Source organism: Sus scrofa, chromosome 13 (genome assembly GCF_000003025.6).
Source record: "Sus scrofa isolate TJ Tabasco breed Duroc chromosome 13, Sscrofa11.1, whole genome shotgun sequence".
NCBI lineage: Eukaryota > Metazoa > Chordata > Mammalia > Artiodactyla > Suidae > Sus > Sus scrofa.
The window spans coordinates 51,629,975-51,765,592 of record NC_010455.5 but is presented as its reverse complement, the minus strand read 5'-3'; the positions used below and the strand labels follow the sequence as shown (position 1 = coordinate 51,765,592).

Sequence of the window (135,618 nt, the reverse complement as noted above, 5' to 3'; positions counted from 1 at the left end):
ATGATTATCATTGTTCACTATTTTTCATGCCTTACAGTGAGCCTGGCAAAGAGCTTGTGCCTTGAATGGCAGAAGGATGCTTGCATAATAATACTATCTTCTTATTTGGGTTTTTTGTTTGTATTAATTTTTTCTCTTTTTTCATCTTTTGCCTTTTTTACTTTTAACAGTACTATCTTCAAGTACTGTGGCTTAGAAATTTCTCAATGTCACTTTTTAAAGTTAGTTTAGAAAGAAACTGCAATATTCAACCTATAAATCCTCTTAACCAAATTAAGGAAAACTTCAATATCTCAAAATATTCAGAAAGCACCTGAACCAATGAGGGTGCCTTGCCTAGAGATGCCCAGTGCAGAATCCCACCTTGAGTGATAAGTGACCAGCAGATAAATGATCCAGTGAGAAAGCCATTGACAAGTGATAGGTAGAATATTAGTAAACCACGGATTCCTCTTTCGTACATAATTTCTAATAGTTTCCTCACATGCTCCCCTGGCTGATCCTGCCCACATCCCTTCACGTGGGGACCATTACCATGAAAACTCAAAATTGCCAAAGGCATTTAACAAGACGGAGATACAAGGGTTGAAGAGCACTATTTAGCAGCAGTGGGTGGGGTAGTTTGGAAGGAGGAGAGAAGAAACAAGCAGCCCCGTGAGAAGACCGATTTAGACTCCAGGCTCTAAATAAAAGTTTGACAAGGAAAATAAAAGCAAGATCCAAATGGCTTCCATCTATCCCCCCAGTCATCCTGTATAAAGGTGACTTTATTCTTGCACAGTATCAGGACAACTATGGCAGTGCTAGAAGGACCTGCAAAAGACAATGGAAGTTTCCCTTACAAGTCTTTTTTAAAATAGGTTACTGCTTATAAGACTTTTTTATATATATATTTTCATGATTCAGGTATTTTAAACTATTTTACTCATTTGTTTTTAATTATTCATTATTTTTAAATTTAATTTTTAAAGAGGAGAACACCTTTCCTAAAAATCTCCCTCACATTTCAAAGGCAGGACTAGGTCACAGGACAGGCCCTTGGGAATGTCACCACAGAGGTATTTCTTTTTACTATGATTCACATTATTGCACTCTACAAATATTGCCTTTTTATTTTTATTTTTTTAAATAGATTGAAGATGTGTGGCAACTCTGCATCAAGCAAATCTATGGAACCATTTTCCATAGCATTTGTTCACTTCCTGTCTCTGGGTCACATTTTGGTCATTCTTGCCCTATCTCACTTTTTCATTATTATTATATCTGCTAAGGCAACCTGTGATCAGTGAACTTTGATGTTACTATGATGACTTGTTAAAGGCTCAGATGAAGGGTAACTTTTTTATCATTTATATAAGTTTATTCTTTATTTTTTATTAAAATAAGTTGATTTACAATGTTGTGCCAATTTCTTCCATACAGCCAAGTAACCCAGGCATATATATACATACTTATGTGTGTATGTGTATATATATATATATATATATACACCTATACATATACATTCTTTTTCTCATATTATCTTCCATCATGTTCTATCCCAAGAGATTGGATATAGTTCCCTGTGCTATACATTAGGGTCTAGTTGGCTATGCATTATATATGTAATAGTTTACATCTGCTAACCCCAGACACCTGTTCCATCCCACTCCCTCCCCTGTCCCACTTGGCAACCACAAGTATGTTCTCTATAAGATATTTTTCAATTAAGGTATGCACATTTTTTAACATAACGGTATTGCACACTTAATAGGCTACAGCATACCATAAACATAACTTTCATATGCACTGGGCAACCAAAAAATTCATGTGACTTACTTTAGCATGATACATGCTTTACTGTGGTCTTCTGCAACCAAATCTCAAATATCTCCAAGGTATGCCTGGAGTCTCCAAAGTGGGAAAAGTCTGTCTATAGGGAAGGGGTAGAGACTGGCTCTTGGTGGGGCAGTATCTGAAGCACAGTGAGAAGAGAAAAGACATTCCCAAAAGAAAGAACTATAGAGCAATCTGTGACCAAGTAGAACATCTTAAGTAAGGATGGCATGGAAGGAAGGAAAATGACTCCTAGTTTTTGAGGCTGAGTGGTCAAGGAAAGATAATACCATGGATATGATAGAGAACACAGAAGGACCTACTACATCCAAGACTGTTACTGTTCATCATGGCATTAACTAGGAATTTGCAGTTCCAGGCACTGTGCTAAGACCCCCATGGCCTCATTTAATTATCACTCGAACACTTTGCAGGAAGTATTTTATATAACTTCTTCCCAGAGAAGATAGTGAGCTGAGTTTGGAGGATACTGTATCTGAGTAGTCCTGGACACCCAAAAGGAAAGTGAAGACAGCAACTGTGTGTTGCGTGTCACTAGGATGAAGACTGCAGGGCAGTACCTAGTAGTCATTCAGAAGGAGCTTCACTCAGGGAAGGCCTGCTAGCCTGGGGTGCCATGGAGGGAAATAGAGTCATTTCAAGAGCATCCGGAAATTCTTCCAGAACCAATTTATTCATCAAATACCACATGATATCATTTATATGTGGAACCTAAAGTATGGCACAGATAAGCCTATCTACAGAACACAGACTCACAGTCATGGAGAACAGACTTGTGGTCGCCAAGGGAGGGGAGGGGAGGAGTGGGATGGACTGCGAGTTTGGGGTTGGTAGATGCAAACTATTACAGTTAGAATAGATAAAAAATGAGGTCCTGCTATATAACACAGGTCCTGCTACATAGCATAGCAGAAATTGACAGAACATTGTAAATCAACTATACTAAAAAAATTTTTTTTTAAAAAAAAGCATTAGTCTCTTCATGGGAGAGTTTTAGTGAAGAGAAAAACAAATCACCAATCTGAAATGAGCTTCTGGTCATAGCACCTGCAGTCCCAAACATCTCTTTTTTCTTTTGCACACTGCATACCTTTTTTCTTTTTCAACTTAAAAGCCATCTTCAAATGTCTGCTTAACTGACTGACATCACTGTGTCCTTCACTTTGAGTATTTATACAGTGAAAGACAAAGCAACTCTCTGGAAAAAAAAAATTTACATTTACCTAAACAATGGGGCTTTTCATTTCCAGATCATTCATAAGATCTATCAATACTGAATTCACAAATGCCACACTTCCCTTTGTCTGTACAGGCAGTAGTGAAATAGTAATTTAATTGTGAAGTTACCATGCCAAGTCTCATGAGATTTTTGCCCAAATCTCCCACAGCACCATTTTGTTCCATCAACTTTTATAATCTCCTGGCACTTGATAAATTCTGAATTGTACCACTCTCTGAATATGACAGTTTTCTGTGAATAGAAACCAATAGAACTTGATTCCACTAATACACTTCAACAATAGCCAAGATGAAAGGCAAGGATGCAAATGATATAATAATTTTTTAGAAAGAAAAGCAAGTGTGTGTGATTCTCAAGCTGCTGAGAAAAGTTGAAGTGAATTCTATATTTTAAAATAGTTAAATGCACTTCTCTGGCAAGATCTGTGTGGGCAGACTTTGTTGTTTTATTTTCATCAACAGTGCCTTGAATTTTCTACCTTATCTATCATAAAGTACAGTGAGGTGTCAAGGGCTATGTGGAATGCTTATGACTAAAATAGATTGAATAAATTGGATTTGTGGGGGAGGTAAAATCTAGGTGCTGATTATCAGGTGGCCCCCAAGTCTTGTTCTGATAAGAAGGAAACAGAAAACACACATTTCTCCCCCTAGAGCCCCACAATGTGATAAGCTGCACTAAGCTCTAGCGTCCACAATATTAGATCATCCACCCACCAGGACCAAATACTTCACAGAATTCAGTTTTGATTGGGCCAAGTAGGAGGGTTCACGGTAGCAGAAAAATCATGCATGGGAGAGAAAAAAATAGAGAGGACGGGTGGAAATAAACATAATACTAAAAAAACTATTCCCAACACGTAATATAAGATTCCCTGGGCCCACTGAAACAATCTTCAGGGTTCATGCTTTGAAATATTTGCGTTTTTTTCTAAGAGGAGAAAAGTTTCAGCTTGAGAATTTTTTTTTAATAGCTTTATTTATTTATTTATTTATTTATTTATTTATTTATTTATTTATTTATTTCCTTTTCAGGGCTGCACCCACGGCATGTGGAAGTTCCCAGGCTAGGGTTTTAATTGGAGCTACAGCTGCCAGCATACACCACAGCCACAGTAACACCAGATCTTTATCCCATTGAGCCAGGCCAGGGATTGAACCACATCCTTGTCGATATTAGTCAGGTTCTTACCCCGCTGAGCCACAAGGGGAATTCCAGTTTGGGATATTAATTTTCCCAAGTTTCTTATCCCCATAGGATAGTTATGCATATTGTTATCAACAGAAATAAAACTCAATTAAGATATGTAAAATTTTACTCATCCTAATCTAAAAGGAATTATGTTTTCTCTGTACTTTTATGTGTATAAAATCATGCAGAATGAATGGCTTGTAATTCATTTTCTATCACTCCCATCATTCAGGTTCTATACAATAAATGTCTTTTCATAGAATGTTCTGTACAAATTTAAATGATTTTTATTGTATTTGGAATATTTTATTGAGATGTGAGCAAATTACAGTATTAAATTAACCACTCATATAATTTACTATTATTTTTATATTTAATAAAAAACCCAAAACATCATTCCCTTATGGCTGACCTAGTTTTAAACAAGCAGCATTGACTCAAATAGTGCAATATCAGAGTATATAATTATCGAGTACAACACATAAACAACTATTTATAAATGTATGACAACATTATAAATAATAGAATTATTGCATTACTATATAAGCAAATGCTATAATGCAGAAAAACAATGAATATTGTGTTTTTTCCCTCCTTTGATTATTTCCTGGCATTCTTCTTACCTATAAAAGACCTCAGAATGCCTCAATGGTATTATATAAAGGCAAATATAGATATACCACAAAGATAAAGATAGCTTGCCTGAATATGCTATTTAATGTTAATTGTTCATTTCACTTTTCATGTACATCAGCTTACTGATAAGTTCTCAAAGTTCTATAACTAATTATAGAAAAAGGTATGTGGGTTTTGAAAGATTCAGATCATTTCATCATTAAGATTTTAAAATGATTTGACTTCTTAAAAATGTAAAAACACATTTATACATATTAATATTATTAGTTATTCCTTGTGTCACTTTTGAAGTTTCTCTTAAAGCTTATATATTCTTTCCTGAATTAGGCTTATGATTAGTTATTATTAATTATGAAATTTATATAATTATTTACAGATTATTCATTCTCTTTTTTAGCAGAAACTTCATAGTGCTTTTTCACATTGGAATCAAGTATTGTAGCTGTATTATTATGTAAACTTAGATTATATTTTTTTACCTAATTTAAAAAATTTAAATATCTAGTAACTTTCTATTGCACATAAAATGATTTCAGTTTCCACCAATACTTCAAAGGTGTATGAAGAAGATCTGGGTGTTTTTTTGATAATTAATAAAATAAATGATAAAAATCTCTACTCGAAACATTACTCAAATACGCTTTTTACTTCAGGGAAGTTTTGAGAAACTCAAGTAAGTTAAGATCATTATGTTTCATGATTTATTGTTCCTTCACAATTTAAAATAAAGTAAAATCTTTACAATTCTTTTAATCATGTGATTTTCCTTTATCCCAGATCATACATCTGCAAATGAGTTTTATGAACCATGCTATAATTCATAGTAACATTTTTTCCCCTCATAGTCAATGTTTTCTAGTTTCTCCAGTATATCAGAATCACTTGAAATTTTTTCATTAAAACAGAAAATTTTCCCTGTGAAAGTTACATTTTCAATGATATAAGCCCATGCATTTTTTCTATGATATAATAGTTTAACAATAATTTTTCTTACTGAGATTCGGTATGTAAAAATCAAGTTACTGTTAACTGATTAATACCACCAGACATAAATTGAGTTAGAAATATATTTTACAGCACTGCCGAAGAAATGGTGTTTAGAAAAAAAATGAATGAAATAACAGCAAAACAATCTACTATTAACCTGCTCACAGACAGCATTTTTAGAATTTTTTAAAAGAAAAAAAATAAGGTTAAATGTTAACAGACCTTTAAAAATCTCAGAATTTTTCAAAGATGTAAGGTTAATCCTTCACTTTCAGAAAGTTTCTCTCAAAAACGTAGCAAGTTCTATGAGTCTTTTTCTTCTCTAATTCTAATTAGCTTAGAAAGTTTATTGCTATTATTATTTTAACAAGATGAATGACTATGATTGAATATATGCAATAATTGGTTGTCTAAAATTTTTAGATGTGTTGCCTAAAATTTGCCCTATATCATTACTGTCTAAACTATAACTGAAGAAGGTAATCTCTTTATATCATTCTTGTAACAAATGTCATTTGTAAGCAAGATCCCTCTTCAAAATGATAACATTAATAGCTTAATTGTCAAAAATATTGGTTGGACACTTAATGTCAATAGAGACAGCCCCACCCCCTGCCTCATGCCAAAGGACTTGGCTCCCTGGCTAAAAATTAGGTCTTACACTACTGAAACAAATATAAATACAGTAGACTTTTAAAAAAATTATGACAATTTTTTTAGAGCTCTTATAGGTTCACAGCTAAACTGGGTGGGAGGTAGAGATACTTCCTATATGTCTGCCTCCACACATGCATAGCCTCCCCCACTATCGACCTCCCCCACCAGAGTGGGGCATTTGTTACAACTGAACCTACAAGGACACATTACAATTACCTAAAATCCAGTAAAAGAAGGAGGAGAGAGAGAAAGAAAAATGAAAAAGAAGAAAGAGGGGAGGAGAGAGAGCACACCTTAGAAATGAGCTTAGAAATCACAGAATTCAGAAATGCTCTGCAATAGTACTGGTCCTGAAAATATCAGGGTTGGGCTGAAATAAAATCAATTTTGCTAGGATATGAAGACAGGAGCTAGGAAAGCAAGAGTGTAAAGGTAATATACCAAAAAAAGTTCTAACAGTCAATTGAATTGTACATTCGTGAGGGAAAACAACTCAAAAGAAGGAAAGATGTTTATATATGCATAGAAGAAGGGAAACCCAGGCAATTTATCCCATAGTTTAGGCCTATCCAGACTATGCCAGGGCAGCAATGGTAGCCTGGTCTTTTTGTGGAGATAGAAACTAAAAGCTAGCAGAGATGATTACATGCCCTTGGTGGACCTTCAGTGACTTTTGCTAAAGTTATATCCTCACCATTCATTTCTTCATTCACTCATCCACCCCCTCTTCTAGAAGTTGCTGCTGAAAGTATGGCCCCTGGAGCAACAGCAAGGCCATTATCTGGTGCATGTTAGAAACGCAGAATCACACGCCCTCTTCCAGACCTCCTGAATCACAAGTTGCATATCAATTTGAAGCCCTGGTGATTCTGTAGGCATAAGAAATGCGGGGCCCCAGGAGATTTCTCTGTCTACCCCTCTGTCCACCCCTGTTCACCCCCTTCACCACTGTATTCCTGGAGCCTAGTTCAAGTCTACACATAATACAAGCTCATTGCAAATTTTTTTTTAATGAATAAATTGTGGCTACCATTCCTAACACTGAAAACCATTCCTAAGTCTGAAAACCATGCCTGGCTTCTTCCTGGACTACATCTAGGTGAGATGAACGTGACTACCACATATGAAAACACACTTCCCTCAGCTCCTGGTGAGCTCTTCCCTGCTAAAATCTTACAGAGTTATTGAATGTGAAACTCAACTGGCACTAATTAACATTTGACCATGTTTTCTCAGCTGCTTTTCCATATGTATGTGCCATTGTACGTATGCCATCTCTCCAACTATAGTGAAACCTCCCTGATGGTAGGGATTATTTACACTTCCTTTAGAGTAGCCTGTGAAAAAGCTGGTCATATTCAAAGCTATCTAGAACATGCATACTCATACAGGACAGCCTATAAAGCAAACTAAGACCTCTATACTGCAGGGTATAGTAATAAAGTATGTATGAGCTTAGAAACTAAGCTGCCCTGGGGTCAATTCTGACTTTCACCATTTCTCAGCATTAAATGCATTAGATAGTTAAGCCTCTGAGCCTCAGGTTTTTTCTCTTTTCCTTTCTTTTTTTTCTCTTTTTTTTGGGGGGGGGGGATGGGGCTTTTTAGGGTGGCACCTGTGGCATATGGAAATTCCCAGGCTATAGGGGTCGAATCGGAGCTGTAGGTGCTGACCTACACCACAGCCACAGCCACAGCCACACCAGATCTGAGCTGTGTCTTCAAACTGCAGCGCAGCTCACAGCAATGCCGGATCCCCGACTCACTGAGGGAGACCAGAGATCAAACCTGCATCCTCAGTGATATTAGTTGGATTCGTTTCCACTGTGCCACAATGGGAACTCCAGGTTTTTATCTTAAGATGGAGATAATAGCAAGTTTCAGAGTGTAGGATTTCTATATATATCTATAGCCTCAGAGTGTACGGCTTCTACATATACATATAGCTAATGCTGTAATTCATCAGCCACTTCCCTTCTTTGACCATTGGAGTTCCTAGTTCGAGATAGTAGACAATACAGAAACGGACTACTATACCATTAACCAAGCGAGGACATGAAAGTTTTTTTGTTTTAGTCATATAGGCAAGAATGAAAAACAGGAAGCTGCCATTTTGTCTGATTACCTAATTTCCATAGAGAGTTTAAGAGTTCAGACAAGACTTCCTTTACTTGGACAGAGACTTGATTGACAATCTGAGGGACCTACTAGTTCTCTCCAAGTGTTGGCCTTTTGTTTTTATCAACAGAGGTTATTTTAAAAGGTTAAAGGCTGATGCTGTGCAGATGCAATATGAGCCACTCATATTTGATTTCCTGGAAAGTGCATTTTGTGAGTGGAGGGAGAAAGAGAAAAAAAAAAAAAGGCAAAATGTGCAAATGGCAAAGGGAGGAAGTGTCTCAAAATTCCATAAAAGAGGACTACATTAATATTCTAGTAAATTATTTTAATATATTTTCCCTCGCACAGCACCAATTAGTTAAAGACTCTTTGGAGTTGATTATTTCCTCTTTTGAAATGTAAATGAACGACTTGAAAGTTGAGCCTTATTCAGTCTTCCTGCAGTAACTTTTATCAGCTAATCATATCCACACCTAGTTGAGATACACACATAGTGAAATCACAGGATGAGGAAAGAGACAGACCCAGGTGAAGAACTTTCAGTGCATCTCAACAGAAAGGCAAGGCATTGTGAGTAAGTCATTTCTTTATCGTGCAGGATCCTGCTTGCATAACAGAATGTTCAGTATCCTAGGCTCCTGTCTTTAATATGCCAGTGATGTTTCCAGGTTTTTAGGGTCATCCAAAAGACTCCCTTAGAGAACCAATGCTTGCTTCACCAAGAGAAAACAAGTGCATCAAAAATTAACATTTGTGGGAGTTCCCGTCGTGGCGCAGTGGTTAACGAATCCGACTAGGAACCATGAGGTTGCGGGTTCGGTCCCTGCACTTGCTCGGTGAGCTGTGGTGTAGGTTGCATACGCGGCTCGGATCCTGTGTTTCTGTGGCTCTGGCGTAGGCTGGTGGCTACAGCTCCGATTCGACCCCTAGCCTGGGGACCTCCATATGCCGCGGGAGCGGCCCAAGAAATAGCAAAAAGACAAAAAAAAAAAAAAAAAAAAAAAATTAACCTTTGTGGGAGTTCCCTTTGTGGCTCAGTGGTTAATGAACCTGACTAGGATCTATGAGGATGCAGCTTCAATCCCTGGCCTTCCTCTGTGAGTTAAGGATCTCACGTTGCTGTGAGCTGTGGTGGAGGTCGCAGACATGGCTTGGATCCCGAGTTGCTGTGGCCATGGCATAGGCCGGCAGCTGCAGCTCCGATTTGACTGCTGGGAATTTGACTGGAAATTTCCATATGATACAGGTTCCCCCCCCCCAAAAAAAAATTAACTTCGTCTATTTTAAAATTTGTCGTGCTGGCCTTGCAGGAACTAGTATGCCATGGAAATGTCTCACCTACACATAAACAGCTGAGTTAAGATACAAATGAAGAGTGTGGTCTGCCCTGAGCCTGACTTTCCTCCAATTCACTCAAGGCTAATTTGGCTCCAGCTTTCAATATCTGATGCCATTTGCTCATTATCTCATTGCCTTTTTTGCCATTCACATATTCATCTCTGACTCATCACTAAAAGGGAAAAGGAATGAAGAGAGGAGAAAAAGCATTCCCTCTAGCACCTCTTTTCATTGTCACGGTGTAGTGTTGTGCCTTTTCTCTGCCAGTGGGCATTTTTTTTCACTAGCCTTTCCCTTGTGATTCAAGATCTGAAAAGGGCTGGAAGGAGTTACACAGCACATCAGCAAGCATTGTTCTTCACTGCTTTCTTATGATCACACCCCTTCAATGCATTTAATTTTAATGCCTAAACTGGACTTCAAGTTACATTAACTCTATACTTAGACAGCATTTAGAAATGATGAGTATCAAATGTTAAATGACTGAGCTTATCAGAATGCAATCCACTGTTTCTCAAAGTGTGTTTCATAACCACTGGTTCCAGGGCTATGTTAGCAGGTACTACTTAGTAAATGATTCCATGGTCAAATTAGTTTGGAGAAAGTTGGACTGAAGAAACTACTTCAGTGCATGGATTTACAGAGCCTTTACTATGTGTAGGTGGTAGGATCACAGCACTGCAGTGAGAAATAATTTCAGTGTTTTCCAAATGTATTGGGCTACAAAGTCAATTTTCCCACCTATTGCTGGAACAATAAACAAGTAACAAGTGATTCTTGTCTTCATGCCACTTAAGGTATGAGATCACAGACTTTCAGGGCTGCTAATTCGCCTCCAGGCAGTGCACTGCAGGACTATAGAAGGTGGTGCAATTTATATGATGCAATGTGAATAGCACATTTTATCAGTCAAGAGTTTAATCAGAGAAGCAGAACCACTAGGAGGTTTATATACTAAGGGTTCTCTTACAAGGATTTGACCTTATACAAGTTGAGAAGTTGATTAGTCTCTATAAAGCTGTCATTTTCATTTCTGATGCTAGAGTTTCAGGTTGGCAGAGCAAGGCATCAGGAAGACAAGAAGGCATGGAAAGTAGAGGATAGAAAGGGTAAACTGATAGCCATGTGCTTGAGCTGGAACTCATCACTTTGGATTGGAAACTGTGTTGGTTCTCACTACCTCCAGCCCTGATGAAATGGATATCCTATAGGAGAAGCTGGTGCCCTTCACCATGAAGTTCAGTACACAATCAATCCAGGAGATGCAGAAGCCGAAGGAGGATGCAGGGTAAGACGGAAAAGTTGCAGACTGACTGCTGCTCATACCAAGATGTGAGCCAGCAGATAAAGAACAATATGCAGAATTATAAAAGTGGCTACCCCAATCTTCCTAGCATAAAAAACAATATAGCTGCTGCTATACTTATGTCTTTTAAATCTCCTGCAAAAAAATATCTTTTGCAGCCCACCCTAGTTGGGAATATATGAGGAAAGGAATTCCAGGAAACAGTTCAGACTAGGTAAGTTGCCATATCATGGACCCTAAATTTGTGTAGTATATGACCTGGGCAACAAATATGCTAGTTTGAAGGCATAAACCAAGAAACCACAGTAACATTCCCTCTGTGACAAGGGCTGAAAAGAGGAAGTACCTGATTATGTAAGAGACTACTGTAGTGACAACATGCAGTCACATTAGAGCAAGTGACAATTGAAAGAAATGAATTGATAGTGTTGAAAAATGTCTCTTTCTATGGTGTTAAGACCAATGAAGCATTCTGGAAATGTCCATTCTGCCACTTATGAGTGTGAAATGAACACATTCATAATGACTTTGCTTCTTTCCACCTTTTCCAATAACAAAAAGATCTTGGGGGCAATCTTACTTTGTTCATAATTTCAAGATTTCTGAGAAAAAAGACAGCTTTTCTTTTTCTTGTATCATATGCATCTTGGAGGAGATTTACCATTCAAGAAAAAAGATCTACTTATTTATTAAAAGAAAAAAAAGAAAATGAGATTTTCAATCTAATGTGTTGAAGGAGAAGTTTCCTCTTTTATCATCTATGCCTTACCCCTTTCCCATATTCAACCTTTTTTTTTTTTTTCTTTTTTGGCCACCCTGTCAGGAATCAGATCTGAGCTGCAGTTGCAACCTACACTGCAGCTGTGGCAGTGATGGATACTTGAACCCACTGTGCTGGGCCAGGGATGAAACCTACATTTTGGTGCTACAGATGCCTCTGATCTCCTTGTGTCGGAGTGGGAACTGCTCAACTGCTTATATTTTTTAATCTCTATCCACTACAATTTTCTCATGTCTTCTCCAAGAAAACTCATTTTTTCTACTGAAATTTGTACAACATTAACAATTGTGTATTCTTAGATCACTGTGGCTTACCTATGTAGGTCCTGTGTGGTTTTAACTTTATTAAGTTCATAATTTAGGGATATACTGATATCCTTTTCCAATTAGTCTCTACAACTCTTCAAAGAATTGTTTTATCTCAATAACATCAAATAAAACAGCTTACAATTTTTTATTTGCTTTTTAGTCCTTTAAAGGATACAAAGACATCATTTGTGAATAGCTGATCAAATGTTAGAATTTCTCTTTGAATCCAAAAGTCCTGTTAAACTGAAATTGTATTTGAAGTTCAATTTATTTAAATGTCCTGCTTTAAGACTGACCCATGAGAGGTGGTCTGGAGAAAAGACTGATCAAGATAACATTTTCTCTTTCTCTGCAGGGTTAAAAAAAAAAAAAAAAAAGAAAAGAAAAAAGGTATATCTCACTGATGTAGGTAAAAAGCCAAGTACTCTGTGAAAGAAATTATGGTTGTCCATTCTACTTGGCAAAGGACATCTTGGAACTAAAAATGCTAAGACATATCCAAGATGACAAAAAAACTTGACCATGAGGAGGCTCAAGCAGAAGTAATATAACTATATGTAGTCAAGAAATGCCTCCCCCCACCAAGAATGAGACATCTCCAGGTGTTAACATTTTAGAGTAAATTTTAATGACATATTGTATTGATTAAAGAGAACTTTGTTTTAAGCATCATCATACTTTCATCACTAATATTTATGAGTTTACATAATTATTAAGGGTTTAGCAAAAGCTACTGCAATGTAAGAATCCAATAAATCAATTCCTTCTCATTAATAAATAATTTTAAAGTAATTTCAAATACAAACTCAGTAAGTAGCATTTTATACTGCTATAATCACTATCATTCAAATATTTCAAAATATCTAGGTTTTGAGTGAGAAAGCAAGGTTGATATTTCTACAATTTATTTTTAAAATAAATCGTACTAAGTATTTTAAATGTACTAATAGTTCAAATATCTTTAAAAAATAATAGTGCACATTTATAGGAAGACAGTATGCCTATTCATTTATTTCTTCAATACAATTTTGAGAGGGTAAGGGGCACTATCTAGTCTTATGGTCTTGAATTTTGTAAGCCATCTTTTTTTTCCTCATTAGAGGGTTTCCCAGCAGATATTCATTAAGCAAAGACCTCACAGTAGTCAAATATAAAACCAAGATAGTCGTAAACTCCCTTTGGGTGTCAACTAGTCTCTTAAAGGTAAAGTTATATATTCCAGGATAAAATTAATTTACAAGGGAATAAACACTATTTTTAAAAGTGTATTTTCTAATCATAGTTTTATTTTAGAGTTTTTCTCACCTTCCCCTCAAATTTTTTTTTTTTTTTTTGGCTTTTTAGGGCCACACTCACGGCATATGGAGATTCCTAGGCTAGTGATCAAATCACAGCTATAGCTACTGGCCTGCGCCACAGCCACAGCAACATCAGATCTGAGTCACATCTGCGAACTACAATGCAGCTCATGGCAAGGCTGGATCCTTAACCCATTGAGTGAAGCCAGGGATCAAACATGCAACCTCATGGCAATGTAATGGCAGCAGATTCATTTCTGCTGCACCATAATGGGAACTCCTCCCCTTAATTTTTTTTTTTTAATTTGATAAATACTAAACACAAACAAAAAGTAAAATCATAAGACTTGTACATAAGTCTTTACTTATATAATTGCTGTAACAGGAAATCACTCAAACATCCACCAGCAGGTGAATGGATAAATAAATTGTGGTATGCCCATATAGCAGTATACAATGAAAGTACACTACTGACAAAACAATATGGATGAATCTCAAGATATATATATATAATTTTTTGTTTAAAAATTTAGCAAAATATATAAATATATATACTTTATGATTCCATTGATATCTAATTCTTAAAAATGTAAACTAATCTATAGAGAATGATAAAAAGAGGATTAGTGTTTGTTTGTCTGAGAATGGGATTGGAGAGAAGTTGGGATTACCAAGGGATGAAGAAATTTTTGGAGTGATAGAGATGCTTATTATCTTGATTATAGTAATTATTTATTGGGTATATACATATGTCAAAGTGTATCAAATGGCATGCTTTAAATATGTGTCATTTTTTGTATTTCAATTATACCTCAATAAAGTTTAAAAAAATGAGTCACTCAAAATAAATAAAATTTCTAAGAGTTTTTACTGTAAGTTGCACTTCTTTTCCAAGCTCTTTACATTCATTAACATTTAAGCCCTCACACCCAACAACTCCAAAGTAGATTCCATAATTATTATCTCTACTTTAAAAGTGAAGAAGCTGGAACAAATAAGTTGCCGACTTTTTGCTCTCCCCCGATTGCTCAATTATTCTACTTTCTCACAACCCAAACAGGCCACCCTAGATGACTTATACAACCCTCGGCTGACTTAAGTTGCTAAACCCTAATGATTAGATCCCAATTTCACATTGAGTGAGAGAGGATATTGTATTGACCAGCTTGAATCACCTATTTCTGATGCCAACAGTGATGGCATAGGAACAAGGTGCTAGCCCTACCTTTGTGAGTAATGGTGGTCATTATCTAAGAAGAAAGCAACTCTACAGAGACCCCCCTAAATAGCACTTCTAAATGTTGACTATACTGGCAAACTCATTTTTAGAGAATTTAGGAGAGCAGAGGCAATAGAAGTATAGAGTAATGCTATGTGTTCAGATCAACAAAACATTAAGAGTATAGTTGATTTAGAGTGTTGTGTCAATGTTGTGCTGTACAGGATAGTTGTTTTTATTTCTCTATAACTGATATTAACTTAGCATTGGTGCTCACATTTCTGCTGGTAGTGGAAAACAAACTTACAAAGTCAAGTTAATTCAATCTCAGCTTCAAAGAGAGGTTTTCTGGCTATATACAATCCTCTCTTAAATTCCCCCAGGATAGCAAATCTAGTATAAACCTCTGTCATCGCTTATCTTCACTTAGAGCTTTTGGTATCATCTCTTTCCCCATTTTCTTCTTCCAAACGTGATAACTCCTCCATTGCCTCTATCTTGGATTGTTTACTAAGCAGCAACCACTAATAGCATCTCTCACTGAGGCCAAGAGCCTTGTTTCTGTTTACTGACCCTCACCACTTCTCTCAAACTTGCAGTAAGTTTGGAATTGTCCACAAGTGTTCTCAAAATACCCCTATTATGGAAATACTCAAATCTTCAACCAAGTCTTTCCATATGTTATTGATACATCATGATCGGTGCAGAGATTTTTCCCTAAGTCTTGAAACTTACTGAAGTATTTCTAGGAAACTGGGCAAAGACCTATTCTGCCTTAGCAATTCCCAGATTATCCAGGGATCCTATTGTCCCAATCTTTTAAGAATTATCTAAAACAATAATGCATCAAGTTCCTACTTAATGAACATTCAGCATCTAAACGATAGTCACACATCCCCTTCAAATTCCCTTCCTACTCACTTGTCAAATTTTAATTTGGTGGGGTGATTAGCTCAAACACTACTTTTAAGCAATTTTGCAGTCTTACCTAACATATGATTTATGGTTTAAATGTTACCTCAGTTCTTTGATACTTATCATAAAAAAGGACTTGCTTTCAAAATGACTGATTCTTCTATGAACTTTTAAAAAGTGAAATTCGAATTTCAAGAATGAGCCACCCTTTGTTCTAGGCTCATCTCTCTGCACCAGGGGATGGTGAAAACTTTCTCTGATGTTTGACTGATTGGAAGGGTAAGGGTAAAGGAATTGTTAAATATTTCTTTTGCTTTTGGTCTCTATGGAATAAATGACACTGGACTTTAATGTCTTCGTAGATAGTTATAAAACCAGACAAAGTAAGTGAGGAAGCTGTTTTTAAGTATTTGACGATAGGCAGAATGGTCCTATGATTCTTAAGAGTAGAGAAACATTAAAGATGAGCTACATATTTTCTCCAGCTCTTGACGCGGCAGTCCTTTCCCTACCACAGGACAAATTAGGTGGAGCCCAAATAAAGTAGCAGATTTGCGGAGCTAAAGAGGCAAAAACTGGGAGTTCCCATCATGGCTCAGTGGTTAACAAATCCGACTAGGAACCATGAGGTTGCGGGTTCCATCCCTGGCCTTGCTCAGTGGGTTAAGGATCCGGTGTTGCCATGAGCTGTGTTGTAGGTTGCAGACGCGGCTCGGATCCCGCATTGGTGTGGTTCTGGCATAGACTGGTGGCTATAGTTCCGATTAGACCCCTAGCCTGGGAACCTCCATATGCCATGGAGCAGCCCTAGCAAAGGCAAAAAGACAAAAAAAAAAAAAAAAAAAAAAGAGAGAGAGAGAGACAAAAACTGGGGTTTGGGATATGGAAGTGGCCAGAATGTCCAGCATAGGAGTCTGGAGAAAAGGGAGCTGTACAAAGTAGGTAAGGGGAAAAGTTTACCCTAGCAGTCTTGGTCAGAGATTGAGTTATGCATGCATAGGCTGAGATTTGAAATAGCTTGCAAAATGTAGCTTCTGTAGAACTAAGCACTGAATGTGTGTACCAGGGTTAATACAGTGCTAGAACACACAATGGTTACTCTGATCCAATTAGACAGGAGGAATCTCAATGAGCACTTTGGGCATTCAGTTGAGATTTCACAAAGGACATGCCTTGGCCATAATCACCAGATCTTTTAGCACAAGCAACTTTGAAAGACTAAGAAAAAAACTGAAATTGACTCAACCCTAAGAAGAAAAAACCAAGCCCAAAAGGATCCAAAGGATACATCAGCAATTGACCTGTTTGCTAGAAGAACAAAATTCAATACTTTTTTAAAGACTGCAGCATTGTTCAGACACTCCATAATGTATTATCCAAAATATACACTATAAATAAAAAATTATTAGACATTTGAATAACCAAAAAAGCAAACAGTCAATAGAAGATCCAGATGTTGGAATTACCAGAAAATGACTTTAACCTAGATATAATAAATATAATCAAGAAATTAAAGGAAAGAAATGGTGATAATAAATGAAAGTTGAGGAGTTCCCATTGTGGCTCAGTGGTTAACGAATCAGATTAGGAACCATGAGGTTGTGGGTTAGATCCCTGGCCTTGCTCAGTGAGTTAAGGATCTGGCGTTGCCGTGAGCTGTGGTGTAGGTTGCAGATGTGGCTCGGATCCCGCATTGCTGTGTCTCTGGTGTAGGCCGGTGGCTACAGCTCCGATTAGACCCCTAGCCTGGGAACCTCCATATGCTGTGGGAGCAGCCCTAGAAAAGGCAAAAAGACAAAAAAAAAAAAAAAAAAAGTTGAGCATTATCAGCAAAGAAATAGGGACCACTAGAAAGAACCAAATATAATGTAAATTTTAGAACTGAAAGTATATCTAAAATGAAAAATATATAATATTATCTTAGTAGTTAATTGAGGACTGTAGAAGAAAGGTCTAGTGACATGAAAAATAAATCTACAAAGATTATTCAATCTTAAGAATAGAAATAAGAGGATGGGAAAAAATGAGCTGAGCCTCTGTGACCTTGGTGAAAATATTAAGTGGTCTAACATGTAATTAGAATGTTAGAGGAAGAGAAGAGAGAGAAGGGGACAGAAAAAATATTTGAAGAAAAAAATGACCCCAAATGTCCTGAGCTTGATGAAAAACATCAACTTTCAGAATCTAAAATCTCAATAAAATCTGAGGAAATATTTATTTATTTATTTATTTATTTATTTAGTTATTTATTTATTTATTTTTAGGGCTACACCCATGTCATAATGGAAGTTCCCAGGCTAGGGGTCGAATCAGAGCTGCAGCTGCCAGCCTACACAACAGCCACAGCAGTACCAGATTTGAGCCATGTCAGTGATTTACACCGCAGCTCATGGCAACACCAGATCCTTAACCCAGTGAGTGAGGTCAGGGACTGAATCCGCATTCTAATGGATACTAGTCAGGTTCTTAACTCCCTGAACCACAACAAGAATTCCAAAAAAATAAAATAAAATAACTATACTTAACACATTATGGACAAGCTGCTGAAAATCAAATATTTTAAAAAATTAAAATGACCACAGAGGGGGAAATGCATGTTTGATATAGCAGGACAATGATAGGAATGATGTTAAAATTAAAAGGAAGGAAGGATGGGGGGGCGCAGGGAACTGGCAAACAAGAAATCTATATCCAGAGTCAATATTTTCATAAATGAGATTGAACTCAACACATTTTTAGATAAACAAAAACTGAAAGAGTTTGGCACCAGCAGACCTGAACTTTAAGAAATGACAAAGTTCTTTATGCTGAAGAAGAAAGAAATGAATTAAAATTTAGGTCTATTAGAAAGAATTGAAGAGAACCAGAAATGGCAACTATGTAGGCAACCATCTAATTTTTTTCTTTTTTTCCTTCTCCTAATTTTTTTAAAAGACAATTCACTGTGAAAATACTCACACGCACACACACTGAACAGTGCCTATCAGATTATAACATTTGTAGATGTACAGTAGACAAAAATAATAGTACAAAGTAGAGAGTTTGTAAATGGAATTATATAGGTATATTACTTTATATTACATAAATAAATATAGAAATATATTACTTTATATTACTATAAAGTTAAACTACAATTAACACGAAATGGAACAATATTTATACCTAGTGGGCTTATTAAGTTAAAGGATATATATTGCAATCCTGAGGAAACAAAAATCTTCATAACACACTAGCAAGTGTCATTCACATATTTATTCTTATATCTTTTCTCAATCCCAACAAGGTCTCTGTCAGTAAAAGAAGCTCTGTGAGATGTAAAAATAATTTGGTCAAGATAGATAGCTTTTTTTGATGGTTGGGCATGAAACAAGGATAAAACAATGTATTTTATATCCCTGAGTGTTATTTCTTAAACCTAAACTTTTGGTGACATCTAACATTTAATAAATCCTTGAATTAGGATGCCTTGTGATGCTAGCTTTCCTCTGAGAAAGCCGTGTTACAAACAAGGAATTTTCTTCTTGTTTTATTTACCTTTGCCTTTCATACTGCTTTATACCAATGTGTATTTACCCCATGAGTGTTTTTGTATCAAGGCCATACAATCTCAAAGAGAATTTTAAAATGTAAAATTTCTTAAAAAAATCTTTTTGTAATGGTCATTAGAATAGCTACTGCAAACATTTTAATGAACTCTCCTAAATCATAAATAATTAGATAAATAATATAGAGATTCCATTCTGTAACAGAAAACATACTTTCAAAGGAGAAGTACATGCCTTATACCATTTCCATTTGGATCCAATCCACTATTCCTTCAGAAAGATCTACTCTGCAATAGTCCTCAAATCCTATAAGCTAAGTTGGTAACTGCTCTACACGCTGATTGATACCATATTGTGCTTTACACATATAATTTCACCGTTATACAAACAATGGCAAGGGACAACGTAATGATTTTAGAGACAGTCACAAAAGAGTAATATGATAGCACATAATGTTTGTTAAAAAGGGCTCTAGCTTCACACATTCAATTTTATTTTAACAAAAACAAGAACATTAATATACGATGATCTTGCAGGGGGGTTGGAGGATTTATTTATTTATTTATTTTTAGCAAAGATTGTCTTATCCTGGGTAGTTTGTCCCCAAATATTCTATCTCTGGATAAGATTTTGATTGGAAACTAGAATATTGCTGCACAAGTCAAAATGAAAGAATGCAACTATACAATAAGAGTACATTCCAACTATCTCCTTTTAGAAGAGAAAACTAAAACAGAATTTAACAAGAAACTCTAAGCGTTGAAACCATATTCCTGGGTCTGAATTCTTTAGCTCGTTATTTAAAATGAGCACAACAAACATCATTTGGAAAGGGGATTCTTTTTAAAATGTATTCATTCTCCTTGGAGCTTAGTCAGAACAGTCTGACTTCTGAGGTGGCTAGTTTCTTCTGAGCTTCATTTTAGATCATCTATTTTCATGTCTGCTCTGCCTGGGATCCACCAGACTTAATATCTCTTTATTTTCTATCATCAACTGTGGTTTATTTCATTCATCCAAACAAGAGACTAGACTCCAACCCAAACCAGATTTCATCGCCATCACTCAAATGGAGAATTTTGTGGTACATCTCTAGGTGAGTGAATGAATAATTTAAAGGTTGGCTTAGCACTGAATACCCTTAACTTAATGTCCAACCCACATGGATATTAGTGATATATAGCTGATTCAAGGTAAAGTACTTGGTGCTTATTGTTATCATCTTCACTGGTGAAATAGATGAAAAAAATCAAATATGATGCTTATTAATATCTATCATTCTCATTTAAAAGATTGCTAATTCAAAGATAGGATAAAAATTTAAAATGAGTTCTCTAGCTTTGAAAAATGGTGCTCTTTAAAATGAAAAAAATTTTCCATATAGAAAATTCAAATAATGTCACACACTCTTCAAGACAAAAGCCAATTCAAAGGGCAAGAGTGAAATCAAAGGGCAGTGAAACTCTAAGTAGAGACAACTGATAAAATAAATCAAGAGAACAATTTTAACTGTGAGGATATGTGTAACACATATCAGCCAAAGTTGGAAAATACTTCCAAATTAGAAATGAATTTTATCTTCATAAATTTCCCTCCTCAGAACTATGCTCCCCAAGGATTTTAAAGTGTGCAATTTACTTAACAATGGGCCTCACATAACTCTATCACGGTAATTGCAAAAGTAAAACAAGCAGAAACTATATATAAATCAAAAATAATCAAAGAATAAACCACAATCAGAATAATCCATAATCTCCAAAGTAAAAAATGTTGAGTTATAAGTCGCTCTTGGCACAGATAATTAGAAACTGGTTAGTGGAACATAAATAAAATATGTGAAAACAAGCACAGAATATAAGAAAAGGCTTCATCACCACACGCTCCAAGTAAGAATGGGGTCTTCTGTCTTAGAAACTGCATGGATGAGAGGTTATATGATTTGTAAACTTATAGAGATCTAAAACGATTTGAATCTTTTTAAAAAATGGTTTCTGTTGAGGAAAAATGTTAATTATCATGTGGTCTAAAATTAAAATACAACTGAAAACAAAGCAGGAAGAATAATATGTTCAGCCATGTTTGTGGCTCACTCATTCACTCCAAAACACCTGACCATTTCTTCTCATCTAGACAATATTTGCACCATCAATTTCCTTTAGGTCCAATGATGTCACCACTCATTGTTTTAAGATCACTGTGATTGTTAGGTACCAAAACATATTTCCAGCCCCACTAACACATAAAATTTAGATAATTTGCTTTTCCAAAAGGCAATGCCCAAACTATTAAGGGAATTAGAGTAGGTCTTAAAATTTATGATGAAGGGATATAAAATGCTATATGTAACTACAGAAAAGAAAAAAACCTAAAGAACTTCGTAATCAGGTGTATCCTAGACTTTGGACAAAAGGAAAAAACCTTATCGGGTTTTCTATAGCGCGTGTTGTTTATCCAACTATTGTTAATCTATAGGTGGTCATGTCATACACTGAGCAAGAAGCATCAAATGCAGAGAGAGGTTGAGACCTAGGGGTGGAGGCTTGTCAGAAATACAGGTAATCTCATCAGAAAGATAAGACAGGTTACACAAGGCCACAATGGAGATGATTATGTCAGAAGTCCCAAATGGGATCAGAGAAAGGGAGTGATCATTTCTAGATGAGCAGGTCGAGAAGGCTTTAAGGTGGGAGGGAGCTGAGATTTTGAGGAAACTTTCTGAAATGTTAATGACAGAAGGAGGTAAATTCAAGAAACAGCAGCATTACGATTAGGTAGAGGAAAAGGTTAGGCACCTTGGAGAAATCTTAAAACTCTAAGCCACAGTTTGAAAATTATGTTATAGAATCTGACCCATCAAGGTCTTCCTTGGCTGTTTAAGGAATCTGGAATTTATCTTTCGCTCCCAGTTTCATTGTTTTTAAAAGCACTTGGAGCTCCTGTTGCAGCACAGCGGAAGTGAATTGGATGAGTATCCATGAGGACACGGGTTTGATCCCTCACCTTGATCAGTGGGTTAAGGATCCAGCATTGCCATGAACTGTGGGGTGGGTCACAGATGCGACAGATCCCAAATTGCTGTGGCTGCGGTGTAGGCCGGCGGCTGCAGCTCTGAATCAACCCCTAGCCTGGCAACTTCCATATGCTGTGGGTGCGGCCCTCAAAAAGGAAAAAATACAGTACTTTGATCAGCCAATTTGGGTATGAAACTAGGAGCAAAGTACAACAAGAAATGAAGCTGGGAAAAGAGGTGAAATGGATACAAGGCAGTAAGATAGCAGACAGTTGTCCAGGTAAAGACACTAGAAGAGGTAAACTATTTTGTGCCAAAAAATAAGGATTATTTTTTATGATGAAAAAACCCCAACATTTAGGGATGTTGGGCCATTTATTATTATGCATACCTAAGGTTATGTTTTTGTTGTTAATCTTCTATTGAAAACAGTGTTATTATCTCTGCCTAAGAATCTAGTGACAAATCCTCTTTGGAATGTTATTTCAAATTCTTTTTGGAATATCTGCAGACTCTCAAAAGAACTCGAAATGTTTTCTTGTTGCCTATAAAACGTTAGAAAAACGTGCTTTTCAAAACAGCAGCTGCAGGGTGAAGTTCTGAAAAATAAACCCTTTGAGGTTTCCCTTCCTTTTCTTTGAACCCAAATAGCCTCCATATATTTTTCAATCTATGTTTTCTCCATCCTTAAATATTAGTCGTAAGTGACGAATAGCAGGAAGGGGACTGGAGAAACTCCGTCAATTTGAAAAGAGTTCATTTATTTGACTCTGTTTTGCAGAATGTCATTTTAAATAAGCGCTAGCCTGGAAAAGGTTTTTATTGTTTTGAACCACAGGCTTTATATTACCTTTAGAAAAAAAAAAAAAAAAAAAAAAAACTCTCAGCCGCAAGTTGGATGCTTCTGGCAGCAAGACAAATCTAGCACCACCCAGGGAGGGAGTGTATTTGCTTCTTCGCTCACTTCTGGCAGGGCAGAGGAATGCTGGACATCGAGAGACAACAAGGGAGGCTGCCCAGAGCATCACCACCCTGCTCCTTCATCCCCTGCCTTAGGCCTCCTCCCTTGGGAACACACAGGTAAGTACCTCGAGGTGGTGAGGCCAGTGGAGCATCCTAGCTCCCTGCGACCGACCAAGTCCCAGAAGTTAAGAACAATGCACTGAGAATGCAAAAATAGATCTCAACACCTTCAGGAAGCTCATCGTGGCCTGGCTGAGGTCATGAGGTTTTCATTCTACCCAGCACATTGCTGGAAAGGTCCTTTTGGCTTTATTAGTATTTCTATCTTTGTACACCACTCTGCAGCAGGTTTTCCTATAGAATATTAAGAAAAACATGAAAACAGCCATTGAATTTTTTTTTAACTCAGTGGCTAATTGTTCATTGGTTATTATTTCATATTCAGAAATAAGAGTTTACAGCAATCTTGACTGCTGAAAGTGAAATATCTAGTTTCCTTTTCAATGCTAATGTTTTAAAAATACTACAAATCGTATTACATTTTAAAATGTAAGACTTAACATTAGACAGGGAGCTGAAAAACTACAGAGATAAAACGTTCCTATAATATGGCAGTCGTCTCTAAATATAAGGCTCAATGTTATAAATTTGGGTTCTTAATGAATTTTTTATATCACCAATTCTGTTTCCACTTAGATGTCAGAAACTGAGCTGGAAAAGATAAAAGTCAGAACAGCTGAGCATTTTGAAAATGATAAAAATAACATTTCTTGGTTGAAGGAAGGTAAGTCCTCTTGCTGTTGATTTTCTATAAATGTTCGAAAATATGCTTTTGTTTATAAGCAGAAAAATAGGGTGACAGAAAGAGAGAAAATGCCCAGGCAGTTCAAATGATATTAGTACTTGTGATTTTCTTTTTCCTTTTCTTCCTCTTTTTTTTGGCCTAAGTGGTAGTTTGAGGGTATTTAGTATTAAAATGCTTTCTGTACTCTTTAGCTTGCAGGGCACAAGGATGGTTTTATTGGTAAGAGAATATACATATTCAACTTAGATACACATTGCCTGTGAGTTTCTTGTGTTGGAGAATTTTCTCCTTTGTAGCCAGGAAGACAAAATAATTTGAGGACAAGTGTTTTTCAAATAATAATCACAGAAAGGAATGCATGCTGTAGGAAGTCATGTCTACAAATAGAATTGCCATTCACTGCAATTACAAGAGGCCACCTTCCCAGGGGAGAACGCTGTCAGCCACAAGCACGGCAGGCGTAAGATGGTTGCTTGAAATACACACACAAATCAATACGTCCTCTTCAGGAGGAGTATAAATTCATGCACTTTCAAAAATATGTATAAACTCATGATCTTTTACTAGAAGGTTGGGTTTCATAATCTTTTCTTTTATGAATATCTTTAATGTCTCTTAAAGGAAACTGATTTATTACCTAAATAGCTAAGTTGTGTCTTTTATGCCGTTGCATGAATTTATATCATCATAATGGCATCTTAAGCAGTTGCCATGCCTCAAAATTGTTTTCTAAAGTCACGGGAGACTTGAATATATACGTCCAGTAAGTTCTTCAATACCCAAATCACAATTACCATGATCTCTAACACAAAGACAGTGTGCACTGGTGATTATGCTGAATCATCCTAACAACCCTATGAAGCATTAATGATTCCACATTTTCAGGTGAGAAAATAGAGTCTCAAAGACTTTAAGTAAATTGCTTACAATTACAAAATTAAGAAGTGATAGAGCTGGGATTTGATCCCAGGCATTGTGACTCCACAGCACATAGATTTAACTACCACCTTAACACTGTGTTGCAGAGGAAAGATGCTGAAGTTACTTGTCAGGACACAATCTGTGCTCCAAAAGTTTTCCTAAAGTGTTTAAATCAACGCCTCCCCCTTCACATATACCCTACCATCCACTCTTTTCCTGTTCTACCCCCACGGTCATTTTAAGATGTTCACTTTTTTAAACAAAATCATTTCTTCTACCCTGCAGCCCTGCAATAAAATTTAATTGCTGGAGCTCATCTTTACCAAAGACTTTATTTCAGGATAAAAGTTGCTACAGACATGAAGCAGTCTCAGAATCTTTTCCTTCAAAATTCCACTGAGCTAACATATTCTCTAATTTCTTTTTCTTAATCTTTTAAGTAGAATCTTAAAAAAAAAAAAAAAAGAATACAATGTAGAAATAAAAACACTGAACTTGGGCCAAAGATCCCCCTGTGCTTTCTCTGTGAAAACTGAATTCATCAAAATAGAGGTGTTCTTCACTGTTATTTATAGTTAAGTTTATCTTATTTCTTTGAGCTTTATAGCTGTCTCATAGAGAAATAATGATGAAATTGATAGACCTGAAGAATTGTTTCCTGAAGAATTTCCTTTTTAAAAAAGTATCTTCATTAACTACAATTTACGATTAAATTCTTGTAATCTACAAAATCTAATTTCCCAGGTGACCTGTTTTATCCTACTTGGACACTTCATTTAAGCCACACTCGAATTATGTTTATCGTATTTCATAAAAGGCCAGATGCTAGATGACAACATCTTAATTGAGAATTATCAGGATGAGTTAGTTTTTGAACATAAATGTCTTTTTTAATGTTAAGAAAAAGCATATGTGTTGGCTATTAAAAAAAAAAAGGCAAGCTGGTGTGATAGAGAGAACAGAGGATTTGAAGACAGGCAAGTTAAATTTTAAAATTTCAGCTCACCTACTTACTAGCTGTGTGACTGGGCCTTGTTACTTTGCCTCTCTCATCTTCAGATTCCCTAGTCAGGGACTGTAACACCTGCCTTGGGAAACCATGGGGACCATATTTCATTATTTTGTGTCTTTTTCCCTCTCTAATACAATGTTTTTTGAGATCCTCATTCACACTTTGAATGTGTGTGAATTTGCACGGGTACCAGCACTGTATATTTTTACAGCATTGTTTTACAGAGGTGAAAAGGCAGTTTATTTGGGATCTTGCAATTTGGGAAATCTCAGATTCCGGAGGAACCCAGAAGAGTGCCTTATCAGAGGAAAATGGGAAGAAGGAGGAAGTTCACGCAGGCTTAGACCAGTAGTTTACCAAAGATCTGCATTGAAAGGTAAATTTGTTCCATATATACAATTGGGTTATCAAGCACATCTTATCCCTTACAGAGAAAAGTAGGATTTCCTCAATCCAGAAAAAAATCCACTTCTCAGCATTATCCATTCCTTTTGACAACTTAGCAAATATTCAGCAATTTTATCCTTGAGTGTTCAGCCAAAGTTTCAGCAAACATGTAGTCCTTTCTGCGCTCCCAGTTATTCCCGCCATTGTCTCTTTCTTTGGTCCCTACAGCCATTTGCTGTGCAATAGTATTGTCCATTTTACAGATTAAAGGACTTAGGTTCAGAGAGATAGGATTTTGCACAAACCCTTCAGCTGTTAAATGGCAAATTGAATCCCGAATCTAAGTCTTCCAGTTCCAAATTGTGTTCTTTGCCTTAAACATTATGTCACGGTGCCTTCTTCAATAGTTATCAATCAGTCTTCAAAATTTATTAAACCCTCTCCTCCTTAAAGAAGAAAAAGAAATAGAGTCATCCCTTGGTATCTGCAGGGAAATTTGTTCTAGGATGCACTATGGATACCAGAATCCAGGATGCTCAAGTCACTTATATAAAGTGGCATGGGGCAGTCAGCCCTCTGTATCCACAGAGGCAGAACTCATGGATAAGGAGGGCCAACCATAGAGATTTGAATGTTGTTTAAAAGGTTTTTTTGGGTTTGGGGGGTTTTTTAAATGAATGACAAAAGAAATTCCTTCTCACATCACAGTGTTTCTTACCTCCCTCTGCAACTCTGGCTGACTACTGCCCACTGTTAAAATGTAGGGAATCACAGCAATGGCTGAATAGGTTGGAGCAAGTATACACTGTGATAATCTACATAAACCACTAATCACAGTGCCTGATCTCAGAGACAGCATGGACAAATAAGAGCACCGTCACTGTTAACCTGAGTACTGATGTCCTTTCTAAAGTTGCATCTTCAAATATTCAATCAACTTGTCCAATTCGATTTAACATTTATTAATAGTTGTGTGACTGGAGACAAGGCATGAACATGACAGAGAACAACTGTTAAAAAAAAAAAAAGGAAAGAACGAAAAAGAAAAGAAAGAAAGAAACACAGTCCTGAAATCAAGAATTTTATCTCATTGTCCTGCTTTTGCCTGAAAGAGGTTCTTATATATCTTCTGCTTTCTCTCCTCCAGACCAGGGCATGATGGCTTCAACAATGATGTCAAAGAACAGATTAGGGCAACATCCAGAGCTTTTGTTAACAATTAGAGTAAATAATGTTTAAGAATCACCCTCAATAAACCCGAAAATGCACTCAGTAAAATTAACTGAATCCTATTTTACCTTATATCAAACTACCAAGCAATCTTGTACCACCATTAGTCAGTGTGCCTTTGAATTCTTGACCTCTCAAATTTTTGACTGATCACTTTCCTGGGTCTCAACTTAAGAAATTCAGGATGATGTAGATGGAGCCCAGAAATAAATGCTTAAGACCATGTAATATGAAGGAGCATTTTCAGGGTCTATACTTAGAGACAATTAGTGAAACAAAGTATGATTTTGAAATATACGCCAGGCAAGATAAGCTGTATCATGTATCTGTGGACCAAGGTGGTTTGGAAAGACAAATCTTGGAATGATCTATTTTTGCAGGTGGAGAAGGGGAGTTAAGGCTGGAAGCAAAAGCATCAGAGGCTGCATGATGCCCACTTTGGGGCTGGGAAATGGGCATTTGGGCTATGGATTAACACAAAATGTGGGGGAGGAGGGACCAATTAACTGAGTGCCAACTATAGGTTAAATAGTTGGACAAGAGTTCTAAGCTGTCACTGAAGGTCTGAGGTCAGGGACTAATATATAGAAGCACGGTTTGGGCATATAAATCTATTACTGGAGTGCAAACTGGTGGGACAGAGAGAGGAAATTTAAGGCAAAGAGGGACAGCGATGGCTGAGATGGCAATGCCTTCAGTAGCTCTGAAATGAGGACAACACGACCCATGTAAAAGTCATAACAAGGAGAAGAAGAAAATAGGCCCAAATGTGAACAACTTTATGAAGGAAAAATTGATATAACATAGAAATTGGGGGGAAAATTACAGGTGGAATAAGATGGCATGTAATACCCCATTAAGCCAGGGAGCATTCTGGGTAAGCATTTCAGTGCTTACACCTTACACCATTTGATACGGAAGAGAAACATCAAAATGAAGGCATGGAAGCCTTTAAATTGTTGCCATTTGCAGTTTAAAATCACAGCATCACCAGTGTTTGAACTGTACAAGATTTCTTAGAGTGTCTCCTAATTTTTCAGAAGTTATATTTCTGTGTGAAACCTCCAGATTTTTAAAGGTTAAGTAATAACAATAACAATAATAACAATATGAAAACACCATGCAGGACAAGTGAACCCAGGTTCTGTGAGTCTATTACAGCCCAGAGGCTACCAGTTTATAATTTCTATTATAAGAGCTTGTATTTCTTAACAAAAAATCTATTGCTATTTCCTGAAAACTGATTTTCCATAAATACTGCTGCCTATATATATATATATATATATATATATATATGATATATATATATGTTTGTATAATATAAAATATATAAACATATAAATATGATATATATTATATATTTCCTATATATACTATCTGTGCAAAATCAAAACAATTGTTTGACCTTAAAAATGTAAAATTAAGAACATTAAAATATAACAGTTTATCATTCAAAAGACTAGCTATCTTTAATTGTTTTAGAGAAGCAATCTCTTTATGAGTATAATAAATAGAAGGAAGAATAAAATTATCCATAGTTACAAGTGTGCCTTTAGTAAAGCATAAAGCATAGTTTTATAATCTTCTAACCTGGTGGTGACTGTCACATAACAGCTATACTGGGGGGGTCCAACAGGAAAAATTCATATTATGGAAAAGATTTGATTTTTTTTTTAATGGGGGGAAGGAAGGCAATGAATAAACTTTTCTCTCACAGTCCAAAACCGCCAAGAAGAAAAAAGGGTGGGAGATGAGAATTCTGTAGTTATTCTGAGTTAACTATCCCTCCTTTCTTTAAGCTGTTAAACGGTGACTACAGTTTTTGGTGATTTCAAAATTACTATTAGATTCATTTTAAAGGGAACTCCCTAAGCTTATTTAGTGTTGATGTGGAGGAGTCAGGTTACTGACTGAGTTGGCATTTTATATACATTGGTTATCACTGAATCAGAATTTGTTAATACTAGAGACGAATAATTCAAGATACGGAAAAATATCCTTGAGGTTGAAAAAGCCATTTTCCACAAATTCCCTTCTCAAAGTAAGGCAAAATCTCAACTCCGTAATACAAGAATCCCATCTCACTCTTGATAAAGGTTTGTTCGCAAATGAGATAACAGCATAAATTTTCCCTTTATTCAGTCATGAATTCATTGATTTTTCCCTTAATTCTAAGAGAAGACAATTTACTTCATTTGCTCGAAAAATAATTTCAGATTATGGGTATTAAAACAATTCCAGGAGTTCCTGCTGTGGTGCAGCAGTTTAAGGATTTGGCTTGCCACAGTCCTGGTATAGGCTGCAGCTATAGCTTGGATTTGACTCCTGGCCCAGGAACTTCCATATGCCACATATGGAAAAAAATTTCGAAGTATGTATTTTATACAATTCAGCAAGCATGCAGTGAGGCTCCTCTTGAACTCACAGACAGAATATTACGCAAGGAAACAAAGATGTCAAAAAATGAAAATACCAAAGTTTTTGCCCTCGAGGAACTCATGTATTTAAGTGCTATATTATAATGCCTAAGTATTAATTAATGCTAATTCTTGTGTGTGTGTGTGTATGTGTGTGATTTTGTCTTTTTAGGGCCGCACCCTAGGCATATAGAGGTTCCCAGGCTAAGGGTCTAATCAGAGCTGTAGCTGCCGGATTAAGCCACAGCCACAGCAACACGGGATCCAGGCTGTGTCTGCGTCCTACACCACAGCTCAGGGCAACACCATATCCTTAACCCACTGAGCAAGGCCAGGGATCCAACTCACGACCTTATGGTTCCTAGTCGGATTCATTTCCGCTACGCCATGACGGGAACTTTGATTCATACAATTCTTTTACTCAAATAATTCTCTTGGAGTTCCTGTTGTGGCACAGCGGAAACAAATCCGACTAGGAACCATGAGGTTGCGGGTTCAATCCCTGGCCTCAATCAATGGGTTAAGGATCTGGCATTACCGTGAGCTGTGGTATAGGTCTCAGATACAGCTCAGATCCTAGGTTGCTGTGGCTGTGATGTAGGCCAGCAGCTGTAGCTCCACTTCGACTCCTAGCCTGGGAACTTCCATATACTGCAGGTGCAACCCAAAAAACAAACAAACAAAAAATAACTTTCTTTTTTAAAAGGGCTACGTTTTTTGAGTCTAGTCTAAAAATTAAGCCACATTAATGCCTACTTTAAACAGTTAATTTCCACAGTGTACCTTGATTTCCTTTCAGTATATATACATAGGAAACACAATCTTCAGCTCTTATTTCTGCAGTCCCCATGAACTTGTGAAAATGTGTTGCCTAATAACCAAAATACAGGTAAGAAGAAGGTAACTGTCAAGTAGAATGTCATTTTGTTTTTAATCAGAGCTGAAAAGAGAAAATTAGTTGTGAAAATATGCCCTTGTAAGTCATACAAAGAAGAAAAACAAGTACAAGATGATTTCACAGGGTAATTGTTTTGAAGCTTTAAAACAAGATGATTTGATAGAGATTGGCCTGGGGAACTACCCTTAGAATCAGTGGTCAAAGAAGTTCTGAGGGAGAGGTACATGAGTTGAGATTGAATGATGAGAAGGAGCCAGTTGTGCAAAAATCTGCACAGAGCATTCCAGCGTGAGAAAGAACCTGTGTCAAGATAGGATTGTTCAGAATGGCTGGATGGGAAGGAAGGAAGGGGAAGACAGGGAAGGGGAAAAAAGGTTAATGAGGGAGGGAAGGAAGGAAAAAAGGTGCTGACGTTGCCAATAATGTAGGACCTGGCTGGCTGCAGTCAGGAATTTGGATGATTTTCCCCTAATTTCAAGTAGAAGCCACTGGAGAGTCTAAGCAGGGGAATAAAAGCAATCATTTATACTGGATATGATCAAGAGCATATGCAGAAATAAAATAGAAGGCATTGCAGGTGGCTGAGCAAAAGATGGCAAGTGGGCCAGGATAAAATTGGGAAGGTAAAAGAGGCAGAACACAATTCAGGACCTATTTTGGAGGTAGAGCCAAGTGAAGTGGCTAGTGTGCTACTGTGGGCAATAGAAAAAAAGGGGGCAAGGCTGACTTCTGGCCTGAGATGCTGCATAATGGTAAGGCTGCATGAACAATGAAAGAAAAACTGGCTGGAGATGGGAGAATCAGGAGATCTGGGTAGATCAGATTAAGCGTGAAATGCCTACATCCTCTTGAAGATTAAGAATTGGGTGATAGGATACACGAGTTCAGGTGCACGTTAAGTAACATTGACAGGGCAAGTTGGCTAGACATCTTGCTTTAGACCTGAGAAACTTAACAGGCATCTACTGGCAGAAGGGTATAGGAAATGAAACAAAATGTCAAGTGGAAGGGGTAGGGCAACAAAGAACCTGTCATGTTACAAGAAGTGAAATGAAAACAAGAGTGGCTGGAGCATTTTCTGACCCAGGGATTGTTGGCATTTAATGAGCATGGGGAGCTTGGCCAGGAACAGAGCCTTGAACCTTTCAGAGATGGTCAGCATCTTGGATTCCAATAAATTCTCTGCCCTGGAAAGCCTACTGGAGATATATTTTATATTGTAGTAAAATGCACCTCACTGCATTTATTCTCAACAGAAAGTTAGGTAAAGGACTACCAAAGGATAACACTCTACTTTCAAAATCTAAAAAACGTGATGCTTTAATGGGTTGTATTAGTGCAGTTATCCAGAGAATCAGAATCAATAGGATGGATGGATGGATAGATGGAGAGATAGAGAGATAGATATATGGATAGGTGGATGGATAGGGGATTTATTATGAGGAATTGGCTTACACAATTATGAAGGCTGAATACTCCCATGGTCTGTTGTCTAGAAGCTGGAGGCTCAGAAAAGCTAGTGGTAGAATTCTAGGCCAAGTCCCAAGTTCTGAGAGCCAGTGGTGTAAATCCTGGTCCAAGTAAGAAGTTCTGAGATCCAGGAGTGTGGATGTCCAAGGGCAGGAGATGGATGTCCTAGCTCAAGTGGAAACAGCAAAATTGCCCTTTCTCTTTCTTTTAGTTCTGTTTAGCCTTTAATTCACTCCAGTGAAAGAGATTTTCTTTCATCAGACTATCAATTCAAGGGTCATTCTAGTCCCTGAAAAAAACCTCATGGACACACCCAGAAATAATGTCTTAGCAGCTACCTGGGTGTCCCTTAGCCCAGGCAAGGTGACACATAAAGTTAATCATCATGTAGTTTTTGAGAGGAAAGTAGCAGATACTTACGTGTTCTAGCTAAGTTTATGAAAAGATGAAGGCTTGCAGTTGGCTCAAGTCTACAAGGAAAATTCAGGTCCAGGATGGACAGAAAGTACTCTAGCTCTTGTGATCCAGAGAGCAAGATTTAACAATCTACTCCAGTCACCACTCCAAGAACAAAGTAGTTCCGTATAATTTTTCCTATCATCCTATCCTTCAGACTCCAAATCTCAAGGAAGAAAGCTCAATTGATTTGGCCATGAGTCCCCACCCTGGCTGGGCAGGAAACCTTACAGACAGCACTACACGGCCACACATAAAGCAGGGTAGATGTTTCTTCAGAGGGAATTCAGTGTTCTAGCACCTGAGTGGAGGGAGAACAGATGCTATATGGCTTCCAAATCATGTGTACTCTTAAGAGTCAGTGCCCACGACCCAATTTCCAGTGCTTTTCTCCACGAGGGATAATATTTTCTTAGGAACCTGACACGTGCTGTTGATGGAACACTGAACATTTCAGGGAGGAGAGTACTTACTTTAAATGCATTGGTCTTCTACCAAAGTTCAAATGTCAGAATCATTTTGATTCTCTGATAACCTTATTTTATGTTGAGGAAGTTCAGTAAAAAGATGAGATCTTCTGTGTTCTCAGAGGTCAACAAATTAAATTCCAGTGGCACATCCTACAGCTGACGTTTGAAATTTCTTTCCCACTAAGTCTATAAAGTATTAAGTCCATTTCTTATAAAATGATGACGTTGATCCCAATGGAATGGAAGGCCTAGAAGATGCCATGTCAGCCTTGAGACTATGACCAGCTGAATTAATCAGTGCAAAGTCCCTATAAGTTGTTAAACAGCAGATTTAAAGACTCTCTTTCAATGATGATAGGGCAGTACATCAAATCCAGAATGATCTTAGCTCACCATTATTAATTGCAATTTTATGAACTTCGAGTGAAGCAATCTGTAGAGACCGGGAACCAATCTTTCCTGTCTCAACAGGAAGAAGAAAATTGTAGCTAACTAGAAACTTTAAGAGATTTACTCCTTTCAACTGAGATTTTCAGGAGACGCATTCATTTTCCTCTATGTCACAACAGCTGTTGATGTGATTCACTTAATCAACATTAATATAAAGAGCAATCTTAGAGTGAGAGAAAAAAATCCCTTATGCTCTATGCCTCAGGAATAAGGGCATTCCATTTCTTGTAAATTCTCCAAAGAGATACTTTATTTTTATATGATTATGGCCCATTTCTTTCAGCTTAGGAACAGCATTTAGAGGGAATATACTCTCTAATAAAACGCACCTACACTAGGTGTTCACCAGACCATTAGTAAAAAAAGGAATGCGCATAGAGCAAATGAAGACATCACTCTACAGGCATAAATCACTTCAACCATTTTAGCCATTATTTAAGCCTGTCGAAAAGTAAATGTGCAGCAAAGACAAAAAGCAAGGGCAATGACAGTAGTTTTGCCAGTGTGTAACTTCAAGAAAAAAATAGAGAGGACAACCCATAGAGGCATGGTATTAAATAAGACATCAGGCAATTCCTCCTCTCAGGCGGAATTTCCACACCAGTATGGATTTGAAAAGAAATAGCTACCTTGCAGAAGGCAAGGAAAGTGTTTCATGATGCCTAATCACAAACAGACACAGGAGAGGGAAATCTGCATTTCAAATCTTTCCTATGCCAATTTTATTTTCTCTATTGTATTTAGAATATTCAGCCTTATAGGTAGCAACCAAATTTCTTCTAGAGTTAATGAAAGATATATGCGAATACTAAAACATCCTGAATGTAAATTTCATAAAAGTATGTAATGTTTTAATAAACTCCTCTGAAGTATAAAAAATTAATCACGAATTATACTCTGTCCATATTCAATGAAAAAGAAAGATTCCACTCCATACAAACGTCTTAAAATGAATTTCTTAGACTGATATCTGAAACCTTAGATTGATAAGACAAACCATTCATATCATAAAAGAGTCATTTATTTTACAAAATAACATATAATTAGGTAAACCAAAGCAACAGACGTTTTGATTGTTTGCAAGGCATGGACTTACACAAATTATACACCATGACTCCCGTGCCCAAGGAACTTATTGTTCAGTTAGGGAAACAAAATACCAACAACACATCCTGTTTGCCATAGTATTCAGACAAGAGTAAGCTTTTCAGCTGTGCTTGAAATGTGGTACAATGTGCACAACCAATTTGGATGGAATTTTTCAGTATCAAATCTCTCACACACCAAACCAGACAAGTATGCCCAATTCCTTAGGTAGATATCGATGTCTCTTAAAATTAAAACAGAGCTTATTGGTTTGCTTGGTTTTTAATGGATTTAGCAGAATTGGGCTAAAACTTCACTAAAGATTCACTTGAAAACAGGATTCACTAAAAAATAGTAACTTAGATTTCTTACAGATGTCTCAAGAAAAGATCTTTTGTGTAAATATTCTTTAGTTTATTACCCGGTCTTTTTTTCTCAAAATAAAGTGTGTGTGGGGGGAACTAACATCATTTTTAAATGAGGCAAACTGTAATGTGAAGAGACAGAGATACTTACTAAATAGTAAGGGAGTTCACTTTTCCAAGGGAAATTCTTGTGAGTAATTTATTTAGTGAAGAGGGAAAAATGCACTAAGAATTTTTTTTTTTTAATTAACAACACAACTTGGAGGCATAGTATATTCAGAGAACATGAATACATTGGGTGCCCAATATTCTATTAAACCTCTAAAGTCTATAGGCAACAGGCACTCATTATACATATGCGTGACTGGGTCAATTTGCTGTACAGTAGAAACTGACCGAACACTGTAAACCAACTACAATGGAAAAATAAAAATCATTTAAAAAATAAAAAAAATTTAAAAAGGAAAATAATACATTCAAAAAAAAAATTAAAAAGTCACTCTCAGGACCCTGGATTCTAGGGCAAATTACTAAGTGTAAGTTCTGGACTCAGCTTGTCACTTGCTCTCTCACAGCAGAATGTACTCTTTGCTTGGGTCTTACTTCAAGAAACCAGTCTCACCTTGGACTCTCCTAGCAACCAAGAGAAATAACATGTTCTCATCATTTTATAAGTTAACATTGCTAATTAGAAATCAAATTTAATTTTTATAAACACTGAACAAGGAAAATTTACATGGTTAAAAACATAAATATAAAACTATACCATACATAGTTATGTATAATACATAAGTAAATAGAACAAAACATTTTATTCCATTCTTCTGTCTGGCCTTCCAACAATACATGACTATCTTCTATTTGTAAGACAACATAGCAGTTTCTATGAGAGAATCAGATATAAATAACACTCTAGATGCTTATAGTCAGTGTATACGTGATACTACAGGGGAAGGAGGTAGTTAAGGAGACTTCACCATAAGTCAACAGATTCAATAAAGGAGAAATGTTAAATATTAGATTGTTAATTGCTCAAGGGCAAGGGTGTATCTGGCTTATTTACTTCTATATCTGGGCCTCCAGATTGCTCCTGGAATATAGCAGATGCTAAAAAATGATAAGAATAAATGAATGAATAAATAAATTCCAAATGATATTTGGAAGAAAGAACACATCTAGAATTCAGAAAAAAATTGGAAATGTAGTTAGGCTGTAAATCATGAGTTGAGTGTTAACAGGCAGTAGCATTACAACTGATAGAATACTATGGTCTATAGTGGAGACAGGAAAGTCCGGGGTGATCAGAGAAGAGGAGTTATGTTTGGCTGGGTAAAGGGTATGTGGGAGACGGTAGAAAGTAAATGTTGGCTCTATTATAAAGGGCTTTTAAGCGCATAGGCTGAAGAGCATACACAATGTTCTAGAATAAAGAAAAGCTATCAAATATATCTGGGGTTGTGGTTGGCAAAGAGAACAGAAACTAAAGATGATGGAAAACTGTGCTTTAGACAACATTTGTGATTTGAGAATCTTTATATAGATGGATTGGAAGGGTAGGAATAGAGATGAAGAGTGGAAATAGGGCAACTAGTTAGAAACTTGTTGCATTTACAGATGAGAATGACTTCTGAATTGGGCTACTGGTTGCAAGGAAGGACAATGGGAACAAAGGGACTGGCACCCAAGAGAGTACTGGCCCCAAGGCCTTGGCCATGGGCTAGATGTTAGGGGGTAAGAGAGAAAAGAGTTGTCAGATTCTAGAAAATCTCAGGGTTGAAACTGGAAGTGTGTGTGTGTGTGTGTGTGTGTGTGTGTGTGTGTGTGTGTGTGTGTGTGTTTGCTGTATGTCCTCATGCAAGTAATCTCTTTGTTTTAAAAAATTTTAAAATGGCAAAAAATTACTCCAAATCTCAACACCCAGACATAGCCACTGTACGCCTTACATGTTTTATGTGTGTATGAATGTGTGCATACATACACTACTTAAAAATTTAATGAAATCTGATCATTACATGTGTTTTTCTTACTGCTAAGTGAATGTCAATACCTCTCCAGGTTAATAAGCACAGATCAACAGCATCACTGCAATGGCTATACAATAGAATTCCACTACTTAAGTAATAAAATGTATGTAAACAAATCCTTATTTTTGGATATTCGCATTGTTTCCTTTTTTTTTTTTTTTTTTTTTTTTTTTTTTTTTTTTTTTTACTTTTTGCTTTTTGCTTTTAAATCTCAAAAGAATATAATATCTACTGGGATTTCCTTTTCAATGGATTATCAGAAGTACCTTGTGGAGTACTCTTTCCTTACCTTTGGCTGTCAGGGGACAATATACAATGTTATACATCAGTGCTTCACTGCCATGTGCAAGAAGAAAATAAAGGTCAGAAAAGTCTAAATAATGTGATCCAAAGTCGCTTTGGCAACAGACCACAGCACCAGATCTCAAGCCAAGCATGCTGATCCCCAATCCAATACCTTTCTACCATAGGCTCTGCTTTGAAATATGCTTGAAGGTGGATAACCTATATATAAGCCCTCCCTGCACTCATTATGACATTAAAACGAAAAGAAATAGGAAAAGTTCAGAGAAGTCATGTGGATAATACATCTTTTGTTTGTTTGTCTTGTTTGTTTTTTTAAAGCCACACTCACGGCATATGGAAGTTTCCAGACTAGGGGTTGAATTGGAGCTACAGCCTCCGGCCTACACCACGCCAAAGCAATGCTGGATCTGAGCCACATCTGCAACCTACACCACAGCTCATGGCAATGCCAGATCCTTAACCGGCTGAACGAGGGCTAGGGATGGAACCTGAAACCTCATGGTTCTTAGTCAGATTTCTGCTGTACCATGACTGGAACTCCAGATAATATGTCTTTAAACCTCTTGTTCATTTAGCAGAATTCTCTAAACACCTGTCTTCAGCATAGACATGGTAACTTCACCAGGAAAGAGGGCTTAGTTATAACATTGGGTAAAGATTCAGAAGCCGGCTTATCTACAGATGGTAGTGATAAAATAGTTCAAAATGAATTACAACAGTGTCATATTACTGCATTCATATTTAAGAGATAAAAGTTGAAGTTCAGCTCCCATAATATCCAGTCATTTAAGACACAAGACTATTAATCATTTTAATATGTTCCCGTTGATGTTGGCCAACTAAACAAAAACATGGCTGATGGAGGAGGAAAGTGGAAATCTTATTTTGTTTGCTGACCTTTGTGAAACAAGCACTAGAAAATAAAACTTATCACATCAAAGTGTGGGGGAAAAAATAACTCCAGTGGCAGAATCAACTATGATCAGATTAAGAAACAACAATATATTTTTGCATGGCTAATAAACAGATCGAAAACCTGCAAACCTAAGGACATTTGGATGCCAAATCTAGCTTTAATTTTCAAATATCTCTATCTGGTCATACCATCTCTCCAGTAAGAAAATTATATTATACACAGCTCTGCTTTCTCATATTCAGCAAGTGACACCCCACGGTCAACCTCAGATGTGACCTTGATTTTCTTTGTTATATTTAGAATTTTAAAAAATTTGTTCCCTTAAATCTTTAAATAGTAGGATTTAGCAGAGAATAAAAGACACCATTTGTAAAAGCTTGCAATCAGAAATAAACACAACATAATTCGGATAGCCATTATGGATACTTCATCCATTGTATTTTTCAACCATAAATTAAATTCAATTATACTTTGGTGATCAGAAGCCTGCTGGTTTGCAATAATAATATTTTTTAGTTAAAAGCTATTTTTTAGGTAGTCAAATCACACTTGACAAATCACCTGATTTCCTAACATCTATCCCACAAAAGGAAAAGAACAACAAAATGCTTAAAGAAGGATTTTAATGTTTCGTTTCATGCAATGGAGGAAACTAAGTAAAATATTTTTTTACCTTCCAAGAAGTCTAATGCAACTCAAAGAATTCTGATTACACAAATACACCCACTGCAATACAAGGTACACAGACTAAGCAATGAAAAGTACTCTTTATTTCTGTCTAACCAATTGAAACTACAGTGATTAAATGAAATTGGCATTAGTAATAAGAGAACTTCAAGAATAACAGGGTTAACAAAAGCATAGTATAATTACAGCCCTCTAGTGGCTCAAATATCTAAACTGTTAATTTTCACTAAGACATCCAGTCTCTGTGGTCTGCAGCAATTTTCTTGAAACCTCTGTCTGAACTCCATGTAACATATTTAGGTAAACAGGTAGGCTCTTTGGTTCTTTTCCATTATTTGTGGAAGGACTCATTTTGCAATAACTAATTACCAGATCCAGACAAAATAATCTGTATAATTATTAAAATTGTTCAATATTAAATTCAATAAGGAGACATCGTACTTAAATATAAATGTAGTTTGTTCTCTTTTTTAAAGCAAGCAGAGATCAGAGAGAAATAAGTTTTCATCATCTCAGAAGAACATTTTGATAAGGAATAACATAGACCTGAATTAGTCAATCAACAAACATAGGGAAAACCATGATACACTGAGGAGCAGAGGTGTTGGCTCAAAGCCTGGCAATAGGCTAAACCAGAGAGGCAGATCACAGAGTAATTATTAGCTATGCAAAAATTACTCTAAGGCATTGGTAAAATATTAAATGACCCTTAACACAAAGATATCATTTTTATATTTCCCTTTTCAAAAGAACACTCTAGCAGCAGTGTGAACAGGAGAGGAGAAAAAGTGGATTGTTGGAAGGCAGGTAGGAGAGCATGCAGTAGGCAAAGTCAACATTTTTAGAATGACAATATGAAGGAGAAGAGAAATTTTGTGAATTTGTTGAAAATTAGAATTGTCAGGACCTTCTGGTAACTTGGTTCTGGGGATGAAGGAGTCAGATGTCAAGGCCAGTAACCCATTTGCTGGATAAACTACCAAGTTCTTTGTTCAGTTGGAAACACAAGAACTATAATATATTCTTCACTTGGTGTGAGTTACATAACTACATAGTTTCTTTTAAATTACTTTATTTGGAGAAGTATGTCAACCAATGTCAAGGTGTTCAAACGATTGTGTTCTAGAAATTCGAGTTGAGTATTTCTTGGACTTCAGTGAAAGTCCATCATATTTTTTTTTTTTTTTTGTCTTTTTGCTATTTCTTGGGCCGCTCCCGCGGCATATGGAGGTTCCCAGGCTAGGGGTCCAATCGGAGCTGTAGCCACCAGCCTATGCCAGAGCCACAGCAACGCAGGATCCGAGCCGCGTCTGCAACCTACACCACAGCTCACGGCAACGCCGGATCGTTAACCCACTGAGCAAGGGCAGGGATAGAACCCGCAACCTCATGGTTCCTAGTCGGATTCGTTAACCACTGCACCACGACGGGAACTCCAAAGTCCATCATATTTTCTTGTCAGCTCTGGGTGCGAAGCTAAGAGGGCAAAAGTAGCATGTTTAGAGTTCTTTCAGTCTCTTGGTCAAGGAGACAAGAGGCTGAAGATGTGGAAAGGGAGGAGCAGCATAGGGTTTGAATGAAGCTTCATGGACTCCTAGGTGTTAAGGGACAATTTGAGGGTTTATGGGAAAAGGAAAGCTAAAGTTAGTAATAGTTACGAACAACTCATTCTTTGTATCTTCACCTATTTCAAAGTGAAGAAAATGTCTTCATAAATGAGGCTTTCACCCTGTTCCCACAGGTAAAAATGCTGCTGCTTAGAATGAATATCTAAGATATAAAACAGGTCTAGAATTCTGTGGATGTCTCCAACAAGTTGATTCACATATTTGACACAACCTTAAATGGGGTACATAGATGCTATGAGGTTTGCAAATCCAGGCTGTTTCTACTTTCACACACAGGTTAGCTTTGTTGTTTCCGTGAAGATGAAAGAAGATACCAAGTAGATATGGGAAGCAAAGAAAATAAATAGGGGACATATACTTTTATCAAGCCATACTTAGTTTCATTAAGTAAGACCTTATATCTACAACAAAAATGCAGCATCTATGCCTCCGACATTCAATGTGAATCAAAAGGTAACGTGGAATAAAGATATAGCACTTTGAAACATTTCCATTGCAGTATTTACACCATTGGGAATGATGTCAAGAACCAATATTTGGAAGCTCACAGACCTGTATTTAAAATCTGGTTCTACTCTTTGTTAAAGCGTTGATCTTAGTCAAACCATTTAACATCACTGTTTCAGTTTCCAAAGGTATAAATCAACCATAATAAAGACGGTTGCAGCAGACACAGTGGATTTTCTACCCAACTTCCATTTTCCCCTTCTTAAGAAATCTCAATTTGTTTATATTTAACCTATTTCAGTGCAACCTTGCTTTTCCAGGGAGGCTGACTCTATCAGCTGTCCCAGGAGTGGGATGAGTTCTGATTGGTTTAACCCCAACATGGGGGTCCCATTGCCCTTGTCAGTGATCCTGATTGTTTTAGCCAACAGTTTGTAAAGTAATTCAGGACAATGAGATGTGAATCTGCTGGAGACTTCTGGTACAGCTTTTTGTTTTGTTTTATTCTGCTTGAAAGAAGTTTAGTTGGTTGCTCTTTTTGTTTATTCATTCATTCATTTATTTATTTAGGTTTTTGGATTTGGGGATCTAAGAAAAGTTTACAAGAAAAGTCCTTTCTACTTTTGAATATTGTCAAGTCTCTGTGTGGGATCTGAAAGTGAGAAATAACCTTATTATCATAAAGGGAATTTAGACTAATAATAAAGCCAGACATCTGATCTATATTAACTCAGGAAAAAAACGGAAACAAAAATCTGTGTTCTTATGACAGTTGTTGCCCCATTTATTTGATCAACACTGGAGCCACCCTACCTTTGAAATTGACATGTGAGAAATAAATGTACTTTTTTTTTAAAGCAAATTTGAGTTGGAATTTTCTGATATTTGCAGCTAGTATACTTTGCAAAAAATAATAATAAGTGAAAAGTACTGAGCACTCAATAATAACTACTGTTATTATTATTTTAACTTTTTTTCTCATCATCAATTTTAAGGTCTCTTTCTCCCTTTTCCTGCTCATTTTGAAACTATCAGGGAATGTGTGGTTTCTTATTCCTTTCTATCTTCCCCCATACACATGCTACAGTATTTGTCAACAGTAAATGGTTATAAATGTTGTCAACATGAAGTAGAATAGAATCTAAGCATTTTCACACATTGTACTGTAAGGTCTATTAATGAACTAGAATGGACAGATTACAATAGCAAAAGAGAAAATGTCTTATAAAGAACAGTATGAAAAAATCAATCTACTTTTTATTCTAAAGAATGACATATTTTTCATCCTAAAGAGAAATATAAATGTCCATGAAACAAATTTTAAATGCTAGAGAAATACTATTTTGAACAAGTGACATTTCTGAATTATTGAGAAAAAGAAACTCAAATGAGAAAACTTAAAACATGACAATGTCTTTGTAAAACCAAGCTGTATTCTTAATAAAAATTGATCAATATTAAAAATTCATTCAACTGTTGCCCAAAGTACCATCCTTGATCTTATATTCATATTCCTGAGTGATAGCTTGTACTTTTTATGTTTTCATGCTCCCTCTTGCATCAGATAACTCTACTCTTTTTTTTCCTGGCTCCAAGAGTCTTTTCAGGCCTCCATGTATAACACAAAAATAAATAAAGTGATAAAATAGAAAATGGCACAGTGAATTTTACCAGTTAGCAAATATAGAGCAGGCTCCTGATAAGTCCATTTTCCCCCCTCTCTTTTCAGTAAGATTCAAGTATTTATTCATTTTTTTTCTTCCTTAAGAGTGTCTGGATGAATGTTGATGTCATTAAAAAAACCCTGTTACTTCTAGTGAAGTTTAGTATTGTGCTAAAAAGAGAAAATGGGAAGGAAAGGATCTGACTGACCAAAAATATCTTATCTGGGGACAAATACCAAGCTACCACCATTATATATCACTGTAACTTGATCCAACTAAAGCTGAAGTGTTTTGCTTTCACTAACCTCTAACTGAACTTTAAAATTCCTTTTAGTCATAAAAAACATCAACATCACAATAATGATACTGGCACCAACTGTGATTTTGTGAACAACAGAAATTATGGATATTTTCATATTACATTATAATTGTTATGGACATCTCAAAAAGTTGCTTATTTTCACCCCATTATTAGTTATTCAATTTCTGGGTCATATTTAATTTATTTGATAAAGATGTATTATACTACTATATCAAAATTTTAAAAATATTTTGATAATCATATATAATTGGTTTCCTTATAATCCTAATGATTTATTTTATGCATTTAAAATATGATTCTGAAAACAGGATTTTTAGCCTTCACCAGGCTTCCGTGGCTCAAAAAAAAAAAAAAAATGTTAAGGACCCCTGAATTAAAGAAATGAAAATGAGCAGAACACTTCTGGAAATCTAAAAAGGAAAGGGAAACAGGGTTGCTTAAGATCCTGCACCTCCCATCATAAAATACGATACTTATTTCCACTCAAATGACAAAAATCAAAGTCAATTGCACTTCCAACAGCCTTTACTTCTTTCAAAAAGATAAATCCCTAAACTTTCAGAAATCAATTGTGCATATGTTTCTCCTGTTAGATAATTTTGAATCAAAAATACTCTCAGCTTATTTGGGGAAAGTTGATTTTATTGGATTTATATCCACCAGGGTAATTCTGCTTTCAAAAGAAAATTTTGAACAAAAACCTCTCTTTTTTTAATTATAATTGCAACATGTAACCATGAAAAGGAAATCAACTCTTTTTTTAATACAAAAATTATAGATAGCAAGATTATATCTTTATCTTAATATAGATGTAATATACACATCATCAAATATGTATTTTTAAACATGTGCACATCTTTAAAGAGAACATTTCATAGTCTATCATATTGGAAATGAATTTTGGGTTTTGCCAAATTTTTAGGTGGTTTAAAAGCACTACTGCTCTAAGAGAAGAAAATTCATCCCAATACAAGATATTCCCATATAAAACACATTAAGTTACATATTACAATGAAAGACTCTTATGTAAATAAGAAATCATGAGTTTATGGACATCGTTTTCTCAATGTCTCTCAAATTAAAGGAGCCAGACAAATACAGCTTGAATTCCAACTCTGCAAGAGCTTCCAGATTCACCTTTATTATTGCTAATAGTGATTAACACTGAAGTAAGAGTAATTGTATTTACCAGGTGTCAGGCATGCTGGCTGGTTGACGCTGTAACTAAAAAAGGAAACAAGGCAGGCATAGAAACTATACTCAGAAACTCTAGTCTAGTAAAGCAGATATTAATCTAAATAATCAGTTAAATACAACTGTAAATATTATGAAGGAAAATCACTGAGTGTATTACTTCACTTAATATTTACAACTTTAGAAGATAGGTATTATTATCTTCATTTCATGAAAAGAAGCTTAAATTCAGAGATGTGAAGTAACTTGTCCTAGGTGAAAAGGGGCCACAGAGATATTAGTATATCAGGAGAGGTTGAAATACACAAATTTAATTACAGAGTAATAGCTTTTATTACAGTAATGTTTAGCTTCTTGAGGGAAGAGACTGATTACTCAGCTTTGAAACTACTATGTCTTATAGATAGTAGGTAAAACTTAACAAATGACAATAAAAATAAAACACAGACAAAATTTATTAAGAGATGAATGATGAGAGAAAAGAAAGTATACACTCTTACATCCTGCCAGGAACCCAAAGATAAGATCTGTAGACTGTATATCCTAGGAGAAGGTTAGGTTCATCTTTGATTTAAAAAAAAAAAAAGTTCTATTCTGGTGAGTGATATTTGTGATGAAGGAAGCTATGTATGTATGGGACAGGGGGTATATGGGAAGTCTTGGCTCCTTCCTTTAAATTTTATTGCAAATTTGCAAATAAATTCTTCCATTCTGTAGGCTCTCTTTTTATTTTGTTTAGGGTTTCCTTCGTTGTGCCAAAACTTTTAAGTTTAATTAGGTCGCATTTTATTTTTGTTTTTATTGGCATTATTCTCGGAGAGGGATCTGAGAAGATATCTGCAGTTTCATGTCAGAAAGGGTTCAGCCTATGTGTTCCTCTAAGAATTTTATAGTATCCGGTTCTCCATTTTGAGTTTATAGTTGCGTATGGTGTTAGAGACTGTCTTTTCTCCATTGTATATTCTTGCCTCCTTTGTCACTGTACGTTCTTGGGTTTATTTCTGGGCTTTCTATGCTGTTTGAGTGGTTTATATTTCTGTTTTTGTGCCAGTTACATACTTTCTTTAAATTTTTATTGTTATTTCCCCAATACAATTTCTACTGTACAGCATGGTGACCCAGTTACACATATATGTATACATTCTTTTTTCTACCATTATTGTGCTCCATCAGAAGTGACTAGACATAGTTCCCAGTGCTACACAGCAGGATCTCATTGCTGATCCATCCCAAAGGCAATAGTTTGCATCTATTAACCCCAAGCTCCCATTCCATCCGACTCTCCCCCTCTCCCCCTTGGCAACCACAAGTCTATTCTCCAAGTCCATGATTTTCTTTAATGTGCAAAGGTTCATTTGTGCCATATATTATATTCCAGATATAAGTGACATCATATGGTATTTGTCTTTATCTTTCAGACTTACTTCACTCAGTATGAGAGTCTCTAGTTCAATCCATGTTGCTGCAATTGGTATTATTTTGTTCTTTTTTATGACTGAGTAGTATTCCACTGTCTATATATACACCCCATCTTCCTGATTCCAATCATCTGTCCATGGACATTTGGGTTGTTTCCATGTTTTGGCTATTGTGTACAGGACTGCAATGAACATGTGGGTGCATGTGTCTTTTTTAAGGAAAGTTTTGTCTAGATATATGCCCAAAAATGGGGTCGCTGAATGGGGTTCTATGTATAGTTTTCTAAGGTACCTCCATACTGTTCTCCATAGTGGCTGTACAAGCTTACATTCCCATCAACAGTGCAGGAGGGTTCCCTTTTCTCTACACCCCCTACAGCATTTGTTACTTGTGAACTGATTAATGATGGCCGTTCTGACTGGTGTAAGGTGGTATCTCATGATAGTTTTGATTTGCATTTTTCTAATAATCAGGGATATTGAGCATTTTTTCATATGCTTGTTGGCCATCTGTATATCTTCCTTGGAGAAATGTCTATTCAGGTCTTTTGCCCATTTCTCCATTGGGTTGTTGGCTTATTTGATGTTGAGTTGTATAAGTTGATTGTATATTTTAGAGATGAAGCCCTTATCATTTGCATCATTTGAAACTATTTTCTCCCATTCTGTAAGTTGTCTTTTTGGTTTCCTTTGCTGTGCAAAAGCTTGTCAGTTTGATTAGGTCCCATTGGTTTATTTTTGCTTTTATTTTTGTTGCTTTGGGACACTGACCTGAGAAAACATTGGTAAGGTTGATGTCAGAGAATGTTTTGCCTATGTTCTCTTCTAGGAGTTTGATGGTGTCTTGTCTATATTTAAATCTTTCAGCCATTTTGAGTTTATTTTTGTGCATGGTGTGAGGGTGTGTTCTAGTTTTATTGATTTGCATGCAGCTGTCCAGGTTTCCCAGCAATGCTTGCTGAAAAGACTGTCTTTTTCCCATTTTATGTTCTTGCCTCCTTTGCCAAAGATTAATTGACCATAGGTGTCTAGGTTTATTTCTGAGTTCTCTATTGGTCTGTCTGTTTTGGTACCAGTGCCACACTGTCTTGATGACTGTGGCTTTGTAATATTGCCTGAAGTCTGGGAGAGTGATGCCTCCTGCTTGGTTTTTGTTCTTCAGAATTGCTTTGGCAATTCTGGGTATTTTGTCGTTCCATATAAATTTTTGGATTGTTTGTTCTAGTTCTGTGAAAAATGTTGTGGGTAATTTGATAAGGATTGCATTGACTCTGTAGATTGCTTTGGGTAGTATAGCCATTTTTACAATACTATTTTTTCCAACCCAGGAGCATGGAATATCTTTCCATTTCTTTACATCTTCTTTAATTTCCTTGATTATTATTTTATAATTCTCAGCATATAAGACTTTTATCTCCTTGGTCAGGTGTATTGCCAGGTATTTGATTTTCTGGACTGCAATTTTAAAAGGTATTGTATTTTTATATTCCTTTTCTAATATTTCATTGTTAGTATACAGAAATGTGACTGATTTCTGAATGTTAATCTTATATCCTGCTACTTTGCTGAATTTATCGATCAGTCCAAGTAGTTTTTGGGTTGAGTCCTTAGAGTTTTCTATGTATGGTATCATGTCATCTGCATACAGTGACGGTTATACCTCTTCTCTTCCTATTTGGATGCCTTTTATTTCTTCTGATTCCTGTGGCTAGAACTTTCAGTGCTATGTTGAATAACAGAGTGGGCATTCTTGTCTTGTTCCAGATTTTAGTGGGAAGGCTTTCAGCTTTTCTCCATTGAGTATTATATCTGCTGTGTGTTTGTCATAAATGGCTTTGATTATGTTAAAGTATGTTCCCTCTATACCCATTGTGGTAAGTTTTGATCATGAATGGATGTTGGACTTTGTCAAATGCTTTCTCTGCATCTATTGAGATTATCATGTGGTTTTTGACTTTTCTTTTGTTAATGTGGTGTATGACTTTGATTGATTTGCGTATGTTGAACCATCCTTGTGAACTTGGGATGAATCTCACCTGGTCGTGGTGACCTTTTTGATACATTGTTGGATTCGGTGGGCTGAAATTTTGTTGAGAATTTTTGCGTCTATATTCATCAAAGATATTGGCCTATAGTTTTCTTTTTTGGTGGTATCTTTGTCTGGTTTTTGAATTAGGGTGATGGTAGCATCATAGAATATCTTTGGGAGTGTTCCTTCTTCTTCAACCTTTTGATAAAGTTTAAGGAGGATGATGATTGTAGCTTTGTAGTATAGTGTGAAGTCAGGGAGCCTGATTCCTCCAGCTCCATTTTTCTTTCTCAGGATTGCTTTTGCTATTCGGGGTCTTTTGTGTTTCCACACAAATTTAAAAAAATTTTTATCTAGTTTTGTGAATAATGCCATTGGTAATTTGATGGGGAATGCAACAAATCTGTAAACTGCCTTGGGTAATATAGTCATTTTCACAATACTGATTCTTCCAAGTTAAGAGCATGGTATATCTTTCCATCTGTTTGTATCATCTTTGATTTCTTTCATCAGAATCTTAAAGTTTTCAGAGTATAGGTCTTTTGTCTCTTTAGGTAGGTTTGTTCCTAAGTATTTTATTCCTTTTGATGCAGTGGTAAATGGGATTGTTTCCCTAATTTCTCTTTCTGATCTTTCATTGTTAGCATAGAGAAATGCCACTGCAAATCTAAAACTATTCTAAAAAGTGCCTTTAAAAGTTTTCAACAATGAAAAATGAATAAATGCATAGACAAGGGAAATAATATATATATTTAATATCTGATAAGCATCTACAATATGGCTAACAAAGACAATGACCTTGAACTCTTTGGTTCTAATCGGCTGCCAGTGACTCCTAGAATGGCTGTGCTAAAGAGGATTCTGAATGGGAAAAGGTAGCAGTGCTGCACTGAGTACCACAGGGAGAACCACAGGATCTTTGCCAAACATTTGCCATTCTTGGCTACTGATGTTCTGACACTATGCTAAGCACATTGTCCCTTATCGGGAGAATCTCAGAGTGTAATGGGAGTTAATATCAAAATAACAGGAAAAGGACATGATACTGTGATTAGTTCAAGAATAGAGCCATGCTCAAGATTCTGGTTCAGTCCAGAGAAGGGAGTTCTGCTTGGAGTAACTGGTCACTCGATTTTGTAGTTATAATAATAACAGTATACTATATTTCACACTTGCAAGCGTCCAGCACTGTACTAAGTACTTACCTGTTTAACTTGCTGAATGCTCTCAAAATTCATACAAGATGAGAAATGGTTGAGTTTCTCAACTGTAAAGACATTCTAAACACTGAACTCTAGAGAATGTAATTACCTTTCCCATGATCAATACATAGTAGGTGGGGAAGTGAAATACAAACCTGAGATGGTCCAGAGTCTAACATGTTATCCATTAAAATATGTGCAAAATACTTTTTTGCACAAAGTGTGTTTCCTCCAGAGATAAATGAAATTACATTAAGAATATTGTCTTCCTTAGTAAGGAACAAGTAATTTGGAACCAAGGTGATTTAAGTTCAACCCACATACCATCATTGACGATACTTCAAAAACATGGATCAGCTGTACCAATCCATTTACTCTTATGTTCGCTGTTCTTCACAGAATTCTTTTCTGTTGTTTATGTTTTTGCTTTTGATTTTGTATAGGTTAACAGAGTTTTGCAGGAAATATACAATGAGCGAAGTACAAATTTTGGTAATTTACCATTCAGAGTTGTATTAACTTCACTCTAAAATTGTAGGAGAGAGTTACATAAATAAGTCATAGGGATTAACAAGTACAAATATCTTGGCCTTGTCACTTTTCATGCTGGTTACCATTCATTAAGTCTGTCTAATGAGATAAAAATGATAAATGAAACACAACAAGACCCTTGCTTTCATGGAACTTTAGAACGAGGTAACAGTTTTCAGTCAAACTCAGGAAAACCAGTTTAATTGAGTTTTAAACCAAAGTTTTATTTAGAATTTTAAAAACCCATTAGTCAGCATCTTTGCCACCCAAAGACATATAAAGCCCTTTTGTATGAATGTGGGATGATGGGAAAATATTAGATCGGGGCCAGAAGTAGTGTTAGTAATCATGTAAGGTTATTAACAGCACCTACATTAACTACTTGATTTTTGACATTTTACACATTCTTTTAAAAATCTATTATTTACTCACCACCCAGACTGAACAGATGTTAACATTTGGCCATATTTGCCTCAGATTCTTTTCCATTTTTCTTTTAAGAAATAAGTACCACATACATGTTTTTTCTCTCTTAATGTCATACACCATTAGGATTCTCACTTGAATTCCCCTTGAGATTCAAACATCCAAACCCCTACTTTCATTGTGATCAGAGCTACAAAGAGTCAACCCAAATATCAATCCCTTTAATTTGTGCAAGTACCGTGGAGGTGGCCACAATCATGCCCACCATATAGACAAGGTAACCAGCACTAGGAGAGGCTGAGACTTGCTTGCAAATAAAGGACTCATGAGGGATTTGAATGGAACTCTGCTTGTTATCAAAGTCCCTGTTCTTTGCACATATCTACAGTCCCCAGAAATAATAATGATATCCATCAATCTGAACAGTAACTTCTAGTCCCAGCTTCTGCCAAATCCAGGCCTAGTTATTCTACAACTATTGAGCATTTACTATGCGCCAAGGACAGTGCATGGAAAATGCAGGCCAAGCAAAAAGCAATCAATCAGAGCATGGCTGATTTTACCAGGCTTCTGCAAATCTATTCCAAGGTCTTCCTTCTTAAGAAAGCTGGGATTCATGAGCATCTCCTGCCACAGGACCACTCATGTTTCCAACCAACTAGTGCCAAAATACCAACTTTGCCCAAGATAAATAGATTCAATTGCTTGATTATTAATTGCCCCAAAAGCCATTGGTGGAGAGAATTGTATTGAAGTTCACAAGCCACATGCCTCAAAAGTTTTGATGATCAAGATATATTCAACTGCTTCTTCCTTCTTTTGCTCCATTCTGTCTTATTATCAGAATGAGTTTTGGCAACAGGCCTGTCTTGAACACCCAACTGTTCTAAGATTCATCTTCCACTCCCCTCTTTCCCTATTTTGTATTGGTGAGAAAATGTTGGCAGATTCATTTATCCCAAGATAATTAGTGAACACCTCCATTTTGCAAATACTATTCTAGGCACTGTGGAAGGAAAAAATAAAACAGGCATGATGTTTGTATTTTGGTGAGAATGACAAGCAATAAGCAAACAAGTATACAATATGTCTGGTGATAAAACGGCTAAGGAATGGAAGGTTAAGGAAGGCCTCTCTGATAAGGTAACACCCCAGCAGGGTCCACAACGAAATGAGGGCAAGAGGCACATTTGTATCTGGAGAGAAAGAATTTCCATCATGGTTAAGAGCAAGTGCAAAGACTTGAGTCAAGAGAATTCTTGGCATGTTAAAGGCCAAAACAGCAGGATGAACCAGGCTGAGTGCTAAGAGCTAAGGCCAGAAGGGATCAGGGGTCAGATCAGAGAAGCCTTTAAATTTTAGTTCAAAAGGAATAAGTAATCATTAGCATCTGTAAGTAACATGCTCTTACAAAATTTCAGTTGTCAGGATAGGACATGTAGGCATTTTGGAGTTCAGTGGGAGAACACAAGAGATTCCACATATCTTCTTCAATGGTGTATCTATCCAAGAGGGCTTCCATCCCTAGCTGGGACCTGCCCAGTGTGGTACACAGGATATTAAAGTAGATCAAGTGTCCATACACAGTGAAATTTCCCAAAGTGCTTTTTAAAATTGAAGATTCCACAAGCCCAGCTCAGATATGATGAACCAGAATCCCTGCAGCCCAGGCTAAAGAATCTGCATTTCAAAAAAAGGTATCCTAGTGACTCCCATGCATAAGAATTTTGGAAATCTGCTAGAGTCAGGGAAAGCTTTGTAGAGAAGGTGATTTTTTTTTTTTTTGTATATACTACACTTTAATTTTTTTCCATTTTTTAAATAAATTTTATTGGAACATAGTTGACTTACAATGTTGTATCAGCTTTAGGTGTATAGCAAAGTGAACCGGTTATTCATATGAGAAGATGATCCTTGAACCGAGCTCCAAAATTAAGAGGAAGTTAACTTGTGGGGGAGGGTGAAGAGCAATGTTGGTGAAGATCCCTTAGGGAGAGGAGCCATTATGGATAAATACCTAAAGACATAAATTATTATTTGACATTTATATTACTGCATGCAGTTTGACATAACCAGAGCAACTTTTTAACTTTTACCCCATGCCAGGCATACATGTAATCTTATTTTATGACCCCTGGTTACCGTGAAGGAGACTTTAAGGAAAGTGAGAATCAGAGAAGCTAAGGGGCCTATTCAGCAATACTCAGCAAATGGTAAAGGCAGAATTACATCAAATGAAGTCTAACTGTGAAGCATGTGATCTTAGCTATTAGACTGGGGAGAATCAAAAAACAAAGTATGAGTGGTAGTAGAACAAATCAGGAGGTCTTTGAATGCCTTTATAAAAGTCAAATTGCTTGAAATGTTGACAAAAAATCCATGGAGGGTTGCCTTGAGGAAATTTATGCAAGGAGTTGTTGTGATTAGATGTGAGGTTTGGCATATGTCTTTTGGCAGAAAGAATATAGGCAAGAAGTAGTGATGGCTAGAGCCAAGTTAATGGCAAAGATAATGCCTTCATTCAGCTGCTCTAGAGAGCAGAGCTTGAGGCAAGGGTAAAGTGTTGATGGCTTATTTGACGGCTGCATACCTATGGTGGTGAAAGCCAAGAAATAAGGCTAGTGTAGTAGGCTGAAAAAGGACCACCCAAAGATATCAGATTCTAATCCTTAGAACCTGTAAAAGTTACCTTGTAAGGAAAAAAGATCAATGCATATGTGATTGCATTAAAGATATTGACCAGTGGAGATTACTGGATTACCTGAGTGGGCCCTAAACTCAACCATAATTGTCTTTATAAGATAGAGGCAGAGGGAGATGTGACACAGACATAAGGAGGTGATGCAACCAGAGACAGAGATGGGACTCAAGCAGTCACAAGGTAAGGATACAGTCAGCCACCAGAAGTTGAAAGAAGCAATAAATGAATGCTCACCAAGATCCCCCAGAGGGAGGAGAGCCCTGCTGACCTGACTTTGTTCCAGTCAAACTGGTTTTAGGAGTTCCCATTGTGTCTCAGTGGGTTAAGAACCCGATGTAGTCTCCATGACGATGTGGGTTCAATTTCTGGCCTCGCTCAGTGGAGTAAGGATCCAGTGTTGCTGCAAGCTGCATCATAGGTAGCAGATATGGCTCAGATCTGGCATTGCTGTGGCTGAGACATAGGTCTTAGTTACAGCTCCATTTCAACACTGGGCCCAGGAACTTCCATATGCCACAGGTACGGCTACAAAAAAGAAAACAACAACAACAAACCCCAACAAAGCAAAAAACAAAACTAGTTTCAGACTTCAAGCTTCAAGAACAGCTGTTGTTTTAAGCTGCCAAGGTTTTGATTTGTTATAGAAGCCCTAGGACATTAATCTAGTAAGCAAGGAAAGAAAGGGTGAAAAGCAAAGTGATGTATTGTGTTAAGATGCCTTACTATGTTGGTCACCACTTCACAAAGAACCACACCATGACAGAGCAGATGAGCTGGCATGCAGCCCAAGGGATTTTTGGAGACAGTATACAAAGGAAAAGCAATACTCCAGAGCAGCCCATGAAAGGACAAAGAGTGAGGAATTTGTCTGCCTGAGTGCATCATCCACCCCCTTGGAAACCTCATTCCACACCCATGGTGTGCATTTCACATAAAAGGAGAAGTAAAAGGACTGCTTAATGTAAATAGGACTCAGTATGTGGTGTAAGAGACCCATGCAAAACTGAGCCTTCAACTCTGATGCTGTCTGAACTGGGAGTTCACCAAGGGTCCCAGTGAAGCAGATGGTGGGGTGACCCATTTCAAGAAGAACACTGTCAAGGGAATCTGAGAAAGTGTACAAGATTTGTACACGATAAAGGGGATAAAGGAGTTCCCGTCGTGGATCAGTAGTTAATGAAACCAACTAGTATCCATGAGGATGCAGGTTCAATCCCTGGCCTCGCTCAGTGGGGTAAGGATCCAGCATTGCCATGAGCTGTGGTGTAGGTCACAGATGTGGCTTGGATCCTGTGTTGCTGCGCCTATGGCTTGGATCCTGTGTTGCTGCGCCTATGGCGTAGGCCAGCAGCTACAGCTCTGATTTGAACCCTAGCCTGGGAACCTCCATATGCCATGGGCGTGGCCCTAAAAAGATAGATAGATAGATAGATAGATAGATAGATAGATAGATAGATAGATAGATGATAGATAAGATGAAATGATATATTCAGGGATGTGTTGAAGATAAGGTCAAGAGGACTTTGTGACTAGTTTGCTGTATTGAGTTGTAGTTAATCAAATGAGCATCAGAGGCAAAGAGATCTGGTTTCTAATCTTAGTTCTACTACCTACTCTATGTGTGATTGAGGATAATTTTATCTCTCAAACTCCTGGTTTCTTCCCATTTGTAAAATGGAAAAAATAATATGCACTCTTCAAGGTTCCAGTGATGCAACATGTGTAAAGCATTTATCACAGTTTTTGGCACTGTGAATAAAAAATCAGAATGGCACTCATTGTCCATGGATTGTTACTGCATGGAATGAGTGAGGCAGAGGAAGGAATGTAGGAGGACATTCAGGAGACTGGCTTGGACAAATGAGGATATTACAGAGAGAAAGCTTCAAAAGGTAGAAAATGAGAAGCTGACAGGCACCTATATATAGAAAGATCTTTCTGGGGCAGTGTCACTGCTTTGCTATAGACCCAGACCACTAAGAAGAGGGGAAAGAACTATTCATTGAGTCCCAGCTATGTACCAGGCACTATCTTGCTATTTTACATACATTATTTCATTTGTCTTCAGGACAACCATTTGATTTAGGGTGTTTTGCTATACTTTTCAAAAGAGGAATCTGAGGCGTAGAGAACATAGGTTACTTTACTCAGGCCACTCCCTTATAAATAGGTAGAGACAGATATGTCAACCTAAATCCGTCTGATCCCAAAACAGGTGTTCTTACCACTTCCCCACAGTCCATGATATACTCTAGGCATGATCAAGTGTGCTTAGAAAACACATTCCCAAGCCAAGTATATTTTTTCTTTTTTCTTTTTTTTAAGCTTTATTGAAGTATAGTTGATTTACGAAGTTGTGATCATTTATGCTGTACGACCAAGAGATTCAGTTATACATGTACACACATCCATTCTCTTTCAGATTCTTTTCCAATACAGATTATCATAGAATACTGGGTAGAGTTCCTATGCTATACAGCAGGTCCCCACTGGTCAATCATTCCTTATACTTACGTGCGTATATGCTAATCCTAAATCCCAACCCTACCTCTCCCCTGACCTGTGTCAAGTACATTCTTCCTTGCATTTTCCATACATGAAACATATAAATGCATTCACTTCTATAAAAACAATATTGCAACAAACAATATCAAGTACTGCAAACAACACAGAGCAACCAGCATTCTCATACGCTGCTGACAGATGCACAAACTGCAAACATTTAGAAAAACTACTAAGCAGTATTTACCTAAAACTAAAAATGTGCCCATTCTGCAATGCAACTATTCTACTCCTAGGCTTATTCCCAATAGAACTGAGTATTTATGACCACCAAAAACATGTACAAGAGTAATCAAAGCAGCTTTATTCATAATGGCCAATCACTGGGGATAGCCTCCACATCCCCCAACATTAAAATGCACAAATAAATGGTGGTATAGTCCTACAATGGAATACTACACAGTAGTAAAAAGAATGAACTGCTAGTACATGTAAAAACATGAATGCATCTTACCAGACAATATGGTGAGCAAGTAAAGTTAGTTGTAAAAGAACATACAAAAAACAATCCTTTTGATGATAAGAACAGGCAAAAGTAATCTACTGTTGATACAAGTCAGAGTAGGAGTTACTCTAGGGGCAAAGGTGCTGACTAGAAGTGAGTCATGAGGGAGCTGTCTAGGGTGCTGAAAATGTTCTTTAGCTGGACAGTGGTTACCTGGATGTACATAAAAAAATTAAAACAATCTGTACGCTTAAGATTTGTATACTTTGGAGTTCCCACTGTAGCTCAGTGATAATGAACTCAACTAGTATCCATGAGGATGCAGGTTCAATCCCTGGCCTCGCTCAAGGATCTTGCATTGCTTGGAGCTGTGATGTAGGTCACAGACTCGGCTCAGATCTGACATTCCTGTGGCTGTGGCGTAGGCTGGCAGCCACAGCTCCAATTCGATCCCTAGCCTAGGAACTTCTATAAGCTGCAGGTGTGGCCCTAAAAAGACAAAAAAAATTGTGTATTTCACTCTATGTTATACTGCAACAAAAATTTAATTTAAAACATTAAGGCAGCCAATGAACACTAGCCAGCAAGCCCTGAATTATCAACCTCTGATCAAATCCAGTTCCACCTTAATCAGATCTGTCTCACCTCTGCATCCCCTACACCTGGCACATAGTAGAACTCAACAAGGACTTAGTAACAAGGGAGTACATGCCTAGGACATTAAGCAAGTTCCCACCCATCTTTAATTACATCCCTCTCAATTCTTCAAGTAAACCACAGGCTGTGGTGGCACTGGGCTCTGCAGCTCAGGAGGTGGTAGAACCATCCCCATACCTGGCCATACTTTCATTCGAAGCAATAAACCATAAAACTAAGCAGTAGTTTTGCAGTATGACACAGCAGTATTGCTTGCATTAGGCCAATTTTCCACTTATGACAGCAGTAATAGCACTAAAAGCCAATAAAAGCGGTCTGTTCATTCAGAGATCAGCTTTTATGGCTTATTCTAAATATTATCAAGTGAATCAAGAGCCGTCATTATAGCATCTAAAAAGCCTTCATACCTTGTAAGCAAACAGTGTGACTCTGACAAATAATCATTAGCATGCCTGTGTGAGGCCAGTACTGGGGAAAAAAGTCAAATAACTGATATTTCCGTTTACATAAGTCATTAAGATAATTTTGGTTAGTTTCAGAATAAACAAAATGGACTTCATATGTAAAATGATATACTACTGCTTTCAACAATTCCAGTATTTTTAAGAATCATATTTCCAGGCAGCTGAAGATATGGTCCACTTAAGTTGTTGAAGCCTTCTCAGTCCTTAGGAAGATAAGAAGAAAGTTCAATTCACCTGCTGAGGGCTCAATCACACAGACTCAGCCAATATTTCTCATGTCTCATTTAAAGTAAATGTCAATATTTCTGATTCCACTAATTTCATATTTGGTGATTATTCATGTATGCTATGCTCAAAATGACTTGTTTTTAAGGAGGTACTTAAGAAAAAAATAAATCCAGTAAAAGCCAAGACACGTTTGGCTTCTTAATATGAGGACTTCCCGGTTTACAGTTGAGAATGTAAACTTTCTAGAAGGTAATTTGACAAGATGACAATCTACCAGATCAGGGGTTGGTGAACTTATGCTCTAATGAGCCAGAGAGTTGATATCTTGTACTTTACAGGCCATATAGTCTCAGTCGCAGCTGTCCAATTCTGCCATTATAGTGTGACAGTACAGACAATACAGTAATGAGTGAAGTGTGACTATGCCTAATAAAACTTTATTTTTTAAAAAAAGACACTATGCTGCATTTGACCCACAGTCCATTGTTTACCAACCTCTGCACTAGACTGTAAGATCCATAGCACAGGACTAAACCTTCTTTATTCACCACAGTGGGTACTGAGAACAGAGCACAGCTTAGGAATTTAGCAAATATTTACTAAATAAATATTGAATAAATCATAAGGCTTAAAATTCCATGTGATTCACTGTCCAGCCACCTCAAGACATTACCTCAGTAATGAGAGATGAATACAAATATTTTGCTATGAATACTTTTCACTGTATTTGTTTATAGTAGCAAGATAACAGAAGTAACAAATACCCAATAATAGGGGAGTGGATGGAAGATTATGTTTATAAGATGGAATATTCTTTACTCATTAAAATAATGATATATAATATTAGAACAATATTTAACATCTTTAAAATATCTTCAAATATACGAGATAAATTTATTAGAAATAGGTATTTTTCATTAAACAAATATTTGTTGAACACCTACTATATATCAAGCCCTATTCTACACAATGAAATAAAGGAGGCACAAAGCCAGGAAAAAATCTTGTCCACAGAGAGCTTGTATCACACTAACTTAGATAAGTATGATTGGACTGTCAAAAAAAGTATGTGTAATATTTTTAAGTTTGAAATGTTCGTCATCAAAGCATTTTTAAAAATGAACTCCAGGGGAATAAAATCCTGAGTAATTTTATCTATCTCACTTGGGTTAAGAATATTAAAACAAAGCTGATTATTTAACATGAATTGCATCAATAATAAATAATCTGATTTTAAGTAATTATTGCCTAAATAAACACTCACAGGGTAAGACATGAGATTTGGAATCTTTTAGCAGAAAATTACCTATTTTTAATGAAATTCATTTTATTTACCAGGTCTTCGTATAGCATAAATATACTACACACACACACACACACACACCCTTTATGCTAGACGCTACTTTAAGTGCCTAACAAAGAGAAACTTATTTAATCATTGTAACAACCCTATGAGGTAAGTGTTATTACCATCCCTGATTCAAAAATGAGGATATTGAGGTACAGAGGGTTGGGTAACTGACTTGGCCAGGATCACAAAGTTAACCGATGGCAAAGCCAGGGTGTAAACACAGGCTGTAGCATTCTAGGGCCTATATTTTTAATCATCAAGAATACCATTAAGGGAGTTTCAGCTGTGGCTCAGTGGTAGTGAACCCGACTAGTGTCCATGAGGATGTGGGTTCAATATTTGGCCTCACTCAGTGGGTTAAGGATTCGGTGTTGCCGAGCTGTGATGCAGGTCACAGATGCGGCTCAGACCCTGCATTGCTGTGGTGTAGGCTGGCAGCTGTATTTCCAATTAGACCCCTAGCCTGGGAACATCCATATGCCATAGGTGTGGCACTCAAAAGCAAAAATAAATAAATAAATAAATAAATACTATTAGAAAACACAACATACAAAATAATTTCTTTTTTTTTATGGCTACACCTGTGGCACATGGAAGTTCCCGGACTAGGGTTTGGATCAGAGTTGAAGCTGAGGCCTAGGCCACAGCCACAGCAGTGCAAGATCTGAGCCACATCTACAACCTATGCCACAGCTTATGGCAACACCGGATCCTTAACCCCCTGAGTGAAGCCAAAGATTGAACCTGCATCCTCAAGGACTCTATGTTAGGTTCTTAACCCACTGAGACAAACAGCAACTCCAATGATAATTTTTTAATGTCAACTTTTTTGTAAGTTAAAATTCCTAACATTAATATAATTATAAGACCAGTGAGAATGATGAGGAAGTGGTTCTGATAACCATAGGCATTTTTGTTTGGAAGTTATGAGTGACATTACAGACTTATAACACGCTGAGGAGGCAGCTTATTTTTATAGTTTACTTTGGAAAACAAAGTACTAAGGAACCTTCCTTCTCGCAGACAAGCAGTTTCAAATGGTACCAGATTTCTTATTTTCCCTTTTCGTATAACTTATTTTCAAAACTGGTAAAACAAAAAAATCTTGAAAACAATCCAGAGCTTACAAGAGGAATTCTAAAAAATAACTGGGTTTTAAAGTTAAATCACTAGCAACATCTAATAATTTTATTACATTCCTTAATGCATATTCAATTTGGCATGTTTTACTCAGTGTAACGGTTATAGTTTGCAGAAAATATTTTGCAAATGTATCTTACAACACCAAGTTGATGAACAATGTCATTGAAAAATTATCAGTGCTCACGCATTTCTGTTGGGTATTCACTCTTTTTTCAAGAGTTAAGTTTATTTTGTTGAATATGATGACTAAATCTTGTTTCATTTTCATCAATCATAATTTATCTTCAATCAAAAGCGCCAAAATATTATAACCTGAATTGCCTAACTGAACTCCCTGAGATTAAAATAATCAGCTCGCTCTCTAACTATACACACACACTCCGCATGCAGCTATTTCTTCGTTTTATTTATAATATTTATACCGATTTCTTGCTCTTGAAAGTCCAATATATTTTGAGGTTAAGAGAATTCCAGACTTCTGTACATTTGAGTAGTAAACAACCCAATAAAAGCTATCTCTTAAAAAAACCACGATCAATTAGTAATGCCTGCCATTGGCACAATAATAGAGAATGGTAACACGTGTTTACTAAAGTTTGCCTTCTCCCCCTCTGACACTATCAAAATGCTCTTAAAACCAAAAGCAAGACACTTCACTTCTTTTTTAAAAAAGATCCTCATGCCACAGACTTTACACAAGGATTGACTTTTTCCCAATTAGATAATATTATTGTATTATCTGGAGTTTACTGTTTTAGGGAGGATTTTTCTGGAGCATCTCCCAGGTGATGGCAATCATCCTAAAATACTCCTGAAGGGAAACAATTCTGTGATCTCATCCTGAAGCTTTTAAGACTTCCCTTTGGATTAAAGGTCTTAGCATCTCATTTTTAAGAAGAAAAAAAAGAGGTGATAAGTACTATATAAACACATATTTTCTCTTCAGAGAAATTGTCGAGTCGAGTAAGTTTTAATGAACTCTCTGGGCTTAGCACACTTGTGATGCTACCTCTGGGACAAGCATTCACATCTGCATGAAACCTCATGCATACCTTTCATGTCTCACTGATCACTGGGGTAAATCAGAGATTGGCAGTCCTCTTAGCATCTTCTTCATCTTCCTTTTACATATAACTTTTCTCAGACAAAACTTTCAGTCAGGTCTCTGGCTGGACTTCCTTTGGCAACAGGTAGGCAGGAGTGTGAGAAAGAATATTTGAAAGTTAGAATGGGGAGGGAGGACACTATTTGACCTGGTTTGAGGACTTCATGGCAGCCAAGAGAAGGCATGTGGCTGTGAAGAGCTCTTAGGAGAATTTTTGCAGAATGTTACCTGCTAGCTGTCTCTGTAGTTATTTATTTCAGAGATCTTCTCTGATCTCTTTTCCATTTCCTTTCCTTCCCAAAATCTGGCTGAAAGAACATTCTAACCCAGAGACACAGGAAACATTTATTAATGCTTTTCAATAAGAACTTGAGGAAAGCATGGAAGAATTTACAGACAGCATAGTAGGATTTTAGTATTTCAGCATTGTTACATATTCTATCTCAACTCACAATATGCCAAGCAATTTTGTTTTTTTAATATAGTGTTAAACATAAACTTCCCTACAACCCAGTAATTCCACCCCTAGGTATTTACTCAAGAGAAAAAAGATCTGCACCTAAGACATATGTCCACAGAAAGACATATGTCCACAGAAAGACATATGTCCACAGAAAGATCTGCACCTAAACGTTCATAGTAACTTTCTTCCTATTAGCCCCAAACAGGAAACATCCATATGTTCATCAGAGGAGAATGGATTAAATGAATTGAGGTTTATTTATACAATAAACACACCTCAGCATTACAAACAAATGAACTCAACAAAGGGGATGAATCTCAGAAATATGCTGAGCAAAATTTAAAAAAAAAAAACCACAAAAGAGTATATACTGTATGGCTCCACTTACAGAAAATTTGAGAAAAGGCAAATTTAATCTATAAGGACAGAAAACAGATTAGTGTTTCCTGGGGCTGGCTGGTAGGAGGCATAATAATTGTGAAAGGGGAGGAGGAAACGTTCTGCCTGGTGGTCATGTTGGTGTTTTCATTTGCCAGACCTCACTATACACTTAGAATAGGTACATTGTATATGTAAATTACACTTCAGTAAAATTGACCCAAATAAATGTGCTAAGCAATTCTTGGCTTGTGATGAGGATGGTTATCATTCTTTTTAAAAAGTGATTGAGGAGTTCTCCTGTGGTGGAATGGATTAAGGATCCGGCATTGCCACTGTAGTGGTGTGGGTCACTGCTGTGGTGCAGGTTCAATCCCTGGCCCAGGAATTTCTACATACCACAGGCACGGGAAAAAAAAAATTAATGAACCAGTGCAATTTTAACCACTGCCATTTAATGCTTGTGTGTCACTCTTCTGTGCCTTTTGATAGGATTCTCGCTGCAATACAACCTTGGTAACCATAAGCAAAGAGGCTGAGATTCAAGGGTCAGCTCTGTCCACATCCCTTTGCGAGGTCATCTTACTTGAGTTTAGTTACTTACACAGGTCTCAGTTTTCTCAGCTGGAAGATCAAGGTAATGGACTAGGGCAGAATTTGCAAAACAGTGGCCTATGGGTCACATTTAGTCAAATCTGCAAGTCCAGTGCAATGTAATCCTTCCAACGCAACTCTTGTTAATTATATGAATTAACAATATTTAAAAATCAGGGAGTTCCTGTCGTGGCGCAGTGGTTAACGAATCCGACTGGGAACTATGAGGTTGCGGGTTCGATCCCTGGCCTTGTTCAGTGGGTTAACGATCCGGCGTTGCCGTGAGCTGTGGTATAGGTTGCAGACGCGGCTCGGATCCTGCGTTGCTGTGGCTCTGGCTTAGGCCAGCGGCGGCTACAGCTCCGATTCGACCCCTAGCCTGAGAACCTCCATATGCCGCGGGAGCGGCCCAAGAAATGGCAAAAAGACAAAAAATAAATAAATAAAATAAAAAATCAGACTTTTTCATAGGAACTTCAGACTTGTGGCTTCTCTTGAAAAGCAAACATCTGAAGATATTTAATCTGCATCCCAATGGCGCCAATTAGCAGAAATTGATTAGCCACAATTTATTTCAGCCAGCCACAGTGCTTTCCGGTTCTCTTTGCTCCCTCTCCCAGTTCTTTTCAGTTTACATACCTACCTGGGCCCTGGTCATTTTGAATTTGGAAACCTTAAGTTAGATGAATCATGAATAACTTGGATCCTCACGATGTAAACAACTTCCCAGCTTTGATAAATAACCTATGACTTAATTTTAGGAATAAAATTTCAAGGTATTAAATATCAGTCCTCCAAAGCCACTTACTCAGGTATATGCAATAAGAAAACATTCACAAACTGTGAGATTCCAGCCAAGCTTTTGCAAAAACTGGAGTAAGACTACAAGAAGCAGCCACTTATGTACTAGAGAAAGTTTTAGCAATGAAAACAGCTCAGGACTTACACTTTGATAAGTCACCTGCCAGTGAATGAAACACTTAGTCCTGAAACAGATTTTGCATTATAAGGGATAGCTCTGTGCTTTTCTTTTTTTGTTTAATTTATAATTTGGGGTGCAGGATTACATATTGTTTGTGAAATTGTATTGCAAAATGTTCTTATTTTCCCAGATTTAAATATTTTATAAAGTGCTGGAATTAGTTGTACCTTAGATACTTTAAAGGACTCATCTGTAAAATCAACTGACAGTTGAGACTTCAGTTGAAACTAACCACTTTTTCCAAAGTTGTGAGTTTATTCTTCTTGTCTACATATTCCAAATTTTAAAGTAATCTAAAATTTCTAATTTATTTGCAAAATTCTGTGGTTTGCATTATTATATTTCTCAGAACTTCGTGTTCTCGGCGTCTTTCCTCCCCTGGAGGAAAAATAAACTCTTGGATTTATTTATCTTTGTATTCTAGGCCAATTCTTATTTCTGCTTCAACCTGTCTCCCCTTCCTTCTCTCTCCCTTAAGATCATTTTTTTTTCAATTTTCTTGAGTTGAATACTAACTTCAGTAACTCTCACTTAAAGAGAGTAAATTTGAATATTTAAATTTGAATATTTAGCATCACTGTCTTTGTTTTCTAAACACAGCATAATTGTGTTTTGATTTCTTCTTTGTCCAAGTAACAATTTGGAAAATAATATTTGAACTTCCAATTGGCTAGGCATATCTTTTTTAAAGTGCTGCCATTAATTTCTAATTTTATGTCTCTATGGTAAAATATGACCTGAACATTTTCTGCTTTGGGGAATTTACTGGTATTTTCTTATGACCTAGCATGTCATGGGTTACTAACATTTAATTTTTGTAAATACTGAATGTGGATATTTAAAATAAATATTCCACAAATGTTTAAAAAGTGTATGTATTTTCTGCTATAATTTCACCTTGTAGGCTTTATTATTCCAATCTTTATTTCTTTATTTAGGCATAAATATATTTCTTTAGCTTTTGACAGAAAGATAAAATGATATTAATATCTACCACTATAACAGTATATTTTATATTTCTCTTTATATTTGGTGTTGATAATATATATGGAGCTGAAGCCTTTTTCTGATTCAAAGGAGAGTACCATGTTTTAACTTCTCCCTCTGATAATTATTAAGAGTGAGTATATATGATATGTGCTTCAGAAAAAAATGATTCTCATATATGGAGAGTTTATAAATCTATGATACTAAACATTTGGTAATAATAGTTTAAGTTCTTTTGTAAATGAGAGTAATACATTTTTGAAGCAAATAATCACATGTAAAGTGAATAATACTTTGAGATACTTCTCTAAAAAATTTACTAGTATCAATACCTTTATTTTTCCCAATCAGCTGCAAGGGGGGTGTGTGTGTGTGTGCAAATACTGAGATTCTAATCATTTGAACTTAGAAGCAAAGCTCAAATTCCCAAGTCCACTTTTCAAAAGCTGACTAAGCTTTTCAACTGATTAGTACTCATGTCAGATTCCCACTTTTATTTAATAGAATGTTTTCTAAAAAAATTAGTTCTCTCTTGGTGAGGAGGCTTACCATAAATTGTCTGCTATGCAGCTGCCAAGAAAATAATACTTTAAAAAAAATCTGTATCAGAGTCCACAATCCCATCAAGTCCCATCTAGAACATGCTAGAAATACTTCCACAATACCAAGATGTATTCATCAGATCTCAGTTTTCCTTCTGCACTTGATTAAAAAAACAAAACAAAACAAAGTTTCTTTGACTACCTGAGAAATAAAAGGTCCTTAAGTATAAAGTCACTGTATAATTGATCAGAGATAAGTGATAAATTAGAAGATTACATGCTCTTCTCTATTCCCCACCCCGATAGTCGTCGGTAATTTAGGGGGAGGGGCAGTTGACTCAATTCACTGATGCAGTATCAATCAGAAGGAAGCTGGAATTGGTCATTCATGAAAGATTAGATAAGGAAAACTATGAGAGGCAAATGCAGGCAGTGTCCTTCTATACATGTCCACATGTGAAGTCTCCTCAGTCAACAAATCTTCAATAGTTGTAGCCACTGCCTCATAGGAAGATGGGTGCCTGGGATCAACGTTCCTAAACTTCTACCATAATGGTTTTTGACACATTCATGTAAGATCCATACTGATATTTACTAATTTGCTTTAAAACTGATTCATGTTTCAAAAATTAAATGTATTTTAAAGGAAAACTATATATCTCCATGATATGTAAAATAGCTAAGCAGTTATAATTGCAATAAAATGCTTACACAGAAAACAATCACAGTTTAAACAAAACATCACTCAACTTTATAAATTAAAAATTGACATTAGGTAAATTAAATACAAGTAATAAAATACTAAATCAATTTGTTTAAAAGTATAGCTAAGAATAAGAACCTGGATGAAAAGAACAGAAGTGTTTATACATACTTTGTAATAAAATAACATTTTGTTTAAGGCTACTTGACTGAAGACAAAGATATAAAAACCAAAATAATATAAGAGGTTTTTTTGTTCAATAACATTTTGGTTCAAAAGACAGAGATACCACATTCTCTTTTTCTTCTACAAATGCCTTCTCACTTGGAAAGGTTCAAAGGACATTACAGAAAATATCATACCTCTTATCCATTTAATATTGCCACTCAGTTTGGGATAAATATTAATGAAGCACCATGACCATGTCTCCAGTGTCTTCTCATAAGGTGCTGAATATCTGCATGCAGCAACTTGGATGAGTTTAAAATAAGGGAAAGCCTTTTGATATTTGTGGATTGGTTAATGGATGAATGAGTTAAAGGAATCTCTCTCTTATCTCTGTGGTACTGTCTCTAATGCAGGGTAAATAGATAAAAATGCTGTCATTTACTAGACACCTCTTAGATACAAGGCATTGTGTTTAAACATTCTTCATTTAAATCTCACAATAACTGTAGGAGATAGGTAATATTATTACCCTCACTATACACCTAAGATTAATGAGTCCAAGATTTGCCTTAGGACATGCAACATATTAATATTATTTCAACTCCAGAGCTATGCTCTTAACTAATCCCCTCAGCTGAATCACATTTTAAGCATACAATTCCTCCTGAGTCTTCCCAAGCCCCCCAAACCAAGGAATGGCTACAGTTGGGGGCCATCTCAGGATGGAGATTTCCATTTTTAATAGCTCAACCTCACCCCCAAAGTCACATGATGGTTGTGTATTAGTGAGTGTAGGTTGAGTGTTGAGGTGAGGTAGCATGAGGTGAGGCTGGGATAATATAGGGGTGATATTCCTCAAAGCCCCAAGTCATTAATCCCTGAAATTAAATCCCCTCTAAAAAGATTAATCAAAAGTAGATTTTTAAGAATGTAAAGATGACGAAGTCTTATGCTGTGGACATTTACCAAAATAAACTCATCTAAGGAGACAATTAGTATCCCCGCAAAAATACCATGGCCTTCTAGTGGTCAATCAATAACACGAGAGGCCCAAGCCCTTGTCATTTTTTCCAGAGGCAAGTTGTACATTTTTAAAAAGTGAAGAAATACCAAGACCTTGTGGTAAAATCTATGCTGTATTTTAAAAATTTATGTTTTTAATCATTTTCAAAGTAATTTTTTTTCAAAAAGATAAAATGCAAAATGACTGTGCCAGCCACAAGGTAATTACAGAATTTTAAAAGTATAATAATTCCAGATATAAGAGCATAGCAAGATCTGGATCATCCTTCTACTTAATATTAACAATTAAAAAACTGGACTAAATCAAGGAAATAACCAGTAAACATATTGGATGACAGGAACTGCATGAATAAGAGAGAAGGGAAACAAAGTGAATCCTATCATCACTCAGATCTTCTGCTTGGGGTAATTTCTGGACAGTGGTATAGAAGGAGGAACCTAAATGGAACCAAGCAATATCACTGAGTTGAGGAACTGGAGATCAAGGATTGGGGAACACTAAGAGGGTAAAATTTGTAGTGCAGAGAACCCAAGAGAGGAAAGCTGTGTGGAAAAGTATTTGAGAAACTTGCATAGGAGTCCATGAGGTAGAGACCATCTATATGTATAGGGTAAAACCCCACGAGGCTAGGCATGTCAAACTTTTTGGGGAAGAATAATTACCAGAGATTGAAAAGCAAAACTTTTTCCAGAGATTACTTTGGCCAAGAATTACTTGAATTCTTACCAGCCAAGAGGAAAAAACTCTTAGACTATGTGGACATTTTGGAGAGATTCCAAAAGGGTCACATCTTACAAGAAGGGCTATATTAATCCCAGAGTAAATATTAATATATGACCTCAGTAAAAGAATTTAAAAATAAAACTTAGAATTATGCTGATCACAATTAATTTGTTACTAAGAACAATTCCAACATAGAGAAATATACAAATATATTATATTCAATAACATAAAAATTTTGATGTCCAGGAATAACAAAAATTACTAGACATATGAAGAACCAGGAAAATATCATCCTTAATCAGAAGGAAAAATCTGTTGATTAAAAACAAAGCCGTAAATGACAAATGGATTGAATTTGCAGTCATTAGTATTAAAATAATTATTACAAATCTGATTCACATATTTAAAGATGTTTAGAAAACACAAATGTAATAAGGAGAAAGATAAATTACATAGAAATAAACCAAATAAAAGTCTCTAGAGGTGAAAAATGCAATACCTAAACTTCAAGTTTTCCTAATGTGATTAGTAGCAGATTAGATATTGGAGATAAAAGGAAGAGTGAACTTGAAGATATAACAACAGAAACTACCCAAAGCAAAGCACAGAGAAAAAAATATTTCAAAAGAAAACAGAGCCTTATTGACTGACAGAATAATATCAAGTAGTCTAAGAGATATATAATTTAAGTTACATGTCCCACTCTAAACTCCTTTGTATTTACTAAAGGTGGTCTTATTTTACTTCTATAGAAAGAGACTTATTAAGAATGAAAAACCACATAGGTTTCTTTTTTTTTTCCTCATCACAGATTTTTTTATCAGATGATAAGTCTTAACAATGTTCAATTTTCTATTTTGCTCTAGCTCCCAGGAATCTCAGTTAAAGTTTATCCTAAGTCCCAGCACTTATTTTCACTCTAAAGTTACCAGTACAACTATTTATCCATTCATAATCTTTCCTCATATGTCTCTGACTTTTTAATCTTTATTTGATATTTCTTTTTTCTTTTTTAAAAAAATGTTCATTAAAGTATAGTTGATCTACAATGTTGTGCCAATTTCTGCTGTACATCAAAGTGACCCAGATATACATATATATTCCTTTTCTTATATTGTCTACCCCAAGAAACTGGATACACTTCCTCGTGCTGTACAGTAGGACCTCACTTCTTATCCATTATAAATGTAATAGTTTGCATCTACAAACCCCAAACTCCCAGTCCATCCCTCTCCTTTCCCCTCTTCAGGCAACCACAAATCTGTTCTCTATGTCTGTGTGTCTATTTCTGTTTTGAAAATAGGTTCATTTGTACCATACTTTAGATTCCACATATATCTTTGATGGTTCTTTTGAAGGTAGAAATAGTTGAAAGTAAAGAAAGTCTATTCAATACTACTACCTGTAAACTTTCACTAAACTCCTCCATGTACCTAAGAAGTGTGAAGACTTTACATGCAATATCTCCTTAATCCTCACAGCAACGCTGTCAGTGGAATTACTTCTCTGTTATCCAGATGAAGAAAAGGAGGCCTTTGAGAAATTAGACACTTTCCAAGGTCAAAGTCTTCAAATGTATGTTTGACTCCAATGATCATGCTTCTAACTATTATCTTGTGCAGACACTGTACATTCTGGGTGCTTGAGTGTAACCATCACAAAACATTAGGGATGATGGTAGGGTCATTACCAAGAGGAGAGGATTCAAATCTATGTTAACAACCAGGAGATGGAAATGAAGCAAGGAAAAGGGTCACAACCACTGCATGGGGAGAGAGTAAAACTTCATATCTAACATACATGGATTCCACATGTCTTTTGCTGAAGCATAGATGTTAGAGTATGATGAAGAAGGGACAGACTGACAGAGCAGTCAGGAGGAAGCTGCACTGTACTGACTCCCTTAATTTAAAAGCAATAGTTATGCTTTCAATTTTAAGAACTAGGACAGATTCTTGTGATTGATTCAAAGCTATGACCACTCAGGGCCTTTGAGTACATTTCAAACAGTCAAAAGACAACTAAATTTAAATACAGTATTCTCCCAGACATCTGATTTTTGTGCTTTTATTCCAAATGAATGGAAATGAACTTTAAATACAGCTCTGAAGTGCTTATATTCTTACTGTTTGAGTAATTCTTCCACAAGGTCTGCTTGGAGTCAAAGGGAATTTCTCAAGAGATCTGGGGCCCATAGGTTCCGAAAATTAATGACCTCTGAGAAAAATCACTTTTTTTTTTCTTTGGACTTGGTTTATCTATTGAATGTGAGTAGATTAGTGAGAGTCCCCTCAGGGAAAAGATGGCACATTCCTAACTGGAGAGTTTCATAACAGGACTCTTTTCAAAAGTGTGAGCAGATGTCAGGGAAACCAACATGTCAGGTGGTACCCTAGAGCTAACAACAATAGGGAAGAGAGTCATTACCACCCCTATATCTGAAAGTAAAAGAGAACGAAGCCATTACAACATATTCCCATCTGGAAAGATCAGCTATACAGAGACTGTAATCTGATAGAATCTGTAATTATTCATGGAGGGGTGCAGCCCTCAGTCAACCGGAAAGGAAAAAGATTGAAGAATCAATAAAATACCCAGTCTTTTTTCTCCTCCCACTCTCTAATCTTAAGATAGGGACTGCTTGCCATTGCCTTAACAAAATTAGGAGAAAGGCAAGGAGCTGTTATGAGTTCATCTGTGTCTCTCACAAAGATATGTTGAGGTCTTAGTCTCCAGTATCTCAGAATGTATTTTGATTGGGAAATAGGAACATGTAGATGTGATTAGAGAAGATGAGGTCATACTTGAACAGATTGGGTCCATAGATCCAACATGACTGTTTTCCTTATAATATGGCCATGTGCAGACAAAGAGAAACACAAGGGGAACATCACGTGATAACAAAGAGCGATGAGAGTTACCCAGTTGCCAGCCAAGAAATCTCAAATAATGCAAATTACTGGAAGCTAGGAAGAGCAAAGGGAGGATTCCCCTGAAGGCTTCAGAGGGAACATGGCTTTGTCAGCACTGTAATTTCAGACTTCCAGCCTCCAGAACTATGAGACAATTAACTTCTGCTATTTTATGCCACCTAGTTTGTTATGGCAGCCACAAGACACTACTACAAGAACCCATTGATACAGTCCACACAAACAGACTTTCAGGGTTCAAATTGGTTGGAAAAAAATGGAAAATGAATCTGGAGGAACAAGATAGATATTTTTATATCTAGCAGAAGAATTATCTAGAAAGACCTGCTCAGTGCTTATTTCTAAGACACACATGAATAGAGCAGATAGGTCTCTACACTTCGAGTGCTTCCATTCTACCTTCAACACAACCCAGATGTGAGTGTAAGATTTGACTGATTACTTTCTTTGGATTGGGAAAATCCAGTTTTCTTGACATATAATATGAGACCCTAACCCTTACTCATTCTTGTAAGTTTCTAGCATTGACTATAAATAGAGTATATTCTGAGAAATGGCTAGAGCTGAGGTATAGACCAGAACAAAGAGCCACATGATAAATGGCCTTGTGTTCTATCTTGAGTCGTTAGGAACAGAAACAGAAATATTAGGAGACAGTGGGTAATTTGAAGTAGAAACTTACCTGATATGTACATCTTCTTGGTCTAGTACATAACTTCAAGATTTTTCTCTATTATGTTTCTTGTACCCTTCTTTACCTTTGTATTTGTTTTTCAATTTTACATTTAATTATCAAAATAACAGGTTACAATAGGCTTAAAATTTATTAAAGAAAAAAAATCAACTATAGCCTTAGCCCACTTATTGGATTTTTGTGTGCTTCCTTCCAGTTTTATATTTTATTAGATAAATAACATTTAAGGTTCTATTTTCCTATTGATAGCTGTTGATGTAATTTTAAAGGTTTCATTATTCAAAACATGCTTCAATGAATACTCATACATAAAGTTTTGGCTGCATAGTTTCTTTTCACTTTTTATGAATTTCTAGCAGTATAAGAGCTAGGTTAGAACATATGAATATTTTAATAGATTGTGCCAATCAGAACTTTCCATCTACAACTGACAGAAATTCAGATCATACTAACTTAAAAGTGAGACTTTACTGGCTCCTATGACTGGATAGTCTAGAGACTGATCTAGAATTATGACTATAGCCAGAGTTTATGAGTATCTGTGTGTGTTCTCAAATTAAGTTCTTTGTAAATAAATATACTATATTATTTTCTCCATATATGACTTCCCTTTTTCAATTGCTTAATTGTGTCTATCATAGAGCAGATACTTTTAATTTTCATAGGACCAGCTTCTTAATCTTTTGTGATAGGTCCTTTTGAGATCCTAGGAAATTGACCCTAAGATTCAAGTTGCAAAGACTTTCTCCTAAGATTTATTATAGAAAATGATAGTTTTTGTATTTACATTTATATATGTAATTCATTTCAAGTTAATTTTTTGTGTATGATGTGAGATGAAAGTTGGGATTTATCTGCCTATATGAATATCTAGATGGTCTTTCATCAGTTAGTTGAAAAGTCTATTTCCTTCATTGAATTACATGGCATCTTTGTCAAAAAAACTGTTTTGCAGATTTTAGTGTACAGGTCTTACACATAGGTCCTTAAACTTATCCCTCAATATCTCATGTGTTTTGATGCTACTGTAATGGTATTTTCTTCAAATTAATTTTTCAAAAAAAAATCATTTTCCAGTTCTCTCTCTTTCCCTCATTGCCTCCCTCCATCCACCTTATAGCTCTGTTTTCCTATGTTTCTTTTTTTCTTCTTAGCCATATTCTCTCCTGCCACAAACAAGTTCTCTGAAGAAGAAAAGATGGCCATTGGCATTTCTAAATCTAATTCCTTAAAGCTTCCCCAAGAAGTTTATCCTTGAACTGCCCCGAGGGAACAAATGCAACAAAACCCCTTTCCAGTACTAAGAGAGGGTATTAAGAAGACAAAAAGCATGGTTAACAAAGTCCCCTATAATAACCATAACCTATATTATCAAATTATTTTCTAGAAAAATGCTGGTTTACCATCCTGCAAACACTAAACAAACATACTCTTTCCTTTTCCATAGTGTATCCTCTAATCTTGATTTTCACCATCATATTTCTGAATTTAATATTACTGGCCACCATCAACCATGTCCTCCTCTCATTTGCTTAGCCACAGAGTCTGGCTTTCCTTGGACTTCACAGAAGCGGCAAATTTACATCCATTTCCAAGGAACTGAAAGTACCTGCTAAAGTCCAAGGGTCCATCCACAGAAGTTTATAAGTTTCTTGTTGATATCCTGTGGGAAAAAAGCCTATCTACATTGAATTGCAGTTTTAGTGTGTAAAACATGTTTAGAAGCTCTCAACTTCAAAGTTAATGATTAAGAGGGAAATTTCTCACACTCAGAACATACTAGAGGACAAAAAGTATCATTTGACCATTTCCATTTCTTGTAACTCTTCTGGGAAAGGAGAGGCATATCTCACAACTTTAGACCTCTTATATAATGAATCCTTTATTTTACCGATGGAACAGAAAGTGGCATATGTTTTCTAGTATTATATTACTTGTGTTAAAGTCACTAGGATTCCAGCCAGCACTTAGAAGAATTAGTTGAACAACTGGATCCTGAGATCATCAGAGTCAATATACCATCCTAAATTAGAATTGGGCTTACAGCTTTTAATAGTTACAGTTTACAGTCAGCATTCCATCTCAAAGAAACCTTAGAGATTATACAGTGGATCATTATAGGGAGGACTGATAAAAAGGCCAAGACATGTCTCTCAAATGATGAGTACACTTCTGTATGACTCAGAGAACCTGTAACATAGACACATGTTATCTTGGGATTCCCAGAAAGTGGCTTTATTTTTACCAGCAGCAAAAAGTTCATAATATAATTAAGGTCTTGGAAGCAAACAGTTTATGATATAATTAAGATCTTAACATTTCCATCTGAATTACAAGGGCCAGTCTCAAAGAGCTATTCCCTTACCATGGGGAAACTAACAGATAAAATTCCTTGACCTTGTTAGTTCAGGCCCCATTACCTAGAGTTCAGATAGAGCCTATCATTACAGTTTGTACTAAAAAAAGAATTCTAGGTGGTATTATTACCTGTAAACTGGTTCAATTCTAATTGAGGGGAGTAGGGGGTAGATCCTGATTTTAAATCTTATATTTAAAATTTTTACTAATGTAATTAAGATTTTATTTTAATAATATGCGCAGGAGCCACAATTTACACATAGCCAAGGAGTGAAGCCATTTCCCAGAGTGACAGAGGCTTCTATAAATTGGTGTTGTCCTTCAACTCCCAGATTTCAGAGGGTGGTATCCAAGGCAGAGTTGAGGAAAGACCTGCTTCTATACTCCTGAATCACAGAACCAACATGTTCATTTCATATCTGCTTGTGATGAGCCAAAGGTCAAAAACAGCTCAGACTCATCTATGGCCCTTTTATCTGTGTGCCTGTGATGCCCATATAATCATAAAGTATTTCTCATAGTTGTGTTTTACAAAAAAATTTGTCAGTTACTAGTACAACCTACTCTTGATCCTGTGGTCTCCTAATATGTTAAATTTCTTTTACTTTTCTTGTAATGACATATCTCAAAACCACTTCCTTGAGACCAAAGCATCATAGTTTGAGAACTTGACCAGTTTACTCTTTTGTTAATTGCACTATCCACATTTAATTGGCCTATAACATTCACCTGCACTTCTTTCTCCTGACAGCTGGTTCTCCATTCATTCCAAAAATTGTTATAGTCAACCCTCAGTAGCCACAAGGGATTAGTTCCAGGGCCCCCCCCAAATACCAAAATCCAATAATGTTCATGTCTCTTATATAAAATGGCATAGTATTTGCATATAATTTACATATATCCTCCAAAATACTTTAAACCATCTCTAGATTACTTTTAATACCAATACGGTGTAAATGCTATGCAAGTAGCTATAAAAACAATGTCAATTCTATGTAATTCAAATTCTTTCTTTTTGGAACTTTCTGGAAATTCTTTTTCCAGATATTTTCTGGAAATGGTTGTTTGAATCCAAAGATACAAAAGCCATGGATACAGAGGTCTGGCTATATTATACAACTATAGGAAATATAGCTAAATTTCATAAGTCAAACTGCATTATACAACTGGTCTAATGCAGGAGTATTATAAAATCATTAAAGAAAATATTAAAGTAGAAAAAGAAAAATAAAGATCATTGTATATAATAAGCCCTCATCTTTAAAATAAAAATAGGAGATGCCATATATACATAAATCATGTATAGAAAAATATAAGAAACTGACAACAGTTTAACTACTATGGAGCAGGAGGTTATTGGGCATCTCCGCTGATAGAAAGTGAGTGAAGGATGACAGGACTTCTAATTTCCACTTTATAATCTCAAGACAAAAACTATTTTTTCTATCACTGATAAACTTAAGTAATGAACTTCCGGGTAATTACTAATTTCACAGTAGAAAATTGCCCTCCACATTTCGTTTTTTAAATGCGACTATGATTGGTAACCCACTATTGGGAAAAATACACTTGTATTTATTATTCCAAAGCCTTCTAAGTGAAATTGATTTCCTCCAATATTTAGTGGAAGGAAAGCCCCGGAAGAGTCTATTTTTGCTTTTATATCATTTGTATCTAAGATGGCTTACGTTATTTCAGATTGTACTCACATCTGTTTATAATAATGTAAAACTTGTGTAAAACAAAAAAAAATTGAGAATAATTGCACAGATTGAATAAAAATAAGCAATTTTAGAATATTTGGGGTTGAGCTTTTTCAAAAAAAGATTCTTTTAAGTAGTCTTAAAATATGACTTTAATTTATCCATTAAATTCAAGAGAATTCAAAAACAGACATTACAGCTGTTAAAATCATGCAATTGACACTAATGTTTTATCATTACTATTTAGCATACAATTTTTTTTTGTAATTGGAACTAGGTTTTGTTATGTACAATACCAAAAAATTTAATGTTCTGAAAAGAATATTAAAAATATAAACATGTCTACTAAATACCTATTTGAATCAAACTATAGAGATTCATAATTAATCTTATCTCTGTATTTGTTAACCCTTTTTTTACTCTTTTGAAATAGCTCAATTTTACCAATGAGTGTAATAGAAAAACTTCTGGATTTTGTTTTGTTGTTTTTACATGTGATTGTACATTTTCAATATATTGAAATACTTTTATCTCATGGAACAGAATTTTTTCTTTTAGGTTAATTTTATGCAAGAATTTCTAGCTTTTCTAAGTGGGTTATAGCCTTGTTGGATATTTTATGCTATCTTATTTGCTGCTGCTTTTCTTCCCCCGTGGCATTTATCCCCGTTAAAAAATTTTTTATGGTCTGTTTGATGAACCAGAATATAAATACCATGGAGATTTATATTTGTTTTTACTGTTTTATCTGTAGAATCTAGAGTAGTTTTTGGCACATAGGTGTTCAAAGACAGTGCCTGCATGATGAAACTGTTTGGCACCAAATAGCTACCTCCTGTAAATGGGGTACATGTTCTCCAATCTACCGTGCATGTCCCATTCCTATTTCCTGGGTCACTTTATTGATTTATGTTTTTTGCCTGGCTTTGCTTCACTTTTGAGATTGTAACACTTGAAGCATGCTTCTAACCTATTACTCCCTAATTTTCCTTAAGTGAACTACTTAGTTCAGTAATCCATTTGACAGATATTATTATAATAGCTTATACCTTCAGTTAAGACTCATCCCCTCCTCTACCATCCATTAAGAAAAGGTCATATATTGATGCAAATGAAGTAGCACATGTGAAAGGTTTAGGGAACACTAGTATGTCCCACTATATTCCATATATATTTTAAACTTAAGTGATAAGTATGGTGAGAATTACACTCAGACTATGTGTATCTCCATTTCAAAAACTCTATCAAGTTTACAAAAATCTTCTATTTTGTTCTATTTCATCAAGTAACAGGTTGGGGCATTGATCAGTTACATGACTCAGAAATTTATAGAAATGTTTCAAATCTATATGAGCTGAAGTCAAACAGCTTCAGAACTAGCATAGAACCAAAAGACTTAAGGACAGAATAGACATCTTCCTTTCCATCAGCACCTGCTAACCTATGCAGAATATTGTTTTGAAGACAGTGGTTAAAGAATTATAACTTGGCACAGTGTCTCAATCAGATATTGCCATAATTATATTATGCAACAAAATACCCAAAATACCAATGGCAAATACCAATGATCCTTTATTTCTTGCTTGCATATCAATGAGCCATCTGGTCTGGCTAATTGAAACTGGATATGGTAGAGCTTAGCTCAAAGCCATAGGTTACGTCCAGTTCTGCCCTACATGTTTATCCTTTTTCCTGGGCCAGCTACTATTTAGGCATGTTACTCTCAACGCAAAAGGCAGGAGACCACATTTGAAAGCACACTGCTCACATCCCCATCTTTACCTTGGCCAAATCAGGTCACAGTACTGAACTCTCCAAAAAGAAGTAGAATGGACATTCCACCAAAGCAAGAGTGTGCAGGTTAAACGCTATTCTAAGGGAGTGAAAATTTTAGATCAATAAATCAATCTAATATATATCCGCTCTTAGAAGAAAGTAGATTGAGACACAGTATATCTATAATCTTAAACCTCAGTATACATACTCAGATAAAATTTCAGATGGTTCCCTTGTCATGGCAAAGGGGAACTACCAACATAAAATCTGGAGGCTGAAGGCAGTGGTAAACGACTTTACCTTTTGGACACTAAGTTCTAAGAACTCAAAGGAGAGAATTAAAACTATAAAGGACTGGCATTTCAAAATCCTGAGACAGCAAAAACCACAGAACCTGAATCACTATATCTCCAAAGATGTGGGCAGAAACCACCTTTACTCAATTTCTTTAATGGAATGACAATTAACCACAGGCTTGTTATAGAATAAGGCTCCACTGGGTATTAGAAGTTTGGCTTAATGAATACGATTCAATAGTGTACAGTGTACACTCTCTAGGTCTCTCTGGAAAGGTATTTAAATGGTAATTTCACAAAATATTATTTTTAATCCAACTGCATTAGAAGATGTCATTATTTTGCAGTTTATCTTTCTCTAATAGATTGAATTTTATCAAAGATTACTTTTTCAGCCAAACATGCTCTGTAGTTTTGGTGAATCCTTATTATTTGACAATCTGCCCATTAAACCTGGCTTCTCCTGAAAGAACTGTGTGTTAAGAGGAAATACATATGTTTATGTCTATAAATCCAAAGGGAACACAATATTTTCTTGGTCCCAAATTGCAAGATGCTTCCAGGACAAACAAAGGATTGCCAGTGGAAACTCGGGATAATAGTATTTGAAGTGTTCTGGGGAACCTGGAAATTTTTGTCAAAGAAAAACATACAGTAATTTGAAATTACACACATTCATAGAAGAAACCTTTGCCAAACTGGCTGCTCAGAGACTATTTTTTCCACCCAAACAGTTTAATGGTTTTTCTTTTAAGTATTAGTTGAAAATATTTACCTACAAGCTCAAAGGAATGTCCTAGAACTGATTGAATTGGGTTGGAAAGTATTCTGAGCTTTAAAAAAATATTTAAAATGAAGAAAAATACAGAATGCTTTCTTGTCAACAACAATTAAATCTGAACTGTAGGGTGTGTCATTTTCTCAATTTCCTAAAAAAAAGTCATTAACCACAATAAAAGTAACTCACATATTACATATGAAGAGAGGAGAATTAATAAATACAAAGAGAGAGATTTAGGTCATTAGCTACATGAGATGAGAAAAATTAAGAGGCCCAACTCAAAAAGATTCAAGAAAGCATCAAAAACTCCACATCTCTCAAAACATTTCCTGATTGGAGAGAAATAACTAGCAACAGATTGAAAAAGAAACCCCTTGGCTTAAACCACTAAATAGAAAAGGGGACACCGAATTTGTACAACCTGACCATTCCTTTGTTTAAAAACAATAATTTAATAAACAACTCAAAGCCGGAATTTCTCTCTAGATTTTTGACTGAAATAGCTCAAGATCAGCTGGATCAGTAGATCTAATTATGTGCTAAAACTTAGGCCACTTGGCGCACTGCTCACTTTTGTGCCAGAAAACTCCCTCGCCCCCTCAAGAATGTTTTTTATTAGCACTAGCAAATAAAGGAATCTTAGTCCTCTGTTTTATGACCACTGGCATCAGCAGTTACAATTTGAAATAACTACCGTATCTTAGCAACTCTAATCTTAACAAAATAAATACAGCAAGGAGCAAACAGGCTTCATGCCACACGAGTGTCTCATCAACATCCAAAAAAGGGAAAGGGGGAAATCAACAGAGGATGACTCTCACCATGCTGGTACTCTGGGCTTGGCAGCTCTCCCATGGCCAAAAACACTACATTTCTTTCCATTTTCTCAGCAAGGGCACCTGCAATTCAGTATTTTAGGGAAAAATCCGCTAAGACCAAAAGGGGCAAACATGAAAGAGGGAGGGAAAGGGATGATCAATCCAAAAAGAAAGATGTCAAGGGAAATTTTGAAATTTAATTATTCATTCCTCCCTTTTCTCCTGGAATTTGGTGGTCACAATGGTGGAATCTTCTAAATTGCACCCAAACCACTGCTCATCCTTGCACAGCATAAGCTCCTTCCCTTGGACACAAATGCCTAAATTGCTCCAAATTATGACTAAAAGTGAGAAAGAAGGGGAGTTCCAACGTGGCTCAGTGGTTAACGAATCCGACTAGGAACCATGAGGTTACAGGTTTGACCCTGGCCTTGCTCAGTGGGTTAAGGATCAGGTGTTGCCGTGAGCTGTGGTGTGGGTCACAGACACGGCTTAGATCTGGCATTGCTGTGGCTGTGATGTAGGCCAGTGGCTACAGTTCCGACTCGACCCCTAGCCTGGAACCTCCATATGCCACAGGTGTGGCCCTAGAAAAGACAAAAAAGAAAGAAAAAAAAGAAAAGAAGAAAGAAGGCACTAATAAAGACTGAGTGAATGAATGAATGAATCCATTTTATCCTCTCAAAATAGTTGGGAAATATGAAAGACACAAAGCTCTTGAAACCACTTTATACTCCTGTCAAGATTACTTAAAATATAGAATTAAATCCTTGTTCAACTTAATCCAAACATACACATTGGTCTGAAGTCAACTTGAGGCTGTGCAATTTTAAGGACAGATCAGGGACTTTGTGGTTACATGGACTTGAGGAGGAAACTCCACACCACTATTTCCTAGCTCTGTGAACTTACAGTATTACATTGAGCAACTATGCACTTCAGTTTATTCTCCAGCCAAATGGGATAAAACTCCATGGGGAAGGGAGGGGAAGATGGCTGTGAAGTTGTCAATTGGATTAATGCATGTAAAGCTACTCAGTCCATTTCCTTTCAAGGTGATACACCATCACAAAGTTGATTCACTTTCCTTCTCTTGATATCCCTTCCTCTGAGTCATACAAGCCACCATCAGCAAATATATTATATATGGCAGCTCACTCAGGGCAGCGCTGTTTGATGCTAGGCAGGTTTATTATCATTCCTCAGAATGTGCAGCTGTTGAGTTCTTTAGCTCATTAACTTCTGAATTTGTTACATCTTGTCCATCTATAAACTGAGGTCTTGTTTAAGCCTTAGTTACCTCTTACCTGAACTACTGATTGTAAGAGTCCAAACTGATCTTCTAACCTAGGTGTGACCCTTCCAAACTATTGCCAGAATTCTCTTTCTAAATTTGGCGATGTATTTTCTGCTTTAAAGTCTTTTTTTCTATGATATATGGGGCCTCCAAGTTCTGGATTATGCCTATTTCTTAAGTCTCATTTTCTGGAATTCTTCTCTATTCCACTCAAACTAGTCTGCTTCTAATGATGCTTCAGACTCAACACTTGGGCAATTGCTGTGCCCTTTACATAAAATGTCTTTCCACATTTTTTTTGGCCAATTGATAATTCCCTCAGAACCCAACTCAAGCATTATCTCCCGAATAAAGACATTTCTGCAATTTTTAAAAAAGGTTGATACATTCTACACAGGACCATGTCTGTACAATACAGTCTTAACAGTACTTAATAACAGTGCATTGCAGTCCTTCACTTCCTTGTGTAACCATGAGTCAAAGAACCCTAAGGTAGAGGTTATCATTTAGAATTTCCACTGCCTGGCATAATGCTTTCATGTAGTATATGGTTAGTAAATGTTAGCCACTCTCCTCTACCACTCTCCTCCCTATCCTTAAAATAATTCAAATGTATATTAAATTGGCTGGTTTGGACTTTTATTTTGACCAACATGTCTGAAAATTCTAGTTCATTTTGGAATATAATGTCCCACCTAATCTAAAAGAAGAGAAAGCAAGAGTTGCCATGTGGCTCAGCAGGTTAGGGATCTGGCATTATCACTGCAGTGGTTTGGGTTGCTGCTGTGATGTGGGTTTGATTCCTGGCCCAGGAATTTTTGCATGCCACAGGTGCAGCCAAGAATACAGAGAAAGAAGGAAAGAAGGAAGAGAGGGAGTGAGGATGGAAAAAAGGTTGGAAGGAAGGAAGGAATGAGCATGTCTTTGCTCCCAAATTAGGTAGAAAGTTACATTTAAGAAAAAAAAGGATGCCATTTTTGTGCTTGATGAACACTTTCAGTTTCTGTTTCCTGATGATCATAATCCTCTTCTGTATGTTTCATGACCTTGCATCTTTCTAAAAATACCATCTCACTCTGCTTCTTGCCTCACATCTCTCTCCCTTTATATACCTCCTTGGAAATGCCCACAGCATGTATACAATGGGAACAAAACCAATGACAATGATGATGGGGATAAAAAGATTTACTTTATATCATTTAAGGGTCATAAAATTCTGAATTTTTTTTTTGTGTGTGTGTGTCTTTTTGCTATTTCTTGGGCTGCTCCGGTGGCATATGGAGGTTCCCAGGCTAGGGGTCGAGTCGGAGCTCTAGCCACCAGCCTACACCAGAGCCACAGCAACGCGGGATCCGAGCCGCGTCTGCAACCTACACCACAGCCCACGGCAACACCAGATCGTCAACCCACTGAGCAAGGGCAGGGACTGAACCCGCAACCTCATGGTCCCTAGTCGGATTCGTTAACCACTGTGCCACGACGGGAACTCCTGAATTTTTTTTTTAAAAGATATAATGTTGTATGTCAAAACTCTAATATAATGGAATTGGCACTTGGGTCTGTGGCTCAAAAGTTGGTTCAAGGCCTAAGATAAAAACTTCTACATACCTAGTCCTCTAAGAAAATTCTTAACTCATTCATGTAATAGATAATATCATTACATAATAAAGAACACATATGAAGTACTCAAGAGTATAGCTGTATATCTGAAGTTAAATGTTTCTATAATACAACTTTCCTCATGGCCTTAAAAAATATCTCATTAATTCTCCCAACCTCCATGAAAGTCATCCTCCATCATCCAGACTTAATCTAGTTCCCTCCTTGTAAGAAATTCTGCCTATATCCTACTGCTAAGACGGTACATTTTTCCCTGTGCATGCTGAAAAATATCTCCAAATAGAAATTCAATTCTAGAAGGAATATTATCACTATGTCTAAAAAAGGAAGGAAAAGACAAAAAGTTAGAAGTTAAGAAAAGAAAATGAATTCACTGGTCAGGGAAAATTTCAATCAATCAGCATGGATTAAACTCCTACCATTTAACAGGCTCCATATCTGTTACTTGGGGAAATACGTGGAAAAAAAAAATTCTCTATCTTTCATGGGTAGCCAGGGAGACATACAGACACCAATTATCATATGGCCTGAGCTTTACATGGCTCAAAAATATTCTGTTAAGGACCTATAATCATAAATTTCTGGTCAGAGAGCCATGTCTAAATATACTGTATGTCACTATTCTGTGCTGAGAAAAGAGATTTCCAAATTTTAAGATGGTAAGGCTGTTTTAACGATAACCAAAAGTTGAAGTACTATTGTTTTTTTTTTTTCTTGATAAGCTTTCTTTACCCCCATTATAATCAACTATCTAAACAGTACATAAAGCTTTGCTTTAGATGGTGAGGATTGCCAGATTAAATATATAGAGGATTGCCATATTACATGGGACATACTTCTCCTAAAACTTAGGCATCTTTCATCAGAAATTCAAATTTAACCGAGCATCTTGTATTTTTATTTGCTAAATCTAGTAACCCTAATTACAATGGCCTCCCCATTCATCAGACCACCCTATGTTGAGTTCACTCTATGTGGTTTAATGGATGCAATGGCTTACACAGTGACTGAGCTACAGAGCAGTCTACTCAGCCTTGTGTTTACCACAACACTGTTTTTCAAGCGTGCAAACTCAGAGGGCTAAGTTCTCAGCTCACTTTCCTAAACTACTTCTGCTTCATCACACAAGTAGCAAAAATGTGACCTGTATCCTCCTCTCCTCCTGAAGAAAACAGAAATTTTCTAAAGGGGTAAAAATATCCCAAATTAAAAATGACTATGAACTATTCCAGAATCTTGAGGCTGTCAATACTTTATGCTTTTAAATAGTTGCCATGGTTCACCCCAGAAGCATCTGCATATTTCTGTAGTTTTTTTTATGGTGTGTAGTGAACTTTGATATCTTTGGGGAATAAAAGAACTCTCTATCTGTCTATCTACACATATATATTTAACAATGCAAGTTATTGTTATATAAATGTAGGCTGTTGTCAATTTCAGTTCCCTGCCATATCAAAAGAACAAAGCAGGCAGGAAGAGCAAGAGGATGATCTAATATGCCTACGCTAATAACAAAGCCAGTGTCCTAAATTGGCAATGGCAGCCCTCTTCTGCGGAGATTGTTTTTAACACCATCAGGAGACATTTTAAAAAATTGGATGGTGACAGGAAGAGTACATTTTAAATTGTCAACCTTCATGATGTCCTTTTGAAGAATAGCAATTACATAACTCGGGGAGTTTTATTTTGCATTTGAAAAAAATACATATCTAAAGGAGTCTGCAGGGTTATGCAAGACTCCATATTCTAAATTCTTTATAGAAACTAAAGTCCCTGATTTTTCACTATACTGTTTTTCTTTTATTACCCACTTATTAGTTAAGGTGGGAATCAGTATTAAGTGAGTAGCACAGAATTAAAATGAGTTTTGATTTAAATTATTAACAAATTCATTCAAAGTGGCCATCTACCATTTGCCATTTCTTAATCATATTTAAAGTCCTGTCTGTAAGTCTCCAAGGGTCACACCTTTTTTCTCATCTCTCTGGCATTAAAAAGTTTGCTTACAATATTCCAAGATTTTTTTAAAGTTTTAAGTTGCTTCCTCTTAGGCAAAGAGAGGGAAATGTTATGTAAAAGTAATTTTATGTCACCAAAAATATCTTTTGATCTTTTTCTTCTAATTCTCATTTAAAAAAAATTTTTCAAGGGAAAAAAACTCTTTAAAAAATGCAGACTTAATGCCAAGAGAAACGCATTGCAAGTACCCTAAATAGTTAATGTATTTTCTAAATGAATGATTTAAAATAGCTATTAAAGGAGAGGAAATGAGCTTAGGTTTCTAGTAATGACTTCTCCTCTTCAAAATGAAATCTGTAAATCCCTGATTGCAATTCCAAATTCCCCAAAGACCAGCAGTTCTGGGACCAGGGCTCACTGGCTTCATGTCTAATAGCACCAGATAAGTAGCATGATTTTTATATATGTAATTTGGGAGAATATTCAGAATTTATAGACCTGAAGACAATTTATGAATGAATTTCCTCTTTAAAGTACAGTATTCAAAAAATCAACTTTTCCACCCAAATTATAAGCAGAGCACATAGGAATGTGAGAGGTATGGATATATACGTACAGAGACATATGTACGTATATTTATATATGCATGCACACACATGCACAAAATATAAGTACCATTTTATTCATAAGAGCATAATGATTCAGCCTGTGATTGTTAATAAAAATGCATTTCTAACCATCAAATTTGAGTCTATTATTCTAAGTTAATTGCATTTGCCCTAAAGAGACTTACAGCTGGCTGGCAGCCTGTTTGTGTCAGCTTCATTTTATTCATCAGTCAATCCTGTCTCCTCTTCTTTTTACATCCCATATATTGATCAAATAGATTCGTTAGCACACCTTCACAGCTTTCACAGCATCAAAAAAATATGCAATAATCTTGATATTATCATCAGATACATTTGATTACTTCATTCTTTTGTGTGTTATCTTCATTGCTATTTCAGTAGCCAAGAGATGCCCTTTTGACAGGTCCATAAGATTACCATTAAATATCACAGATGTAACTCACTCTAAGAGGCACTGAGAAAAAAGTTAAACATGAGCAAGTGCACACAGCAGTGGTCGGTGGCCCCTCCATTTTTCAGGTGGAATAGAGGATACTTATCATGGTAAACATTAGTTCTTTGCTGGACTATATTACAGAGTCGAAAGCATCTTCTTAGAATTCATCCTCAGAAGAGAATGTACCATTAGGTGGTGAAGTATATTAAAGAAATAAATGGGCACCATGTTCCCATTTGAGCTGAAGAAAACCAGTGGGGGAAACAGAAGAGTAGGGAGGTTAGGCTAGAAAAGTAGTTAAGGTAAAAATCTGAGAAGAATTAGAATCTTCCTTATGTGAGGCAAGTTGCGTAGAGGGGAGATAAAAGGCATCACAGGGTGAGGAGATAATTAGCAGATCAGAAGCAAAGCAGTTTAAAAGGTGACCCTTACCTCCTCTGTTACTCAGACTAAGAAACTATAGACAATTATTACAGTATTTTCTCCAGGGACCTGTGATACAGTTTCTCCACATACCCTCCAAGACACAAAGCTCTCTCTCGCCATTGTCTCTGCATTGCTTGAGTTTAGTGCTTTTTATGGAAATTCCTTTACATCATGCCAGCCTTGTCTTTCAACCTTGCTTTAGATCAGTGATTCTCCAATGGGAAATTTGACGCCCCTACCCCGGACCCAGGGGACATTAGGAATACTTGCAGACACTGGGGGAGGGTGTCACTGACTTCTGGTAAGTAGAGTCCAGCTACGCTGCTCCACACCCTACAATGCACAAGACAGCCCCTGTAATAAAGAACTTCCAGCCCCCAGACAACAGCAGTTCTGTGAAGTTAAGAAACTCCCACTTAGGTGGATGACTGCAACGCACTGAAAGCAAAAAAACAAAAAGACCACATCACAGTTCAGAGGCAGTGCAGTGAGCAGGATTTAGCAACTCAGAGACCCAGAGAGCAGCCCAGCAGCTGCACACAGAATTTCACACCCACCTATTAAATAATCCAATTCATTACCTAGACCCCAGGAACAGAGGAGCAAAATACAACCCCAATTTTAAGGAGAACAAAGAAAAATGAAAATTATTGCTTGATAGAAGACATTTCAAAGAACTCCCAGACAAACCAAGTGAAAAATCCCCCATAAAAAGACTCAGCGAGAAAATTGTGTCACAGCCCCTAATCCTCAACAGACCTTAACAAGATGTTCATGAGCCAAAGACTCATGTCTGCAGAAGACAAAAGACCTAGGAAACAATATAGTCTAGAGAAGGATTATCGTTAAGAGGCAGGAGAAAGATAAAACAGATTCCTCAACCTTACAATTAGAACTCCTAAAAAGAAGAACCAGAAACGTGCTCAAAATCATGTCAGAATAACTGTTATATCTTTCTGCTCTTGGGAAATTAATATTTAGGTTAGGTTAGACCCGGGGCGATATTTTCAAAACCTTTTTTTTTTTTTTTTTTTTTTGATGAGTGCTTTTACCCCACCTGACTAGACACCCCTGCTACTAAGCCACTCCCTGGCACAGATGGCCAAGACATTTGCTTTTTTAAATACTCCATATTTCCACAGCCACCCACCAGACAAAAATTAGATTACCAATGCTTGTGTAAACTTTCCAAGCTCTGACACAATAAGATTCCAGGAAATGTACATGCACAGCTAAAAGCAGCATTATACATAATGCACTGTAATTCCAACAGACAAGTTGCTATCTTCGATAGATATACACATTTTCCATGCCAAACACATGAACGTCAATACATTTTTCTCAAGTTAAAATGGAAACCATTTAACAGATATAATGGGCACAATGAATTTCATTTTGCATTACTAATGCAGCAGAGGAGGAAGGAAGCTTTGGCAAGGATTGCACTAAGACCAAGAAAAACAGGAAACAAGTTGGAAGCTATTGCTGCTGTCCAAGCTCTTGCCCCAAAGCCTGGTTGTGGAACCCAGGGGCCACTGAACCTTTCTATGCTCAAAACTCTAATGCCACGTAAACACATTTTTTACTTAGGAGAAAAAAAGTGAAAAATGGACAAAATAATGGTTGCCTTTTGCAAAAAAAAAAAAAAATCAAGAGAGTGTCACCCTCTGGTTTTCCCACCATTCCTGAAGAGATATTGTCCTGACCAACTTGATTTTAGGGGAAATAAATCAGAGGCAAATGAATTGCATAAATGTGTCATGGGAAAGGGAGTTAGAAAAATAATCCAGGAGCCCAAGTTACCAGCCTCTGCTTTTACCACTGCAAATACATATCCTCCAAGACTCCTTTCCATCACTGTTAAAAAAAAAAAAAATCAAAAAGAACAATTACTTCACTAACCCTTACCTTTATCTTAAGTCTTTCTGGCACCTAAAATAGTTAAACAGTTCATTTTATTCATTGCACACCTAAGAATTTTTTGGGTGCTATGTACTAGATTTAGATTAGAAATTCTGAAGCCATAAACAAATGTTATTATGCAGTTACGAATAAAGGTTTTGAGCACTGGGCTATTGGAATCATGCAGACCTCAATTCCAAGCTCGTCTTGCCTACTTAGTGAGATGGGTAAAGTGAGTGAGCCAGGGCAAATTCCTTCATCAGAATTTCAGTTGCTTCATCTGTCAAATGGGTGTATAATAGTTCTTATAGTAATGGTTTTGGGGAAGGATTAAATGGGGTCATATGTCTAAAGTATTAAGAAAGTTACTAGCAATAAAGTCTAGCAGCCTCATGTCCATGATTAAACACTCTGACCCTTCCTGAGTTCAAATCCTTGCTTCCGCAGCTTCCTGAATCTGTGAACTTGGATAAAATCTCAGCTTCTTCACCTCTAAAATCTGGACAATAATAGTAATACCTTAGAGGATTGTTATGAGGATTAAAATGAGAGATAATAAAATAATGGGCTTGACAATTCATAACATAAAGCACACTACAGCTTACCCATAATCATTCTGTATATCATACTTACAAAGGGGATTTATTTAACATCTTTAGTACTAAGCTCCAAAATAATTGGTGAAAGTATCTCAAAATGTAAATGTATATATAAACTTGGAAAGAAACCAATCTGAGGAAGAGCATAAAACTTTCTTCATCATGCTTATCGTTAGTTCCAGCAATGATTTGTCTTTCTTTAATTTTATTTTTGCCCTTGGAAAATAAAAACACATCTCTACATAGTGCAGTTTTGAAAGCAGAAATATGACAATATTCAGAAAGCTCAGATCTAGCAATTCTTGAGAAATGTACCCACTCCCAGCAACTGATGACTTTTTTGGCTAATGTGTCATAGGTACCTCATCTAATTACAGAAGGCAGCATCACTACAGTCAGTCCCATGGCTGGAAATGAAGTGACAGCAAATTAGTTACAAGGTGTAAAAACTGGTGGACACAAAAAAGGAAGAATATCCTTGACTGGGGAAGGTCAAGATGAGTTAGCAAGCTATTAACTTGGCTCATTTTCCAAATGATGAATCAACTTGTATGACAAATATTCAGTGTTTTCAAACTGCCTATCAAGATCCTAATTCTATCATAAGGCCTACATTACTCAAAATTTTAGAGTACCACTTAGTATCTCAGTGGTTAAATTGCAGTGATGGGCCCTGGAATATGAAAATAACTTAAACTTTTAACTTGTTTTGGCCTTCCCATGCAGAATACGCTTTTCAAAATGAGGGGTTTCTAAGGTGCACCATGTTTAGCCTGCTAAAAAATAAAGCAGATTGGTATGATAGTCGGCAAGAGAAAGAGAAACAAATTAAGTACTTATAATTAAAGCTGGAGGAATGAAAGAATTCACACTTTCTTAGAGCTATTATTTCAGGCAGTCTGGTGTCAGAATTAAAAGCCAACCAGTGCATCTGTTTATATTGCCAAGGATTTTCACAGTAAGAAGGGCTAGGAAACACATATTTTTTAATTAGGGTCCAAATCCCAAAGAACACCAAAAAATAGTATGTCAAAAATATATGTTCTTGTGATTTGTATTGTCCAATGTCTAAACAAAGACAAAAAATTATGTTTCCTACTTCTCCTTCATAAACACAAGTGAACGGGAAAAAAAAGGAAAAGTAATTCTGTTGCTTTGGCCACAGACTCCTTTTTTGTTATCCTGCTTGCTTCTGGCTTAGCTACTGCTTTTCTTTCCCAGGATGAAATAACATGGAAAAGCCGATTAAGGAAGGCTTCATTCACACAGAAGTTTCACCAAGATGGCTCAGTTACCAAGCTTTAAAAGCTGAATTACAATGGTCACCTAAAATGACCATTTTATACTTTAAAGTACACTTCCTATTTTAAAAATTTGAGGTAACTCTTTTCTTATTTTGAGCTTTGAGTTAAAGAAAAGTCCTCTTTAAAATCAATGCTGGGAGTTCCCTGGTGGCCTAGCAGTTATGGATTTGGCATTGTTCCTGTGTGGCTTGGGTTCAAACCCTGGCCCAGGAAATTCCACATGTGGTGAGCATGACCAAAAAAATCCATATTGATGGAATGAACACTGTAGTACTCAAACCTATCATTATCCTGTTTTTACTTCTTACTAGCAAAATTGGAGGTATTTTCTACAATTTAAAACATCACTCTTTTGGTCAGTGGAAATTAAAAAAAAATTAAAAAGTATTATCCTGTACACAAAAGTGAATAAACCTATTTTCTCATCTATTTATTTGACAAATATTTATTGATCATCTATTACTTGCAATATGCTGGACTCATTGGGAAATACTGAGCTGAACAAGACATCACTGCATATAGCAAGTAATCATAACACAGGGTGATGCAGTTTCTAATAGGGGAAGTGTGGGGCTCTGGGAAGCACTTACAAGCAGAAAAGTACTAGAATAGACATGAGGAGTTCCCACCGTGGCTCAGCAGTTAAGCAACCTGACTAGGATCCCTGGCCTTGCTCGGTAGGTTAAGGATCTAGCGTTGCCACAAACTGTGATGTAGGTCATAGATGTGGCACAGATCTGGCATTGCTGTGGCTGTGGTGTAGGCTGGTAGCTGTAGCTCCGATTCAACCCCTGGCCTGGGAACCTTCATATATGCTTTGGGTGTGGCCCTAAGAAGACAAATAAAAAATAAAAGGAGAATAGACTTAAGAGGTGATCAGTACTCAGGTTTTCTATTTGATAGAGGAGGAAACTAAGATCTAGGAAGACTGATCTCCAAATCACAGAGGTCTTTGGAGGAAAAAAAAAAAATCACGGGACTAGAATTCATGTCTCCAGATTCAAATCTCAAACTCCCAATATACTAATACACTCCTCAGAAAATAATTTTCCCCAAAAACAGTAAGGCCAACTCATAAATTTCAAGACAGTTGATGGAAAATTGGCAATAGGCTTTGAGAACTAAGAGTCAACATTCATCCTAGTTGTATGGTATTCCAGATGGTAGAAAGGAAGGCCTAGACTCAACTGGATCATAATCCTGAACCTACTATACTTAACCAGCTAGTGACTCTGAAAGAAAATGGAACTCTGAAAGTCATCTGGATTTTTAATATTATCTTTCAAGACAAGATCACAAGATCTGCATGAAAGGGGTACATTTCATGAAAGAGTTGAACTGAGTAGAAACTCAGTACACATACATTTTTGTCCCCTCTTCTCACTCATGTGAATTGAATAGAACTGATGAAAGACCAGGTCAACAGAAACCACATCTCATGATTTCTTACCAGTCATTTTAGCATAAGATCTAGCCTCTGATTTTAAGCCATTTTTGTAGATCATTTTTGGCATGCCTCCACAAAATTCAACATTGCTACTCTGTGAATATTCTGGGAGTTAGAAAGCAGACACCAAACAATTGATTTTAGAGAATTTCATCAGCATACATCCTCTAAAGAGAAATGGGAAGAAAACAGACTCAGAAGAAATATTTAAAATTAATTAAACCTTCTATATAATAGTGTGGGTTTCTCTCCACTATAGGTCATAGAAACCCAACTAGCAGAAGTAAAGGGAATTTGTGGATTCACCTATCTAGGATGTCCAGGAGGAGATGAGCTTCAGGAGTAAGGAAATCCAGGGACCCAAATGATGAATTCAGTGTTAGGCTTTATTCTCAGACGTTTTTATCCAAGGCAGGAAAGATGTCTTCTGTCAGTCACAAGCCTATATTATCCTTCTGCCTCACAAAGGAGGAGAGAAGCCTCGCTTCCAGTATGCAGATCTGAAGTCTCAGGGAACAACCTGATTGGTCCTACCTGATTCTTACAGCCATCCCACCACCAACTACTATGGCTGGGAAGACTCAGATTACCATGGCTCTGTGCAGTGAGCAGGGATGGAGGAGACAATTCCACTCAAGCTACATGGAAGGCATCCTCCATTGGAAAGCGGGGTTCTCTTTCCTGAAAAAAAAGGGGGGTAAAGGGATCTTGGAAAGGCAAAAAAAAAAAAAAAAAAAGGATATCCATGCAAATAATTCTTTTTTAACTTTCCTTCTTTAGGATTATCCAGCTCAATTCCAAGTCCTCTTGAAGATCCTGGTAGGTTCATTTCATTTCTTTGTGATAGCTTCCTAGATGGGCTAATGGGTATTTGTGGTGCAATATGATAAGGGAAAACTTCATCTTTATCCATATCCACAATATAGTGGGCATAGCAGTGGCATAAAAATCATCACCTTTCTGCATTATTCAAGGCACACTGTGGTAAGTTTTTACCTTGAGTGTACTTAGAGCCTATTTGTGCAAACACGTCAGGTAACAAAAGTTTAAAAATCATATACTCATTTGGTATTTGTCTTTTTCTTTCTGACTTACTTCACTTAATATGAGACTCTCTAGTTGCATTCATGTGATATCACTTATATATGGAATCTAAAAGTTGGCATCAGTGTTCCTATCTACAAAACAGAAACAGATCACAGACATGGAGAGCAGACTTGTGGTTGCCAATAGTGGGGGGGGGGATCAGATAAGGAGTGGGATGGACTGGGAGTTTGGGATTAGTAGATGCAAACTGTTACATCTGGAATAGATAAGCAATAAGGTCCTACTGTACAGCATAGGGAACTATTTCCAATCTCTTGGGTTAGAACATGATGGAAGATATGTATGACTGGTTCACTTTGACATACAACAGAAACTGAAGAAACACTGCAAATCAATTATACTTAAATAAAAATTTTAAAAAATAAAAAAAAATTACCCAGGGGATTAAAAAAAATCATCTACTCATTTATGCAATACATGGATTCAGAGCCTACCTAACACAAGACCATATGTTTAGCTTTACAAAAACCTCAGAATTTGTCCGTAAAGAAATGAGGAATCTCTCAAAGATATCACTTTAATCTGAAATCAGCAAAGAGGACTCCACATACAATTAACATTTGAGCTGGGTTTTGGGGGATAAACAGACATTTCACTGTTAGGCACGGACAAAGAGGTCAAGACAGAAAAGCTGAAACGTGATTTCTCATTTTGTTACAAGATGACATATATGAATGGAACAGGAAATAAATATCGAGGTAGCTTTTAAGGATTCAGCAATAGACGTCTGCCATAATAGGTTATGGAGCTTCTGTAAGAGGCAACACTATGCCATAGTTATCTAGGAAGAAGCATGTCTAAGCCAGCAAGACATATTAATGAGGGGAAATCCAGTTTCACATTAAGAAATAGAGTATGGCCCATTTACATGAAGTAAAACTCAACATAACTAACATAAGGAAAGGGTCTAGAAAAGAGTTACCCCAGGCTGCTAAGAGGAACCACACCTGGAAAGAGGAGTAAAAATGAAAGCCAACAGCAGGATGAGGTGGGAATTTTGCTATTCTTTTATACTTCCATATTGCTTTAGCTATTTTTTTCACAATGAAATTGTATCTACTTGTGCTTGCTTAATACATAAATATCATTTACATAAAAGGAAGTATTTGATTAAAATAAGACTGAAAATAACACTATAGTAGGATAAGGAGTATGGACTTTGAAAAATTCATGTTCTTGGGAGTTCCCATTGTAGCTCAGTGGACTAAGAACCTGACATAGTGTCCATAAGGATGAGGGTTCGATCCCTAGCCTCTCTCAGTGGGTTAAGGATCCAGCATTGCCACAGCTGTGGTGTAGTTTAGTCACAGATGTGGCTTGGATCTGGCCTTGCTGTGCCTGTGGCACAGGCCTACAGCTGAAGCTCCGATTCAACCCCTAGCCCAGGAACTCCCCTTTGCTGCCAGTGTAGCTGTAAAAAGAAAAAATAATAATAAGGTTCTTGTTATTTTTGGTTGTCAAAGGGGCGGATAGCTACTATACTAAGCTACATGTTTTCAGGTGGGATTATCCTAGAGCCAATAAACAAATAGGCAGGTAGTACAAATCTATATTGGAGGTTATTACAAATATATATACATTAAACAAATACATTAAAAATATATTGTAATATAGGAGACCATTTGAAATATATAACAAATATATATAATAGTATGCAATGAATATATCTAAATGAATAAAAGAGTTAAGGAGAGAGAAGACTAATTCTTTGCAAGTATAGGGATTTTAAGATCTGTGCAACGGAACAAGGGGTGGGGGAAAAAATATATACATGTAAGAGGAACTTGGTCCCCATGCTGTACAGCAGGAGGTGGGGGGGGTGGGGGTGTAATTAAAATAATAAAACAAGAAAAAAAAAGATATCAAAGAAATGCCTTTGGGGATGTTTGGGTAAGGAGGTCTCAATAAGCCAAGGTGATTTCTTTCAATGTGGCGGCCATCTACATGAAGAAGGAGAAGTAATGAATGAGGTCAAAATGTCATCAGGGAATAAATGAGGTCTGTAAGGGAAAGAATGAAGAGCGCCTAAGGCAAGACTTTGATAATGATCATCAATTAAGATGAACAATGCATTTGCTCACACATTCACAGGTAACTTTTTTCAAAGACCCTGGGCCAAACACTGTAGGTTTTGCAGACAGAACAGAGTGGTAGAAAAATAGCCTGGTAACTGCCCACAGGGATTATATCCACCAAAATGCAAACACCCATTTATGTTAACTGAGCCCTTATTGATTTTGCAATTGCCTTGAAGTATCAGAGAAAACTACAGAACAATGCTATTATTGCCTCCTCTCTATGGATGAAGAATGAGAGGTTCAGTGAGGTAGGCAACCTGTCTTATTTAAGTCAGGCAGCTATGAAGTGGCAGGGATTTGATTTAAATGCCAAGTCTACCTGCCCTCACAACCCATAAACATGTGTAATGCTGCCTTTTAAAGTGGCCAGCCTTGAAACATCAGAAAAGGAGAAAAACCAGAATTCTATGTTAAGGAAGACAGGAACAGTCATGGGCTTGAAAAGCCAGGTATCAAGGAAGAGGGAAACTGATTAAAGACCATTGATTCGATGATTAGAAAGTCACTTATTACTCTGTTTATCAACTCAGCCAATGTTAATTATTAATAATTAACTATTAATAATATTAATTAATTAAGTAGTTAGCATGGATTACCACATGGGCTCTGAAAGATCAGTTTTATTTGTGTGGGGATGGAATCTGACTGTGAAAGATTATGGAGTGAGTAGATGATAAAATAGTATGTGTTAAGGACTCCTCTGAGGAATTGGGTGCTAGAAAAATTAGCTCAAGAAGGATTTTCAGGCTACAATGCACTGAAGCAAGCAGGCAGAAGGAGGGTAGAATCAGCAGAGCACAAGTGAAAATACAGGGAAAGGGGATGATGGTGACAAAGACACATCCTGCAGATGGAGAAAGAGAAAGAGGTGCAAGTTCCTGCTGCAAATGTTCATATTGAAAAGGAGAAGGGTCCCTTCCCCTCAGACAGGGGATAGAAGAAAAAATAAAGGAAGAGTGAAATGTTGCTGTAAAATGCAATCATAACAACTATACTGTGACCTGAAGTTTGGCACTTGCCATCATCAGCCTCTTATATGGAGTAAAACATGAGCCACTGCAGCTACAAACCCACAGCACCCCCTGAGTGGAGCTCAAGGTGGAGACCAGGAGTGAGGCACTCTTTGCTCTGGGAAAACTGGAAGAACAGGTCTTCAGTTAGTCAAGATATTTTCAGGAGAAGATTTTATGTGCCCAATTCTTGCATCTCCTCATATCTAGAAAAACACTAAAATCCTTCATGGTGATGTCTGCTCCTTGTGACTGGTAGTAACCTTCATGGGACCAGCAACAAAACTTTTGTAAAATGTGTGTATGCATTGTAAGATGTGTGTGTGCTGCATGCACCTCCCCCTCCCCTCTATCTTATCCTGATATTGCCCCTTTTCCTCTTTGAATGATATTTCAACCAGGTCTGTGGTTAAGGGTAAGGAATGTCACAGTCATCTATAAATGCAGTCACCTCCAAGGGTGAGAGCCAGTGAGTCCTGCAGGCTGTGAAAACTCAGGATACCGCCTGATAGCTGATATGCATATCAAAGGAATGATTTCAGTGAGCCCAGGTCTCTTTTGTTCTCGCTCCCTGCCTTTATTGCAAAAACTCCTATATATCCTAGCTCCTTCCTCACTGCCTCAGAAGAGGGGTTTCTCTGGGGCTACCTGAGATGCTGTCTCTTGGGTTTAAGTCCTAATTTCACCGCAAATAAAATTCTCAATTTACAGGTTGTGGATTATTATTTCAGACGACAATACCAATAAAATGTGCTTTGATAACTTTTGTACGTATATTTTCCACCCTGGCTACTATAATCATTTTGGCAGTTGTTCTAAATCATGATGCTTAGACTGAACTCCAGACCAATTAAATCAGAACAATGTGAAGTTTCCTCAGGCTGAGGATGTCCAAGCCTTTAAAGAGGACTTAGCAAGATATGACTTGGTGGGAAGATGGGGAGGCATTACATACAATAACAACTTGAGTGAAATCCAAAAAGCTAATCTGGGAGCTCCCACAGTGGTGCAGTGGATTCAGATTCTGACTACAGGAGCTCAGGTTGCTGTGGAGTTGTGGGTTCTATCCCAAGCCAGCTGTGCTCAGTGGGTTAAATGATCCAGCACTGCCGTGGCTGTGGCATAGGCTTCTGCTGTGGCTCAGACTCAATCCCTGACCCGGGAACTTCCATATGCTTCTGGTGTGACTGGGTCACTTTGCTGTATAGTACTGTGCTGTACACTTTTTTGTACAGCAGAAATTGACAGGACATTGTCAAGCAACTATAATGGGAAAAATCAAAATCCTAAAAAAAATTAAAATGTTGTGTGTAATGTTTAAAAAAAAAAGAAAAAAAAAAGGCCAATCTGAAGACCCGATAAAGAAATGAATTTGCCTAAAATAAAAGAAGTAAGGCAGAAGTGGAGAAGAAAATAAAAACATTGGTATGTGGGCAGATCACAAAGCCTCCCTCTAAATTTTACAAATTGCTGCAAAGTAGATACATGTACATCCCATTGCTAAGCACAGGTTTTATCAGAACTATTCACACTTGTATTCCCAATCCCCATCAGAGTCCCTAGCATACAGTAGATGTTCAATAAACATTAATTGAATGTCTCAATAAACAAAATTATTTAACTCAGATGGCAGCCCACCTCTCTTCAAGTGTCAAGAATCCTTGAGAAAAGCGAAAGTGTCTCATACTCCATCCCAAGTCACTCACTGCACTCCACATCTCACTCATATCTACCTGGGGCCTCAGAGGATTTCATCATCTATAACCTCAAACTCTTTATTCCTAATGCCATCAACAATAGATTATGTGTGTAAGTGATCTTTACTAACGTTTGACAAAAGTGAGAAAACAATGAGGAGGAAGGCTTTATTATCCAAGCATCAGCCAACAAGTCATTTAAAACTAAATATTAGCCATGTTGTTAACTATGTCATTTGGCCATTGTCATTGGCTGTGATTCCTTGGTGGGGTCCTGTGTCCTGCCATTTTGCTGCACTCCTACTTCCTTCAAGCTTCACCAGGACCATTCAAAGCACAAGTTTCAGCTTTTTCTTACATAGAGGAGTTTAACCATGTCTTAGGAGGAGCTCACTACTAATACATAAACATTCCCAGAAACTATTTTGCCAAACCAAAGGTTAGATATTAATCCCATTCTTTTTAGGGCTCCAAACTTTTATAACCAATTATGATTTTAAATGGCCATTTTTTTTTCCTGTATTTCCATACAAAACAATGGGCCACCTCAGAAAACCATATGGAAAATGCCCAACCCCATAATCATTGGGGCCCCATGAAGGAATAAATACGTGTTATTGGAAGTCCACAAAATATGTATTCACATTATTGTTGAGTCTCTCCCCTAGAGGGGGAGGGGAAGAGACTCAAAATCACTCTGCCTTCGAATGTCACCACTATGTCTAGTCCCACGAGCACCAGTGTGAATACAGCAAGCACTCAACACAGATGCACTAATCATAAGGATAAAGGGTGAAGATGAGATCTTCTCTGAGATTTTTATACCTTATAATAATAGGGGTAATAATAGCTACTTTGTATGTCCAAAGCCGTTTAAAAGCATTAACATTTCACATGCTGCACATCCTCAGAAAGCAGATCAATATTTATTCTTCCAAGTGTGTCGAATATACAGTTGGGGCACCTCGAGGTGAAAGCGTCACCCTGCCAGTGGCAGCCTCAGAACTTGGAAATCACATCCCCCAGTTCATTATGTCAGAATAATAAAGTGACCCTGGCTGGTTGAATGTATTCATTAATGGCTGGAGGGGGAGCAGGGCTAAAGGAGCAGACAATAAGGCTTTGGGAACTCCCCGCCCTCAACAGCCAGCAAGGAAACACTATTATTTGGTGTTGCATCAGTTCTGGAAGAGGAAAAGACACACACAGACACAAACATACAGAGAGCAGAACTTCAATTTGAATAAAAAGACTACATCCTGATCTCATTTTGCTACTTTTCCCTGCTCTCTGGGGCTGCAATGACCTCTAGGAAGGACCAGCAGCCACGAAGCACAGCCAACACTGGACCGTCCAGCTTTAACATTGCTCTGCATTTGTAACAAATACTTTTTTGAAAAAAACCTCTCTTGACAAAACAGCCCTATTGTTATCAACTGTAAATGTATTAAAACATCACAAGGGCATTTTAGTATGTGTATCGTGCCTGAAAAATATTACTGCCTGACAGGCTCCAATTGGCAAGTGAAAAGAGGTTTTATTGAAGGAAACAGCAGTAGCAAACAGCGAGCGGTGCACAGGAAGGTAATTGTTCCTTTAATATTGAAGGCACATGTTCACTTAAGAGGAAGCCTCCTGCCCCTGCCTTATCCACACCCAGAGGACCCGCTAGACAAGCAGCCCCGCCGCCTCTCTCTGGGATCAAGCTGTCAATGCACACTTGCCTTCTTTCCCTTTTTCTGAGCTAAGCTCTCCCCCCAGAGCTCTTGACGCCTTCCTGAGTGAAAGCTCTCAAAGAGCTCCCTCCTAAATTGCATCACTGGCACAGCGGATCTTCAAACTGACAGAACAAAGAGCCAAATTCCAAAAGTCTGGTCTGAGTGACTCCTTAGTTGCACTGGTTGATTACCTCTTAATGGGTTCTGAGCTCAGGCTGTGGTTGGTTTTGAGGCTGCTTCAGGAAACCTGGCAGAGTTCTTTTCTAGTTAGTTACTAATTAAGGTTGATTTGCTTAATCAGCAAAACACGCAGTAAGTGGGGGTGAAAGAGACAGACAGACACACAGAGAGATGGAGAAAGAGACAAAGAGAGCCCAGAAGGCATTTCCTAATAATGACCCCCACCCCTTCAAATAAGTGGCAGTAAAATTAACTGGATCAGGAGTTACAAAAATAAATTCTCATTGGGAAGGAGGAGGAGGATAACACACCAGGTGAGATGGGAATGCAGCATCTTGCTATTTGAGTAAGTATTTGGCCCTTGGATTTATCATAAAGCACAGTCTACAAAACTCAAGGAGGATGAAGGAATAGGATAAACTGTTCCTTTGATAATCCCACACTTTTTAAAGAGCTATCCAGCAAAAAACTAGACCGCCCCCCGACTAATAAATTAGTTTGCTGGGATCACAGCTAGTTTGTTTTTGTTAAATGAAACCGATATTAAATAATAAATAAATAGATAACTTCTATCAGTCAGTTTCAGAAGAGATTTCTGTTGTTATTCAAGCATCCATTTGGCTACAGTTTTAATGTGTGTGTGTATGGATGGATAGATATCTCTCTATATATATATATAAAATATATATATGTCATCTATTGTGTGTGTTATGGTAACAGGTTGGGAAAGATTTTTAAGAAGCAAATAAAAGTCCTCATGGTCAAAAGAAAAGGCTCTGATACTAGCCTAGAAATACACATTTTTATCAAAGGACATACTGGTGAAAAGAATGTCTGTCATCTTCCTAAGGGTAAAGTGAATCTTCTACACTCTTGTACATAATAAAAGGAACTGTACTGCATGTTATCAAGCTATGTTTACCTTTATGAAAGAATATGTGAAATTAGTTGTTCAACATATACTATAGTATCTACCAATGGGAGACAATACACAATGTAGAGGATAGCTCTCATATCTAACAGCATGGATTCAAATCCTGGCTACACTACTGTTAAGCCTACCCTCTTAAGTAAAATGTCTCCAACTTTCTGAGTCCCAGTGTCTTAACCATTACTGTGGAACAGCAGTAATAGTACCTACTATTATTCCACTAGATAGCACTACTATTAAGTACCTACTAAGTCCTTTTCTTATAGGAGAAAACTAAAAGTACATTGTACTTTGTACCAGGAATTCAACAGATACTATTTTTAAAATTATTATCCTATAATAACTACTGAGACATATTTATTGATTAACTCACATAAGGATTGTACTCCAAATTATCATATTATTAACCAGATTAACAGTAGCTGCTATAAATAACTATCCCCAAATTTCCTTGGCCTAACTTAATAAATGTTCATTCTTGACCACAAAAAGCTCAAGGTAGATAAATATTTCTGGGTTGTCCCCCCACCATGTGGTGACCCAGGGATTCAGGCGTTTTTTTTTCATCTTGTGACTCTGCTATCCTTATGGGGCCTCTCAGAGTTCTCTATTGTATTTTTTTTTTTTTCTGTTTATGGCTGCACCTGCAGCTTATGAAAGTTTCCAGGCTGGGGTTGAATCAGAGCTGCAGCTGCAGGACGACTCCACAGAGGCAGCAATGTGGAAAAGGAGCTGAACCTATGACCTACATTGTGGCTTGCAGCAATGGTGGATCCTTAACCCACTGAGCAAGGCGAGGGATTGAACCCACATCCTCAAGGAGACTATGTTGGTTCTTAACCCACAACAGAAACTCCTCTACCATATTTCTTGCTTCAAGTTGTCCAAAAAATAAAGAATAAATGTGGAGAATCAGGAGTTCCCTTCATGGCTCAGTGGTTAATGAACCTGACTAGTATCCATGAGCATGCAGGTTTGATCCCTGGCCTTGCTCAGTGGATTAAGGATCCGGCGCTGCTGTGAGCTGTGGTGTAGGTTGCAGACGTGGCTTGGATCCCATGTTGCTGTGGCTGTGGCATAGGCCAGCGGCTGTAGCTCCAATTCAACCCCTAGCCTAAGAACTGCCATATGCCTCAAGTATGGCCTTAAAAAGCAAAAAAAAATAAAAAAATAAAAATAAAAAAGTGGAGAATCATGGGGCACATTTTAGGGGATAAACTGGAAGGAAGGCACTTCATTTCTATCTATATCCCTTCACACAGAACTATCTGCATGACCCCACCTAGATGCAAGGAGGCCAAAAAATGTAGTTTAACTATGTGTCCAGAAAGAAATAGATTTGGCTTGGTGAATGTCCAGTCAGTATCTGTCACCAACATAAGTCTTCAGGAGCTAAAGTCAGTATAATTGGGTGTATTTTCCTTAGTTGTATTTAAAGCACCAGACACACCAATTTATGCAAATAAGGAGATTTCTGAATATATAATGTTCCCATTATATGCACAAGCACTGTTGACCACTGAATCTTTTTACACGCTCAACTTCTTTGGCTGTCTCTGGGTTTTTCTTCTAACCTCCGACTATTCCTCCTCACCTTCGTACCTGGTTCCCCTTCCAACATGTGTACTAGAATGATGATAAGTGAACTTTTGCTGTCATAAAAGATACTACGCATTTTTTTTACAGCAGAAAATGTGCATTCTTCCTACTCTTCCTCGCATTCAGCTCTTGACTCTTCTTCTCGGTGAATACCTCCTCTGTGATGGAGACTCAGCTCAGTGCCCCCCAGCAGTATTCCTATAACCTCTGCCAGAGCAATTGCTACACGGAATTACTGGTGTCCTTAGTGGACTCTGCTATTTAACTGGAAGTGATCTGAAAACTGACTTAGGTCTTTTACCTGAGTTTCTCCTGACCTAGTATAGCATCTTCCACATAGCAGACACTCAGTACCATTTACTGAATTAAGGAATTTTGAGGTATAACAAAAACCCAGTGAAACTTCAGCACTATCAATGAATAACTGAGTCATGAAAGAAATTAATGGGAAGAATATGCATTTACCTTTAAGAGGTCATCTTTGAATCTCTATTAGTGAAACATTTTTTGGCAGCCTAACATCACTTACAAGGCAAACAGTTCCCTCTGAGAGGTAAGAAAAAAATACCTATGCTAAAGATGGCTGACTTTTCAAATTAAACTTCAATTAAGAAAGGGATCTACTGTCAGGACTTTTCCACTCATTCACTGTGAAAATAATAGTGTTATATTTTCTTTAGTATTTTGGTGTTATATTTTAGAACTTACTGTAGATATTCACCTCTAAAAATTTTCTTCTTAACAAAGAAGAAAGGGTAGTAAAGACTACAATTAGCACCTTATCCTCTTCCAAATATTAAAATATTTCACACTAAATCCTAATAATTGTGGTGACCTATTCAAACCGATATCATTAAAGTTTCTCCTTTGCCTTTAATTTATACTGCTTTTTCAATTACCATTATAATACTACTATTTATCAGTATTACTTATTATATTGCATGCGCTATGAATGTTATTATTTGCCTATTAAGTCTACTTTATCATAGACAGGGTACCATGGTAATTCAGTGCTCATCTTCTCTTCTGGAACCAGACTTCCCAGGTAGAAATCCCATCTCTGCCACTCAATGTCTTCCATTACAATTCACAACTTATATTACCTATCTATGCCTTACCCTCCTTGTATGGAAAACGTGGATAGCACTAGTGTTTAGCGATTGTGGTGAGCATTACATAAGGATTATATAAATTTGAACATGAAAAGTCTTAGAACATTATCTGGCATATCAAAAGCATCTAGAAATATGTAGCTATTATTACTTATTGAGCATGTAATATATATTCCCTTTTTCTGATTTCTTATTTCTGTTTTCCCCCATTCATCCCACTTTCATCTGTCTTCTAGCCTCACCTATCTGTTGAAATTCTTCTGGCAAACCATCACCAAATTACCAAAATCAATGGTTTGTTTTCCATCTGGAGGTATCTTGGCCTTCTTTACAACATTTGGTCCTTTTAATCAAAAATTTTTTTTTGAAATGTCTCATCTCTTGGATAAGAAGAGGTACAGAAAAATTCAGAGAGACAGGTATTATAGAATCCGAGGGAAAAAATAGTGTAAGGAAAATGTTATATCAGTTTCCAGGTTGATGTGACGGAAAGTGATCAAATAAGAATAAATGGAATCCTGGACTCCAGTTTACTTTCCCTATAATTCATCCTCCATATTGGAATTTAGAAGACAAAAATATGATCTTATTTTATTTGTGCTTAAAATATTTATTTCAGGCACTCAAACAAAAGTTAAGGTAACCTGAATCTATTCTCATGTTTGAGGCCGAACTGGGGTGGAGTCTCTATATTATGTGTCTCTGTATGGTGCATTTTTCCAAAGGTAGGGTCTATCTCTTTCCTTGGCGTCCACACCTCCCCAATGACTAAAGTCTAAAATCCATGGATAAACACATAAAGCCGCACCTTAACTCCCATTGTCCCTATTTCTCTTCTCCCTCTCTCCAGCACACTCTTACCATCCGCTGCTAAATACTGTTGTGCACACTTCAGTGTTTCACAATCTTCTTACTGGAATATCCTTGCTCTTCAAGATATTCTGGCAATAGAATACCAAATTTTTGAGATCCAGTGAAAAGGTCTTATCTTTTTAGACATCTGTCTATATTATGCCAAGCATTATTGGAAACCCCTGAATTCTGCACCCACAGAACTATGTACCTACCTCTAAAATCCATGTATCATATGCTATTGAGATTGCTTGAGTGCCAGGCACTGGAAGAAAGGGTATAGTCAGAAGGCAGGGGCCATGTCTTTTTCATCTTGGTGTATCTACCAGCAGTGAGCATAGTGCTAAGTATTATATAAAGAGTCTAAAACTGTTTCCTGGATGAGTGAGTGACTGACTGATTGTTATCGTGCTTTGAATCCATCTGTTAAGTGGGTATTAAGTGGTATTTTTTGAAGGATCCTTTTTTAAAAAATGAATGTAGGGTAATCCACATGACTACCATTCTCCTCAATTCAGGACCACAATACTATGTTTCTCACTCCTTCTAAATTGTTTTGAATCATGAAAGTATTACATCCAAAAAAACTTGATAGACGGTGATGGAACAAAGTCTTGATATCATAATTTGGAAGTCCTAGGAGACCAACATGCTTTCAACTAATAACATGTGTCTAAAAGGGACACTTTGAAGTTATTTCAATAAAAGCGCCACCATATATCTTGAACTGAAACACAACATGGCTGCAGTAAAGGCCGTATGCATAGCTAAAGAGGGAGAAACTGAGGCAGAAGCAAGTGATATATTTTAAAAAGATGTACATTTAAAGTACTTTGTTTCTTTATATAATAAACATATTTTCATTCCATTGTTCCATCTTACTGGATTCAAGAAACACCCAACTTCTTTTGATCCAGAGGAGAAATAAAGTTTACCTACGAATCTGGATAAAGAAGTTGGAATGAGGCACGCTTCTGGCATCTTCCCTTTTTACAGAGAAAAGCATTTTGAAGCAGGGAGAACATAAACAGTATATACTGACTCTTGACACTCCATCGCTTTCTTCCATTAGAATAATACAAATTTGCAAATGAACAAAAGAGTGGGAGGTAGATATCTGATTTACAATGTTTTTGAGATAAAGAACACTATAAAAAAAGATCAATGTGAATAATAAAGCATTGTTAACTGAGTCGTGACATTTCTATTCTAGTGACGACTTGAACAGCAGAGCTGCACTCGAGCGCCTTGTGCCACTTTCCAAGTGGGAGGAAGACATATAATTATAATTCGTACAGTGACGAGAATTCAAGAAAATGTGGGGGAAAGTTTATTGAAAAACATATTGGCATATCAGTATTATAAATTACTTTCTCTTATTAACCCTCCCCCCAAATTCTTTTGTAGGCTAGCTCATCACAGCACAAAAGGAATTTCAGGAAAAGATAGACCTGCCGTGAACATCCTTTTCTTCCATTGAAAACTTTCTACCATATATTTATTCTGTATCTTGCAGGATATATTAGAGAACTATATTTTCACAACAGTTTTAACCTCCATTGTCTTGAGCGCACATATCAACATTGTCATGTCACTTCTCGAAAAATCCTCACGGAAACCTTGTATTTAGTCAAAACTAATGAATCTGTTTTAACACCCTTTGCTAAAGGAAAAGAAGATATAATATTATGTTTTCACTTAACATACACTTTTATCCATCTCCTTCCTTTGTTGGATGGTTAAGAGGGGAAAAAAGACTGCAAAAATTACAGTGATGTTATCAACTGCAGTGTTTTACTAGAGAACAGAAGGAAGTGGCATTTTGCTGAGTGAACTTCTAAATGAGTGGGAAAAAAATTAAAAAACACAGAGGGATGACTTTTCTCCTGGTGTTTAACTCCACTGACGTCTCGGAGGGTAAAGCTCCCAAGTGTTGAAGGAAACTCTCTGACTGACCCCATTACTGCCTTGGGCACTGGGGAAGGCAAAGGGGCATCTGTAAAGTCACACTGAGTGAGCATTGTGGAAATTATAGTATTGTGTTAAATATATCCTCCTTGGGGTGCTTCCCTATCTTCAGAGAACACACTCATTAAGTGCTGCCAACAAGAAAACTGAGTGTTTTGCTTTACAAAAAAAATAAATAAATAAAAAGGTGTCACTGTTTATGGAACACCTGGAGTTCATCCAAAGGGCTTCCAGAAGAGGTGGTAGAATGAAATAAAGCAAAGCACCTTAGCCATTGAGGCTTCAATACTAGCTTATGGGATAGAGTTACTTCTATATACATACAAGAGTTATTCATCCACCATTATAACATGCTCCTGAGATAGAGGAAGAATGAAAGGGTGTCTGGTTCATGCAGAATCCTTAGCTGGGATGTTGAACCAGAATGCAAAAAGGCCACTTACAAACTTAGAAGAAAACATATTTTGGCTATTACTGGTGGTTTACTAATCCCATTTCATCTACACTCAGTATTTTCCCTCTGTTGCTAGTGATAAAGATACACTCGAGGGTCTGGTTTTTATACTAACCTAGTATTTTCTGCAGTATCTGTTGTGATAAAAGATTAAGACACATGGGGAAGTATATAAAGACTAGAGTACTGCACTCAGGAACATATTCAATGCAGATAGTTAATCAAGTTAGTCAAGAAAGGAAAAAAACTACAAGGGTTGGGGGTAGGGGTTACAAAAATCAGGTTGACTAAAGGGACCACAGAAAAAGCACACTAAAAGAGGGTCAAGATGGGATCCAAAAGGGTGATAAAACCAACTTTACCTCTTAAGGGAAAAAAAAAAAAAAAAAAACACCAGAAGAACCCAAAGCAGCCTAATGTCCATTTGTTTGTTTGTTTGTTTGTATGTGAATTAAAGAGATTGCATGCAACTTTGTTGACCTGGTTATGTCCTAGGATGCTCTTTAAATCAGGTAATATTGTGGGGAAAAGAAATGGCTCAGAGTTAAGCTCTGGCGATGAACCTGGGACAGAGCCTTTAAGTTGCATTCTGACAGTACAAGAACTTAATTTCTCATTTTCTAGAAGAGAATTTGTCTTTCCCAATTGAGGCACTGCAACTAGTTTCCTTGAAATCCAGAAAAGTAACTTTTGCTCAGAAAGGAAAAGAGAGAATCATTTCTAATTCTAACTCAAACATCTTCTTAAACATATGTGTGCCCAAAGCATTGGATGCAAGTGTTTATTATCAGCGCTCCGTACTTATCTTGGTTGATTTTAAGGAATATGTGCAGATGGTAACAAGAGATAAAGCTTTGGAGACAGAACAAACTGGGTTTGAGTCTTGGCTGTGTGACCTTGGACAAGACATTCATCTCTCTGAATTTCAGTTGCCTCACAGCTTATAACAGGGACACAGTAAATGAAAACTTTGGCTAAAAGTGTCACTTTCACATAGTAACATCCTGTTTCAGATAGACTAAAAGGATAGTGCAGATAACAAGAATTATCTTAAAGCAGGTGGCAGAAGTTTAGCTATAAGATATGCCAGATTTTCCATCAATCGTTGTTTAATGTAATTTATTTGAAACTTAAAAATCTGCCCCTAACACAAACTTACAGAATCAGAAATTCTGAGGGAGTAATACAGGATTTGGGGTTTAACAAGCACTCCAGGTGATTTTAATGAATATTAAAGTTTGAGAACCTTTCTCCTGGGCATTACAAAACAAGATCTAAAGAAAAAATAAACACATTGAATAATTTAATTAAATAATAAAAAGGAGTTCCCACTGTGCTATGTGGTGCCACGGGTTCAATTCCCGACCCACAGTGGGTTAAGGATCCAGCATTGTTGCAGCTGTGGCATAGGTTGCAGCTCTGGCTTGGATTCAATTCCTGGTCCAGGAACTTCCATATGCTGTGGGTGCAGGCAAAAAAGAAAAAAATAAATAAATAAATAAAAAACCCAACAAGATCTAGGTGGGCTCATGCCAACATACTGTATAAAGTATGCACAAGTACAAGCTGTACTCAACAAGCTGATCACCTCTAAAGTTATTCCTTTCAGAGCAGCCTTGACAAGAGCAAATTTATTTCCTTTAAAACATCAGCAGTATCTTCTGATGACTTACAGAGCTCTTGTAGAAAAAGAAAAAAATAGTCTTTACAGTCTAGCACAACTATTGGATTGGAATCACCTGGTATATTTATACCTGTTTGTATCAGCAAGGGGGAACTTCAAAGTATGGCTGGCTCATTTCAGGGTTAAATATCCTGCAAGCTAAGTGGGAAGGAAGTTCAAGAAACCCAGGAAGACCTATGGTTCCATCTTACATATTATTCCTTTAGAGTTTCTGTTACTGTTTTCAACCTTTTAAGCTTTTGCAAATGTATCTGCCAATTAAAATGAAATTAATACAAAGCAGACGTAGCAGTGGTAAAGAATTGCTTTGTTGTAAGCCTACCCAAAGTACTCAATTATAAACCCACAAACAAATCTATAACTATCAATTATTTAAAATTATTTCAAATGCATAGTTTTATATAACTTGTTTGACAAAAACACAAACACTGGAGTTCCTGTTATGGCTCAGCAGTAACAAACCCAACTAGTATCCATGAGGATGCAGGTTCAATTCCTGGCCTCACTCAGTGGGTTAGGGATCTGTCGTTGCCATGAGCTGCAGTGTGGGTGGCAGTCACAGCTCAAATCTGGCATTGCTGTGGCTGTGGCATAGGCCAGTGGCTACAGCTCTGATTAGACCCCTAGCCTGGGAACTTCCATATGTTGTGGGTGTGGCCCTAAAAAAAAAAAAGAAAGAAAAAATACAAATGCCAAGGAGCTCTTAACAAAGCTAAAATGACTAGTTTTATCTTTATGGCAATGGAGAAGCATTTCAGAAGCTGAGGACCTAGATTCTCAAAGAATCTTCATCTCCAATACCAAGAACAACTCAAAACCTACCCACATTTCCAACTCTCCATCACTGTGACTATTCTCCCACTTCTGCTCCTAGATTTCCAAAGAAAGAGACCAGCAGAGCCTCTTCATCCTGTAAATATGGGGAAGAGAGTATGGACCGTAAAAGTACCTACAGCAGTTTAAAGCATATGGTGTGGCTGTGATCATGTTTAATATTGTTATTTTCTAAGTGAGACAGAGCACTCACCTCCTAGACACAAAGTATTTCAACCAGGCACAGTGGTTTTTTTTTGTTTTTTTTTTGTTTTGTTTTGTTTTTTTATGACAACCTAATTGATAGAGGCTCTTAAAGAGAATCAGGAGATTAATCCACCTAACTGATGGGATGAGGACCAACACTCATCATAGAGTTTCACAAGGCTCTATAAATACAGAAGCTCTGCTTAACAATGATAGCTTGACATAATCCTATGCAACAGAGTTCCAGGGAGTAGGACAACAGCCAAATTGCCTTATCTTCCATCATACATTGTCCTTTCTCCCCCTTCATTTGAGCCTTGGCCTCACTGGGCAATTCTGACTAGCCATTAGTCATTGAGGAATTTCACAGGTGCAAAAATCAGGTTACAGATGGCACAGAAGGGATATCTGAGGGCAATGTATCTGTGGACATGTTTGCCTCCTATAAATACACCATTAAGTCCCCAAAGGCACAACCATACTTCATTCATCTTTGTATCTCCCACACAAACCATTGTGGTCAAGAGGAAGGACAACAGCTTTCAAATGTCTAAATTCAAATTCTCACCCCAATCTTTACTCCCTTAGGAGCATACCAGTGAATAACGAATGAATAAACAATGAATAAGGCACAGCCCCTTGCCTCTTAATATTGCATTTTCCTTACTAGGAAAACAGTACTTAGAATAACTTCCTCATTGGGTTATTGTGACAATTAAATGAGAATTCATTCAAAGCACTTAGCCAAAGCTTCTCACGATATGAAACAAATTTTAGCTATCATTATTTTTATTATTTTAGCAGGTGCTAAGTGAGTGGATGGATGAATTGGTGTGTGGAAGATGAAACCGACACCTATAGTTTATCAGAGATCTAAAGTACCATAATTCTACTCATTTTCCAAAGAACTTCATATCTGAAAACTTATCTGAAAATACCTCACCAGTCCTGGCCATTATTGTGCATGTTTTGGATGCAATACAATAGTTTAAAAAAAAAGTGCACAAGACTAGAAGCCAGAAAAATTTGAACATTTCATTGCCTACCACTTAGTAAATGGACATTTGTCTACACTTGTTCAACCTTTAAGCCCAGTGCTCTGCTAAGCTCAGGAATACACTTTTTATTCCTGAGAAATAAAAGGTTTTATCTGAGAATCTTTCTTATGTATAATTTCCAGGTTACTGCCACAACGAAGAATTACAAACTAATATTGCAAAGGTTTCCCTCTAATTACACCCAGACACCATTCTATAAGGAGAACAAACACTTCCATAAACTTCCTGGTTTCTGACTATGTCAATTCCAATCAGAGTCAGTTTTGAAAGCAGACATTCACCTCAATGCTTTCATTATAATTTTAATGTTGTAATAATTGATGGTTTCTCAGGACAATTGTCATTATTAACTTGCCTCTGCATCTCAAAACTTGAGTACCTAGGTTTGTTTTTGCTTTCTCAGGAAGTGAAAATATAACCATTTTTAAAAAAGATTTAGTTCTGAAGTTCTCTAATGGCCTTCTGGTTAGGACTTGGCACTTTCACTGCTGTAGCCTGCGTTGTTCAATCCTGGTCCCACTTCAACCGGCTGCAGGCTTCCACAAAAAAAAAAAAAAAAAAAAAAAAAGTTTTGTTTTCTTTAGAGTAGTATAGTTTCTTCTGATAATGTATGATGAGAATATCTTATTGTACTTTCACCCAAAAAAGACTAATTGAGAATAAAATTGTCCAAGTATAATCTTCTTCCCTCAAAATTTAAAAAATGTTGCCCCACTGTTTTCTGGCACATCACATCGGGCAAGAATGATTTGGAGACAACTTCATGACAATTCTTTTCTTTTTTTTTTTCTTAGACCACATCGGCAGCACATGGAAGTTCCCAGGGACTGAATTCCAGCCACAGCTGCGCCCTACACCACTGCTACCTCAATTCCAGATTCTTTAATCCACTGCAATGGGCTGGGGTTCAAACCTGCACCTCCACAGTGACCTGCTGCTATCAGATTCTTAACCAACTGTGCCACAGTGAGGACTCTGACAATTCTTTCTTATACAATCTAGTTTTATATGCCTGGGTACTTGATAAAGATCTTTATAATGCAAAATACTTTGTAGGATCCTTGATCACTCTTTTTTTTTTTTTTTTTTTTTTTTTTTTGGTCTTTTTGTCTTTTTAGGAGCACAATCGCGGCATATGGAGGTTCCCAGGCTAGGAGTCTAATTGGAGCTATAGTTTCTGGCCTACGCCAGAGCCACAGCAACGCCAGATCTGAACCACGTCTGAGGTCTACACCACTGCTCACGGCAACACCGGATCCTTAACCCACTGAGCAAGGCCAGGGATCAAACCTGCAACCTCATGGTTTCTAGTCAGATTCCTTTCCACTATGCCATGACAGGAACTCCTCGATCACTTTTTACTAAATTTTAAACAGGTGCACACTCAGAAGTTGTATCTACTCTGACATAGACATCAAGATTATCTTTAAACAAAGCTTATATTTAAACTGTTTTGGTTTGTTCTTTAGGAAACTATATTTCTTAGGTGACACCTATGTGCCCTGACCTCTGTATCTAACACCATTTTTATCATCCTAAATTCAATCCTTTTTCTTTACTTGTACATCATGGGAAAGTCTTCATATTCGCTCTCTATATTCCTATAAATACTTCTGAAGTGTCAATTCTGTGTTTTACTGCCCCAATGCAGATTTTAACTCTGTCATTATAATGTTGACTTCTTCAGAATCTGTGAATTCACTGTGTCCCTTTGGATCTATCCTATTGGCTTTCCACCCCCTTGTGTTTGCTCCTTAAGATTATCTTCTCTTTTCTTCACAGTATTCTTCGTGTAACTTAACGAGAACCACAAACAATTTTTGAAAGTTTTCTGTTTATTGTAGCAAGTCATATCTGCACTGGTTAGCTTGATAAAGAACTATACCTTGCTGATCAGATAAAAAAAAAACCATACCTCTTCATAGGGGAGGATAGCTCAGTCTTCTGGCTGACACAAAATATTTATTTCTCCACCAGGCACAGGAGAAACAAAGGTTGTTCATTTCACTCTCAGCAGAGCTAGCCAAAGTGCCAGACTGATCGGATTCTTCAGTTCAATTCTAATGAGTTGATGTGTTGTGCAAATTTTTCGCAGAACAATCAAACCCATATTTTGTGGATGTGAGCATTTTTCTTTTGCTGTATTGTCAGATGTGTTTTAGAAGGAAGCTAGAAGTTATACCAAGGATTGCTATAAAGACAATATTTTAAACTTGAAAGCCGTGACTACAATTACTATTTGGTCTGCCTAAATATTTTTTAAAGCCTGTTATTATTAATAAATGGAATAAGTGGATACTTTTCAAAAGGAGACTTTTTTTTTTCTTGAAATGGCCTGAACACTTCACAGACTAGTCCTGTTATTTTTAAGACCTGAAAATTTAACCTAACTTTTTGCTAGTTTGTTTTAACACTCTAAAATATATTCAGAAGAGTCTACCTTCACAGGCTGAAATAGTGAATATTTTATGCTTGGACAAAGAGCAAACTGTAGGTCTTTCGCCAAGCACAGTCAATGCTCTTGAGTATGGATGGGTTACCAAAAATGCTGGAGGTTTTTTTTTTTTTTTTTTTTTTTTTTTCTATTTATTGTTATAGCTCAAATCCTTGTGTCTCTGGTAGGCTTTAAGTGACATAAATATGCATTTCCATCTGCACATCCTTGTCAGGAATAGTTCTGCTGGGAGGTGTTATGCCACCCAAGTACTTCCAGAATAGAGTCTGTTAATCCTGTTACCACTATAGAAACTCAAAGGAAAAGTCTACTCAGGCCACTACTGCAGCTGCTGTGGCTGTAACTGTTCCAGCAACCACACCCTCGGTACCAAAAGGAAGCACAGTAAAAGTGATTTTCCTTCAGGTGGAGAGAGATATAGAGGGCTGACCTCAGGCTATTCCTTAGACTAGCAGTCCCCAAAGCTTTTATTGCAAATCTTTATTAGTTAGAAAAAAAGGGGGGGTGGGAGGGAGTTCCCTGGTAGCCTAGCTGGTTAGGGGCCTGGTGTTATCACTGCTGTGGCTTGGATCACTGCTGTGGTGCAGATTCAATCTCTGACCTGGAAACTTCTGCATGCTATAACAAGGCCAAAGAAGAAAAGGCAGGGGGGAAGCAAGGCCACCTTAGGTGTATAGACACATACACACACAGAGGCGCACACACAATAGATACATATACTACCATGTTAACTGCTATGTACATTATCAAATATGCCAAAATTGCTATTATATGAGAATTTTCTTTGAGAAATAAATGTCAATAGCTGCTCTAACGCACACTGGATAAACTTGTATCCCACTATTGGGAGACACTTGGGCTAAACTTCCACCAGATGGACTATCAGGAAAAAAGATCTTAAACACTAGTTAGGTGCTGATAGATTCCATAATACACTGGACACATGCAATGGGCCAAAAAGTTTGCAAATGCACATGTGCTTTACATCTCCTCTTACTCCCTCCTGTCACCTCTTGCCCTTCTTCCTAGTGTGGCTTAACTTCTGGCCCCAGGGTATCTACATAGGGCATGTTCCTATCCTACACTTAAAGACACATGTCATGAGTGGGCATTACCACATTAGGGCCTGGCAGCCAACAGGGATACTCCAAAGTGTCAAAAGACACATCACCTCAGAATCCTGAGGACTCAAGGCAAGAATCAGTTAAACAGACCAAACTCCGCTATCGATTATCAATAATGTATGGATCTATCAATACTAAACAAGTGTCTTTAACTGCCGAATTTCATGTCATGTAGGAGAGCTCAGAAAAACCCATGAATCTGGTCACAGAACAAAAATTCTTCAGAAAAGCAATAAATATGAAAAAAAACCTTGCACTTCTCATGATAGAGACTTTTTCAGATGTAGAAAACCAAAGATTTGGGTCAAAGTTCTGTTTGAATTGATAAAAATAAATTACTTTATTGGTAAATCCTAGAATCAGCTAGAGAAGAGTATGTGAACTTTCCCCAGTTACCACTGGTATGAGTATAAAGTGACATGATCTTTCTGGAAGGCAATTAGTAAATTATATTCAGAGCTTAAAAATCTAGCCATTCATTTAATAAGTCCTTATCTATGAATTCAACCTACATAAACAAATAGATATATGAAAAGATTCATTGAAACGGTGTTTAAGAATATTTATATTAGCAAAAATTGGCAACAATCTACATTTTAGTGACTGGTGAAAGCATTAAATCATTTATGTTATGACATGCAAGAAATGCTACGCATTATTATTTTTTCTTCTTACGGCCACACCGGTGGCATATGGAAGTTCCCAGGCTAGGGGTCAAATCAGAGCTGCATCTGTGGCCTACGCCACAGTGTGTGGCAACACCTCATCTTTAACCCACTGAGGTAGGCCAGGGATCAAACCCGCATCCTCACAGACATTATGTCAGGTTCTTAACCCACTAAGCCACAACAGGAACTCCAAGCAATGCTATGAATTATTTGATTTCTATTCATTAAGTACCTACCATGCCCCACGCATCCTTCTAGGAGATAAAAATTAATAAACACCATAAAGGTGATATTTCAGTCAAGGGTAGAAGAGACACATACTCCATAATCAAATAAACAATATAAACAAAAAAATTTAAGATAAATAGAAAGTAGTACAAAGACAGTGAAACAGTGATGTAATAGAAAAGGCTGGTGATGAGAGCTGTGGACTACTTTGTAAGGATTTCTTAGCCTCAGCTATTGACAATGGAAACCATACTCTTAGGGGTGTTTTTTAAGGGGGGGCAGTTCTCTGTATTTCAGGGTATTTAGCAGCATCCCTAGTCACTACTCATTATATGCACTCATGCCAATCATGATAATAAAACAGGTCTCCAGCCATTGCCAATGACTCCTGGAAGGCAAAATTCAAGGCTTTAGACTTAGTGTAAGAGATTTCTCTGAGGAGGTAACAAGTGAACTGAGATGGGAGTGTGTTCTGAAATAAACTTTAAGATACAGGAAAACATTCATGATTTAATGGTAACATATATAATATATTCAATAAAATCCTAATACTGATTTTCTTTTTAAATCTCTATCTAGACAGACAATATAGCCTGATGGTTAGATACATAGGCCTGGAGCCAGGCTGCCTGAGTTAAAATCCCAGCTCCATCCCTTTTTAGTTGGGTGCCCTTGGGTAAGTTACTTTAAAACCCTCTGTCCTTGATCCTCATCCCGAAAATGAGCATGACAGTAGTAGTACTTAACACATAGGGTTTCTGGGAGTTTTAAATGAGTTAATACATGCAAAGGCCCTAGAATAGTGAGTGACACATCTTGGAAGCACTATATGCTATATATAAACAGTGTGTGTGTGTGTATATATATATATAGTGTATATATAATATATTAAAATTTACGCATCTAATATATTAAAATTAGATAAATACATAAAAATATATATGAAATTGGAATATTTATCTAATTTTATTATTTTATATATTCTAGATCTGACTCAGACATATACAGTGTATATATATATATATATATACATACAGCAGATATGTCCATTGTCTTCTTGTGAAACAAATACTGGGTAAATAATGGTAGAATTATTGGGGAATTTTTGTGTGTGTCTTTTTATATTCTTCACAGTTTTACACATACAAATGCAAATGTTGCTTTCACATCAAAATAAAAACCAATATATATTTTAGCATAAAAGAGAATTTTTAGAATTTCAGCAGCATCAACTGGCACATAGAGAGTGGGAGAGGGAGACCAATGGGAGGTGTGCTCAGAAAAACCTGTCCCAGGGAAAATGAGTCAATTGTCAACTGAAAGCTGAAACACCCCACGTTCAGTCTGTCAGTCAGTTCATCATTCATCTGAAATTTATTTAACACTTGCTGTCTGCCAGACACTGTGCTAGGTGCTGGGAAATCAAAGATAACTGGAGGGTGCATTGCTTCAAGGAGCTCACCACAGAAAGGGAAGAGAAATACATCCACAATTTACCACAGTATAATCAATGGATGCATAGGCCTATGCATCCATTGATTACATGAGGAGACCAACATGGGTCTCTGGGGGCCCCCAAAGGGGATGATTCATTTCATTTGGGGAGCAGACAGTGCAGAAAACTTCACCTAGGGGATGACACTTGCTTTGGTCTTGTGCAGATAAGTTTGGAAAATGCAATCATTTGCAAGCATTCTAGTTTTGCGCATACCGATAATGTGCTTCCTAATCAAATACCAGAGAGATAAATTTACCTAAAGAGAGGAAAAATCAGAAAGGACAAAGGAATTATATTTCAGAAAACTGTCTTGGTCTGAAATCAGAGTGCCTGGTTTCATAAAGCAATTTGTAAAGTAAAGTTTGACTGTCACAGGAATTAGAAGGCTTAAGTTCAAGTACTAGCTCTGCCCCTTACCAGCCGGGTAATCTTGGGCAAACCATTAAATTCTCTGACCCTCCATCAACTTCTTCATTCATATAATAGTGATAATAATACTTTGCAATACTGTCCTGAGCCTCAAATGAGATAATGCAAGTGCGAGACTTTCGGTGACATTCAGATAGTGGGAATGATAAATTGTGATGGCTTTAACATAAGAGAGAATCTTTTGCATGATTATAACTTAAGTTTTAACATTCACATTTAAACACTAACAGTAAAACAAGAAATCTGTTATATATACAATACCAATTATGAATGAGTATATAACCTGATTGGCTGGATTTATTTTTTTCAGAGCTCTAAATCTACTACTAAATCAAGCGCATCAAACAGTAAAAAGCACTAACCAATTTTTTCCCTAAGATAACATAATCTTTATTTCTCAAGACACTTTATACTAACATTAAACCAGAGGTAACTGCATAAAAACTAAATGGAGAGTCATAATTGCAAACTGTTTTCATGTCTATAGAAGATTCAACCACTTCCTAGGACGGAATTGCTCCTTGCTACAGTTTAGGATCAAGCTATAAAAGTATATCACTTAGCCCGTGTCTGCCTACGGGTGCAAAGCATAGTGGCAAGCAGAAAACTGGGGTAATTATCTAGAAACAGAGGGCCAAAAATCCAACCTTGGCCCCAAAAGCCTGAAGTTGCTTTGCAGATATCATAGACACTTGAGGAGGGGTCATGTTCAACCTTCCCTCAGAACCTTCTTCCCCTTGAATCCTTTTCACCTTGAACACTCAAGGCTATTATATCTAGAGAATAACACTCTTCTGCTTTTTCTCTTTAAAAAGAAAAGATTTACTAAGACTGACTGAAAAGGCTTAAAATGTCCTCTTGTCATGGCCCTTGATAAACATTTCATCTAAGTTTTTCTGAGGCAGAGTTTTAGTTGAAGCCCTGCAGAAGGCAAATCAAAACAATGATACATAAACCTGTGGCTTTAACCTGAATGTCTTTAAAGGACAGCTTCTAACCAGAGCTGGCAGTGGAAAATGAAGGGAGAAATGGTCCAATATATTTGTTTCATTAACTTCTCTCCCTTAAAAAAAAAAAAAAAAGAGAGAGAGAGAGAGATTTAATGAACCCAAGATTTTGTTTTGTCCAATCTAACTAACAGAATACCACAAAGGAACCCTTCATGAATTACTTATTTCCATTCACTTCAAAAGGGAGAATATTTTAGGAAGTCTTCAACCCTCACCTTGAGAAAATTATTCCTCTCAGCCTTCAAAAAAGAAAATGTGTTGTTTTTCAATACAGCTTTTATGCATATCAATTACTCTTTATTATACTTTCGTGACTGTGGAGGTATCCTTACCTTCCTCCTTTGGTTGTCTTTAGCCAGAGTATCAGGTCTCAAATTTAAATCAAGAAAAGCAGTGCTGTACATACACATGTGAAAAATGATTCTAGCTCGTTCTAGTAATTTTCACCATGTGTGATCATGTTGCATGCTTCTCTCTATTTTGTGTTATTACCTACCAAGTGGAGAAGAAAGTTCATATACTCTAACAACAAAATATCATTCTTGACATTTGTATGAACTTCGCAAACTTTACATACAAAGGAAAAAACTTGTTCTTCCTCAACAGCAACAGCTTACTAACCATACTTATTTGTCAGTGGTTTGGTAGCTTATACTATGAAATGTCAGCTTATCTGTCTAGTAATAATTTCAACCAGGAATAATCACAGTACTAAATTCAGAGCTAGAGTCAAGTTTACATCCAAGGGAAACAGCTTTCAAAGTGGTCTATACATTTGAAATATACCCTCACCTGAAAGATTTTGATCTGGAATTAAAATTTAAATCACCCTGCCTTAAAAAACCTATCTGATAGTTTTCATATAGGCTTCTGGAGTCCAGCGCTCATAAGAAAAACTTAACAAGCTACTTTTTGTCCATAGGTAATGTGTCTAGAGAATGGATAGGTTAATTGAGAATAAGAGCATGGAAAGATACGCAGGTGAGAGTGTGTATGCATGATGTGTGTGCTTTGCTTTGTTTTGCTCCTTTTGTTTTTTTTTTGTTTTTTTTTTTACACAAGTAATATGATCTGATTATTGCTCATGACATCACTTTGATTATAGCATGTAAGATGACTTGGAGAAGATTGTTACTGCAGTTGAGATCAATGACAAAGGAAATGCAGGCAGACCTTGGTTTTTTATGCTTCACTGTATAGGGCTTCACAGTTCACAGATACTGCCTTTTATTTATTTATTTTTTTTAATTGAAGGTTTGTGGCAATCCTGCATCGAACAATTATGTCAGGGCCAATTTTTTTCCCCAATAACATTTTCTCCCTTTGTGTCTCTGTGTCCCATTTTGGTAACCCTCACAATAGTGCAAACTCTTTCAGTATCACTGTATTTGTTAAGATGGTCTATGATCCATGATCTTTCATGTGACTACACTGCACAAGGATGACAACCCACTGATGATTAGCATTTTTTAGCAATGAAGTTTTTTGTTTTTTTTTTGTTTTTTTTTTTTTTTTTGCTATTTCTTGGGCCGTTCCCGCGGCATGTGGAGGTTCCCAGGCTAGGGGTTGAATCGGATCTGCAGCCACCGGCCTACACCAGAGCCACAGCAATGCGGGATCTGAGCCATGTCTGCAACCTACACCACAGCTCATGGCAACGCCGGATCGTTAACCCACTGAGCAAGGGCAGGGACCGAACCCGCAACCTCATGGTTCCTAGTCGGATTCGTTAACCACTGCGCCACGACAGGAACTCCTGAAGTATTTTTAATTAAGGTATGTATCTTGTGATTTTAGACACAAATGCTATTGCATACTTCCTTAATAGACTGCAGTAGAGTGTTGAGCCTAACTTTACATATGCACTGGGAAAGCAAAAAAATTGGGACTCGATGGATGGCAATACTCGCTTTATTGTGGTCATCTACAACTGAATATCTCCACCCAAGTGGTAGCTGTGCAAATGAAAAAACAGAGATGGACTTGTGAAGGAAGGAAGGAAGAATAACTATTTGGAAGGAAGAATAACTAAGGATTAATAAATCACTGGATGGAGGGATTGGGAAAATCACAAAATATCTCTAAGGTTAGGAAACTGGTAAAATGACAATACAATGAAAAGAAAATGAATGGTGAATTCTCCAGGGATATCCAGGATTACCAAATTTAGGGACAATGAGAAGCCTAGTAGAAAGATACCCAATAATTGTAAGGAACTGACTGGTAATTTAACAAAATATTCAAGAGCAAGGGACTTGAGATGGCAATTTGTGATGACTGTGGGTCTCTTGAGGACCAAGTCTAATTGCTCTTGACCTTTCAATTCCCACGCACCTAGTACACAGCCAGACAGATAGTTTATTCTCAGTAAAGTAGACTGCCTGGCTGGCTGATTAACTATATTAACATTTTAGGGGCCAACTGTACAAAGAAAATATGCTGTATGAACAAATACAAACTTTAAGATCAAGCTACAAAGAAAGGAACTAAGAAAACAATGTTTTGAGGGATAAATATACTGAAGGAATGGGAGAGAAAAGGAAACCAATAATAGAGATGGGGAAGGTCAAAGAAGTAATCCCAGAGAGAGAAAAGAGATGAGTGGAGGGCAGGGCCAAACAAGAAATAGAATCAGAGGAGCCAAGGGGAGAAGAGTTGCTATTTATTCATAATTTGAATTCATATATATATAGACTCAGAATGTACAAATGCAAAAATTATAAAGTCACATTTAGTGAGCAAAAATCATTCAAATGTTGCCTTAATAACCTAAAGTAAATAAATAAATAGCTCCTGTCCCATTGATTCATCCATTGAATGTGGGTACTCAATAAATGCTAATTGAATTAAGTTAATAACATTTGCTCAATGGTAATAAAAAATTAATTAACTGTCTGTCTTCTCTTGAGTTCATGCCCACTGCTTCTGCAACTACTTCAAGCCCAAACAGGATTAATTTCACTGCCTTTAATCACACACTTTAATCTTGTCCCCAAGAAATACAGTTGAGTTTCTAATTTTTGTCCTAATTTTGGTGATTTTTTTCCTGTTGAAGAAAAAATTATTTTCTCTAAGTTAATGTCAAGAACTAAGTATAACATCCCAAATATAGTTTCACGAGTTCCTTATTTAATTCCAAAATAGTTTTCTCTGCAGAAGATGTGATGGCACTTTTTATGTGTTTCTGCTTTTAGCTTATGCTACTTTATAATACTTTGGGTACAATGTCAAATAACACTGCAAAAGAAGGAATCTGGGGAAATTACTGTTAGCATCCCATCTATAAAAGATGGAAGATGTCAGTAACATTCACCGAAAAATTGTGACTCACTTCGGATGTCAGAATTCTGGGTTGAGCAGACTGGGTTCTGAAATGTGTGTATGTCAGATGATTTTCTAATGAGCAACAGATAGTTCCCACTGGGGGAATGAAAAAAAAAATAAAAATATAAACAGAGATATAGAATTAAAATAACTTTATGAATGGCAGTTTAACTTCTCCATAAAATTCTCTCAGTACAAGCCCAGTGTCTCCAAATGGTTGCTTAATGTAGCATATCACTTAGATTCAAAAATGCTATACTTAAAATTGTCGAGAAATTAAAAAGAGACTCATATACCACTTGGCTGTATACAGTATTCTCCGCCTGTTCTTATATTCCAGTAACCTCTATCCAACTTTTTTTTGTTACTGAATTACATTGTGCAAAAGCAATTTAAATTACATGCAGCCTGACTACGTGTGATAATTTGAACTGATTGGTAATTAATTCTGTAAGTGAATAGCTGCTGGAATCTATATACTCATCAAGCTTTCCCTATCAGCTCTTCCTGAGCTGCTCTTGAATGTACAGGATAAAGCTGCTGTAACTAAACAGGCAGGAGTCCCTAAGTGTGCAAGAGATAGTCTTCCTTTGGGAGAGGTACGTCTATAAAGCAAGGTTATTTGCAAGGCTCAATTTCGAGGTAAGTGACACATGACGGGATTTAGACCGAAGAAGGTTTTGCTGATGTGCAGTCCCAACAGTGAGGAAGCAGTGATAAAAGCCAAGAATAAATCAGAGGAAATGATGTACAATATAAAGGAGATGGGAAGAGGAGCAAAGCTTTTGGAACCCAGCAGGCTAGGGTTCCAAACCCAACTCTACCATTTACGAACAAGGCAACCTCAGGTAATGTATCTAAATAAACTATCTAAGCCTTGGTTACACTCATTCATCTGTCAATGTGGAGTACCAATTTATACATTTCCCATCTGTTCTGGAAGGCTGACAGTATCTACCTCCTAGTATCTTTGTGATGCTGAAGCTAAATAAGGTATATAACGCTAACACAGAACTTGACATTAAATGTACGCAACTCTGTGTGTGTGTGTGTGTGTGTGTGTGTGTGTGTGTGTGTGTGTGTAAGGCAGTGGTTTGGTGTTCAACCTGGATGATTTTGCCCCATGGAGGAAATTTGGCAATATCCACAGCCACTTTTGTTTGTCATTGTCCTAGGGCAACTGGTGTTACTGGCATCAAGTAAGTAGAGGCCAGAAATGCTGCTCAACATCCTACAGTTTCCCCAAGACAAAGAATTATCTGGTCCAAAATATCAATCCTTTTCTGAGTACTGAAGGCATAATCTGAATAACTATTTGTGATAATAGCTGGTTACTCAACATTTTGACACCCAAGTAAGAAAAATAAACTATTATTTTATCATCACAGTATCATTATTTCGGTGAATTCCTCTTGGGGTAAAGGAACCCAATAGTTTCCCAATCTGTTGAGCTAATTCTATCTCTTCAATACTACAGTAACTGCTACCAACAATAGATATTTCCCTGAACTCCTGGGCCTTCCCTCCCTTTTGAGGTGAATCAAATTGCAACCAGCATAGAGGTAGGAAATGAAACTAAACACTGTTGAAAGCCACCGCTGTTTGGAGCCTCAAAAAGAAACAAAATGGCCTAAAACAATTGTGTGTGCTCCACTGTCAGCTCCCACACCGGTTAGGAGCCTGTGAAGAGCAACTGTCAGATGATCAGCTTCTGCAGATCACCTGGTGCTCACATCAGTGGACTGTTCCCTCCTTTCTCCACACTAGAAAGCAGAAGGCCCCTGGGCCAGGGGTTCTCAAACTTGTCTGCAGGTTGGAATCACCCAGGGAGCTACAAAAACCCCCAGGGATTGTGACCTAATCTGTTGAGGGATGGAAGAAGTTGCCTGAGCTTTAAAAACAATTCCAAATCTTTAAAAAATTGCCTAGATGATTCCACTCTGTAGATAGGTCCAGGAACCACTGTCCTAGGAGGTAAGAACACACTGAGATTTCCACCTGCCCCAAACTCAAAAGCAACTTCTGAAAGGACGACAATGTACTTGGCATGAATGTATTTCTTGCACTGAGCTGCCTAAGCCCGGTAAAATGAAACCACGTGGCCAATTGTTTTGTTTCTTTTGGTCACTCAGTAAGTATTACTGAATCAGGCACAGGGCTAGCAATGGGAAGGCAATTCTCCATGTTCACCATCTCCCCAGAGGGCTGCCGAATCATCAGGAATAATACTTGTTTAGATGTGAAGTCCCTGAGAATCAGTCTGGATGCAGGTTTGAAAAGACCTTCTGTTAAGTCCTCTCTCCATCTTGGGATCATTTAATGGGATCACGAACTGTACCACTACCCCATCTGGTTCACTCTCTAACATGATTTCATGGTATGTTTCTCTTTTAGACACTCGTCAACGTTGTGTTGCATTGCTAATTTGTTTGATGTTTCTGAATGCTAGGGACTGTGCCTGTCTTAGTCACCACTGTATCCCCAGTGTCCAGCTCAGAACTTATTATATAACAGACCCTTGATTATTATGCAAGAGTAAGCAAATGAATATGGGAATTCTTAAAAATACCGAGGCCTTCTCAGCTGTCTCTGTGCCTCTGTGCCACAATCTCAATCCAGGACTTTGCCGGAGGTTCCCTGCCAGGAGTTTAAATGGAAACAAAAGAATGTTCCCAAGAAGCACACCCCTAAAGCCACAAAAACCATTACCTGAACAGGGACTTAACAAATGCCAAGGCCAAGAAAAGACTTTAAAGAGTCTTTTAAGAGTCTGTAAAGGCAGATGTAGGAATGAGCTTATTAGGCTGGTAACATGTGATCATTTTTCTTAGAAAGGGGAGGAAATTGAGGTTTGTAGAAACACATAAATAAAACAACTTGATTGATGAGTTCCTATTGTGGCTCAGTGGAAACGAACCCAACTAGTAACCATGAGGATGTGGGTTCACTTCCTGGCCTCACTCAGTGGGTTAAGGATCTTGCATTGCCATTGAGCTGTGGTGTAGGTCACAGATGTGGCTTGGATCCCATGCTGCTGTGGCTGTGGCATAGGCCAGTGGTTGCAGGTCCCATTGGACACCTAGCCTGGGAACTTCCATGTGCCGTGGGAGCAGCCCTAAAAAGACACACACACAGACACAAAGAAAACTTGATTGAGATCACATATATCACTAAATGGTACTGTCCAGCATTTAAGACCCTTTTTTACTACTTCTGAGAGCCATAAAATATTACTACACTAAGCTGATAACATTCTATGAGATTATTAGTCCTAGTGAATGAATGCCTGGAATCACCCAACTCCTCACACACACACACACAAAATAAAAACTGTAGAAATAAGTGTTGTAAATTACTGTGATAAGTGAAACCTGTAAGGTGGGTCAAATTTTATAATTACCGAACTCTTTTATTCTTGCATATATTTTCATTCAAAATAATTCTGTGCATGATCTTCCTTATTTTAAATAAGATTTTAATCTTACAGAAGCCCAGAGTGTGAAATTTTCTGCCAGCATCCATTCCTGGATCACTAGGGGATGAGAACTATAGCAGGTCTGTGTCTGTGTGTTTTCTCTTTTCATCTAGATATGCAACTCACAAATGAAAAGCAGACAGATGAGAAAGCCATTAATGCTATCGTTATAAATGCAGTGTCCGAATTCAATATCACAGATGGACCAGCCAAGGAAACCCCCTGTGAGAAAAAACTGTCAGCATCCAGCATATCAGTGTCCTCCCTTGAAGAATGCCAAAAGAAATTTTCCTACCTCCAAACTGATACTTCCGTTCATCCAAGAGACACCGATGGTACGTTCCTTGCAATCAATCCATCTCTAAATAAAGCTCCCCCACCCCCCCAAGCCCCTGGAAAATCATCACATATGCTGTTAGGAAAAAAAAAAGTCTTTATGAATATTAAACAGGAAGACTTGGATTTGAAGACTCTGGTGAATGACACATGTCAAGGTCACCTTGCAATTAGGACATGCTTGGCAGATTGTTTGCTCTCAAAGCTGTGAGTCTGAGGTGAAGTGTCTTAAATAGCTGGAGTGAGGTAGAATCATTCTTGTGATGGTGCTATGAAGTAAACTTAAAAAAAGGCCAATTATTTTTTTTCTCTTCTTGGATCTGGGACTGTTCAACCCATTACTCTAGGCTGAGAGTGGAAGAGGGTGGAATGGAATAGCATCAAAAAGCTGGAAAGTATAAATATAGACTGCATAAAATATAAGACTGGTTACATCAGGAGCCTGTGAAAAAAGGTTGGTGCCTCTAGGTAATATCACCTCCTAAGCATTTGACTCAGTGCACACTGACACCAAGCATCCCTATGTATGACATAAAAGGCACGTTCCATTTGCAAACCCAATTTTAAATTGACTTGATGCTAAATGATCAGCACAGTTAAGTTCAAAATCGTGGACTCTATACCAAGAGATACGGAATTTTACTTAGGTTAGTTTGCAGTGACCTTCACAGGACACAAAAACCATTCAAGAGTTTTGTAATGTTCCATGCTGACATTTGCATTTAAAGAAAGCTTGAAGTTTCTCAAAAGAAAACATCATAGAGTATAGTTTCTGGTCTATATTTAAATTTATATTTACTTTCTCAAAATAAACCCAAAAAATGAAATAAACTTTGTGTAATAGGAGCTTTGAAATCACATCAATTGAACTCCTGGCTCTAAAATTTATTAACTGTATTAAAGTGGATACTTTTTTTACCATCTCTGAATCTCAGACTTTCAGTTATACAATGAAGCTAATAACACATTATAGGGTGTTTTGAAGATCAAATGAATAATGTGTAAAGTACTGAGTACAGAACCTGTCACATAATAGATGTTTGATTTTTGCTTTTATTATGATTATGGTTCTTAAAAGTAAGGGGAGAAATTTCTAACACATGCTATATACTATCTTATACAAATGTTGTCATGGATGATTTAGACTAGAAGCTACAGACACAATTGCCTGCAGTTGCCACAAGATGATGTGAATTAATGAAGTCAAATGGAGGTAAATGATAGGGAATAGTGAGGACTGCAGCAAGGTGAAGACCATTGCCTCTACTCAGCTCCAGCTAATTGATACTAGAAGAAAATAGAGGTTCAGAGTTGCCAGATCTAGTGTTAGGTGAAATCGACACATTTTTCCATGTTGGCAATAGTTCTGTTTCTTTTATGAAGTCCCAGACACTCCCAACGATACATGACTTTTGGCCAACTCTGGCCTATAGATTGCCAGGTTATGACCTTGAATCCAACATGATGTCCAAGTTTCTGATTTTGTTAGTTTGATGCCAATCAAGAAAACAGGAAATTCAGGAGAGTCCTCTGCATTTTGACAGTAGAGTATTTAGTATTTTATCAGATCCTATCAGGGATGCATGGGTCTGACTTGTTAGTGGATCTTGTTTGTAATGACCCCATCATCAGGAATTACCATTATACATATCCACACAGTACAACAAAGTGCCCCTCCAGAACTACCCTGATCTGTCTTATGAGGTATCTCGACAGATTGAGAATGGCTAATGCAGTTAGCATGATACCTGAACCCTTATATCCTCAGGGAAGACCACAATGACCACTGCATTAAAATGGCAACCCATATTCAGGAGCCTCACTCGGGCAAAGAACCAATCACTCTTTCTTCAAAAGAGCAAAGAAGATAGTATGAGAAAAAGAATATGTGTACATATGACTGGGTCACTATGCTGTACAGCAGAAACTGGCACAACACTATAAATCAACTATAATTTAGTAAGAAGAAATAATTTTTTAAAAATTAAAATAAAAATAAATTTTTTAATTTGGAAAAAAAAGAGCAAAGAAAAGTCTTGAGGACCACTGAATTTGATAGTTTTCTTAAGGGCTAGCCTGAAGCCACTATGACCCAGGAAATACCAGTACTAAGCTGACAACACAAGAAATAGTTCAACCTTCATTTCTCACATTTAAAAAAAAAAAAAAAATCCCCCTTACCCCACTGAGGTAAGAGTTTTGGATACCTGGTTAAAAGAGCATAAAACACCCAGATTAAGACCCACATATAGTGCTAAGAACCTCTCATTTTCTTAGACAGCAAACATCAAGGCAATAAAGAGTTAAGTTGGATTCACTTCACTTTAGGGAAATTTTGATAGTAATTAATTTAAGGATGCAGAAATTGAGAGCTGGGGTCATTGTTCGTACTGAGATAAATACAGAAATATCTTTCAGGAACAGCAGGGGAAACAGAAGGGAAAAGAGAAGATTGCATCCACTTTCATGTAGTTTGTGGTTAATTTATTTTCAAATATATAAATGAGTGCATAGGAATGGATGCTTAATTGCTAATATCTATTATTTATATACATTGCCCCACTTAAAACAGGATGGAGAAGCCTCATACACGCAGATTTTGTAAAATGTGTTACATCCATTAGCACAGTTCATGGTGTGTGCTCTGATGGGGATTTAAAAGGATCTTTACTGTGCATCACACACTATGTGCTACGACATTACTTTATTATTAAATTGTGGCTCATCCCGTGTGGTCCCTTTCCTGAAGAAAATGGAAAAAATCCGGAGCACTATCTGTGTCTCTGCTTCTGCTCCTATGTTCTAATTGTAAAAGCATCCCCATGGATGATAAAACCAGGAATACACATGATATTAGAAAACAGGCTCCTTAAAAAGAATCTGAGAACATGCCTAATTGATGTATAATTTTGAATCTGAGGTGTCTCATCCAGGTGGAAGAGGAAAATCATAAATACGAGATACCTCAAAAGAATAGTCTTAATTACACCACGGACTACTGAATAAAATGATTACATTTTCTACACTGTAAATTTCATACAATTAAATGCAATAGTGTCACCTTATAAAATGTTTCAATTTTATAATTATTTCAGTTCATTTGCTCAGAAAAAAACATAAGCACAAATTTACCAAGTATCACCCAAATCAAGTCATTCTGATTCTAAAGAACTGACTGGAATGTTAGTTGTGCTTGTCTGAACTTAAATAGATCTTGACATATTTAAGTAGCTATTAAAATTGATAACATCAGAGATGATACCCCAGATAGAGAAAGGCATTCAGTCACACTTTATTTATTCCCACTCTGCATTACAGATATTTTTTTAAGAACTTGATGTTGGGGGAGTGGAAATCAATTTTGGTACTTTTTGACCAAAAACTTTTAGTCATCAATGGGAGCCACTGTGTCATGAATCTGAGTTATTGTGTCAAATTCTCTTGGTGATAACACATTAATCATTCAGGTATCAGAATACTGGGCTTAGGTCATGTTCATCTTGCCTCTTTTTTTTTAAATTTTGTTTTGCAAGGAAGGAAAGGGAGATTGTTTTTTATCTGGGGTTATTTTGGGAAGAACCATATACTTGCCTCTTTGGGTAATGATTCCCAAATACACAGGAAGTGTTTCTGGAATTAGGAATGTGACAAGGACCACAGAGAGTGGCTACAGATACCTCTTGCCCCCTCTCCCCACTCCCATCCCAGACACCATGGCAGCAGAAGCATAGAAAGGCACAAACTCAGGGATTACAGGACCATGAACCTGAGGCTGACCTTAGACAAATCAGTGAAAACTCCTTTGCACTGTTACCTTTTTCCACTATAATTATAAATGATCCTTTGTCTTTTTTTAATTTTTTAAAATTTTTATGGCCACACCCACAGCATAGAGAAGTTTCCTGGCCAGGGACTGAATCCAAGCTGTAGCTGCAACCTACACTGCAGCTACAGCAATGCTGGATCATTTAACCCACTGTGAGAGGCCAAGGATAGAACCCGCACCTCCACAGAGACCCAAGTTACCACAGTTGGATTCTTAACCCATCATGCCACAGTGGGAACTCCAAATGTGATCTTTTCTAATGAGGCACATTCTTTTTTTCTTACCTTTTTTCTTTGAGGAATAGTTGATTTATAATATTTTTAGTTTCGGATGTACAGCATAGTGATTCAGTTCTTTTGCAGAGTATGTTCCATTATAGGTAATTAAAAGATAACAGTATGACTCCCTGTGCTATACAGCATATCCTTGTTGCTTATCTCTTTTATATACAGTAGTTTGTCTCTGTGAATCCCATACCCTTATTTTGTACACTCGCCCCCTTCCATCTCCCATTTGGTAACCACATTAAGATATAATACATATAAACAATAGAATATTACTCAGACATAAAAAAGAATGAAATATTGCCATTTGTGGCAACATGTACAGACCTAGAGAATATTATAGTTGGTGAAATACGTCAGAGAAAAGACAAACACTGTATATCACTTACATGTAGAATCTGATCACATGGGAAGTGGAAGGCTATGTCAAGGACTGAGGACTTCACTCTAAGGGAGAGTGAGTTGTTCTGATTTATGACTAAACACATCACAGGGGGTGATGCCTCTGAGGTGGGCTCATGTGGAAGCGTGTCTTGGGAAAGAAGACATTGCTGTGGCCTTGAGGATGGCTGATGGTGGCTACAGCTAAGGTAGACAGAGGCTGATGTGTTTCGAACTCCCCTTAGAGAGAGGGGGAGAAAGAATCAGAACTCAAGAAAGAATTGGCTCGGGAGTGTATGATGAGGAAAAGGAAAATTACAAGAATAAGTCCCAGCTTTTGGTCAATTCCTCTGAGTGTTCAGGAGCCATTCACAAGAGAAAACCAGAGGAGAGGCAGGTTTGCACAGTGCAGGGAAGAGAGATATAGATCATGACACAATGTGGCCTTGTCCAAGTGTGAGATGTTCTGTACACACTGCAAGAGAGACGGGCAGCAGGTAGCTGGATGCTGGGCACAAAGTTTTGGATGGGCCGAGACAAGTGCTAATCGTAGACTATGACTTTGAACATCAAGTTTATTAAAGTCCCAAGGAATACTGCAAGCAAAGGAAAATATACCCATTCAGGAGAACGGAAAGTCCAACTTTTAAACAGTTGCACATTTTCCTCTGAACTGCTTACATTGTTACTTTTGTGCAAACAAAACCTGGACATACGCAAAACAGTTTTGCCGGCTCCTGAAGAACTATTTCATACGTCTTTTAGGAAAAGTATGGAACACAGTTGAAAGTGGGGAAAAGTCTGTTTTCAATTCATTAATGTTGCCATGTTTTTCTGGGCAAGAAGCTCTACCTTTTATAACCAAATAAAGGTACTGACTTAGAAACAGAAGAAAAAAAAAAGGCTATATTCTCAAGTGCAAAATAGAGAGATAGAAGGAAACAAATGCCAACTTGACCAAAGGATTAGATCAACATACCTTTTTTTTTTTAATAAATAAAATCTACGGTATACATCAGAAGCAGAGACCTCCAGAGTCTGCCAGAAGAATGTTGGCAAGAGAATTTGAACCATCGGTAATACGCCCTCAGGAAATTATAAGGTCCTTTTATGAAGAGGTTTTCACACTCTGATAGGAAACACCAGCTCCCATCCCCACAGGACACCCCGCACCCAACTTGACTTAGTTCCAACTCAAACTTTCAGTTCCATACCTACAACAGACAAGATCTAGAGGGAAAATCATCTTTATGTGGTCATGGGCCTGAGTTAGTCTCTGAGTCTCCAGCCTAAGAGATCAGAGAGCATTTGCTTGGAGTATTTCCCAAGAACCCCTTCTTCACCAGAAGATCCTATAGGAGCAGTCCTGGTACTGAAAAAACATGATGAAGTTTTGGGCCCAGGATCTGTGACCACCAACATACCCTCTTCAGAAATGCATATGCAAAAGAGAGTCCATGTACTATACTAACTCACTCCTGAATTTTTGTGGGTAGTTTGGAGTGACTTGCAAGATCTGGGTGAGCTGCTGGCCACACGCTAGAAGCTGGCTCTGAGTGAATAAAAAATACACTCTGTCTGGCAAAGAGATGAGTACATACACCAGAGAGGTATTATGGAATATGCCACCACAACTATAAATTCTAAGGAATGGACAGAGCACCTGCAACAATATATGGCAATTAAAGTAGTCATAAAAGGCTTGGTGTGGTTCTTTATCACTGTCTTACTGGGAAGAAAGAAACAGAGGGCGAGAGGTAGGAAAAAAGGCAGGGCAAGACAACAGGTTGAAGGAAGATTGCTGTTTACCTATAGACAGAACTCACTTTAGACATTGATATGTGTCTTTAAACGACATTAGAATGGTTTTCTTCAAAATACCTGTTCCCATTTAGAGCAAGTTTCCATGTTCTCCCTCCTCTTAAAGACTAAGAAGTATATGAAAAATGAAAGAACAAAAAGTTTGCTGGCAAATACTGTTAGAAATCAATGATGCGGTTCTGAGAACACTTAGGACACTTTGGAGGATGATGCAGAGAGCCAAACCTCTCCTGCAGGCTTGTACAGTCTGTTGGCTGTATAAAGGTCAATGGAGGAAAAATAAATTATGAAAGTCTAACTTTAATCAATTGACAAGCCTATCAGGAGGGAGGAATTTTTCTCCAACTCATGTTAGAATGTTCCTTTCAATCATCAATAGTCTTCAGGACACTGATTTTAAATACTTGGATGATATTTTACATGAACACTTACCTACCCTCACCTGTTTTTGAGACACTCGACTTTAAAAAGAGAGAGAGAAAGAAAGAAAAGAAAAAAGAAAAGAAAAGAAAAGGAAGAGAAAGAAAAAGAATGAAAGAATGAAAGAACGAAAGAAAAAGAAAGGAAGAAAGAAAGAAAAAGGAAGGAAGGAAGGAAGGAAGGAAGGAAGGAAGGAAGAAAGAAAGAAAGAAAGAAAGAAAGAAAGAAAGAAAGAAAGAAAGAAAGAAAGAAAGAAAGAAAGAAAAAGAAAGAAAGAAAAGGAGAAAGAAAAGGTGAAAGAAAAGGAGAAAGAAAAGTTAAAATTTTAACAAGAGAACTGTTACATCTTCTAACTAATTCCCTTTATGGAAAGAAAAAGTTCAGTGATCTCTAACCCATCACAGCTGTTTGGCTAGAATTACCAATTACTTTTAATGCCTTAGAGATACTTTTCAGATTTTTACAAGTCTGCGTAGTAAATTTTTAAACCAATTTTCTTAAAGAGGATTGATAAGATTTTTACCACTTGAGGTGTATATGATGACGTATTTCATTTAACTTGAACATAAAATCAAGGCTTCATACAACTAGGGGGAAAAGGAGACAGGGATTGAAAATAAAATACAACCTCAAACAACCATGAGCATTTACAAAATCCTTTATGTTAGGTTTTGTTATGTGCTTTCCCCTCGCATTTGATTATGGCCGTATGGCAGATTTACTGGAATCCACATCAAACAAGTAAGAAAGCCTTGTGATGAGAAGCCAGAAACGTGTATGGTCTCTCCTTGTCCCTGAATATAATTGCTCCTGAAAGCTCCCTGCACTCAGAGAGGACCTGCTATTTTTTTCAGACAATTGCAAGGTTTCCAGATAGGTAACTAATTGTGTGACTTCCCAGCACCTCTGCGGGCAAAGTAAATAAGGGAGGTTAGAGAAGTGGCAGCACTTTAAATAACCAGATTATGTAGGATCAATAGGCAATGCTCAGGAAGTTAATAAGGCAATTCCTTAAGGAGCATGAGCACTGGATGGGGGTGGGGAAGCCTGAAAGGATAAGGGTGCACCTTATCCCTAACATGGATAAATAATTCAGACTTGGCTATGAAGTTATCAAGCCCATCCCTGCACCTGTTAGCCCTTCATCCAAACCACCACATGAACCATTTTCAATTATCTGTCTTCTTCTTATACAGAGGAGTGCGCCTCCCTTATCCTCACCTGTCTGTTTTGCCAGTTTTTGGATTGTCTCCTAATGCTCCCAGATACTTGTGAGACGGTGTGCACCAACGTGTGCTGCCCCTCTCACAGGTACCACTACACCTCGGATGAGAGCCATTCCCGGAATGATTGCAACTGCAACTGTGACGTGGACTGCAGCCTTTTTGAATCCTGTCATGAGACCAGTGAATGTCTGGAGCTGGCCATGGAGATTTCAGAAATCTGTTATCGCTAATGCCACAAAGGAAGCCCCTTCCAGCAGACCTCCTTGGCCCCAAGGGGAAACTCCTTTACACTAAGACTGTAATTTCCTTGTGCTGAAATGAAAGGACTGTACACATTTCTTGGATGCCTATAGACCATTTTATTCTGCACCTGTCTGGTAAAGCTAGTATTGTCAACCCAATGGTCTTAGTCCAAATTTCCCAACCGCATGGCTCGCTGAAAAATAAGATCTTGATCACATGTGATGAACAAATCTTAAATACCTCTTAAATGCCATAGGTACAAGATGTTTCTTGACTGTAAAATAGCATGTGAAACCATTCTGTGGTATTGCACTCATTGGCTTGCATCATGGATTCAAACTTCATTCACAGATTCAGGACAAATTAGCGCATTCTTTCAGAATTGACATACATTAGCTCGTCTTTCTAATGGACTCATGCATAAACATGATGCATTGTTGGTTATTATTAATAATGCATTGTATAACATCCTTTTGTAATTAAAAATTTATTTATACAGTCTCTTAAAATTCACTTATATGTACAGTTTAGGTAGGAAAGGGAATTAAATGAATTAGCAACCATGTTCCTGTAATTACAACAGATGTCTCTAAGACATAGCCAGTGAATTTTGAATGTGATGTACTTCGAGAGAGTACTGTTAATTTGAGACTATGTTATTATATGTCTATGACTATGTCATAACAGGTTATGCATATTCTTAATTTGTTACAGAAAGGCTCTTATTTATTCTAATGAGCAGAAATAAGAATAATGTGCAAGTTTCAAGAAAATGACCCCAGATCATCAATTCTTCATTTTCCTCATTTCTGTTTGTCAGGTACAAAAGGCAACAGGATATTAAAACAGAACCACTTCATTTCACTAAACTATCAGTTGTGGAGGCACCCTGAAGAAACCCATGTCCTGGCACTTATGCAGCCCTGAGTTTCCTAATACAGCATGTACTTCAGAAGCCACATTTATTTTCTGATAATTCAAGTAATTCAAATTATGTTGAGCACTTCTTTATTCTTACAAAAAAAATTTCTGAAGATGTGATACAAACATAGAAAGCAACTTTCACCTCAAAACAAATTAAATGAGTGAACAATTTATAAGGAAAATACATCTAGATCAAAGTTACTTTGGAATCTTCTTTACTTTCTGTAAGCGTGGCATCACTTACTAGTGTGTGCTTAAATATTCCCGTGGAAATATCTCACTATATTCATTGAATATAAACAGGCAAAATAGATCAATAGCCAAAGAACACAAAAATGAAAGGGAGATTCAAGGGAACTTTTTATGATTTAGGCAAATGACAACAACAAATTCCAAAATACCTATCTTTGTGTGACTTTGGTACCTCTGTTGTTTTTTATTCGTATTTTTATTTTTATGGCATGTGGAAGTTCCTGGGCCAGGGATCAAACTTGTGCCACAGCAGCAACCCAAGCTGCTGCAATGACAATGCCAGATACTTAACCTGCTGTGTGACAAGAGAACCTCCATGGGTTTGGGGGTTGGGGGGGCGGTTTTTGTTTTTGTTTTTTGACTTTGGTACATTTGGACAAAACCTGCACTTGTTTTGTTTCTGTAGTGAACTAGCATGTTTTTCTACTCTGCAATAACTTCCTCAAAACACTGAAAACTACTAATCTTTTGAAAATTTTAAGCTGCCCATAAAAAGGCAATCAACCATTCATCTTGCTCCTAATAACATAGTGCATCCATAGTTTACACAGGCTTCCTTCCTGTTTGACTGTCATACTACCCACAAAGCACAGAGCATGAGAATGGCCATCCCTTATGAAACACCAGCCTCAATGCTTTTCAGAAGCTCAGAGGCAATTCTAGACTCTCAGCGCAGAATTTGCAGATCTTTAGGGGGAGAAAAAAGCAAATTCTTAGGAAGGGTGCCTATAGCTCTTCTTACCCAATATTTTCACTTTTCATAAGAGAAAATAGAGGCTCTCAAGAACTGACTTATCCGGGACCATGTGGTGAATTAATGGCAGTGTGAGGAGCTTGAATTTGTGGTCTTGTTTTCTAGCTATACTGCACTACCCCAGGATTCTCCACTTCCTAGTCCAGCTGGTACACAGTGATACAGCTATTCCAACTGTTCAAATATTAAAATACTACCAGACTGGCTCATAAACAGTTGCTATCATGAACTTCTTTAGTGCTCACCCCACACCTCCAGCCACCTGGCCCGTCTCCAAGCACCTACCCAACTCCCCATCGTCCAGCCACTAAAGGAGGAACACCTGGACACCTAGGGGTCTCTGAGATCAACACCATCAACAATATGGTACCTGATGTCATTGATCAGGCCATGCCATCTTGGTGTCACATATTTGACCATTCCCTTATTCTTTCTAGTCTACATGCCCTCCAACTGGGCAAAGATCATGCATTTCAAATGTGAATTGAACGCTGGTCAATTAAAGACGTAAGAGTTGTCAAATCATATTTTATAATGTGGTCAGAATACTACAAGCTCTTTCTGTGGCCTCTTTTTCCATGGTTTGTTAACTTATTCTTCACTTTCAGAATTCACCGTGCTATAACAGAAAGGGTTGGTTATACAAAGTGTGAAATTTCTTTTCTTTATAACCAATAATAAAACATCATCCTTTTTGCAAACATGAATGGCTCTCTCAATTGAATTCTGACATAATAAAACATACACAGCTGGGAAAATGCAATTGCAAAGGTGAGACAGATGAAAGAGGAATGGGGTTATTGATTAAACACAAATATCAGAATCTGAGAAGGCTCAGATTTTTCTTTTGCAATGATGAAGGCCTATGATCACAAATAAAGATAATATTGTTCGTTAAGGTGGGCTTCTTAGGGAAAAGAATATTCTGATTTAAGGAAGCACACTAGATAAGAGAGATTTAAGAACATACCACCTTTCCAGGGAATCCAGATCAGAGATTTCTTCCCACAGCAATATAACCAGGTAAGTTCATTGTCTTTGCTTTGCTCAATGGATTTTTATAAAAATCAGTGCTTCTCTAAAAGCCCACAAAATATGGAAAGCTATGAAGAAATGAAGCTACATTTAACTTGCTAATGAAATTTTCCCACTACATCAGCTGATAATTTTTTTTTTCTCTCTTGTCTTTTTAGGGCCACACACATGGCACATGGGGGTTCCCAGTCTAGGGGTCAAACTGAAGCTGTAGCTGCTGGCCTAGGCCACAACCACAGCAACTCAGGATCCGAGCCACATCTGCAACCTACGCCACAGCTCACAGCAATACCAGGTCCTTAACCAATTGAGCAAGGCCAGAGATCGAACCTGTGTCCTCGCGGATGCCAGTCAGATTCATTTTCTGCTGAGCCACAATGAGAACTCCCAAGCTGATAAAATTAATTATCAATGCTGGACCATCAAAGTTAATAAAGCAAAAGTTGCTTCAGCTTTCTCCAAGGGAGTAAGACAGCATATTCAGTCAGGGAAACTTTACAAATGTGAAACATCAGAAGAAGGCACAACAGCATGTTTTTAAGGGTAAATGTGTAGGTGGAAATGTCCTAGGGACAGAATTTGTTATCCAATGCCTCCAAATTTCTCCACTACAAAAAGGAGCAAAAGACTAATACAGACAGTTAAGGACGGTCCTTGGACTATAAGAATTTTGCCCATCAAAAGTCAGTTTACCAAGGTTACACAAACTGATGACCTGTGATAAAATTATAAAATTTAAGGCGTTTCCTATAATAAAACAAGGCCTCTGGAGAAAAAAAAAATTATAAAATTTAAGTACTAGGTTTAATAGTTTGTTGAATGTTCTTTTAAACCTAAACAGTTGCCATAAAGAGCCTCATATGAGCTGTTCAGAAAGATAAGGTGAATAGAGAATAATTTCCTGGTGACTATAATCAACAATGAACTAAAATTGTTTTAATAGGCTCCACTACATAGGTCTAGACAGCTCCTTCCATTGCAGGAGAGGGGTCCAGAAGGTGAGGAGGTAAGGAACAGGACCCACCTTTTATTTGAATAAAAGTGCCACTTTCTAGTCTACCATCTTGATATGTTTCACAGCATTGTTTTTGCCACTATCACGGAAGCAGTGGTTCTCAATGAGGGGTGATT

At 37.0% G+C, this 135,618-nt stretch overlaps 1 protein-coding gene across 1 annotated transcript; it reads left to right on the top strand.

Annotated features, from left to right (window-relative positions):
* On the top strand, positions 23,023-134,148 carry MDFIC2 (MyoD family inhibitor domain containing 2). Its single transcript, XM_021069210.1, has 5 exons — positions 23,023-23,467; positions 24,047-24,134; positions 91,087-91,125; positions 123,099-123,320; positions 131,250-134,148. The coding sequence occupies exons 2-5, from the start codon at positions 24,047-24,049 to the stop codon at positions 131,507-131,509; spliced, it is 609 nt and encodes a 202-aa protein (XP_020924869.1). The 5' UTR covers positions 23,023-23,467; the 3' UTR covers positions 131,510-134,148.

What these genes read in the sequence shown, in the direction of transcription:
- MDFIC2 (XM_021069210.1), top strand. Translation starts at nt 24,047, where the DNA reads ATGTCAGAAACTGAGCTGGAAAAGATAAAAGTCAGAACAGCTGAGCAT. An exon ending in CATTTCTTGGTTGAAGGAAG is followed by an intron (nt 24,135 to 91,086) that starts GTAAGTCCTCTT and finishes TTCCTTCTTTAG; the next exon opens with GATTATCCAGCTCAATTCCA. An exon ending in TCATCCAAGAGACACCGATG is followed by an intron (nt 123,321 to 131,249) that starts GTACGTTCCTTG and finishes CTTCTTATACAG; the next exon opens with AGGAGTGCGCCTCCCTTATC.